The sequence below is a fragment of the Hippopotamus amphibius genome, chromosome 16 (genome assembly GCF_030028045.1).
Source record: "Hippopotamus amphibius kiboko isolate mHipAmp2 chromosome 16, mHipAmp2.hap2, whole genome shotgun sequence".
NCBI classification, from domain to species: Eukaryota; Metazoa; Chordata; class Mammalia; order Artiodactyla; family Hippopotamidae; genus Hippopotamus; species Hippopotamus amphibius.
The window spans coordinates 27,080,257-27,224,435 of record NC_080201.1 but is presented as its reverse complement, the minus strand read 5'-3'; the positions used below and the strand labels follow the sequence as shown (position 1 = coordinate 27,224,435).

At 45.2% G+C, this 144,179-nt stretch overlaps 2 protein-coding genes and 1 pseudogene across 2 annotated transcripts; 1 reads left to right on the top strand and 2 right to left on the bottom strand.

The window, feature by feature from the left end:
• Window positions 1-50,634: 50,634 nt before the first annotated feature.
• LOC130838909 (ADP-ribosylation factor-like protein 13A) lies at window positions 50,635-57,447 on the bottom strand. Its single transcript, XM_057712628.1, has 7 exons — window positions 57,389-57,447; window positions 56,943-57,013; window positions 53,236-53,485; window positions 52,248-52,353; window positions 51,539-51,726; window positions 50,834-50,924; window positions 50,635-50,739 (listed from the first exon to the last, which is right to left on the bottom strand). Exons 1-7 carry the CDS (start codon window positions 57,445-57,447, stop codon window positions 50,635-50,637), a joined length of 870 nt encoding a protein of 289 aa, XP_057568611.1.
• A 12,270-nt stretch (window positions 57,448-69,717) lies between these two features.
• LOC130838901 (coiled-coil domain-containing protein 113-like) lies at window positions 69,718-116,733 on the top strand (annotated as a pseudogene).
• On the bottom strand, window positions 115,896-128,867 carry LOC130838048 (inactive serine protease 54-like). The gene is given in 6 exon segments (XM_057710828.1): window positions 115,896-116,435; window positions 119,854-119,985; window positions 120,594-120,852; window positions 126,250-126,421; window positions 128,779-128,827; window positions 128,829-128,867. Coding segments are annotated over 6 exon segments (1,188 nt in total). The 5' UTR covers window positions 128,865-128,867.
• Between the last annotated feature and the right edge of the window lie 15,312 nt (window positions 128,868-144,179).

The following is a 144,179-nucleotide window of genomic DNA, read 5'->3' as shown; positions in this document are numbered from 1 at the left end:
TTTCTGGTGGGAAGGAACCAGTGATGCAAGATAAGCAGGCTTAGGATTGGCTAGTTTGAATCATTTCAGTGCGCTCTGGGGTGTAGGGGCTATTCTGGTTGGTACCTGCCCTGGGGAGACTAATGTAAAATGGTTCAAACCCACTTAGGAAGAGGGAAGGGTGTTATCGTATAAATCTAATTATACATCTACCCTGTGACCCCAAAAGTCCTCTTAGCTTCTTAGCTAGGAGAAATTAAAACATATGCTCACAAAAAAATTGTAAAAGAACGTTCGCAGCAGCTTTTTTCATGATAACCAAAAACTAGAAATGGCCCCTGTGTCCATCAACAGGAGAATGGGTAAACTGTGGTTTAAAATGGAATCCTACTTGGCAATAAAAAGGAATAAACGACGATACACGAGATAACATGGATGAATCTCATAAACACGTTCAGTGGGAAAAGCCAAACAAAAAAGAGTATATTCTATTTATATGAAATTCTAGGACAGGCTACGTAATGCACAAGGACAGCCGCCAACAGCAGAGGATTATTTGGACCAAAATGTCAATAATGCTGAAGTTAAGAAAATGATGGGAAAAAATCAGAACCTCGGTTGTCTCTTGGAGGATGGAGACGGGGATTACCTGAGGATGGCCATGAAGGAATTTTCTAGGGTGTTGGTAATGTCTCATATTTTGAATGCAGTTCGGGTTAGACAAGTGTATACATCTGTCAAAATTCAGTAAATCCCAGATATACTTAGGATTTTTGCATTTCATTGTATATTAAGTTTGATTAAAAACTGAAAAAACTTGAACCTTAATGAATGCCATGTATGCCGAAGTATGTAGGGGAGTACACTGATGTGTGTAATTGTTTGAAATACCTTAAAAAATAAGATGTACTGATGAATGGATAGAGGGATGGATAGATGAATAAATATATGTAGATATTGAATAATTATTTTTTCTTTTTTAGAACTTTATTAAATTGTCGTTGATTTACAGTACAGTATTAGTTTCAGGTGTATGGCTTCAGATTCTTTCCCATTATTGATTAGTATAAGATATTGATTATAGGTCCATGTGCTATACAGTAAATCCTTGTTTGTTTCTTTTATGTATAGTGGTGTGTATCTGTTAATCCCATACTCCTAATTTATCCCTCCCCCTCCCCTTTCCCCTTTGGTAACCATAAATTTGTTTTCTAGGTCTGTCACTCTGTTTCTGTTTTATAAATCAGTTGATGTGTATTTTTTTTTAGATTCACATATAAGTGATATCATGTGGTATTTGTCTTGTCTGACTTACTTCACGTAGTATGAGAATCTCTAGGTCCATCCATGTTGCTGCAAATGGCATTATTTCATTCTTTTTAATGGCTGAGCAGTATTCCATTGTATACATCTATGTACCACATCTTCTTTACCCATTCATTTGTTGATGGACATTTAGGTTGTTCTCACGTCTTGGCCATTGTGAATAGTGCTGCTTTGAACATTGGTGTGTATGAATCTTTCTGAATTAGAGTTTTCATCTTTTCCGGATATATGCCCAGAAATGTGATTGCTGGCTCATATGGTAACTCTAGTTTTAGTTTTTTAAGGAACCTCCATACTGTTCTCCAGAGTGGCTGCACCAATTCCTACCAGCAGTGTAGGAGGGTTCCCTTTTTCCCAAACCCTCTCTAGCATTTATTATGTGTAGACTTTTAGATGATGGCCATTCTGACCTGGGTAATTATTTACATTAAATTCTCTTCCTTCAAATATTTGATGTGGTTTCTGTCACCTACATGGACCTTCACAGATATATCCAGTGAGCAGCCATTGTAAAAGGCAAATATGATCATGCCATTACCCTGTTTAAGACCTTTTAATAGCTCCCCATCTCTAACCAGATAAACTGCTTAGCCCATCATCCAAGGCTCTTCAACACCCAGCAAACACATACACACTCTATACTCTAAATTGTAGTCACAGCCAGCAACTTGCTGTTTCACCAACACAGGTCTAGCTTTTCCACAACCATCACCCTTAGGAGACTTTGTACCTCCTCTTTCTTTGCCTGGAATGTCTTTCTTCTTCTCCTGGAATGTCACCTGCTCCTCCTGGTAAACGTCTACTTGTCCGTTATTGCCTCGGAGAAGTCCTTCTTGATTTTTCTCAGGGAAAGAAGAGAACTGCCTCTTCTGGGCTTCCCCAGGGTCCTCCCAGAGCACGTACCCCACTGTGTGAGTGCTGACACCACTGCCCCCCCAAGAGCAGGGGCTGCTCAGGGCTGGGAATCCACCCTCACGCCTTCCCGCATCCTGTGAGCTTAGAACACTGCTGGCCCTGGGCAAAACGCGATCATATTTTTTAAGTGAAAACATATTGAAACAGATCCATTTGCAAATTTAAGTCAGATCGTGCCCAAGGGTAAAGAAAAGTGGTATCGAATGTTTAACAAATGATAAAGTTAACCTTTCAAACACTCAAGTTCCATCCCATCTTTTTAGAAACACAAAAATTATTTTAAGAACATACGTGTTATCCTGGGTCTTGTTTTCCCTTTTTGCACAGAGGTCTCCCCATTTTCAGAGAGAGGTCTGCTTCTCGGAGCAGCTTTAACACATTCATAAACGATCATTGGACAAGTTTATAGTTTCATTTAACAAATTCATAAAAGCTAGGCTTTCCTTGACACTTTGCCAGAAGGATCTCCTCTTATTGAATGCTCATTCTTTTTAATGATAATAACTTTATTCTTATTTTATTATTAAAATTAGACATGCTTTTGTAAATTAAAAACAATGGAAAATAAAACAGGTAAGAGATGGGTAAAGAAGAAACTAGAAACTTCCTTAAAATCCGCTACCCAGAAATAACCATTCTTAGCATTTGGTGAACAGAATGCACCAGTAAGAACTCAAGCTGCCTCTTTTAAAAATGATCCAGTACTTTAGACTTTTCATAATTTCAGACTGTCCTTCTGCCCAATTGCTGAGTCTGGGCACACAGACAGTCAAGGCTTTACCTTTGGGAAGCAGACACCCCAGTCACAAGACACAGGTCTCGGCTCTGAGATCCACAGGGCTGCGTTCAGAGAGAAAAACAACAATGGGAAGATATCTGGAGGGTAATGAAATGACAGTCCAGTGAACATGTTTCAAAAGCACACTCGTTTTTGAAAGACAGAACTCTTAAATTAGCAAAAAGGCATACATTAGACCCAACAGAGCTGAGTTTCCAAATGTCTTTTTGAAATAATTAACTCCAGGCATCAGGGATCAAGTATATTCACTGCAAGTAGAAAGTGGCTGCAGGACCCGAAGCTGGAAGGTGGACCTGGAGAAGGGTGTGTGGAAGATGGCTGGAGGAGGCGGCTGTGCCAGGAAAACAGGCATTTCCACTAACATGAGGAATCTCTTGGGAAGAGGAGTGAAGAGCACAGGCTTAGAGATCCAGGCTAGAGTCTTTATCCACCACTTACTGGGGGTAAGATTGTAGTAAATTTCCCCAAGCTTTGATCTTCTCATCTATAAAATGTGGATAATCTGTTACTAGTTCATAGGATTATGGTGACACATATATAGAATGTTTCAGATGGATTAGCAGTTGGTGGTCAGCACTCAGCACTTGCAGGGGATTACTGTGGTTGCTCCTAGGATGAATGAGATGGAAGAGGGTCACAGCCAGTTCTGGGGAGGGATGAGACTTAGCACCGCCAGGGTCATGAAAATGACTTGGAACCTTAGAACCAGACTTGCTGATTCACTATAGGCAAGGAATCACACAGCAGGATTAAAGCAGGCAAAGTTGGCCTCGAGAGCCTATGAAAACATAGATCCATCCTGGTGAACTAGTCAGCTATGGCTGTAATAATGCTGTGTAGCAAACCATCCACAAATTCAGGGGCTTACCACCACGCGTGTTTGCTTTTCTTGCTCGGGTCTGCATGCTGGCTAAGGCAGTTCTGCTGCAGTCCACAGGGCATTGTCACGCCTGCTCCCTGAACCTCATTCTGTGGCCCAAGGTCTGTAGGTAGCAGCTACCCAGTGTGTGTCCTTTTCAGTTCAACAGGCAGGAGTACAAGGGCAGGCTCTTTAAGTTGAGCCCCCAGGTCTGGGGAAGACTTTGCTGTGATCCAGCTTTGCTCACTCCCCTGTGCTTCTAGGGAGAGACATCCACAGAGCAAACATCAGTTGTCCCAGGTTCAAGAACAGTTATGGTGATTGGAAACTGATCAAGCTACAGAAACCAACAATGCTAAACTGGAGGAAGTGGGAGGTGGTGAGCTTTGGGGAAGCCCACTCGTTCCATTTTCAGGGTCCTAGGATGGAGGACAAGGAGCCAGAGAGACAGGACTCTGGGAGGACTCATTCCAGGGGCATCTGGACAAATCCCCAGTGGGTCCTTGGTCTCTAATTTCTCACAGTGGGCCACCTGCTTTGGAATCGTTGAGGAAGCTTATTAAAGGCACAGATTCTTTGGTGCCTCTAGTCCCTCCTAACCAGGGTCCTGGAGTCACGGCTTAGGGGCTGTGAGGGTCACAGGGTCTCCACATGATTCTGAGAACCCTCAGCTAAGTCACTCAGGACCTGGGAGTTTTGAGTTTAAAAGAGAGGAGGAGGAACAAATGCCTGCCCTCTGGTTTTATGTGCTAACATGTGCCAAAAGCCTTAAATTCTGAGGAAAAGAGAGAAAGTTCAGTCCAAGGAGCGATTTCTGTAATTTCCTGGAGTTTTCATTCTCGTTTTGCAGATTTCCATGGTGCCAGCCATGGTGTGAAGCAACTACTAACTTCAGCTATTGCCCATTTTACGGACGTGGAAACGGAGGTGACGGTGACCCAACTGCTGCCTAGACACTTACCAGTCAGGTCAGCAAGCATTTAGCTTCTCCTTCCCCCTCCCCAGGTGCCCTTCCTCCTGAGAGTTTGTGATCCAAGCTGGTCTGTCCTTGCCTAGAGGGAGGCAGGATAGGGTGCCTGGTCAAAAGATGTTTATCAGTGTCCGCTGTCCCTCAGGCCCTGCGCTGGTTGCTTCACAGGCATTGTCTTATCTAATCTTCGACTCAGGGACGTAAAGAAGGAGGCACATGAGGCACAGAGAGATGAAGCAACTTGCTTAGTGTCACACAGCTCTAAGGCTGTGGGATCCAGGGACCCTGCTCCCAACCTTAGCACTTGACCTAAGCACCGCTTCCCAGTCCCCACGGTGACTTAGCTTTTGTCTACAAGACCCAGAAGAGGCCACTCACACACGTTCAACTGTGAGCACTTAAATCCATGCCCCTCCCCTGCCCCATGTATAATATCACACACACACACACACACACACGCCCTTCTCTCATGACACACATGCACACGTATGCACACACACATACATACACCATCCACCCGTGCACACACACTGGCACCTCGAGCCAGGGCCATGTGGAGGAGATGGTGAATTTGAACTGTGTGGCTGTCACTGCCTTGCTCAGGAAGCAACTGTGTCAACTGGCTCAGCAAAGGGGAATCTGCTCATAACACGGCTCCCATGGGTGGGGGGTGGGATGAGGGGACAGGCCGTGCCACACCCCAGGAGCCTGCCGAGACCCACAGAGGCCACAAGGGGGAGGGGAGAGGAGAGAGTGAAGATGAGGGGGAAAGAGCTGCCCTTGGTCCTCTCCAGGGGATGCAGCGAGGTCACAGCCCTGGCAGGCAGCATCTGGGCGCCTGCAGGAGGTAAGTAATGGGCCGTAAATAATGCATCAGGGTGAGGCGGGGGCAGCGGGTGGAAGAGAGAGACTGTGGATTTGGAGCCAGGAGACCCAGGAGGGGATCCCACCCGTGCTATGAATTAAGGGAGGCTGGGACCTCCCTCTCATGAGCTCTGTTTCCCAAAATGTAAGCCACGGGCCCTAATGATAATGACCAGCCACTGTGAGGAGGACAAGAGAAAACAGGATGAGAATGAGTGTGAACAGAAAGGTGTTTCCAAACATGAGGTGGGGGTATTGCTATTGTAGTCATTATTCCATCTAGAGGCAGTAGAGCCCAGTGGGTAAGACGAGAGACCCTGGAGCCCCCCTGCCTTTGTTCAGTCCCAATTGCTGGCTGTGACTTTACCTTCTAGCCCTCAGTTTCCTAAGCTGTAAAGTGGGGGTGACGATAGCACCCATCACGTGGTGTTGCTATGAGAGCTGAGCGGGTTAAGGATGCTTGGTACAGTGCCCAGCACAGTGGAGAAGGACACAGGAGCTGGCTCTTCCCTCCTCTGGTGGGTTGGCATCATCGTGGCACGTGCACAGTGGGGCTTGTTATGGATGGAATGTTCGTGTCCCCCAGATTCATATACGGAAGTCCTAACGCCCTGCGCCAAGGTGATGGTGTTTGGAGTTGGGGACCTTTGAGAGGTGATTAGGTTATGAGGATGGGGTGTTCATAAATGGGATGAGTGCCCTTATACAAGGATCCCACAGGATTCTCTCTGCTGTCCCCAATGGGAGGACACTGAGAAAATAGCTGTCTGCAACCCGGAAGAGGGTCCTCGCCAGGACCTGACTGTGCTGGCACCCTGATCTCAGACTTCCAGCCTCTAGAACTGTAGAAGCCACCCAGTTAGGGTATTTTGTTATAGCAGCCTGAGCTGACTTAGAGCGGTTAGGACCTTCCAGCAGGCGTGGAGACTCAGTGCATGGCGTCCCCTCTGCTTATGGAAGCAGCGGTGTGCACCCAGAGATGGCACCCTCAGGCCTGAGGCCATGGACAGTCCAGGATGCTGACTCTACCTGCCCAGCAGCACGGCTCACTCTCCCTTTCCCTACAAGGCCCCTCATGTCCTTCTCTGTGACCCCACTCAGCCCAGCCTGCCAAGCCAATGGCTTGGTCTCAGAACCAAACTCTAACACATCTTGAGAGCTCCCAATAAGGCCGCTGATGCAATAAATCCAAAATATACAAAAACACTTTTTTCTTATATGGCTCTCCTGATATGAAGTGGGGGTACCTACAGTAATAATCCAGTTCAGCTCAACAGTCATTTAATAAGTGACCACGAAATGTGATCTTCAACATCGGGCATTGGGCACAATACTCGTTTTTATTGTTGATGTGAAAAGCTACTACATTAGTGGCTTAACATCACGCAAATTAATTTGCTTATAGGTCTGAAGGCCCAAAGTCTAGAATGGGTCTCCCTGGGTTAAAAGCAAGATGTTGGCGGGACTGCACTCCTTTTGGAGGTTCTAGAGGAAAATCCATTTCCTTGCTTTTCCCACCTTCTAGAGTCCATCTGCTTTCCTTGCACATGGCCCTTCCCTCCATCTTTAAAGCCAGCAATGCTGTCAAGCCACATCCCCATGCTGCCGTCTCTCTGGTCCTCTCCTGCCTCCCTCTCCCACTTTTAAGAACCCTTGTCATTACATTGGGCCCCCCCAGATGACCCAGGATAATCTCCCTGTTTTTAAGTTTGCTGATTGGCAACTTCACTTCACCTGTAAACTTCATTCCCCTCTGACAAGTAATGCAACGTATTCCTGGGTTCCAGGGACTACGACAACAACATGTTTGAGGGGAGGCATTATTCTGCCGACCACAGATCGTCCACGGTAAGCCGAGTACTGCATTGCATTCACTTATTTATTCAACAGATATTGGTGGAGGGCTTCCCCCTACTGAGCCCATCCTAAGTACCAGGCCCAGTGCTGGATGCTGAGGCTTAACAGCCAACAAGACACGATCCCCGCCCTCAGGAAGCTCATGGTCCAGGGTGGAGATGGCCCAGCACACAGACCACCACTGTACAGCTGAGCCATTTACTTCACTTCACTTCTCTGAACCTGTTTTTTCATCTGTATCATCAGAAAAATAAAGCTACAGCTATCTCTGCAAATGGTGGGAGAATCAAATGAGCTAATGTATGTAGGTAATGCCCTTAGCACTGTTCCTGGCATATAGAAAGGGCCTCCTAAGTGGTAGACTATTATTATTTGTATTATTATTATTAATTATTGTTGAGAATGTGGTATGATGGAAGCACAGAGGAAGGGAGTCAGGGAATCAGGGAGTCAGGTGAAATCTAAATTGACACCTGCAAGGATGAGCAGGATTAGCCCAGGGAAGTGTAGGAAGTGAAAGGAAGGGATCCCTGGGCAGAGAGAGTGCACGTGCAAAGGCCCTGTGGTGAACAGGTCTCTGGATCCTCATGATACCCCAATAACCCACTCCCTTCCTGCTATGTACCTGAGTGTGTTCCCACTCCCAAAGTCCAAAAGCCATAAGGACCTCCTGGCTTCTAAACACCCAGCTCCAAGGCAGTACTGTACTCATCACAAAGATCCCACCTGCCCCCACACCATGTGCCTGAAACCACAAAATTCACTGTCCTAACAGCCACTTATGAATGGGCCCCAACTAGGCGCTGGGCTGAAGGCTCTACAGTTAGCAACTCACTAACTCCTCACAGCCATATCATTAGACCCGTTTGAGAGAGGAGGAAGCTCTGCAAGTCTGTGAAACTTACCCAAGGTCACCTTGGTTGTAAACGGTGAGACCCAAGGCTGTCTGACTCCCCATCTTGAGGCCCGCTGGGGTCAACAGTCCAGGCCTTTGATGGCTCAGCTCCATGCGCGGGGGCTGGACCATGAGGAAATGGGATGAAGTGGGACCTTAGAAGGACATCTGGCTGTATAGCACAGGGAGCTCTACTCAGTGTTCTGTGGTGACTTAAATGGGAAGGAAATCCAAAAAAGAGGGGATATATGTATACATATAGCTGATTCACTCCAGTGTACAGCAGAAACTAACACAACATTATAAAGCAACTGTCCCCGATTAAAAAAAAAGAACATCTGGTCTACTCTAGAGTTTGTACTAGAGGTGCCTGGAACCTGGGGTAAGGGCTGCGCCAGGGGCCAGGGCATTTGTTAAAAAGAACAGGCTCCTCTCTCTCCCAGGATAAGCTGCAACAGCAGCAAGGCCCAAGAAGAGAAAGGACAAACTGGCTTGGACGCTTAAGGGAGGGTTCCAGACTGAGCCTTCCTACCCTCGACAGGGCCTGGTCCTTCCCAAGAGCTGGGACACGTGACCCAGAGCTAATGCAAGAGCCAGAGGGAGCGTCTCAGCCCGTCTGTTCCTTGACTGGGGACAAAGCTGTGCGGACAAACAAGAAAAGCATATATATCAGGTTCACAGTGTACGCTGGTGGCTCCTGGCCCCTTCCCTCATCTTCGGAGCTAACAATGTGGGGCCACCCGTTTTCCCTTGGGGAGTGCTAACCCCATCACATCATGACGTCTGGACCACCTTCTTGGAGTTAAACCTCTTTTCTTGTATGAAATCACAGTGAAAGCAGATGACTGTGTGTGCATGTGGCAGAATAAGTGCTTGGCATCTGCGCAGTACGGGGTTAGCTCAGCAGGCTTGGGCCGCTTGAATCCTGTGCTTTGCAAGGAAAGGACTGCCCTTGACGCTCCTGCTGCCTGACAGGAGTGTTTGTCCATGTTTGAGGCCTTGGGCCACCTTGTAGAGGTCGGACCAGATAGCTTCCCCTCACAGTGTGACCCCTGAGGAAAGCCTGTGTTTGGATGCCCGAGGCCCCGGGCCACACTGTATGGGTTTGACTAATGGGGGCCTGGAGACTGAGTAGCTTAGATTAGTCACTCAGGTGCTATGTGCCGATGCGACCGACTCCCAGTGAAAACCCTGCTCCCCAAGGCTCCGGTGAGCGTACCGTGGGTACTCTGCTTGGGATGTATATCAGTGCTGGAAGCATTGACGGTGCCCCCGTGCGACTCCACTGGGAGGAGCCCCTGGAAGCGTGTGCCTGGAGTCTCCTGGACTCCACTCGTGCACCCTTTCTCTTTACTGATTTGATCTGTGTCCTTTCGTTGCAATAAATGGTAATCATGAGGGAAACGGCTTTTCTGAGTTCTGTGAGTCTTTGTAGTAAATCATCAAGCTTGAGGGTGGTCTTGGGGACCCTTGACACAGCATCCTATGTCAGTTCTTCAGTTTCTATTATCTGGAAACTTGGTTGGAACCTCTGATTCCACCCAGTCCTGTCATCATGGTGCTGACGACACGGGCCCCCAAGAGCGGAGTGTGCTCAGGGCAGCCCAGCATAGGGTCCACCCCAGGTGTGGGTCATGGCACCCCAGCTCTAGGCATGGCTTTAGCTCAGGAGGCCATTCTCTCCAGAACTTTATGACAGAGGCTTCTCCAGACACGTGTGTTCTCTTTGGACGGAGAATGACGTAGCTCTCCTCCAAAGAGCAGATCTTAGCTTTTCGTTTGCTTTCTGCAAATTCTTGTCTACCCAGGAGCTCCCTGGGGCCCACAGGGGAAGCTGTGCCTCCTCCCTGCCCTCTTGGTTCTCCCTTCCCACGGAGATTGGGGGTGATCAGGCCCCTCAAGCTCACGACTGGGGCCAGCAGCAGAGTTAGGATCAAGGAAAGCCTGGAGGGCCACCCACCACCCATCAGGAGCGCTGTCTTTCCCTGGAACATTTCCTGCCCTTCAGGGGAAACGGAGGCAGGGAACGCTGAGCTCTGGTCCTTGTGACAAAGTGTAGACTTAAAAACAATCGTTCCTGAAACGGGGGCCAAATCGTTCCCTCCAGGCCTGCCTTAGGTGTGTTTGTTTAACTTTTTATTTGAAATAATGATAGATTTACAAGAAGTTGCAAAAAAAAGTGCAGAGAGGTCCTGTGTACACGTAAGTAAGTTTCCCCCAATGGTAATACAAGTACCAGATCCAAAAAAAAAAAAGTCAGTCTTTAAAATGAAATTAGCACAGTTGGGAAGGTGGGGCTGGAACCACTCCACACTTTCCCCAGGATGCCCCCAAGACCCTGCATAGGTATTAGTCCAGTCAGGGGACCAAGTACAGGTCTCCTTTCAAGGATGGATGGGCTGGCCTTGGTGCAGGTCAGAGACCAAGTAGCCAAGCAGAGGGAGGCTGCGAAGTGGCCTTAGGAGGTCATCCAAGCTATGTGGGCAAAGCAGCATCTAGGTAGATTGCTAGCAGTGCTGTTTCCAACCATCAAAGATTGGAAACATCCAATTTAAATGCCCAACAGCTAAATGCCCAGCACTATGGGACTGGCTAAGAAAATACTGAAACACCCACACAATAAAGACAGTGCAGATATTATAAAGACGTTGCAGAAGAATACTTTTTATCAGGGTAAATGTTCATGATATACGGGCAAGTGAAAAAAGATAGAGTGGCAAAAATAGGTGCAGTATGATTCCTTGGGGGGAAACTGTCTCACACACACACACAAACACACACCCACACACGCATGCGTGCGCACACACGCAGTGCTGAAAGACATACTCCTCCCTGCACCCCACCCACCGCAATGTTAACATGTTAACACTGGTTATCTTTAGGCAATGGAATCATGAGGGATTTTAGTTTTTTCCTCTGCATTGAGTTTTCTTCATTGAGCATATATGACTATGGGGAATTTTTTAAATATGTATTTTATTTATTTACTTGGTTACATTTTATTTATTTAGTTGGTTGCACCAGGTCTTAGTTGTGGCAGGAGGGCTCCTTAGTTGCATCTCACTGGCTCCTTAGTTGCAGCTCACCAGCTCCTTAGTTGTGACATGCGAACTCTTAGTTGAGAGTGTGTGAGATCTAGTTCCCTGACCAGGGATCAAACCCAGGCCCCTTGCATTGGGAGTGCGGAGTCTTAACCACTGTGCCACCAGGAAGTCCCTGACTCCTGGAATTTTAAAAATATATTATTTGATCCACTCCTTGCCTGGCCTCAGCACACATTGGGGCTCCCTGTGTCTGGTAAAGCTTCCCACGCATTCTCCAAGGGAACTGGAGGGAGCTCTGCTGTCCTCTGGGATGGGAGAGAACAGAGTCAGGTGTCTGGACTTTCCTGGAGAGCTTAAAGGGCAGGCACTGCAGGGGGAGGGTCTTTACGTGTTATGGGAGAAAGGGGGTGGCAACATAGCCAGTGACTGGTCCTGGGTGGGCCAGGAGCAGAGAGCAGATAATGGTGGCTGGTGAAATTTCAGAGTCAGCCTGAGACCAGGCACTCCCCGCTGCCCATTTGCCCATTCCAGCTTCCTTACCATCTGCTCACACACACCCAGCCTTCTCCACCTCCATCTGGGAGCTCCTGTCAGAGGGCAGGGCTGCAGCACACTCCGCTATGTGCCTCCCTGAGCTTAGTTAGCAGGGACCCAATGTAGGATGGATGGATGGACGGACGGACGGACGGACGGACGGACGGACGTTCTCCCCCAATCACCCGCTCTTCTATCTCCATCTGCTGACCTTCCACCTCTATGCAGGCTCAGATGCCTCTTCCTCCATGAAACCCTTGCTGGCCCCTCCAGGCCCCCACTGTACCGTATAGTAACCTCAACTGCACATGTAAGCAGAGTCTGCCCAGTACCCAGATGATGGGACTCTGAGATGGTTTCCTCCACTGGTGCACAGACCTGAAAGGCAAGGTCAGTGTCTGGTCTGCTCTGGTTCTCCAGTGCACTCAGCACAGGGCTTGGCACCAAAGAGGCACTCAACCAAGCATATAAAAGAAGAGAAAAGATCCTCTCTTCTCTCTCCGAGGCCATCTGACTCATCATTAGTGCGTGGGGAGTGTCCGTGGGGAAGAGGGGACGTTTCCTGCTCCCCCTCCCCCTGCTAAGAGAAGCAGCTTCCATGGCCCCAGGCTCCTTTGCACCCCTGACCCCACCTGCTGGTTCTTTTCACTTGCTCCCAGTCATGGTCACGAGGGGACTGGAGAGGGATGGTGACTCAGCCCAATTCATCACCACAATGGAAAAACCCAGTCACCTGTCCTCCTGGCAGCGGGACCAGAGCTGCCTCTGCATCTGGAAGGGCAGCAAGCCATACTGTTCTCAAGGTCCTTTTGTCTTTCACCTGCTGAAAAATCAAAGACGAAAGGATGTAGGAGCATCATGGCTTGACACTAGATGTGCAGTGTGATATGACTCTCAGAGACCCTGAATGGTGTGTTCCCTCCATGTCAGGCTCTGAGTTAAGTGCCCATGTGTGTCATCTCGCGGCAGTTTCACAGCAAGTCCATTATGATGTGACGTGGGCACTGGTCACTCTTTTGGCCACCGGCATCTGGCATGGCCTTCCTACAAGGCAAAGTCCACCTCCCACTAGAGGACCTGAAAACACATTTTCCCAGCCTCCCTTGTCGCTGTGACCGAGTACCTGATACAGATACCTCCAATCAGATATCCCATTCTTGACTGTGAATTAGAAACTGGTGACATGAGCAAGCCAAGGCCACACCGAATCCATTCTGGTGACAGTGCAGCAGCAGAGCAGCGCCTCTGGCTTCAGAGGCAACCATGGTCCTGATGCCAACATCCCGTGTCCCTGCCCAGGGCTGGTGCTGGCTGCAGCATCTGTGCCGGGGGATGGCAGGTAGTGGTTCTGACACCAGACCGATGCTGTAGGGTTGGGCCTGGCTCCTGAGATCCCCAGGGCTGCCCGTGGTCCTTTTAACAAAGCCCTGTTTTTCTTGATTCAGACAGAGGAGGCTTCTTTTTCCTGCAGTCACCCAGACTGTTGGGTTAGCCTGCATTTCCAGAGGGGGAAATGAAGGCTCAGAGAGATCTTCAGATAGGCTGGGTCTCCGTCTCTAGCTGAGCTCCAGGCCACTCTCCTCCGCAGTCTGCAAGGGGGAAAAGGGCAGTCCAGAGAGGACAGCGACTTCTGCAGCATCTTTCAGATAATGAGGAGCGAGGCTTGAGGGACATGTCTTAGATGCTCCCTGTCCCAGCCAACAGCTTGGCTATCTGCCATGCTCTGCTTTCCTCTGTTAAAAACCCTGCCACCCAGCCTGCCCCCAGACACTGTGCCTGCCCCTCAGGGATGAAGAAAAGCCCCAGAGTAGAAGGAACTGGGAGCTTGTCCTTTTGCTGACTCAGCTGGGACTCCTCTGCCCAGCACGCGTGACTCCTCCAGAAGGGGTCAGGCCCCCCTCCCTGCCTATCCCCTAAGCACCTTTTCTTGATGCAGTAGCCCCCGGGAGGGCAGTGTTCTTACAATCACATTGCTGCATCATCTGTTGAGGCTCTACTTTTTAGGCGTTCAAATCCTCAACCGGACCTCCCCCCCGAATACCCACTTAGGGTTCATGAATTATCTGAGCCAGGTGGGTTGGTCCACATTAATTCAAGTCTATGGCAGACACCATTCTGCACACAGACAGACGTGTCATAGTATCAAAGCTCTTTTTAGGCAGTCTTTTATAATACATTCTCCTGGGGCCTGTATTCCTCCAAGGAATTCAGGACAGGCTAGGCCTCATGAATTATGCTACTAGAACATCAACAATTAGTTGTATTCAATGACTAGGTCTGAAATCATTGGAAAGGGTAGAATTCAGAAAAGCCTGAAAGAATCTCTAATGCAGTAATAACAGTTTTATCATCAGTAATCACAGGGACTATTGAGCACTTCAACCACGTGCTCTAAGACCAAATACTAAGCATTTTATGCCCTCATTTAACTCTTAGGAACCCTCTGAGGTCAGCATCATCCCAGTTTTACAGAGTATGACATAAAGCCTCAGAGAGAATAAGTCACACAGTCAGGAAATTATAGATCCAGCCTGTGCTCTTAAGGATCGGTTCCAGGCTTGTTATATATAGAACCACAGTTTCCTGGATGTTTTGGACATAGAGGTTTACTCTGTCACCACCTCCCCTCATCATCCCCTTTACAAAGGAGGAAACTGAGAGGCAAGGATTTCCCCAAGGTGAGCCCCAGGGTTGTAAGGAGAATATATATTTATACTGCACCCCAAGAAGGAATGTGCACCCCTCTGGGGCCACCAAATCTTACTTCCTAAACATTAGTGGGCCTGGAGCTGAGGGAAAGCTGGACCTCATGACAAACTGGCCCAGATAAAGGTCCAGTGAAGGGGGAGAGGCCTTGAAGGATCCTCTTGACCTCTCAGCCCGCACCATCCCGGACCTCCCAGATGACCTGGTCCAACGTGGTCACTCTGCACCGAAAAAGCTGGAATTGGGATGGGCAGAGCCCCACCCAAGGTCAGTGGCAGAGCTTGAGTAGAATCCAGGTCTCCAGGAGCCCTCCGCTTAAGCTGTCCTGCCCCAGTAAATTTTTTCAGGTCATCCTATTTTCATTCCCTCTACAGTAAGACTCCATCCAGGGACTTTGGCGTTCCCTCTTTTGGGGTAACAGGTGAAAGCAACATCACTGGGCCTGACCAGAGTGCGCCTGAGGACCTAAAGGGCCCCCAGTTCCCTTTCCTGCTCTCAGATAGTGGAGGGTGAATGGAGGAGAGCAGGGAGCTCGCCACATTGTGTGTGTGTATGGCGGGGGGTACCTCGAGGGCCCAGAACACCTTTGCCTGGAGTCACTCCCGCATGAGTTTCCCAAGGAAACCCTCGGGCTCTGAACACGGGGGACGACGACCCTAGGTCCCCTAAGCACCTGGCTCTTCCTGAACTCCCAGGGCTTCTCCCCAGCGGTTCCCCGGCGGCGACAGGGGCGGGGAAAGGGGGGGGGGGTGCTGTCTCCTCCGGGTTCCTGGGGAATCTACACAAAGACTGGGGCCGAGACCGCTCGCTCCCGCGGGAGCCCGGCGCGCGGCTCCCCGAGGACTGGCGGGGCGGGCGGGGCCTCCCACCGCACCCGCGCACTCCCAGCAGCCGAGACTCTTCCTCCGGGCGCCTGCGGGAGGTGAGGAGCAGGCCGATCGACCTGGGTGTCTCTGCTAGGTTCCGGGGTCCGGGCGTGTGGCTCGCCTGCCCGCCCACTGGGCGCTCCTGCTGCCGCGGGAGGAGGGAGCCGAGCGCCCAGCACCGCCTCCCGGGTCCAGCCCCCGGGCCGGGCCCGGCCGGGGGGCCGAGCGCCCAGGCTCCCAGCGCCCACGTGGGCACGCCCCCCGCGGCGCGCCTCCCCCAGGCCCGGCCCCCGCCCCCGGCAGCGGTGGCTCTGCGGAGGGGCCCCGGGCTGCCGGCACCGGCACCTGCTCCAGCGCGTTGGCGGCAGCGGCGCCGAGGCCCGGCTCCCCGCCTGCGCGTCTGTCTTGCTCGCATCACCCTAGGTGAGTCGGCGGCGCCCCGAGGCCCATCTCCGCCCCCCATCCCCCGGCCGCTGCGGCCGCGGCCGGCCCCCCGGTGCAGCCCCCGCTCTTGACCCAGACCCTCGAGCCGGCCCGCTTGTCGCCGGGCCACACTTCGCCTACGAGGGCGGAGCCCCCTCCGCACCCCATTCCGCCCCGCCCGGGTTCTTCCTCCTCGCCCTCCCTGCCAGACGCGGGGACCCCCAGGGCCACGGCCGGGCCGCCGCCCGCGCCTCCCTGATCGCGACATCTGGGGCGGTAGGGCCTCTTTGTTCGGGCGGCGGGCACAGAGGCCCCCTCCCGCCGCCTCCCGGAGTGTCGCCCGCACCCACCCCGCGCCGTCTCTCCGCCCCCCGGAGTTCACCCCGACCAGGTGGCGGCGGGCGCCTTTTAGGGGTGCGCGGTCGTGCAATTGGTGGATTTTTTTCAACCGGTTTGGAGGGGGGAGCGCGGCGTGGGGGGCGGCGAGAGCGCTCCCGGCTGCTGCTCCTGCTTGGCTTCTCGCTCTCCGGCTGCTTGCCTCCTCGCCTCCCGCGCTCCTCTCCCGGGCTCGGCTGAGCGCACTCCCCCGACGCCGCAGCCCCGAGCCGGGCAGCGCCGGGCGCAGAGATGAAGGTGCTGGGACACAAGATCGAGCTGCTGACAGGTACCGCCGGCGCATCCCCGCCGCCGCCCCTCCTCTCGGCCCTCGCCGCCCGCTACTTTCCGAGTTGGAGCTGGAGCAGGGCGCGGTGGCAGCGGCCGGGGGTTCGGGGTGGCTCGGATTCGAGCAGGAGGGGGTGCAGCTACCAGCTAATTCCTAGCTCGTGCGCTGCGGGTTCCTCTGCGGAGCCCGGCCCCGAGAGAGGACTTGGGGCGGTGCCCTGCCCGGCTTTGCTCTCTGAGTCCCCTGGGCCCGGTGTCCGGGGTGGGTAGAGCGCTTGCCGCCGGGACGCGGGTTTGGGGACTGGTCCCTTGGAGTCTCCGACTAGTCAAGCTGCAGTCAGTTTCCCAAAAGGGAAAAGAGAGCTTAGAGCCCCTGCCCTTCAATCAGTGTTGCTTGGTCCCCCCAAGAAAGGAGCTCCCTGGGCTGCCAACAGGACCTCTGCCGTGGGCCTCTGATTTCCTGCTTGCTGACCATCTGAGCACCTCTCCCTAGGAGGAGAAGTTACTTGCTGGGAGTAGAGGCCAAGTGGCCAGGAAAGTGGGAAGCCAGATTGGGCCCTGATGACTGGAGAACTTCAGCCTTGGGGCCCCTCTGAAGAAGTGGCCAGACACCCCACTGGACACCATATCCTGGGTGCTGTGGCTGGAGATAACAGAGGATGCTGGGTCTGCCCAGAAGGGGAGGCAGGAGAGGGGACCGGGGGCTGAACGGTGGAGCACTCTCCCAGGCAGGAAGGGCAAACTGTACAGGTCTTCCCAGGGTAAAGGGGTGAAGAGACCTGAACAGGAGGATGGGGGCTAGGAAAGGGACACAGTCAGGAAGCCCAGATCCCACCAGGTCCTGGGCTGTGGAGGTGCTCACTCAGTGTGTACTGGGTGGACACATGGATCCATCCAGCCTCTGGTACCTAGGAGGTTTGATCTCTGATCTGGAAGACCTTACCATCTGGTGCAAGGGAACAGAGCCCGGGAGCCCTGTTACAAGACACGGAAGGGGGCAGCAGTGTGGGGACACACTCAAGAAACAGGCTGGAGTCTGAGGTGGGGGCAGGAGGGGAGCAGATCGATTTGAGCACCTGGCAGCTTTTGAACTGGACCCTAAAAGACAGAATTTCTATTAATAGAGTGGGAGGTGGCATTACAGGCTGAAGGATGGAGAGACCAGGATATGCAGAGGCCCTAGGATGTGAGAGGAGGCTTGAACTGGGAGTGATGTGATGTGAAGCGGAGGCTGGAGGGTCTGGAGTGTGTGGGACGGGGTAGGGTAGGCGGTGGGTGACGTTTTGGGCTGTGGGTACGTGTTTAAGTAGCAGTGGCCACTCCTTGCCTCATGCCAGGCTCAGAGAGTGGAGAAGGTGGGCGCTGCTCCTAGGGCACTGGAAACGCTGGCCAGGCGCTCAGAAGTACTAGGTCTGAGTCCCGTTAGCCATGGGGTTGGTACCCCCGCCAATCCCTTGCCAACTTTCCTTGTAGCACTCACCTGAGGCGGGCCAGTCCTCCTGACCTCAGAGGGCACTGCATGGGCGGCCGAACGTGTTAATGCCCCACAGGGAAATTTTCACCACCCCATGGGTTTTTAGAGCCCAGCATACAGGACAGAACTCCTAGATCCTTCCCTTTCTCCTCTTCCAGCCCCAGAAGGAACTGGAGAAGGAATGTGTGTGGGAGACATGCATGGGGGCTCCAGCGGGGTCCCCGTACAGAGTACCCTCATCTTCTGGGTGCGTGGGTCAGAGTCCCTCCTCCCTCATCAGACACGCTCACCTGCTTCTCGCAGACTCTCTATGCCCCTGGCCAGGCTGGAACAGGACTCCCTTGGACACTGTCATCAGTCTCGGGCTCCCATTGCACCTCTCACCAGGCCCTGGGAGACAGGGCATCACCCTCAGTGGTTTTTCCAGCCTTCCCTTTTTCTCCAACTCCCTCCCATCCTCTTCCCCATCCCATTGATCTGGGTTCAAATCCCAGCCCCAGTACTAGCCAGCTGTGTGATTTCAGATAGGTTACTTAACCTCTCTGACTTCAGTTTTCTCATCTTAGAGATGGAACTATTGACCCCTCCCTCTGAGAGCTGGCGTGAGGCTCGCTGAGATAGCACAGGTGACACACCCCGATGGGACCTGGCCCTGGTGGGCGTCTCGAGGGCTTCCTCTCCCCTCGGGTTCCTTGGTCTCGGCTGTCCCAGTGATGGAGGACTCCGCCTGCCCTGGCTGGTTGGCCGCCAGGAAGTTGGGATCTGTCTCCACTCACTTTATCCCTGTCATATGCACCTGTGAGATCCTGACCCGTCTCCTCTGTTGGATGATGAGCAGCTCACAAGGTGGTGGCCAGTTTGTTGTGGTGGCATACAGCAAGTGCTCAATAATTGTTGACTGAGTCCAGGCTGAGCAGCGACTCCAGGATAATTTCTCAGAAGTCTCCAGGTCCTGCCCCCACATCAGCATTAGGAAGTTATTTCACTGACCCTTTTTGTGAAACTCATGTTTATTTAGCTGTTTATAATTTTCACATTCTCCCATTTTATTATCATATGATCATTTTACCAATGAGGTCAGTCTCGGCCTCATGCCATATGGCTGAGAAGAGGTGGAGCTGGGTTTCAAATCTGAGTCCTGAGTCTATGTGTTTCTATCTGCCTGGCTCTGGGCCAGACTCATAGCTGTTCTACACGTCACTTCCTCATCTGAAATAGGTTCATTGCGGTACCTTCCATACCGTTGTGAGACTGTATGTAAAACATTGACAGCAGCATCTGGCAGGCAGGCAGCAAACGGCAGTTGTCCCTGAGCTGCCTCCTCTGTGTCCTAGGGTCTCCTCCCCTTCCCGCTGTGCTCCAGTCCCTGGATTCCCTTCCTCAGGGAAGTTCCTCCACAGGGTTCTCCACACAATCCAGGCCTCCCTGAGATGTGCCTCTGGGGCACCCTGCTTTGGCCTCAGGCTCCCATCACATGGGACGGGGGAGACAACATCTGGGGTTGGGCCCTGCTGGCCGGACATCCACAGCTCTGACAGCAGGTGGGCAGAGCCGGGCACCCTGCGCTTATGGGGCGGGCAGGATGCCCATGAGTTGTCCTGCGCAGCCCAAGCGTGTCTTCTTGTTCCGGAGAGAAGGGGCCGTTCCTTCATGGGTGAGCAGGGCTTAGGCAGCCGGCACATAGTTTCCAGATGCTCTCACAGAGTCCTGCCAGGGTGGGGAGGGCAGGGATGTGCGAGTCAGAGGACGTGAATGTCATGGTTCCTCTCTGCTTCTCAGCTCCCGAGCAAATTCTTAATTTCTCCAAGCCTCAGTCTCCTTATCAATAAAATGGGAATAAAGGCCCTTCCTCATTAGCATGGTAAGAAGGAGCCCAGGACTCTGTCCTGCCCACACACAAACTCCCTGCAGTCCTCAGAGGGGAGACTCTCTGTGCCTTTTTTTCATTTCTTAGTGAGATGGTGAAAAATGGGACATGCGTCTATTTGCAAGTGGAAAGGTAATGGTTTTAGTGCATTTATACTCCAACAGTCTGTCTCCAAGATGGTTCGGAGTCAGCTCTAAAATGGCAGATTTGGGGCTCTGAAATAGTCCCTTGGGAGTCTCAGTATTAGATGGTGGAAATTTTTAAAAACATGCTTTATGTGTGATTAGAAAGCAAAACTTTTGCCAGCTCAATCTGGAATTTTGGTGTCATTTTAATGCATGGAATGTGTATTTAAATAGTGTTTGAGGGACTTCCCCCGTGGTCCAGTGGTTAAGACTCCGAGCTCTCAATGCAGGGGGCACAGGTTCGATCCCTGGTCCAGGAACTAAGATCCCACATGCTGCATGGTGAGACAAAAACAAACAAAAAAGAAACCCTAAAATTCTATGTTGAATAAAAACATCTTCCATAGAATAAAGGCCAAAATTTTTTAAAAATAGTGTTTGATTGTTGGCAGGTGTGTTGACCCATATATTTATATGTGGGGGAAACTGAGGCATAGATTTACCCCCCCACCCCCAGGAGGCTGAAAATAGGACCCTGAATCCTAATTTCCAGTTCATCCATTTTAGTAAACTTCACTGCTTCACTGGGGCACTGATGGTGTGAGGGGACATGTGGTCGTGGTCAGCTAGAGGAGGGGAGAGCAGAGCAGATCATTGAGCGGGGTGTGGGAGGTGAGCAAGTTGTCCCACTGGTCAACTTTCAAGAAGGGCAAGTTGGCAATGATGTATCGAAAGCTTAAAAATATGTATGATCTGTGACCCAGCAGTTGAATTTTTCAGGACAAATAAAGATGTGTTCAGAGGTGTTTGTTCAAGGATGTTATCCCGTAGTTGTTTATAGGAGAGAAAAACAAAACAAAACTGGAGACAACCTAAATGCCTAATAGTAGGGGAGATTAAACAAACAGGAAACCCCAGGCTGTTGTGAATTATGTCACCAAAAGTTATTTACCCACCTGAACAGATGTCCCCTTATATACATGTAATAACGTGGTGACAGCTCACCCTTACATGGCATTTGTCTTGTGCCAGGCACAGTCCTAAGCACGTTCTATATGTTAATTCATCATCATAACAGCCTTCTGAGGTATATGCTGTTATTTCCTCCTTTTAACAGATGAGGAAACTGAAGCACAGAGAGGTTAAGTAACTTGCTTAAGGTCACACAGGTGGAAAGTAAATGGCTGAAATTTGAACCAGGATATCTGGCTCCAGAGTCCAAAAGATGTTTCAGAACAGTGCTTTTTTGTTAAAAACAAACAAACAAACAAAAAAAAACCACCTCTTTTTCAGTATAGAGATTAGCACTGAAAGTGAAAGGAGATAAGCAAAAATGTTAACAGCGTTTTCCTCTGGTTACTAGTATTGTATGTGATTTTTTTGTTTTGTTTTGTTTTGTTTTTTTGGCACACGGGCTTAGTTGCTCCGTGGCGTGTGGGATCTTCCTGGAGCAGGGATCGAACCTGTGTCCCCTGCATTGGCAGGCAGATTCTTAACCACTGTGCCACCTAGGAAGCCCGTGTATGTGATTCTTAACTTCTTTTTGCTCTTCTGTTTTTCTTACTTTTCTCAGTGAATATGTATTGTGTGAAATTCAAGTTCTATTTTTAAAAATGAAAAATTAACACATGTACAGGGTAAAGTGCTAAGCACTAGGATTCTGATGAAACCAGAATTCCTGCGGGAATTCTGAAGGAGAGCTGAAGTCCAGTGTTGTGGGAGGTGACGTTGTTGAAAACTCGAGAGAGGAAGAGTCATTCACCGTAGATATTGACGTTGGCTTTCCATAAGTACAGGGTTAACACAGATGGAGTCATGGGTGTGTGTGTGTGTGTGTGTGTGTGTGTGTGTGTGTGTACATGTGTGCTAGGCTGAATTATGGCCCCCAAACATATTCAGAACCTAATTCCTAGAATCTGTGAATGTTATTTTTTGTGACACAAGGGACTTTGCCGTTGTCGTTAAGTTAAGGATCTGGAGGTGGGCATCATCCCAGGGAGCCCTAAACGCAGCCACACACATCCCCATAGAGGGAGCTGGAGGGAGACGTGATGTGACGTCTGCAGCAAGGTGCTTCCCTTGCTCCCACTGCCGGCCTTGCACATGGAGGAAGGGGCCACGGTCAAGGAATGCAAGGGACACAGCTCTAGAAGCTGGAAAAGGAGGGAGAACAGATCCTCCCCCAGAACCTCCAGAGGGAGAGTGGTCCTGCCAACACCTTGATTTCAGCTCAGGGCCGCTGATTTTGGACTTCAGACCTCCAGAAATATAAGACAATAGACAGGTCTTGTTTGAAGCCACCAAGGTTGCGGTGATTTGTTATAGCAGCGCCAGGAAACCAATGCAGGGGTGTGTGCAGATCAGACCTGGTGCCTCGGCCTCAGTAGAGGCTGGCCTCATGGCCGTAGGGTTGGGGTCTGGAAACCTGCTTCTGATCAGGGCCTGCTGTTTGAACGTGGGCTGAGCCTGGCTGAGCCCACAGAGTGGTCCTGAGAATCAGCTGGGAGGGCATCGTGACACTGTTTTGTAAGCAGAAGCGCAGGCATTGATAGGACGTGAGTTTCTGCTCGCCTAACACAAAGCTGGTCTCTGTGTTGTAACAGAAAAGCTCTCATGGCATGCTCTTCCAACTTTCCTTAATCCTCAGGTGCTTTAAACTCTGAACCACAGGTGAAAGGTACACTGCAACCAGAGTGACCATATGTCTGAAGCCCATAGCCAATAGCTTTGAGGACCGAGATGGTTTTTCAGTTTGCATGATGGAGGGGAAGGGGGCAGGGCAGGCGCTGCGTGCCTGGTGATGCTCCAGTCCTGGGCAAGTGAGAATCCTGGCCTGTCCCACCTGAGCACCACCTGTTCCTTGTCCATCAGGTGAGTGGTCTAAGCCCACTGCTCCCAAAGCCCTTGCAGCTCCAAAGTGTTTGCTGTGAACCCAGCATACTGGGGCAGGGCAAGGAGGCGCAGTGGTCAGGGGTGGCCTGGAGGTCCCCTGCAATCTGAAGTGGGCATCCAGGAAGACCACAGGCCCTAGAACATTCTGGGAGTCCTTTTTTTTACCATCGCTTCTTTCGATTCATCTGATGGAAGTACCTGGGTTGGAGAAGGCCTGAACTGCCAGAGTTGACCATGGCGTTGCCATTCAAGTGTGGTGGGGAAGCCCTGCCTCCAAGCCCATGAGCCCTCTGACCCCACACCTGGACCTGGATGCCCATGTGGGTTGGATGCTGGCCTTTGCTTGGCCTCTCTGGACCATGCAGGAGAAAAGATCTTAGATGTTATATTAAGTCTCTTGGTTGCAAGTGACAGAAACTGAACTTAGAGTGACGCAAAGAAGGGAAACTCGGGTGTCTATGCAGCACAGTGGACCTAGGGCCACTCAAGGCCATCAGGCTCTGTCTGTCTCTCCCCAACTCCTGTCAGGTCCCTTCTTTGGGTTGGCTTGGTCCCAAGTCAGTCCCTTCCTTATGGTGGCAAAATGGCTGCTGGCTCACAGACCATCCTCCTGATAACCCCAGCAAAGAGCTTCTCAAGGATTCCAGCAAAGGCCCTGCCCTGATTGGAGCCCACACCCCTCCCTGAACTGTCCCTGAGGCCGAGTCGTGTGCTGTGTCCACTTGGTTTCCCCAGCCCCGCCTGCCTCCCCTGCTGCTCCTGCACACTCTCTCCTCCAGCGCTTTCTCCTCATCTCCTTTCTCTAGGCCTCATCCTGGGACCGCTTCTCTGTCCTCACTCACCCCCTCGCTGACCTCATCTATCTCGTGAGCTCAGGCACCCTCTGTGGTGGTGTCTGCAGCCCCAGCCTCTCCCCTGAAGCGCAGACTCTTATAACCACCTGCCGTTTGCAGCCACACACGGCTCAGGTCTAAGCTAAAACCACCTGGGCTTTCCCCCAACTTCCTTTTACCTAGGTCTTCTGGACGCGTGAATGGCAACTCTCTCCCTCTGGTGGCTCAGGACGAAACCCAAATCACCCTTGACTCTTCTCTCTCTCATACCCCACATCTCATCCATCCGCAGCTCCCGCTGGCTCTACCCTCGGAACATACCCAGAACCTGAGGACGTCCTGCCACCTCCCCCATGCTGTCTCTCTCCTGGATTAGTGCAGTGACTGGTCTCCCTGCTTCCACCCTCACCCCCTACATCTTTTCTACACACAGAACCTGGAAATCCTATCACATCATCCCACTGCTCAAAACCCTCCAAGGCACCTCACTCAGGAAAAGCCAGAGTTTTTCTAACAACATTTAGACTCAACGTGGTCTGATGCCCCTGCCCTTCCCTCGTGGTCCCCGGGCCTCCGCCCCCATCTCCCCCGACTCCTTCTGCTGCAGCTGGCTTCCTCACATCCGCCTGAACACGCCAGGCAAACACCCGCCTCACAGCCTGAGCGCTTGCTGTCTCCTCTGCCCCGAGCGCTCTTCCAGGTATCCACAAGGCCGCCTCCCTCACCTCCTTCACGTGTCTTTGCTCTTGTCACCTTTTCAGATCGCAGCCCCCAGCCCCGTGCTCTCTCCCCGTCTGTGACATTGCTTCCCCGTGCACGTGCCATGTCTGTATATTTATATACTTAGATTTGTTGATTGCTTGCCTACCCCTCCCCTGAAAGTTCCACAAAGGCAGGACTTTTTGTCTGTAATGATCAGTCTTTTATCTCCAGTGCCTAGAATAGTGCCCGGCACATGGTAGCTGCTCAGTCCGTATCTGGTGAGTGAATGAATGAAGGACTTAGGCCTGGGCCCCTTGGCCGCCCCCGGGGGTGTGGTCATCTGTGTAGCACATGGACTGAGGATGGGGCCAGGGTGCCCCTTCCACAACCAGGTGCTGTTATGAGAAGAAATGACCTGAGGCTGAGCCGCGCCCCTCTTCTGCAGACATCGTATGTGAGGCAGGAAGACCCTGGGCATTGCTTGAAGTGGGTGCTTCTCTGCCAGGTGAGTGTGTTCTTCAAAACACAAATACATGAGCCAGTTCAGAGGGGAAGGGGGCTTTCCAGGAGAGGGATACCCAGTAAGAAGGCTGTTCCTTCGGGCTCTCTCTTTCCTGCAGACCACATTGCAGACCTCTGAGCTGGAGGAGGCTTGTTGCCTTGGCTTACCCTTTGAATCATACACAAAGATATCCAGGACAAGTGTATCTGTATTTCTGGGACATTTGCCAAGTTAGGCAAAGATACAGGACTGAATTGAGGCACCTGTGGTAAAGAAATGAGAATTTGTGGCCAAAAGTGCCAACCTGAGCTTTTTAAGCTTTGAATGTGGGTCATGGTTACTTGTGTTGATGCAGTTACTGTGAGCTTGTGAGGGGTGGGGTGGAAGGTGCTGGCTCACTCCTTGAAGCGAAACTGCTGCCCGCTGCAGACAGGAGGCTGCAGGCTCTGGGCCAGCCCTGGAACGTCCCTGTGTCCCCTTGGGCAAGCCACCTCCTGTTCCTTTTCTTTGGGTTCCTTTAGCATGTTAGGCTGGGTCTCTAAGAAAATTGTCCCGAGTTTAGATTAGCTTCAATGACATGTGGCAGAAAACCCAAGTTAATAATAGAGAAAACAACAAAACAGAAACAGACTCACAGATATCAAAAACAAACTTATTGTTACCAAAGGGGAAAGTGGGGGGAGGGATAAGTTAGGAGTTTGGGATTAACATATACACACTACTATATATAAAATAAACAGGGACCTACGGTATAGCACAGGGAACTCTACTCAGTACTCTGTAATGACCTATATGGGAAAAGAATTAAAAAAAAAAAAAATATATATATATATATATATAAACTGAATCACTTTGCCCAGCACCTGAAACTAACACAATATTGTAAATGAGTTATACCTCAATTAAAACATAGATTAAGCAAGATAAAAGTGTATTTCCCTCTTTCGTAAGCAGAGTCTAGAGATAGGCTATCTAGAATTGTGACTTCATGATTCTTAGGAACATAGACTTTTTCTGTATTGTCAGTCTGTCACCTTTAGTATCCAGTCGCAGGGTCCAAAATGGCTGTTCAGGATCCCACCATCACATCTGTATCCCAGCTAGCAAGAGGAAGGAAGGGTTGAAGAATGGCATATCTCCTCCCTTTAAGACCACTATCCCAAAGTCACATCCTTCCATTTACATCTAACTGGCTGATTGTGGTCACATGGTCATAAATTGGCTTTATTCCCATTGTCTACCTGCTCTTCTAAAATTTGGGAATCTATTATTAAGGAAGAAGAGAAGAATAGATTTGGGAGGACAGTTAATAGTCTCTGCCCCAGTAGGACTTTTTACTGGCTCAGTACCGAAGCTGCTCACATGAACGTGTTGTTGGGATTCCAGTTCTGTCTGCCCTTGCCCTTGGTCTGGGGATTGGAGGTTTATTATGTCTTTGTTTAATACCTGGAACCACGCTGTGTACATAAACAGCATTCACACATTGGTGCTGTGCCTCAATAGAAGAAAGTTTTACAAAAAGAGCTACGTTATGGCAACTCTAAGATGCACCTTTTTTTTCATAACCTCTCTAAACTACAGTCTGTGTTGGTGAGGTGGGCACCAGGACTGCTCTCCTTGCCATCACATGTACACCAGAATTTGCAGCTTGGAGGGAAATCCTGGATTCAGTAGTGGAGCACTCTTGCAAAATGCTGCACCACGGATGATCTTAACGTCAGAGGAGCAGGGACTTCATGGAAAAGCACAGCCAGCAGCAACTTCAAGCCGGAGTGATTTGGAGGCATCAGACCCTGAATGTGAAGACGTTTTAGGAAGACCTGACACAATTTATTTCACTATGTTTTCTTTTTTAAGGATTTACAAGTGTTATAAGCAACTATACTTCAATGCTTAAAAAGCAAATTTATAAGAGTGGTAGATGGTTTTAAAAACTTGGGTCTGGGACTTCCCTGGCGGTCAGTGGCTAAGACTCGGAGCTCCCAATGCACCGGGCCTGGGTTCAATCCCTGGTCAGGGAACTAGATCCCACATGCATGCTGCAGCTAAGAGTCCTCATGCCACAACTAAAGATTCCACACACAGAGATGAAGATCCCATGTGCTGCAACTAAAACCAGCACAGCCAAATAAATATTTTTTAAAAATTTGGGTCTAAGTCTAAAAGAATAAAATATCTAAAAAATAAAGTAAGTACCAAAAGTTCTGAATGCTAAGAACTCATTATATAAGTAGCAGTTCTGAAATTACTTTGTGTGTCTACTAGGAATGAACAAACAAAAATATTGGGGAGCGACTTCCCTGGTGGTGCAGTGGTTAAAAATCCGCCTGCCAATGCAGGGGACACAGGTTCGAGCCCTGGTCCAGGAAGATCCCACATGCCGCGGAGCAACTAAGCCCATGCGCCACAACTGCTGAAACCTGTGCACCACAACTACTGAAGCCTGTGTGCATGGAGCCCATGCTCTGCAACAAAGAGTAGCCTCTGCTCGCCACAACTAGAGAAAGCCAGCACAGCAACGAAGACCCAACACAGCTATAAATAAATAAATAAATAAATAAATAAATAAATAAATAAATAAATAAGTTGGGGATAATTAGAGCTAGGTTTCTCATTGTGGAAGAAAAACAATTACAAATTTACAAATAAAGGGGGAAGTTAGAATATACTGCATGGTGTTGAATTGGAATTAGAGGTATCAGTATAAATTCCAGATTTTTAATAGATATACAGATACGTAGATATGGAATGTGTGTGTGTGCGCGCGCGCCTGCGCGTGTGATTGAGACAGAAAAAATTCAAGATGAGGTTGGAACATCATATAGGGCTAGAAAATTAGAAACGACTCAAAAAAATGGTGGGCACATGGTGAAAGGACCCAAGAGCCAGCTTTTTGGAACTCCCAATGGCCAAATCTGGCACAATCAGAACAATGAGATAGTAATAGGAATTGATTATAATCTGTAGAATAAAGTAAGTAATTGAATACATAAGTACATGGAGAAGCAAAGACAGCTCTTTTTCTTCCAGGAGAATTTCAATTAATAAATGTAGAAGGGATGATGGAAATAGAAGATTATCGTTAAGCAAATACCACAGTAATAACTGTGGGCAGGCATCATCCGTGGTTGCTAAAATTAGTGGTCGAAAGCCTGATGAGAAGCAGGATGTCTGCATAGTCTCAAAGTATCTTCCCACAAGATACGTATTAATTACAAAGGGAAAAATAGTAACGTTATACTGGAGAAAGCTGGCAGACACCACCTGAATCGGGTGATCAAGCTTAACGTCCCCAATAATAAGGCAGACTGACATCATGTGCCCCATGAAATGGTACACTGAGCAGGTCACATCTCTTTTGCTGTATTCTTGATAAAAATGCATAACCTCAGTCTAATCATAAGAAAACAACAGACAAACCCAAACTGAGGTATAGTCTGCAGATTTAACTAATCAGTATTTTTCAAACATCAGCACCATGAAAGGCAGACTGAGGAACTGTCCCCAATTGGAGGAGACTATGTGACAACTCTGTGCAGTGTGGCATCCTGGATTGGGAGACTTGGGAAAACTAGTGAAATTCATCTAAGATCTGCAGATTACTTCACCATATTGTATCAGTGTTTTCTTTCCTGGTTTCTCTAATTGTAGTAAGGTTCTGTCCATGGTGACATTAGGCAAAGCTGAGTAAAAGTATGTGCGAGGTTTCTGTGCTTTGTTTTTTTCTTTGATTTTTCTATACATTTGTAATTATTCCAAAATAAAAAGTTAAAAGATAGGGGACATTATTCTGTCTTAATTGGCAGTGTTTTTTCTCTTTTGGAACATAAAATGTTAGTGTCAGCTATAATCGGTGGTATCCTAGATTTGATAAAATCTGCTGTGTAGAATAAAGTCTCCTTTTAGACCCTTCCGAACCCATATCGTTCCCCAGAGGTGAGCATTACAGTTACCGTGATTCATCTGAGGACCTATTTTGTAAAAAATTTGCAAATGTATGTACCTATATGGTGCCTATATTTTTCACATAAATGGGCTTATTTATTTAAACTTCTTATTCTGTGACATGCATTTTTCTCTTAACTGCATATTTTAGGATGCTTTCTCTATCTGTTTGAGTGGAGCTGCCTTATTTTTTACATAGCTGCCTGGTGCTCTGGGGTGTAGATGTGCCATGGTTTATTTAACCACTCACCTGATGCTTCTTTGGGTGGTGTTTACCTTTTTCCTGTTCCAAAGAGTGCTGCAGCGAGCATCCCTGTGCACAGCCTCTTAGTGTTTTTGTTTAGGATAAATGTCTAGAAACAGAATTGCAGAGTTGACAGGTATTTGCATTTTTACAAACGACCAACTTGCCCTCCAAATAAACTGCCCACCGCAGTCCAACCAACGGTGTATGAGTGTATAAGCTGTTTCCCCAGAACCTCACCGATGCTGAATGTTATCAATCATCTAATACATTGCACTCTGGGTGAAGAACCATTCATTCACTTGTTCATTCATGCCATCTCATTCAACAAAAACATATCAAGTGTCAGAAAATATGAACAATTGATTTTGTTAGTATTGTTGTTGTAGTGATATGATGGGGAAAAGCATTTCAGGCAGAAGGAACAGCATGAACAAAGGCACGTGCCTCCTGTGGGTAGAAAGGGCCTACTGAGTCAGCTGGGGTCTTTAGCTATGAGTGTCAGAATCCAGATAGGGCTGCCTTGAGCACATGGGAGTGTGTGTGAGTGTGTGTGTGTGTGTGTGTGTGTGTTGGCAGGATGGCGGTGGTTGGGGGCGGATCGGAACTCCTAGACCCAAATCAAGGAAGAAGCAGGAGAAGTGGTCTAGTTCAGGGTGGGCCTAAATCAAGGGGCTGTAACTAGAGAGAGGAAGTGGAGGCTGGGCCAGAACAGAAGATCATGTTCCCTGCATCCTCCTGTTGGGCCGTGTACTCGGGGAGACAGAATCTGTATAGGGTAGGGTTTAAGAGCACGGACTCTAGGGTCCCTTCCTGGATTGGCAAGTCCTGGGGACGTGCGCCTGTTTTTGTCTCACCTGTGAGATGGGGATGCTGAGGGAAGGTCTAGTCCCCATCCAGCCCTACCCCCAGTGCTGTCCCAGCCCTCTGAGGTCAGGATCAGGGCAGGGAGAGTGATACAAGGGGCCAGCTGCCCGGATGGCTCTAAACCCTCTACACAGTGCAGCTGGAAGTTGAGTTCCTGATTTTGGGGGTCTCTGAATCCTGGGGCTTCTTTTCAAACCACAGTGCTGGCGTGGTGTGGGTGGAAGGGCATCAGGTGCCCAGGCTTGAACGTGAGTCACGTGCCTGGCCTTAGTGGTGTCCCTCTTAATCTGTGGCACAGACCCCTCCCCCAGGGCGGAGCTGGCCAGGCCAGGTTGGCTCTGCTTCTTGTTCCATTTGCTTGTGGCTTTTCACATAATAACGAGACCTTATAACCAGGACTTTGAGGTGTGTACCATCCACAGCGCATCTTGGACCAAGACCTTGACCATGACCTGCCAGAGGCTCCCTCACTCCTACGGTTGAAAAAAGAAAAGCCATTCCACAGTCTTGCTTCTTTTGTCGCTTGGTTTCACCCTGTCCCACAAGGTCTAGTTCGTCTGCATAGGCTAACTTTACCCTGTTGATGTCGGGCCTTCCTTTACCTTCAGCTCTCGCATTTCTTGGTGGGACACGTGTGGGTGTTTTGGGATGGGGAGCGATGCTTCACTGTACAGCTGTCCCCACACAGCCTTCCTCACCCCTGGCTCCTGGGCACTAAATGCTGTAGGATCCCCCGGGTGCTGAGACCACCCAACATCCCCATGTGTATTTCCAAACACCCCCTACTGCTGGCTGAGCAGTGCTTCCACTCAACAGTTGCTTTATTCCATAGCTTATGTAACTGAAGCAGTTATTGACAAGGCTCAGGAATGAGCATAGTAATTGTTTATATATATTTTTTTTTAATAATTTTTTATTTTATTTTATTTTTTAATTTATTGGCTGCATTGGGTCTTCGTTGCTGCTCATGGGCTTTCTCTAGTTGTGGAGAGCGGGGTTACTCTTTGTTGCGGTGTGCAGGCTTCTCATTGCAGTGGCTTCTCTTGTTGCAGAGTATGGGCTCTCGGTGCGTGGGCTTCAGTAGTTGTGGAGCACGGGCTCATTCGTTGTGGCTCGTGGGCTCTAAAGTGCAGGCTCAGTAGCTGTGGCGCATGGGCTTAGTTGCTCCGAGGCCTGTGGGATCTTCCTGGACCAGGGATTGAACCCGTGTCCCCTGCATTGGCAGGTGGATTCTAAACACTGTGCTACCAGGAAAGCCCAATTGTTGGTATTTTTAACCCTAATAAGTCTGAGGGTTCACATGGCTCCGTTCTCAGCATAGAATCACATTTAAAGAAGCACAAATCAGCAACCAAAAGTAATTGAAAGAAAATGAAATCCTCTTAAAGAATCCACCTACATTCGTGCTGCTGGGGAGCTCCTTTCTGTCACCCAGCCAAAGAGCCCGGGCTTTCTCTCCCTCATCCCTTTCCCATCCCTTTCTTGCAAACATCAGTGGAGCCTCCCTGCTAGCAGGTATGAACCCTTCCTTAAACAGGAGACAAGAGAAAAAGAAACTCCAGGGTTGTCTTAAGTAGGCAGAAGAAGTTTAGGGCCCCAGTCACCTGTTATCTTTGTCTCATCCAAGTGGGTACAGAAATCTCCCATTTAAAAAGCGTGTTTCTATCTGTTGTCTCTGTTGTACCTCAGAGCTCTCTGAGGTGGGCAGAGGAAGGCTACCACTCCCATTTTGCAGATAAGCAATCCTCTTAGTGATCTGCCCAAAATAAAGCTAGCCAGTGCGTGAGACAGAAGAGATTCCAGTGACTCCAGGCCTAACCACTGAGAAGCTGAGGGCTGGAATTCATCCCAGTCCCATTTGCTTCTAAATGGGCCCATTCCGGGCAGAAGACCTAAATAGACATTTCTCCAAAGAAGACATACAGATGGCCAACAAACACATGAAAAGATGCTCAACATCACTCATCATCAGAGAAATGCAAGTCAAAGCCACAATGAGGTATCACCTCACACCAATCAGAATGGCCATCATCACAAAGTCTGGAAACCACAAATGTTGGAGAGGGTGTGGAGAAAAGGGAACTCTCCTGCACTGTTGGTTGGAATGTAAGTTGGTACAGCCACTATGGAAAACAATTTGGAGGTTCCTTAAAAAACTACAAATAGAACTACCATATGATCCAGTAATCCCACTCCTGGGCATATATCCAAAGAAAACCATAATCCCAAAAGAAACATGTACCATCATGTTTATTGCAGCACTCTTTACAATAGCCAGGACATGGAAGCAACCTAAATGCCCATCAACAAATGAATGGATAAAGATGTGGCATATATATACAATGGAATATTACTCAGCTATAAAAAGGGATGAGATGGAGCTATATGTCATGAGGTGGATAGAACTACAATCTGTCATACAGAGTGAAGTAAGTCAGAAAGAGAAGGACAAATATTGTATGCTAACTCACATATACGGAATCTAAAAATGGTACTGATGAACTCAGTGACAAGAATAAGGATGCAGATACAGAGAATGGACTGGAGAACTCGAGGTATGGGAGGGGGCAGGGGGTGAAGGGGAAGCTGAGACGAAGCGAGAGAGTAGCACAGACATATATATACTACCAACTGTAAAATAGTCAGTGGGAAGTTGTATAACAAAGGGAGTCCAACTCGAGGATGGAAGATGCCTTAGAGGACTGGGGCAGGGAGGGTGGCGGGGACTCGAGGGGGGGGAGTCAAGGAAGGGAGGGAATACGGGGATATGTGTATAAAAACAGATGATTGAACCTGATGTACCCCCCCCAAAAAAAAAGTATATATATGTGTGTATATATATATTTATAAAACTAAATCACTTTGCTGTACACCTGAAACTAACACAACATTGTAAATGAACGATACTTCAATTAAAAAATTTTTTAAAAAACCCCACTGTTCTTCACAATGCTTATCACTTAATAGATTTTAGAGATTGTTCTACAATGATGTAGAATCTACATCAGTACTTCTAGGCCTACTTAATTTTTAAAATAGGCTATATAGTTTTAACTTATATCATTTAACTTGTCCCTTGCTAATGAACTTTAAGGTTGTTTCTACTCTGTTGTTACCACAATATTACAGTGAATGTCCTTGTGCATGTATCTTTGCATATTTGTGTAGTAACTATGTATATGTGATAAGTGTATGTGATACTATATATATTAGATAAATCCCTGATGTGGAATTGCTGGGTGAAAGGATATGTGCTCTTTCATGTATTTTCTAACAGAACTCTAGAATCAACCTATCAAAAATACTCTTTTGGGCTTGTGATTGGAATTTATTGATTCCAGTTTATTAATTAATTTACAGAGAATTGAAAGCTTTACAGTATTTTTTTCTGTCCAGGTATGTGACCTGTCTCTTCATTTACTCTAGGCTTATGTCATTCTCTAAAAATAGTCATATTTTTTCCCAATATAGGTCTTTTTTCTTCAGATTAATACGAGATACTGTAAAGTTTCTATTGCTACGATGAAAGGGACCTTTTTCATGATATTTCTAACTGGTTATTGCTGATTTTGTGTCAAGCTACCTATTCTTTTATCTGTTTAATATGTTTTCCAGTTGATTCTCTTGCATTTTATTGGTAGCTGGCCATATGATCACCATATAAAAACAGTTTTGTCTCTCTCCTTACAATACTTTTTGTTGTTGTTGTTGTTACATTGGATAAGAAGATGTTCCAGTGTAGGAATGCTAGTGAATATCTTGTCTTGTTCCTTGTTTTAATAGGACAGTGCTATTGAAACTACTGAGTGTTAGCGAGGGAAACAAGAACTCTTCTGCTTTGTTGGTTTGAGTGTAAATTAGTACAACCTTTTTAAACAGCTATTTAGTCGTACATATCTTAGGGTCTTAAAAACATGTAGGCCCTTCAACTCAGCAGTTCCACTAAATAACTAAAAATGTGTGTGAAGATATAACTATAAGAATATTCATGAAGGGACTTTTTGAAATAGCAAAAGGTTAGAAACAGCTTACATTTCCAATAGCAAAGAATAGATAAATAAACAACATTACATTTATTTAATGAAATACCATATAGCTAATAAAAGTGAGGTAACTACATATAATATAGTAGAGAGATGCTCATGATGCATTATTATGTGAAGAAACTGTTGTAAAGCAGTATGTGTAATACGTACAGTGTGACTCCACTTTAAGAAACCAATTTAAATGTACATATTTGGAAAGATATATCCTGAAAACTTAGCAGCGGTGTTCTTCTCTGAATGGTGAGTTTATAGGTGAATTTTTGTTCTCATTTTTACCTGACTTCCGTGAAATCAGGGAAAAAATAATTTGCTTTGAAAAATTTCAATCGAATAATTCAGTAATGTATATTACATATGTACAAATCATACAGAAAAGTGTATGACTCAGGCCCCTTGCTCCATTCACCATTGAACCCTTACTCTGTGTCACACACTGAGAACACAGAGATGAAAAATAAGCAGTTTTTGCCTCGTTTCTACCCTCCAAAAGATGATATACTCCCATGAGGAAGATGGTTAAAAAAACCCAGGTAGTTACATTAAATATGATAAATGCTGTTACAGGGAGAAACACAGAGGGCTGTGGGAACCCAGAGGAAGGACTTAAATTTTAAGGAATTGTGTCCCTGTAGTTTCTCCTTGGTTTCTTAAACTGATATTATGATCTGTTTCTACAGGTTGTGCTGTCCTCCAAACTCTGCTAAGAAGCTCCTCGGCGAGCCTTTCGTCCTAAGACAAGCTGTGCCCGTGGATCTGTTCCCTCACACCCCGCACTGCGAACTCGTGCTTCTCTTCACTCGATAAGCAGCCTCCTACAAGCCTGCAGGTTCTTTGTTAAGGCTGAAGTGTCAAGTAACTTGCAGGTTCGGCATATTGCTACCTCGCAGACCCTGAGAGCATTACCAGGGAAACCAATCTTTGGATCCTGAGCAGGAAGAATACAGTGGGTCTCCTACCTGAGGCTCATTTCTAACCTTAGTTTTCAGGTTTGCTGGCTCTCTTGCATGTTTGCCTGGTTGTGACCACTCCTTGGCCCTGGATCTGGACTGTTCCTTCCTTTTGCTGTCAGCCTGTTATGGCTCCCTTGATCCTAGTCTATATAGTCTGTCTCCTCTGTCTGGCTCTGCCTGAGGTGGGGTGACAGCTGAGCTTTTCTCTGTATCTGGTCATAATGTCACATTGACCTGGGTTACTATATCTGCCCAGAAATTTTACTAGATGTGTTCTGCATTCATGAAGGAGACAAAGATTAGAACTAGAAACAAGTCTAGCTTTTTTAAAAAGCAGAGTAAGCTTTGAAGCGATTACAGAGTGACTGCGTGATCTCAGTAGAGATTCATTCCTTTGGGTTTTCTGGGCTTTGAGGCTTCCAGAACAGCCTTTAAAAATGTGGTTACACTGAAGAGCAATACCGCCAATTAGCTCTCACCTATGGAGGGAGAAGTGGTTGTAGTAGAGACCCTATGGGAAGGGAGACCATCAAAGAAGACACTGAATACCTGTAATTGTGCTTTGTAGTATGGAGGCAGAAAGCTCCAGAATCCCCTAATGATCCAGTATATATATACTATAATAAACTGGATATTGAAACTGACATTCTCTAGTCATGATTTCTTCAGCTGTGGAGTTGTTATGGGATACGTGCCCAACAATTAAATTATGTTTTGAATCGTAATAGCCTAAGGACTTGTAACTCAGCACTGTCTGATTTACAAACTGATATCAGGTCAGCTAGTGTTTTTAATTCTCAATCCTAAATATCTCTAGAGAAGCCTCTTTCTCAGAAAAATAAGGCTCTTAAAGCTACTATATAAATATCTATATAAAAAATATTAGAAGGAAATAATCTAAAATGATAAAAAGTGTTGATTAATGGTAGTCAGATAAATTTTATTTCAATTTCCCTATTCCCTTTTATGTAAATATTATTATATATTTATATATCATATACATTGTATATTTCCATTTCCCTATTTTTTATTTTATATAAATATTATTTTTATAACTGAAACATCTTAATGTAAAGCAGAAGTGTAAAGTGACTTTTATTTTCTCCTCCTTTGTTCCCCATATTTGTAAATGGCAATCCCATCTATTATTTATGTAAACTGGAAGCCAGAGTTATCTTGCTCATTCTCATAGCCAACTGCCTACAAGGTGGATTCCACCTGGGAATCTCCTAGGTACTCTGAACTCATATCTAATGTTGCATGCTCCTCATCTTTCCCCCAAACCATATTTCCAATTTTGATGAATATACCAATCTCCTTGGTCACTCAAGCCAGAAGCCTGGGAATGAGTCCTTCTTCTCCTATACCCTCTGCCCACATGCAGTGTATCACCAAGTTTCCATCCCTGCAGGTTACCATCCTCTCTCACCAAATTCTTCCTGAAAGGGCCATCTTCCCAACTTGTGCTGCTGTATTCGCTGTTGCCCCCATCCATTCCAGTCTCTAGAGCCAGAGTGAGTTTTCTGAAATGCCAATCTCATTGTGTTTCTCCAGTGCTTGAAATCTGTCATGGACTTCTTTTAAAATTAAGTCCCCGATTCTTCATGTAGCCTCAAAGACCCTTCATAATCTGGGTAGCGTCATTTTTCTATACACATTAAGTTTCTTTCCTTGAAAAAGACAAATTTCTTCCATTCTGGTCCTTTCTACATTCTGTTTCCTCAGCTTGGGTTGTGCTTTTTTTGTTTTGGCTAACAGCTCATTTTTCTGTTTTTAACTTAGCTATCCCCTAAGGAATATCTAATGAATAAATATAAGATTAGCTGTAGATAATCAGCTTCCTGGTGATTCTGTTAGTGTTACATATTGTAAATAAGATGATTTTAGAATCATGTTTTCGTCCTTTTTATAATGAAAACTTTAAACATACAAGAAAGTTGAAAGAATAGTACAATGAACACGAGTATATCCACTGCCAAGACTCAACAAAAGTTAACATTTTGCCATATTTGCTTCATCTGTGTGTGTGTCTGTTCTTTGATAAACCATTTGAAAGTAAGTGGTAGACACCATGACACTTCCCCTTTAAACATCTCAGCATACATCTTCTAAGTATAAGGACATTTTTCTCCATAACCATAATACTGTAAGCCCAGCTAAAAAAGAAATTCCAGTACCTCACTGATCTTTACGAATGTTATCCAGTATCTAGTCCAGTGCTTCCCAAAGTGTGGTCTGCAAACTGCTTTGATGGTTCATAGGGAGATAAGGAGCTTGTGCCAGAGTGTGTTATCAGCGTGCCACATCCTTCATTTAGGAAGTTTCACTACCAAAAATATATCAGCTGGACTAAATTGTGTGCTTAGTGACCTGGTTCATTTACATGTGTGGGCTGGCTGAGTAGGACTGCTCTATATTCAGGTTCCCCCACCTGTCCCCTCAATGTCTTTTATGGCCAGTTCACATGTTGTATTTGAGTGAGGTCTCTTTTCATCTAGAACAGTCTCCCCACTTTTTTTTTTCTATAAATTTATTTATTTATTTATTTAATTGGCTGTGTTGGGTCTTTTTTTTTTTTTTTTGCTGTGCGCGGGCTTTCTTTTAGTTGCGGTGAAATGGGAGCTCCTCTTCATTGTGGTGCGTGGGCTCCTCATTGCCGTGGCTCCTCTTGTTGTGGAGCATGGGCTCTAGGCGCATGGGCTTCCGTAGTTGCAGCACATGGTCTCAATAGTTGTGGCTCACGGGCTCTAAAGCGCAGGCTCCATAGTTGTGACGCATGGGCTTCGTTGCTGTGCGGCATGTGGGATCTTCCTGGAGCAGGGATCGAACCCATGTCCCCTGCATTGGCAGGTGGATTCTTAACCACTGCGCCACCTAGGAAGCCCCCCACTTTTTGTGAATGGCACTGACTTTTAGAGACCAGGTCTGCCTCACTTACGAATCTGATTGTTGTGTGTGTGCCCAACCATCCTGGTTTTCCTGGGAGTCTCCTGTTTAATGCTGATCCTGCATCCGGGACAGTCCTCAGTCCTGGGCAAACCAGGATGGTTTGTTTTCTTATGATGGTGTTTCGCTTTCCCTTCCAGCCCCCGGATTTCCTGTCAACTGGAAGTTGTTGGATCTAGAGGCGTGAATAGATTCAGTTTTGATAAGAATGCTTCATAAATAATGCTGCATACTTCATGTAATATCCCATCCGGTGGTACATAATGGCAGTTGTCCACTTTTTTTTTTATAAATTTATTTATTTGATTTATGTATTGGCTGCATTGGGTCTTCGTTGCTGCACACAGGCTTTCTCTAGTTGCTGCGAGCGGGGGCTACTCTTCATTGTGGTGCGCAGGCTCCTCATTGTAGTGGCTTCTCTTGTTGTGGAGCACAGGCCCTAGGCGCGTGGGCTTCAATAGTTGCAGCACATGGGCTCAGTAGTTGTGGCTCACGGGCTCTAGAGCACAGGCTCAATAGTTGTGGCGCATGGGCTTAGTTGCTCCGTGGCATGTGGAATCTTCCTAGGGCAGGGCTCGAACCCGTGTCCCCTGCATTGGCAGGCAGATTCTTTACCACTGCGCCACCTAGGAAGTTCCAGTTGTCCACTCTTAGTAAAGGTGATGGTTAAGGTGGTGGCCCTCAGAAGTCTCCATGTACTTTTAAATTTCTCTTCCTAATTAACAAGAAAACTACGGTGTTACTTTGATACCATGTGACTGTCCTGTTCCCCAATAACCTCTCATCTAAAAATTTCAGCATCCATCAGTCACTGTTTCCTGACTCGGTAATTTGGTGTTCTAATTTTTAAAATGTATTTCCTGACTTTGTGATTTAATTGGGGGTTGCAAAATGGTGATTTCCTAATTCTGCCATCCAGTCTATGCTTCCTGGCTCTGGCATTCTTCTGCAAAGATGAGCTTTCTCTCATCGAGAGGATATGAACCAAAAAGGCCAGGTAAAGACCTAATTCTTTCCCCTCAAATACCAATTTTCATGTAATAGTTACTTCCAATAGTAGAGAAGTAGTTTTGTTTATTTTTTGAAATTCACTTAATTCAATGTTTTTCTTAATGTAAATTCAGTGTTTTACATTCAGTTCAGTCATTTTCTTTGTAATGCTCAAATTTTCTCCAGTTTGAGCAGTGGGAGTCCCTTGAGTCCTTTTGACATGCTTCCATGAGTCTTTGAGCAGTGGGAGTCCCTTGAGTCCTTTTGACATGCTTCCATGAGTCTTTGAGCGCTTCCTTAGATTCTGACAGAAGAGTCCTAGGCTCACCCATACATTTTTCTGCGCTAGTCCTGGAATCAGCCATTTTCAAGGAGCCCTGGTTCCAAGTGGGGAATGGTATTTAGAGACCAAGATCTGGATGCTGGATGTTAGAAGCCAAATCTAGTAGTACTGTATTCCAGTCTGTGAGCTGTAAAACATTACTACGGTGACAACTGTCCTGATTTACTCGGAAACTGTAACTTTCAGTGCTAAAACCAGGAGTGTCCTAAACAAACCAGGACAAGTTGGTCACCCTAAATTGGCCATATTGTCTTTTATTATCATTTTTTAAATTTCATTGAAGTACAGTTGATTTACAATTCACATTGTCAATACGTGGTAATGATTACGGAAGAATAGTGGAAATTGGGATTGGGACATGTGGACCAATAGTAGCTAAAGTAGCTCTAAATGCTCAGGAAATTTAAGGGTTTATACTAAATGATCTCTTCCAGCTGTAAAATATCTAGGTCTAGGGCAGTGGATCACAAACTTCAGTGCACATTAGTATCACCTTTAAAATCCTGATCCCTGGGCCTCAGACATTCCAATTTAATTGGTTTAGGGAGGGGCTCAGGCATCAGTATGTTTCAAATGCCTCCCAGTGATTCTCACGTGCAGCCAAGGCTGAGAACCAGTGGTCCACGTGGGGCTCTCCCTTTCACGGTGTGGTCCCTGGACCAACAGAATTGTCATCACTTAGGAGCTTGTTAGAAATGCAGACTTTCAGGTTCCACCCTAATTGGATGAGACCCTCTGAGGGTGAGGCCCAGCTATCTGTGCTTTATTTAATGTGCTTTCCAGGTGATTCTGATGCACACTCAAGTTTGAGAACCACTGGTTTAGAGTGACAATTCTCAGCCTTGGTTGTGTCAACTGAAATAAAAACATGCAGTGTGAGAGCTGTGAGTTCAGTTTTCTTTGGGGACTTAGTGAGGACTAAAGCCCGGGAGACAGCCTGTCAGAGAGCTCTGAGGAACTGCTCCAAAAAGATGAGGTGAGGAGGTCCGCATGTATGTTATTTTGGAGAAGGGGATACATGCAAGCCAAGCACACATCTTGGTAGAAGGTTGCTGCTGGTCACGAGGAACAAATATCTTAGCTAATGATTTTGGTGCTTTCCTTCCTCCCTCCCTCCCTCCCTTCCTTCCTTCCTTCTTTCCTTGGCTGCGTTGGGTCTTCATGGCTGCACGCGGGCTTTCTCTGCTTGTGGGGAGCAGGGGCTACTCTTCGTTGCAGTGCGCAGGCTTCTTAGTGCAGTGGCTTCTCTTGTTTGGGAGCACAGGCTTTAGGCACATGGGCTTCAGTAGGTGTGGCATATGGGCCCAGTAGTTGTGGCTCACGGGCTCTAGAGTGCAGGCCCGGTAGTTGTGGGGCACAGGCTTAGTTGCTCTGCGGCATGTGGGACCTTCCCAGACCAGGGATTGAACCCGTGTCCCCTGCATTGGCAAGTGGATTCTTAACCACTGCACCACCAGGGACGTCCCTGGTGCTTTTCTAAGTATGGGAAGATACAACAATCTGGGTTCATACAAAGTTTTCCTGAAAATATGTAACTATCTGAGGGCCTGTTCTGCCTGTTTTCCCAGAGCAGAGTACGTCATTCCTGATCTTCTTCCTGAATTCCTTTCAGGGTGTACTGTAGGTAGAACTGAATGGCAGGCAACATTCTTTGTTTTACAGTTGGCAACATTAGAATCACCTGCAGACCTTTTTTTTTTTTTAGCATTTTTAAGCGATTTTTATTTTAAAAGTATTTTTATTTAAGGTATGTATTTTTTAAACTTTTTATTTTATATTCGAGTATAGTTGATTCACAGTGTTATATTAGTTTCAGGTGTACAGCAAAGTGATTTCGTTTTACATATATCTTCTTTTTCAGATTCTTTTCCCATTTAGGTTATTCCAGAATATTGAGTAGAGTTCCCTGTGCTATACAGTAGGTCCTTGTTGATTATATATAGCAGTGTGTATATGTTAATCCCAACCTCCTAGTTTATCCCTCTCCCTCACCTTTCCACTTGGGAACCTTTTAAAACAGATTCCTGGGCGTCAGCCCTTCAGAGATTCTGATTTAATTCTCCTTGGGTGTGGCCCTAGCATCATTATTTTAAAAGCTCCCCAGATGACTCTAATGTAAGGTAAGGATGAGAATCATGGCATAGGGTTATTTTTTTCCTCCAAGCCCAGCGTTTGGCTTGATGAGTAAAAATGCACATCAAGTTGCAGATAAAAACTAACTAGTTGGGAAAGATATAGGCCAAATAGCTTGCTTTTCTGCTTCCTCCTTGTCTACATACATGCAGAGTCTCTGCACACTGGTTTGCAGTCCTTTGCAAAGGTTTTCATCCCTTTAAAGCACTTTCTTTCCCATTCTTTCTGCAGTGATTTTGGTGGGTGTAGTAGGGAGTAGGGCTTCGATGCCATCAGGTACTAGTGATCCTAGACAAGCCTTAAAGTTGACCCTCATACGTGGCAAGAGAAAAGTGAGCTTATTTTAATATTAAACTAAGACAGTTGTTCTAAGGGTTGGTCCCAGCCTGCTTTCTACCTGGCTTCTAGAACGGGCTGCTTCTCATTAGGCACATCTTAGAGTTGCTGAACCTCTGAGTGCAAATTTTGCCTTTGCCCTTATTGCGGGTGTGGAGTTGCACCTACAGCTGTGCTTCCCAGTCTTGGCTGCACGTTGGACTCCTCTGGGAGATCTTCCAAAAATCCTGGTTCCTGGGACTTGGGCACTACCCCCCAGATCTTCTAATGTAATTGGTCTGGGATGTGGCCCAAGCATCTGGATTTTTAAAAGATTCTCCAAAGGTGATTCTAATATTCAGCCAGGGTTATGATCCTCCAATGAAGGTTGTGGTTTCTGAACTTGTCTGCACATTAAAATCCCCTGGGTATCTTTTAAACCTTCCAAAACCCAGGCCACACCGCAGGTCCATGAAATCATCACAATCGCTGGGGTGGGTCACAGGTGTTGGTAATTTTGAAGTTTCCCCAGTGATTCCCATGTGCAGCCAGTGTTGAAAACCACAGGGTTACGGTATTTGATTGGAGGTTGGGAGAGAGAAGAGAATGCTTGTCAGTTGCTGAGGTTTACATCTGCCAGCCCATCACTTTTAAAATCATGTTGCCAGTTTATAATTTACAGGGTCATTGCCATTTTTCTAAGAAATATATTTCAAAATGGCATGCCATAAAGTAGTCATGAACCAATGGAAGCTCCCTTAGAGCTCACCAATTCATGCAAGTTCGAAAGGACAGTTGAAATGGAATATAATTACGATGTCCCAGACGTTAACATTTTCCATCAGCGGATTTGATTTCATCATTATGTGTATTTGCATATTATAGTTCCCGTTGTTTCTCGTCCAAGGAGACTGTGTTGGAGTGGCGGGGGCAATGGTGACATCTAGCCCAGAGCCACAAAGTGGAGGCGCATGTCAAGTCCTCACGTCCATTCCTAACTGTTAGGGATCCTCAGGGTCCACAGAGGGGAGAGGTGTTTTCTCTGAGGACCTAAAAAAGAAATTTCAGTACATAAAGGTGTTGGGATTCCCTGCTTGCATGTACGGATCACCTTTACTTGTAACCAATACAAGGAATATTGAGGAGGAGAAGAGAGGGCAGGTACTTAGCTGTTTAATGGTCACTCTCCTCCAACTGGACTGTAAGATTTGAGGGAATAAGGGGTGTTCCGTTACTGTATCTCTATCTAGCATCAGCCGTGTGTCTGAAATGTAGCAGGTGCTCAGAGTGGCAATATAGCATACTGGCCAAGACAACCAGCTTTGGAATCAGCCTGACCTAGCCTTGAATTCTGGCTCCATCACTCCCTGCTGTGTGACCTAGGGCAAGTTACATAACCTCTTCCATCCTCTGTTCCCTGCGCCTCTAGCTGTAAAAGAAGGGTAATAATAGTACTTCCTTCATGAGACGTAGTCAGCGAAACAATATTTGTAAAGCACTTGGCACATTGCCTGGCGCATAGTTGGCATGGATTAAGGGGGGGAGTTGTTCCTAACAATTCAGTTATTTGTTGAAGGAATACGTGGGTGTGATAGCCTGCTTTCCCTTTCCTCTCTTGAGATGAACGAGTCAAAAGAATCAATTTGGTGTCTGTAAGACTGCAATACTTAATTTCAGGCAAACAAAAGCAAACACATATTGGAAAGAGTCCCTTCCCTGTTGGTGTGGGTGTTTCTCAGCATTTGTGTTACAGTCAGATATTACAGCTTCTAGTAAAAAGTTTAAATACAGTTTGAAAAAAAAATGACGCATAGGAAACAGGTAAGGCCTTCCCGCTCATTTTGTCATCCTCATAATAGTGGTTGCTAAAATAACCCACTTGTCAAATCCCTGTGTACTGCTGTGAGACGTGCTGATGTGAGACATATTTTCTGAAAATAACCATGATGAGGTGTTATGAATGAAGGGCTTTGGTACAGAAGTGATAGAGTTCCCTTCTGGGTAGAATAGCTCAGGATCACAAATTGCCCAGACACCTACTCGCTTACCTGTTCCACCTCCTAAAAGGAAACTTGTTTCTAGAGGTGTTGTGTTTTGTTTTTTTGTTTGTTTTTTTTAACTAAATATACTATAATCGCTGCATGGGATCCTGGGTTGGATCCTGCACAGAAGAAGGACATTAGTGGAAAAACTGGTGAAATCTGAATAAAGCCTTAGTAAATAGAATTGTGCTCATGTTCATGTCATAGTTTTGATCAATGTACTGGAGTTATAGGAGGTGTTAACGTTAGGGGAAGCTGGGTGAAGGGTATATGGGAACTCTTTGACTATATTTACAACTCTTCCATAAATCTAAAATTATTTCAAAATACAGTTTTTTTTTTTTAAACCCTACACATAGTCTTTTAAAAACTAATACTGATTGGAAGCTCATTCTAGAAAAACCCAGTCTGGGCAGGTGTTGAGGCCAGGGCCCCAGAAAGAGAATAGTGCTCATCCAGACACCCAGATATGTGCTAGATGTTTGGCTAACTGTAAGCACCACCAGTCACAAGGTGACGGGGTGGGGCTGGGGGAGAGCATTTAGCATTTCTTTTTCAATAAGGAATTTCTGGCAGCCTATCAAAAAATAGTTCCTTTCTCTCCGTAGAAGCTAGCTTCGTTCAAAACACAGCAGCCCTACTTAAGAGAGGTCCAAATCCATGTTTCCTTAAACTCCCATCTTGGAGTTTGGTGGGCTAGATGTTCTGAAGGAATTTCTCATGGGAGTGCTAAACCTGAAATGGTCATGTACCCTGATCTTGAGAAGGGGCATGGGAAGAGGAAGGATCCAGTCATTTTAAAGCACCAGCCCCCTTAGCATTCAATTCTTGATTCCCTGAATCAAGTGATCTGCAGAGTTAACTCCTGTGTCACTTAAAAGGCAGGTGCCTCAGTAACCTAGGATGAGCAGCATGACAATTTTAAAAAGTGTATTATAATCAAAGGTGTTGTGGCGGGGGGCGGGGGTAGGGTGGAAACTCAAAGGACTGTGGTGCTCTTCAGTCTCTTTGCTTCGTTAGGGATGACCTCTTCGATGTGTTTTCCATAGTTTTGATCCGCATGTGTACCTAGTTCCTATTTTGCTGTTTTCATGTACCATTATTTCACATTCTGGTTCCCACCTGCACAGGGTGCGTCATTGGCATCTTTCATGGCTGTCTACCATTCCATTGTATCGAATAGCAGGATAGTTCTTAGGGCTGGACTTGTTTTTCTGAGCAGACATAAAAGGCCTGCTGTCTCTTAGCCCCAGAGGTCTATTTTCGTTCCTGGAAGTGGCGACTCGCAGGAGCGTGGGAGTGCGTGGGATTCCTGAGTCGTCATCACACAGCACAGTTTGAGTGCTTTGTTAACATCCCTCTGCCCACCACCCGACAGCAGAGCCCCCCGGGCTCTCTGGTCCCGAGCCAGGCACGTCAGGGGCACCAGAGCGGAAGTACCCGTCCTACGACCCACAGCTGATACTATCTCCCTGCCAACAGCAGGACGTTCCTGCTGCTCTCTCTCTTTCCTGGGTACCAACTCCACCTGTGTTTCCCACAGAGCTTACTATGAGAGAAAAGGCAAGGGGGAGTGGGAGGATGGATGATTCTAGCGAAAGGAATAAGGCACAGGTCAGGGGTGCCATGGCTGCAGTTTTTAGGTGCACCTGTGAACATGGAGTGGGATGGGGGGATGGTTTCAAGTCCTGGAAAGCTGGGCGATAGAGCTTCTGTTCTCTACACCCCTTCCTGTCAGAAATCCAAGTCTGGGCCATCCAATAAAGGGTTTACAGGGGTGAATGACAAAGCAGTGAGTCCAGGCTTGCCCCCTACTCACCCATAGCCAATGGTGTTTTATAGTTAAGAATGTTAGTTGGCAAAATTCTCCTGAGTGGTGTTGTGTTCAGTGTATTTGGTTAAGTCTTGCCGGTTGCAACGGCCTTGAAAATGAGGGATATTTAATAGGATTCTGGGAGGGAAGAGTGATATGTGAAACACAACTGGGATGGCCCATACACCAAACACTCAAAGCTTCAGGGGATTCGTGACTAGGTTAGCTATTCTTGGTTTCCATCTCCAACCCTAAATCACCACAGTTCTTCCTTAACCCCTGTGGTGTACTGACTCTCTGACCCGTGTTCTGCAGGTCATACTGGATACTAACCCTACTGATTAGACACTACGGGGTGGGTAGAAACAGTATATGAAGAGTGGTGACAAGATTTCAGGAGTAAAAACCATTCAGAGCAGAGGGACCCCTCTACCTATACATATGGAATTCTCTAGTCTGAAAGCCCAGGTCTGTCTTGCAAGACAAAATGGACAAGTACCCGGAGCTTGTTGAATGATGGGCCAGGGTCATATTTGCGAAGTGCATCTGACAGAAATGAGACTTTACAAGTCCTGGAGGAGGGAGGCCAAGACCTTGACAATGAAAGGAGAGAACGCCAAGGCAACCACTTGCCTGAAAGAAAATTTGCCCTCAAGGCTCAAGAAACTCTCATTCATCTTGGTCCCTGGGGTGCCACGCTGAGACAGATTTGTAAGATGTTTTTGGCAGGTTCCGGATTCTCAAAGACAAGGATATGGGAGGCAGTGGTTGGCAGTGGTTATAGTTACCCTAGATTCTCTATACTCTTTGCACTAAGACATCTCTCTTTGGGTTGTTCTCTGCAGAAAAGAGGATACTTCTCCCAGAGAAGAGGTATAGCTATCGAAGGATCTAAGGCCCTCCCCTAATCATAATAATAGTAGCTAACATTTCATGAGCTACTTATTATGTGCCAGGCACTCTGCTAAGCATTTTGCTCTAGATTGTCCCCTTTGATCTTCACGACGAGCCCGTGAGGTACATACTCTTATTCCTGTCTTCACTGGGGGAAATTGCCTGGTCACGCAGCTTGATAAAGGGTTTGGAAAGTATGGTAACAGCCTGCAGCAACAATATTATTCCCTCAAAAATAAATAAGCAAAAAAGAAAAAAAATGAGTATGCTGGCTGTATTTGGAGGCTATTCTTTAAATATTTTTGACTGAGAGATTTTATGTAGGAAAATTTGGTTCACACCCAGGAACACATATATTGTACAAAGGGAAGTATACCAATACACTGAAATTCAGTTTTGTCAGAGGTTGTTTCAACCTAAATTCTCCACCTTGCCCATAGGATAGCACTCCCAACCCCTTTTAGCCATACTTTCCCTTCCCTCTTGGCTGAGGAAGTGTGCCTGCCTCATAGACATACATGCCATAAAGAGAAATACGGGTGGTCCAATTTTCTGAAGAACCTTGGTTTTTTGAATTATAGTCTCCTGCCTGATACAACTCTTCTTCAGTAAAGATATCTGCTGCGTCCCTGGGTGAGAATGATTGTCAGCAGAATTCTCCAGTGATATTTATTGGGAAAATTGGAGGAAAGTAGGTGGGTCAAGAGTGGCCAGAGAAGACCCAGGGAAGGGAAGGAAGACAGCATACTAGCTTGGGCATGCAGGAGATGTGGATTTTAGGAGCATGTCTGTCAGTGGTCAGCTGTACAGTCTTGGGCAAGTCACTTAACCTCTCTGTATCAAATGCCTAATCTGTATAACAACTGGGGTTGGACTAGAGGTTCTGTAAGGTTCCTTCCAGCTCCATGAGTAATAAGCTGAGCCTTAGTCGGAATCCTGTCAAAGACCCACAAAATGCCTGGAGGTGGTGCCCTTGGACCTAAGGCCATATGCAATGCATAATAGCAAATTCTGCAGCCTTTGACCGTGTCAGGCCCTCCAGGTGGGGTTGTGAGACTGATCCTTATGTGCCAGGTTTCTCTCTCTCAGAAACAATTATGGGCTAGTTGGTTTATATTGCCTGGTGAGACCATATAGGGTAGGAGTTAAGAGCATGAGTTATGGAGTTGGAACTTTGTTTGAAACCCAGTTCTACCATTTCCTTATGGGTGCCCTGGGACAAATGATTTGACCTCTCCAAACATCCGTTTCTGCCTCTGTAAGATGCTCGTCATAGAACCGACCTCATAGACTTGTGAAAATGAAAGGCAGTAATGTTTGTAAACCACTTAGCCGAGTCTGGCAGAATGGAAGTGCTCACGCACCCGTGTCTGCCACGACCATGGATGTGCTTATTGCTGTCAACGTCGTTCTCCTGACATGGGCATGGTGAAGCTGCAGCATTTTTCCTCGGTATAGCTTTCTCCTTCTGGTTAGAGTTTGAAAAAAGCATAAGCAGATCTTTCTGGCCTAAAGTTGCTCTGGAGTCAGATGTGGATTTGGTTCCTTGCTCTGCATCTTACAGGCTGTGGGGCCTTGGATACGTTATTTAACGTCTCTGTAAAATGCTGGCAGGTCTACAGCCTACTCCCAAGGGTTTTTAAGAATAAGATAATGAATGTGAAGAGCTTAGTGCTGCGCCTGACATCCAGAAGGCACTCGGTAAATGGGGGCTGTGGTACTGAAAGTAACAGCTACAGGAATCGTGACTCATGATCACCACCACTACCACGGCCCTCCTTGGAATGGAGAGTTGAATGTGTTGAAGCTCATACAGTTTTTTGCATACCTAACCTAAGTGTTAGGAGAGACAGCAATGGCTACTCCTGAAGGGACAGCAAAAGAATTGTTGCCAGGCTTCTCAGACAGTGGCCGGGAATTTAAAACGGAGTTATTTTCGGAGGCCTGACTGAAAATGATTCAGCAAAGCGTACTTCTCAGCAGAACAATTCTATTTATTTTTGCCAGTCCTCTTCCACCCAAGAACATGGTTTGGGGTGGGGGGGTGCGGGGAATGTAATTCTAAACTGACCCTGTACTTCTAAGGCTCCGTTGCCATTGGTCACCCACAACATGTTGCTAACGAACTTCATCAGGAGCATCTGGGTACAAAGAGTCGGGGCTCTGATCGTCTTTGCTAAGGTCGTCTTCATTCTCAAACGGATGCCCCCTGACTGTTCTTGAGCCTGTTGGTGGGGGTAAGATTCATTTGATGGCTCGAATGTCGATGTACAGGCACAATGGGAGTTCTCAGGGATATTATGTTAGAGTAGGTGGAGTTGTAGGTGGACTGTAGAGGTATTCACAAACAGAAATTAAAAAACTGAATAATTGTAATGGTTCTGTAGATGCAACCATTTGCTAAAGGAGGGATATGCGATGTTTCTTTGGACTTCCCTCCTTTTTTCTCTTTAGCGCTCTGTTAAAAGTCTAAAAAGAGAAAGAAAATAGGCAGTCACTGCAAGTGAAGCTAAGCACCGGGCTTCCTGTCCTTCCAGGTCAGGAGGGTGTTAGCTACTTTCCAAGGGGTGTAGATTCCCCTCCCCCCACTAGGTGCCCACCCTCTGCCCTGGCCTCATACTTTCTCTCCCTTTTGTTCGCTCCCCTCCACTTAAGGAATACTAACTGTAGGATCCAAAGGCTTCTTCCCTGGGATCTTCCAGTCACATCTCCTCTGTGTCCCAGGTGTCCATTCTCTTCTTTGCCCTTGGTTCTGAGCTTATAGAAATGAAAAATGGATTTCAATTTTGGACAGAGATTTAGGGGTAGATTCTGACATCTAGAAAGACACTTCCTCCACTCTTCTTCCAGATTCCTTCCACTCAACTCTCCATTCCCAGAGCAGTACCTCTCTCCTCCTCAGTGTTCCTGTCTAGAGCCCTCTGTGTAGGGATAACAACCCAAGGTTCTGGGGTAGCCTGAAGGACCAGATCCTTTGGAGAGCAGAAGTAACATTATAATATTGACAGTTTACTATTGTGGAGACTGGGGCTAAGGAATACTGAGATGGAGTAGCCATTAGCAACAATGGTCCTTTAAGTCCTCACAGCTTTTTTTTAGTGCCATTAGTATACTGGGAGAAATCATATATTATTATTAAAAAACTTTCCAATAACACAAATGTCCAAGGGAAGGTACCTCGGCTCTTCTCAAAATCACCTAGAATCTTACCCCTAGAGAAAACCACTGCTTGTGTTTGGTGATTCCCCTCCAGATATTCCGTACGTGATGTGTATATACATCACGCTCTACATGTTGTACTCTCACTTGCTGTTTTCCCTAACAGAACATCAGGTTGTGGAAAACTTTCCATGTCAGTAAATACAAGTCAACATTAGCCCTTTGAAGGTCTGCATAGTATTCCATTGGGTGGGTGCACCACAATGTAGCCTAGCCATTCACCATGGTTAGGCATTTAAGCTTGTTTCCAACTTTTAGCTGTTATACATAATGCTATGATTGAACAACCATGAGCATCCTTTGTGGGTACTTGTGTAATTATCTTTGGCTTCAGTTCAAGACATGAGATGATTGGCTCATAGGGTTTCCACAATTTTAAAGTTCTCGATATCTATCTATTGAGAGAGAGGAGGGGAGAGTAGAAGGGAGACAGACAACTAAACGACTCTCCCTAAAGGTTGTACCAATGTGTACTTCCACCACTGGAAATCATAACCTTAAAGATAACCCGATAGCCATCCAAACAAAGGTCTTGGGGCATCATACTGGGCTGCCAGATGGTGATCCCCAAGCACTTCATCTACTTTTCTTTCTCCTGACCACCAACCATAGTAAGAGAAAAGAGTTTTGGACTCAAATAGGAATACTGTTTCATAAATTGTGAGGGAAGGCCTTTATATCTTTTCTTCTCTGCTAACCACTGATCCAGGATTACCTTCAAAAAGATTGCCCTTGGCATATGGAGCTGGGGGCCGCAAGTCATCTTTCTGATTGTAGCGAAGCTTAGTGGTGTTACATGCACCATCGCCCCCGAGAACATTCACCCTTCTCCATGGGTTCGTCTAAAGCAAATGTTACTGATAAGTTCTTTTTAGGTCTTGTTCTTATATCTCCTTTCTGTAGAGCGGGAAGATGAAGGAAAAAAAGTCAGTTGGTGCCGGAGAGCTCACGGATGAGTCCCTGGGGCAATAACATTTAATCAGCCACTTACGTATAGGATTGACTTTAGAGGCCTAGGTGCCATTGACTGTTGTTCTAGATGCTGTCCTTTTTCTTTGGACATTTGCATCCTGGTAGCAACGCTGAGGAAGATAGAAAGGACAAAGCCATAGTGAAAACAGACGCAAGCTCCTTTATCAAATCCAGCTATCACTCCATCCCTGCCATATGTCTTTGGAAAATTAAAGGGACAACAGAACAACAGAACATTTAATCCCTTCATTCCTCAAAATCTTGATCACCTCCTGTTGTTCTTTTTCTTCTTCTTTTCCATATTCCTGTTCCCTCCCATCTTTCCTTATCATTGGGATCATCGGGGAACAGGAAGCAGAGAATGTGGGGTACCTCCAGGACATTCATCCATAGAATATTGCCAATAAGCTTCTTAAGGGGCTTTTTCTCCTTTTCTCCTCTATGTGACAAACCAGGAAGTTGAAGCCCTGTTTTGGAGATGCTCTGATACTGATGGCTTAACTCATCCCACTGACGTGACCACTCCAATTGTGCCGAGGGGAGGGTGTACCTAACAGTGTTGGGATGTTTGTGGTCACTGCCCTTGCCCCATTTGGGCCAACTCATCTTGAGAGACTTACTCAGCACTGCACAGAATCCATCCCCTCCCAGAACTCCTTGCTTATTTTTGAAGATTGACTTTTGCATGTTCTTATCAGTTCACCTAATAGAGGCAGCTCAGTACCTGTCTGATGAGCATCTTTCCCCAAAGCCTCTGGTGCCCTTAGAGGCTGGGATTCTCGATGGGGGTGGCTCTTGGGGAGTACACAGCTCTTCATATGTATCCCCAATGGCAGATAACAGCCAGCGCAGGCCTTCAATTATAGGCTGTTGGTTCCCTCTTTGGAGGTTTTTGATGGCTGAACAGGGTTCCTGTGACAAAAAGAAGAGTAGGCTTCAGCTCAGGAGGCTGGGACCCCTGGGGTTCACAGTCCCAGTCACCCCCAGCCAAAGAGCTCAGCTACACATAAGTTCTGCTGTGCTTGACAAAGCTCTTAATACTTCCTAGGAGACATTCAGCATTCACTCCTGAGAAGGTAAATGAGAGGTACAAAAGCTAAGATCCTTTAATCAAGGGTAACATCTTGAATGTGTGACCTCGGACAGGTCACTCAAGAGTCTCTGAGCCTTTGCTTTCTTAACCATAAAATGAGGCTATTGAAACTTCCAACTTTAAAGAGCTATTTTGCAGGCCTAATGAGAAAACAGATGTGAATGTGTTATAAAAGCGTGATGTTTATGATCGCTGTTGAGTCAGAAATCATCACTGTAGCTGTTGCCTGGCAGGGAGAGGCCTTGCCTGATACCCAGCATAGGAGGCTGATCACGGACTGGGCCAAGGGAGGCATCAGCCTTGTTTGAGAGGACAAGGGAGGGGAGGGCTGGACACTTACCACTCGGCACATGGACTTGCTCTTGCTCATTAGCTTTTCCAGCAGCAGATATTTAACAATATCACAAGGTAGCAGAGCGTCTTTCTTGTCTTGCTTGTTGGCCAGGCTAAAGCCAGGCATTGGAGAGAGGGAGGGAAGGAGAGAGGAAGAGTGAAACTAAGATAGAGGCCAAGGGCAAGAAAAGAAGGGAAAGAGGGGGGCAACCAATTCTGGTACAGCTGCTATATATGCAGGGGCCAGCTTTTAAGCCATCCCCAGTGAGGTGAGCCAGACATTTTTCTAGCCAGCTCTCAATGAAGGAGAGAATAGCACAAGTAATTTGAACCTGAGATAATCCCCAGGTCTCACGTCTCACTTCCACACTACACACTCAAACTTTAATTAGAATTGCCAACTGGGATAGGAACAGATTTGGAGCTTTTACATCCTCCCCCGAACTCTGTTCATGTTTGAGATGGGGGTGCTAACCAGCAACAAAAAAGGCTAAAAGGGAGTGGGAGAGAGGTGAGAGTTGACAGGCCACCTGAATTATTACCCTGGAATAAGAGTTACATAACTGTCAAGGGAGGAGGCCAATGGCACTGAATATACAAAAGAGGGGTTTTCTACCCTCGTCTCAGGGTCAGAGACTGAAGCCAGAATAAAGAAGCAAATTTAGGAAGGCAGTCTTCAGGAAGAGTTGAGGGATGGGTTGGGGGGGGGGTGGCAGTGTTGGAAGATCCAGATATTACTCTCCATTTCCCTTTAATGCTTGCCTTCAAAATTACCTTTGCACAGTTAGATAACAGGTTCCCCCATGGCAGTGCCTGGTAGAAAGTAGCTCTTAAAAACAGGCCCCAGAGGAGAGGGGGGCCCCTTTGCGCCACTCAAAGAGGAGAGGAGCTCTAACTGGATGTGACAAAGGGACCCCCTAGCCCTTTCTCTGTCTACTTCTCTTCTAAAGGCATAAGATGGGAAGGGGAAATTGGACACAAAAGCAGACTCTTACAGTAGAATGGGTTTCCCGGAAACTCTTCTATCAGACAGCAGGCGGGTTAAGATGACCCTCGCTTCCTGAATGCGCCTTAAGTTACTGGAATCCAGAACAAAAACCAGCCCATGTGCCCGAGCATAGTAGTTGGGCCAGATTCCTTGGCTCTTCCTGTCTCCATTCAGGTCGTAGATGGAAACGTCATAATTATCCAGCAGGAGTGTGGTCATCTCAGGTTTCACAGAACTGTCTGTCCTACTGGGGAGGACTATGCATAGGGGAAGAAAGAAGCGAGAAGAAAACAGGGGACTCTAGTTAGATGAAAGAATTTGTTAAACGATGATCTGAACCTTGACTAGAGCCTGCCCTGAGGAATCCTACGGAGGTATCCTGCCATCCTGCTCCCACTCACCGATCCATCCTCCTAAACTGGCACTTTGTTCATGCCACCCTCTCCTGGCTCAGTAACCTTCTGTGAGTACCCACTGCACCGAAGATAGAATACAGACTCCTTTCCTTCCTAACCTGTCAGATCCATCGCTTCCCTGACTGGTGTCCAGGGTCCCTCGTACCCAATCTCTTCCTATGCTTCTTGACTCGTTTGTCTCTCCACCCCCAACTCCACATGAAGGTCTTGCTCTCTCTTGCCTTGAGCCTTCATAAGATGCTATTCCTGCTGGTTAGAACACTCTTCCACTACCCTCTGCTTGATTAACACCTGTTTTGTTTTTCTAATATCAATTTAGATCTTGTTTCTTCTAGAAAGTTTTCTCTCACACCACCATCCCCCAGGACAGATAAGGTGCCTTTCTCCTGCGCTTACCACTATCACAGCACATATGACAGTGTTATAGATTCTATGATTTATTTATCTGGGTTATCAACTGCGACAGGATAGGAACCCCTTCAGTGTTATTTACTGTTATATTCACAATGCTGAGCACAGAAGCTGGTACACAGGTGCTCCATAAATATGTGTTGAATGAATCTGATGAATGAATGAACATCCTTTCTTCAAGGCCCAGCTCAGACACCACTTTCTTTAGGAAGCCTCTCTGACTGGCCCAGCTCCCCCTTTTCTCTTGTTGAGCACATGATATGTTAAACTGGTCCTTCCCCTCATTCTGTGCATGTCCTGTCTCCCCAGCTAAGATGTAAACTCTGTGAGGGAGGGGCTCTGCATCTCCTTAGACACAGTAGGTATTCAGTAAATGTTGATCATACCGGTTACTGTGGATGAGAGTATGAAATCCTCTTATGTCTCCTCTGAGCAGCCATGCCAAACTCAGATACGTTCGCCCTTTCAAGGCTGTGACCAGACCATACAATCCCACAGGGCATTCCACCCTTCACGTAGCCCCCCGAGAACTGTGGTTCAGCATGACAGTCTGTAGACACATTCCAGTTCTTTGAACTGACAGCACTTACCTGTGCTCATGCTTGGGTTCCTTGCCCCGAATGACCATGGCAGACAAAACAGTTATAGTGACTGATGTTGATAATAATGGCCTATGTCCCCAAATGTTTTATAGCTGGTGTCTTCAAATGTGCACACAAGTTACTACTTGTAGATTGGAACTTCCTCCCTAGGCTGTTACCTGTCATAACCATTTGCAGGCGTTGGGGGGGAGGGGCAAGCGATTGCATTTTGGGTACAGAGGAACCTACTAGATTGACTCTGGCAGTCCTGCATGGGCAGGGGTGGCCTGAGATAGTCTTCAGAATGTGACATCAGTGGCACTTTGCTTCTTAGCCATTAAAAACGTCTCTGTGACGTCACAGCCATAAACCTACTGGTTTATGAATCAGCCCCAAGTTACTCACCAAACACAAGGCAAGTTATACAGTAACAAATTAAATAGACTCCAGGCTCTGTCCTCTAGGAATTAGCATGGAAAGCAGACACTCTTCTCATAGGCAAAATACCGTAGGGCTAATTACAGATGAGTGCTTCCCAAAGCTTCCTAGCCATTAGAAAGGCCTGGGGAGTTCTTCAAATATAGATTCCCAGGCCCCACCCAGACTGGATGGGAATCTAGGGGTGGAGCTGAGTTGGGTTCTAAAAATTATCCCCACTTTTATCAGGAATCTTGTGATTCATCCTGGCTCCTTGATTTTCTTGCTGCTGCTTACCTTTTCACCATGTCTGCCCCTCAGAGAATTAGGAGAGGCAGAGTCAAGTTTGCTGCCGATAAGGTGAGATACCAGGCTGAACCACTGGCTAAAATATGCTTGGGGCTGCCACTCCAAGGGTGGGGGGAGGGGGAGAGAGGGAAAAGTTGGAAAGAGGCAACATGTAGCCTGAGGAGAAGGATCGAATGGGGGAGAATATTCATTCCGTAAATGAATGAGTACCTACCTGAAGGTACTAAAAGTACAGAGATTGAAGATACAGAGCTGAAAGGATCCATCCTTTTTCCTCAAGGGCTCACAGTATAGGGGATGGACTTGCAGTTGTGCAATGATGTTGTGATAAGTGCATGATCAAGGGAGGCACAGAATAGAGTGGGAGCTGAGGAAGGAGGCACTGGGCATTAGGGATGACTTTCCTGAGGTCAAGCTTAGGCTGTGTCTTCAGGCATTTTGTGAAGCAGGTAGATGATGGAGGGGATGAAATGCTAGGTAGCAGGAGAGCATATACAGAAAACGTGGGCATGTGAACTAGAATGGCGTGGTGCAGATGAATGGCAACTCATTTGTTTTGGCTGCATCAGGGGGCCTATGTGGAGAGCATGGAAAACGAAGCTGGAGGAGAAATCAGGGACCACATCATGGAGGGCCTTCATAGTGTGTGGATAAGCAATTTAACTTTTATTTGGACAGCAACTGGGAGGCACTGAGTGGTTTCAAGCAGGAAAGGGCCATGATCAGATGTTTGCATTAAGTCCTTCGGGCAGCTGTGTGGACTGAATACTGGGGAGACAACCACAGACGGCAAGATCAGCCAGCAGGCTGTTTGCTGTATTTCAAAGACATTGATGCTGGCTTCAAGGCGGCCAGAGACAGGAGTCACGTTGGCCCTTTCCTCTACTTTGTAGATTGCTGCCAGGTTGTATAAACAACCACCTCATCATAATCCATGTTTTATTTAATAAAAATCAGTGGAGGGCATCCTATGCCAGCCACTGTGCCGGGCTCTCTGATTGATTGGCTTCGTTAGCTGGGGCTTCGCAACTGGAAAAGTAGCTCCCTGCAATTCTGTGTAATGGCTTCCTGAAATGTCACGGTAGCAATCTGGAGACTTGGTATTAAACTAGCATGTCTCTGAACTGACACCGTTTCTTAAGCTCCCACCCTCTATATGAGCTGTCACAAAGAGTTATTGAATGAACTTCATCATCCCACACTTGTCTCTCTTCTCTAGACCAAATTCCACTTTAATTGAGCTCTGAACCAGACACTTTCAAACATGCCAGCCTTCCTAATCAACTGCAGTGCTTTACATAGTCTGAGTTCATTCATCCTGACACTGTGAGAAGAACTTCAATTAGGATATCTTGTAAAGGGAGCAGATGACAGACATGACATAAACAGGCTGATAATACCCGAGGAGAGGAGTGTGTGTGTCTGTATCTGTGTCTGTGTGTCTCTGTGTTGGGAAGTGTTTCCCTTCAAAAGAGGAAACTTGAGGGTCATGAAATAAGGCTAGGAAGGAATGATTATTTCATTGGTCACCGGGACCCATGGGAGACCTCAACCAGTATCTAATGCTCTCAGTTCCTTACATCTCTGGAATGCCTCCGCAAGAAGAGTCTTGCCTGAGCTGTCCAGTCCCACTATGGCGACGGTTGCATACCTAGAAATGGAAAAGGAAAATGAGCCAAAGCTTTAAAAGTACTGTTAGTTCTTAGGCTAAAGAAAGATTATACTCTTCCTTGGTGTTTGGGGCTCTGCCTGCAGTGGTCCCAATGCAGTCATAAAAGGGACAGCCGGGTGGCAGAAGGTGGTGTGGGAACCCCTCTCTAAAGCCTCCAAGGATGCTTTTCTTCCCTGGTTCACTTGCCTTGTAGAATTGGTCATCCTCTCCCCAACCCTTCCCCTCATCTTGTAGATACTACTTAGTCACCTCCCCTAATGATATATATCATAAAGATTTGTCCTTTGAGGGACCATGGGCAGGTACACTGGAGGAAATGGTGGAACAGGTCTAGAGAAATAATTATAGTATTACCTTCGCGGCTCTTCAGTTGCCTTTAGACGAGAACAGCAGCCGGTCAGTAGCCGGAGCATGATTCAGCTTAGTTCTTTAATATTAAGGGAAACAAGGAAACAAGAAATCAGCCCCGTTATTAGCTCTGAACTTAAATCAGCTTCTAAGTACACAGGTACTGAGAAACAGAAAGCCTGGGACTGTCAGAAGTCCATTATTTCATTCTACCCAACCTTGTCCTTGTCATAGAGGGAGGGACTGGTTATCATCAACTCTAGTGGCAAAATGGGGTGATTTCTTATTAAAGCAACCCACACAGGCATAATGGCACCCCTTCAGCCATAGTTCATTCCTGTTTTGAATATCTTCATGCAACCTTGGAGGTGAGGGTGGGGTGGAGAGCTGTCTTAGAGAAGAACCAGCTTAGGTTTCAAGAAGGACCTATTGGTACTCTCTCACTTTGTCCCAGCTTCCCCTTCGCCCCCCACCCCATGTCCTCAAGTCCGTTCTCTACATCTGCATCTTGATTCTTGCCCTGTCAGTGGGTTCATCAGTACCATTTTTTTAGATTCCATAAAAAAAAAAAGAAGGACCTATTGGAAGATCTGTTCTAAGTAACAGCTATTCATTGGGCTTGGTTCTCTTACTGCCTCTGCTTCAAAAATGTGGGTGTTGGTGACCCACTATCATAGATTTCATACAATTCCAAGTGCTATAAGGGATTTTAGAGATCATCTACTCTAATTGATTTCAAACAACAGTCCAGGTACCCGACTCTCAAGGATTCTCAGGGAGTAGCATAAGCTCCCCAGGTGATATCAAAGTACAGCCATATTTGGAAGTGACTGCCTAAGTAGAAAGGGTAATGTAGACAATCACTTCACGATTAATCCATGTTGTAGCCTGTATTAGTATTTCATTCCTTTTTATGGCTGAATAATATTCCATTGTATGGATATACCACCTTTTGTTTCTCCACTCATCAGTTGATGGACATTTGGATTGTTTCTACTTTTTGACTCATGAATAATCCTGCTATGTGCATGTGTGTATAAGTTTTGTGTGGACATGTGTTTTCAGTTCTCTTGGATATATACCTAGGAGTGTAACTGCTGGGTCATTTGATAATTCTATGTTTAACCTTTAGGAAGTGCCAGATTGTTTCTACATTTTACATTCCTACCAGAATTGCAGGATGGTTCCAATTTCTCCACATCCTCTCCAACTCTCGTTGTTGTATTTTTTTATTGCCATACTAGTGGATGTGAAGTGGTATCTAATTGTGGTTTTGATTCATATTTTCCTAATGACTAATTATGTTGGGGTCCAGAGCTGGGGGAAGCTCTGGTTGGGTTTACAAAGTACTTAGGCTGATACTCAGATGGGCTTTGCTTAGCTATCTGATGAGCATGGTGTATGTGCCCACTTATCAATGGATAACTTAGCAGGGTTCTACAGAGTCACCCACTGTTTTAGAGAATTGCCATCTCCAAATAGGGACTCACATTTCATAGCATTTCTTAGAGCATAGTTCATTCCCTAGAAAATCATTCAGATTCCCATAAGGACCTTCTGGAGGATAGCTCTGGCTTAGGCCAGATGAAAGGGAAACCTTATATGTGGCCTGTGATCAAACCAGCCTTGCTCCAGCTTTGCTCATGAAGCTGATAAGACCTAGAGCCTGAAACACTGGAGTCTGATTGTCTGGGTTCCATGATAGCCACCTCCCTTTGAGATGAGAAGTAGCAGCTTCATGTCTGTTTCCTGATAATTGTCAGAGCTTGCTAACTTGATCTCAGGCAGTCTGTATTTGTTAGTACCACTAAGAAAGATCAAACTGGCATCACACAAATTCTTGCTTAAGAACATATCTTAAAGAAGGATAAGTGGGATAACTGAGAAGGAAAATAATTGGACTAGGGATTACCAGGTCCTTCATTTCTAGCGCCTCTCCTGGGCACTCTGGAATGAAATCACCTAAATTAAACCTACCATTTTCAGATTTCTTATCTATAGAATGGAGATAATGATATATTTTGCTTACCTTGAGGTGGTTAATTATGTATCTGAGTAGAAGTTGGTTCTTTTTGGGTGAAAGACCTAAGATGGGTAGAGTAACAGAAAAGTGTATTGAGCTCTCTAGCCTTCTTGCCAGAGTAACTGAGCTCAGTTGCCCCCTTGTAACGGGTAAGGCGATGTCCTCACAATGGCTGTCAAGGTTCTGACATATCCATGGTAACCAGCAGCAAACCCACATCTCCCTACCTTGCCTGATTACAGTTAATCACTAAATGAACTTTTAGTCATCATTTTTTTTTAAGTTTACAAAGTATTTATATAGAACTTACTGTGTGCCACCACTCATTTAAGCACTTCATACATATTAAACTCATTTCATCCTTATTATAACATTACAAAAAGGAGGAGCTATCATTCTTTTTAAGAGATGAGGTTCACAAAGAGGTGAAGTAATTTGCCCAAGTTTACCTAGCTCGTAAGTGGTAAAGCCCAGAATTCAAATCCAGGCAGTCTGGTTTCAGAGTCTGTGTATTAAGTTAAGGGTCTCACAGGCTATGCGAGTGAGATTTCAGGGACCAGGGAAACTGCCTCAGCTCTGGGTCTTTCCATCTTTTCTGGACAAACTGTATTGTACTTATTCTTTCTTTTAAGTTGACTTTATTTTTTAGAACAGTTTTAGATATACAGAAAAATTACAAAGATAGTACAGAGTTCCCATATACTTTGCACACATTTTTTGGGTACACATTTTCCCCTTTTATTAACAGTGTTGACCTAAATCACATAAATGGCCAGTTATTTCTCCAGCAAAAATGGGTTTATTTGGGACCAACAAAGATTTACAATTTGGGGTCTGCAACCATGACAAGCCACACACAAGTACCTCTTACAGCAAGGAAGAGAAAAGGCAGTTGGGTGGGCTCTACTACATAGAGTCCATTGAAGGAATTGAGAGTTCGAAGTCTTGTGGCTTTTCATTGGCTGAGTTGTGGCAATCTCTCATTGGCTGAAGTCTTGCCAGGCAAGAAAAGAAAGTCTTCCTGTTGGGCTCTGCTGTTGTCATAGGGTGTGAGAGCTTCCCCTTCTGGCCTCTTGACTATTTTCATTGTGGTTTTTGTTTATTAATTTTTACATTTCCTCCCTTTGATCATGATCTTTCTCTGAAAGCATCGCTGAGTAAGAGTCAGGTTTTCTGGTTTCGGTGGCTTTTTGTCCCTCAGTGCCAGAAGGGACCTTTCCTGGGTGTAGTGTCCCACAATGGAAGGAAAGTGCACATATTGGAAACCTGCTGAGGTCACATTTGAGTAATAAGGAAGGATAGGAGGGACAACTCTGAGGCACTTTTTATCTAAAGTCCATATATCATCAAGATCATAGACACTGGAGATCACATGAAGTGTTATTTCATCATCAAAGGTTTGGCTGACAAACTTCTGACAAGCCTGTTCTAGATATCTTGTGAAAACTGTCTCATCAGATTTGTTTGCTTCAATTCTGGGAACTGTTTACTTTCAGGTCACCAGATGTTGTGCAGGTCCACTTAGGGTATGGTGCTTTCTTTACATGTGTCATGTGAATCCAAGAATCTGTTCCCTGGAGTTTGATGGCACAAGGGTTGGTTAGTAGTACCTGATAGGGGCCTTTGCAGTGAGGTTAAAGAGAGTCCTTCTGGAGGTGTCTTTTCCAGTAGATGAAATCTCCAGGTTGCAAGGATGCTTAAGGTCTTCGTCTCCTGAGAGTGCACTGTGAAAACATTGCTCTACCAAAACATGGTTATTTTTAATAGAAGCAATTAGGTCTTTGCAATGTTGAAGTATTTCTCGTTTTGTCAGTTGTGGGGCAAAAGAGGTATGAGCCAAGTGCCGTGAGTGTCCTGTGACTATCTTAAAGGGTGAGTGTTTGAGTTCCCAAAAGGGATGGATATAAGATTTAGAAGGATCCATGGCAATGCTTTTGGCCACCATATTTGGAGGGCCCATACAAAGTTTGCCAATTGAGTTTTAATAATGTTGTTAGTGCATTTGACTAAATCAGAGGATTGAAGGTGCTAAGCGTAGTGAAAGTGTTGTAAAACTGGCCAAACAGCATAGACATCAAAACATCTGACCAGTAAAATTGGTCCCTCGATCATTATGAAGTTGGAGAGGATTTCCTCAGGTAGGTATAATATTTTCCAAAAAGATTTTAGCCACAGAAGAGACAGTAGCCTGTCTGCAAGGGAAGGCTACAGTCCAGTGGGAAAACATTCAGACCATGACCAAAACATTTATACCCCTGAGATGGAGTAAGTTGTATGAAATCCAATTGCCAGACTTTGAGTGGTCCATTAGGCAGTTTAAGATGTTTGGGAGCAATAAGAACAGGCTTCCCTGGGTTGTCCTTTGGACTAGTGGGACAAATGAGGTAGGCACTATTTGCAGCTTTGTTCATGTTTCCCCACCAGTATTGACTCATGAAAGTTGTAATTTTGTCAGTAGACCAGTGGTTTAGTGCATGTACAGTTCGTTAGGAGTAGGAATTTTAGAGTCTCCAGTAGGACTGAGTTGTTATTTGATCTGAACCAGAGATTTCACTTTTTATCAAACCAAGAGTTGTTGAATTTCCAATCTTGTTTTTTCTTTTCTGAGGCCAATTTTTGGGCTTCTCCGGCCAGTTTTTTTTTGAGTTATCATTTGGGGAAATATCTCTTTGGACCATGACAGAAGTTTGACTGCTATTGGTTCCTTGAAAGGCAGTATTCCCTGTGGAACCGTCAGCAAGGTAATTTCCCTTAGCTTCCAGGGAGTCAATTTTAGAATGCCTTGGAATTTGAATAATAGCTTAAGTGGCAGATAAAAGTATTACATTCAATAATTCCTGACCATAGGGGCCATTTTAAACTTTATTTCTAGTGGAAGTTAGGAAGCCATGTTGCTTCCACAACATTCCAAAATCACAAGCTTCTCCAAAAGCACATCTACTATCAGTATAAATATTGGCAGTTTTGTACTTGGCTAAAGTACAACCCTTTTGGGCTGAAGTAGCCATAGGTAAAGATGCTGCCTCAACAACATCAAAAGGAGATCCAATAGCATACTCAGCACAATATTTACCATGATCACCTTTTAAATAAGAGCCATCAGCAAACCATGAGAAGTCAGCATGACCCAAAAGATTTTCTTGCAGATCATCGCGAGGCATCAGGAGGTGATCCATCAGTGTTAAGCAGCTGTGAGGGACTTCATTGGTGATGGAGGACAGAGGAGTAGCAGGATTAAGGTTATTACAACTGAAAAGAGTTATGTGAGGAAGTTAACAAAAGGACTTCTTAGGAGTTGAGGCGGCTGACTGAGAAATGTTAAATGTGGTGAGAATTCAGAAGGGCTTCCACTGCAGGAGATACAAAAATGGTTAAAAAGGATCCCACCACGACCTTTTTGATGGCCTTAACCAAAAAGGGAGTGACAGTAATGGCTCTGAGGCGGGGGGGGGGGGGGTGTGTTGGGGGGGAGGGAGTGTCCCTGTGCCACAGGGTCCAGTTGCTGCTGTAATACCCTGTGGATCAATGGTGGTCCGCATGTTTTGGGCTGAGTACCCCAAAGGCATTACCTTCCTTTTCATATATAAAAATGGAAAAAGGAATCTGATCATTGGATCCCCAAGGATGTGTGGGTTCATCAGATTCTCCCTTAAGGCCTTAAGAGCTGTTTTGTCTGGTTCTTCCCATAAAATTGGGTTGAGGTTGCTCTTTAGTAAAAGATACAGAGATTTGACCATAAGAGAGAAATTTGGAATCCAGTTTCAGCAATATCCAACCAGACTGAGAGAACCTTGCAGTTGGTGCTTACTTTTGGATTTTCAGAAACTTAGGACATCATGAAGCCTTCTGGATCCAGGAATAGCCCTTTTTCTGGTATCAGATGCCCTAAGTATCAAACCTGGGTTTGGGAAAACTGCGATTTTTCCTTGGCAACCTTATGTCCCTTTAAGGCTAAAAGATTTAGCAAGTGGATGCTGTTTTCCTGTTTGGAGGCTTGAGAAGGAGAGCAAAGAAGGAAATCATCCACATACTGCAACAAAGTAGAAGCCCTAAGGAACTTTATATCATCCAGAACGGCCTTCAGATTTGTGAGAAATAAGGACTCTCAGTAAAACCCTCAGGCATTACTGTCCAGGTGAATTGTTTTTCTTCCCAAATGAAGGCAAAAAGGTATTGGTTAGAAGGCACAGCATAAATCAATTAAAGAGTTTGCTTCTGTTGGAAATGGATATTAGTAGTGTATGAAAGTTAGGAATAACAGGGTGTTGAGGGATAATAGTCTTGTTTATTGCTCAGAGGTCCTGGACAAACTTCCACCCTTAGTCATTAGGTTTTCTTACTGGTAAAATCAGAGGATTACAGGTACAAGGCTTAATGAGGCCTTGAGCCTTGCTATCTTCTATTATGGGCTTTTTACCTTGCAGGCCGTTTTTACTTATGGGGTGTTGATTAATTCTGGGAAGAAGTTGGCGGGGGTTGAGGGGAAGGTATTTGGATCTTGATGGGAGGTACCCTGCGAATTTTACGAATATCAGTTGGAGATTTTGCCCATAAGGAGGGTAGTAGCTGACCCAATAGGGACAAATGATCAATGTTTCCAGAATCAGCTGTAGTACCATCAGAGACAGAGCAAATAAATGATGTCAAAAGGTCATTTAATTCACCTGCTTGACTGCTTTGATGACGACTGTCAAATTGTAGAATTATTTCTTCCTTCTGGGAGAGAAAAATTCCAGCATGATACTGTACTTTTCTAAGAAGTCTCGGCCAAAGAAATGGATAGGGGTGGAGGAACTAAGGAGAAAGGGTGTGTATCTCTCAAAGGACCTAAACAAAAGAGAATAGGTTCAGAGACAGGAACCTCTGGAGGTTCATTAGTGATCCCTACTATTTGAAGTGTCTTAGTACTCCAAGGTAGAGACTGTTTTATTGTAGTGGGGTTGAGCACCAAGAGTGTGGCTCTGGTGTCAGGGCTGGAAAAGATTTATCCTTAATCTGGAGAAATGTTCTGCAAGATAATTAAGAGGGAGGGATTGGGAATAGCCCTTATAGTTCCTTTGCATCCTGTCACTGAGAATTGGGAGGATGTTGGATAGACAAGTTAGAAGGCTGAAGGCACTTCAAGTGCTTACATTGGTAACAATCTCTTTTCTGATATCCTGGCTTTTTGAAATAATAGCAGAAACTAGGAGGGTTTTGTTTTTATTTAGGGGCCTCCATTTCTGGAGTTGAAGATTAAAAACGTTAGCAGGCTTCCTTTTATGTGACTCATCGAGAGTGTAAGAGAGCTGCTTTGCCAGATTAACTAAATCTGGAGTGAACAAAGTCTCCCAGTCCATCCTGGTCTTTTTTACTAGAAGAGAAAGATCCTGGTTCTGCCCACTAATAAAAATAGGTTAAAAGCTACCCAGGGGGAACAACATCTGAAGTGAGATTAGGATTTTCCTTAAACACATTCTGAACTTGATCATAATAGTCATGAACAGGTTCATTAGATTTTTGTGTGCAAGCCTGAATTTTGTTCCAATAAACAGGCTTTGGAAAACACTATGAATTGCTCTATGAAGTCACTTAGCAATTGCCTGAGCTTGATCATACAGGTTAATGGGCTGGTCTCCCAGCTGTAATTCTAGAGACCTTTCAGGATGTTCCCAGTTGGTGATTTTTATCCAAAGCTGGGCCTGGCCTTCACCGACAAATATATGAACTAGCTGATTTAAGTCAGAGTTGATAAGTCTGAATGACTATATTAAATTCCTTGGCAAATCTGTAAGGAATTCAGTTACTTTGGGAAAATTTTTGACGATGGCTTTGCAGTTCCGCTTTAGTCCAGGGGATATAAAAAAATTAATAGTTTAGCCTCTGGATCCTCAGAAGACTTAATTTTAAAGAGACAGGTTCTGATAAGTTCAGAGGAAATGGCAGTGAGGAGAGTTTCAGAGAAAAGGGAAAGTCTGGTGAGAGAATTAGTATGGGGGAACTGAGGGATATAGAGGAAGTATAAGTGGTATAAAAGGGAAGAAGGAGGATGGCGCTGGAGGCAAAACCAGGGGAAAGGAACAAGATGATGCTGGAGGTAGTATCTGAGATGCAGAAGCCAGGGAAGAGGTACATGAGGCTTTGGCCGCTATTTTATCTTTCTTTGTTTGCTTCAGTTGATCTTAAAATGTTATTTTGCAGAGGTGCAATTTTAGACTCCTGATAACATTTGGAAGCCTCCAAATAACTGAAATAAGATTCCATTCAGTTTTGGAAATTTTACAGATGCAGATGTCCAATTTGGTTTTTTTTTTTTTTTTTTTTTTTTTGGGCGGGGGTACACCAGGTTAAATCAACTGTTTTAATTCACATATCCCCATATTCCCTCCCTTCCTTGACGCCCCCCCCTCGAGTCCCCCCCACCCTCCCTGCCCCAGTCCGCTAAGGCATTGTCCATCCTTGAGTTGGACTCCCTTTGTTATACAACAACTTCCCACTGACTATTTTACAGTTGGTAGTATATATATGTCTGTGCTACTCTCTCGCTTCTTCTCAGTTTCCCCTTCACCCCCCGCCCCCTCCCATACCTCGAGTTCTCCAGTCCATTCTCTGTATCTGCTTCCTTGTTCTTGTCACTGAGTTCATCAGTACCATTTTTAGATTCCGTATATGTGAGTTAGCATACAATATTTGTCCTTCTCTTTCTGACTTACTTCACTCTGTATGACAGATTGTAGTTCTATCCACCTCATGACATATAGCTCCATCTCATCCCTTTTTATAGCTGAGTAATATTCCATTGTATATATATGCCACATCTTCTGTATCCATTCATTTGTTGATGGGCATTTCGGTTGCTTCCATGTCCTGGCTATTGTAAAGAGTGCTGCAATAAACATGATGGTACAAGTTTCTTTTGGGATTATGGTTTTCTTTGGGTATATGCCCAGGAGTGGGATTACTGGATCATGTGGTAGTTCTATTTGTAGTTTTTTAAGGAACCTCCAAATTGTTTTCCATAGTGGCTGTACCAACTTACATTCCCACCAACAGTGCAGGAGAGTTCCGTTTTCTCCACACCCTCTCCAACATTTGTGGTTTCCAGACTTTGTGATGATGGCCATTCTGATTGGTGTGAGGTGATACCTCATTGTGGCTTTGACTTGCATTTCTCTGATGATGAGTGATGATGAGCATCTTTTCATGTGTTTGTTGGCCATCTGTATGTCTTCTTTGGAGAAATGTCTATTTAGGTCTTCTGCCCATTTGTGGATTGGGTTATTTGCTTTTTTGGTATGAAGCTGCATGAGCTGCTTGTATATTTTGGAGGTTAATCCTTTGTCCGTTGTTTCATAGGCAATTATTTTTTCCCATTCTGAGGGTTGCCTTTTAGTCTTGTTTATGGTTTCTTTTGCTGTGCAAAAGCTTTTAAGCTTCATGAGGTCCCATTCGTTTATTCTTGATTTTATTTCCCTGATTCTAGGAGGTGGGTCAAAAAGGATGTTGCTTTGATGTATGTCAAAGAGTGTTCTGCCTATGTTTTCCTCTAGGAGTTTTATCGTGTCTGGCCTTACATGTAGGTCTTTAATCCATTTGGAGTTTATTTTTGTGTATGGTGTTAGGAAGTGTTCTAATTTCATTCTTTTACATGTAGCTGTCCAGTTTTCCCAGCACCACTTATTGAAGAGGCTGCCTTTTCTCCATTGTATATCCTTGCCTCCTTTGTCATAGATTAGTTGACCATAGTTGATCTCTGGGCTTCCTATCCTGTTCCATTGATCTATATTTCTGTTTGTGTGCCAGTACCATACTGTCTTCATCACTGTAGCCTTGTAGTATAGCCTGAAGTCAGGAAGCCTGATTCCACCAACTCCGTCTTTCCTTCGCAAGATTGCTTTGCCTATTCAAGGTCTTTTGCATTTCCATACAAATCATAAAATTTCTTGTTCTAGTTCTGTGAAAAATGCCATTGGTAATTTGATAGGGATTGCATTGAATCTGTAAAAGGTATATGCTCTTGAAACCAGTTAAATACCAAAAGGATTGGGGTCAGACAGTAGAGACTTAATTGTTCAGAAAAAGAGTGATACCCTTCTGGGCTGGAGAGTTGAAGGATTTCAAGTCTTGTAGAGCAGATGAAACTTAGACTACAACTTGAAGGATATATATAGTGTTTGGATAGGAGGAAAGAAGGCAGGAGGTCATTTCAGATGGGTAGGAGGGTGTGGGCAAAGGTTTTGAGTTAGAAATGCCTCTTATATGAGACGTTTGAGGACAATGGCCTTTCTAGAATAGAGTATTCATATCAGGAGTTAGGTGGGTTGGGGCCAGGTCATGGACATCCTTGAGTGCTAGAACAAAGCATTTAGGCTTTGTCCACATAGGCCAGTTTGTTTGTTTTTATAAATTTATTTTTATTTATTTTTTTGGCTTTGTTGGGTCTGTGGCTGCGCACGGGCTTTCTCTAGTTGTGGCGAGCGGGGGCTACTCTTCTTTGCAGTGCATGGGCTTCTCATTGCGGAGGCTTCTCTTGTGGAGCACAGGCTGTAGGCACGCGGGCTTCAGTAGTTGTGGCTTGCTGCCTCTAGAGCACAGGATCAGTAGTTATGGCACACGGGCTTAGTTCCTCCGTGGCATGTGGGATCTTCCCGGTGCAGGTATCAAACCCGTGTCCCCTGCATTGGCAGGTGGATTCTTAACCACTGTGCCACCAGGGAAGCCCACATAGGCCAATGTTTTGCAAAGCCTGCTTAAAACACAGATCCCCAGGCCCCACCCTAGCCTACTAAACCAACTTTTCTGGGTTGCAGCTCAGGAAACCAGTATTATAAGTAAGCTCCGCAGGTGTGTATGATGCACATTCAAGTTTGAGATCTATCAGATACGCAGAAAGGAGCCCTTGGAAGCTTTTTGATCAAATGAGTGACATGATGATAGAGGAATTATAGGAAGCTTGCTAAGGAGAGAAGCTGTAGGATATAGAAACTAGCTAAGGAAACCAGTTAGGTGACTGTTAAAGTAGTTCTCCAGTGGACTGAGCTAAGAAATACACACACACACACCCCCCCACACACACACCTCATTTCCTTCTATATTTATTTCTCTGTGTATGTTGGAAACCATGAGTTCACTCCATATCTCCAGTTCCAGTCTAATACCATAGAATTCATTCTCGTTTTCTCTCTCACTACATCTGTAGTCCTCTTTTCTGACAGCAGGCGACCTAGCACATGCAGGCTCTTTTAGATGGAGGAGGGAGTGGTAAGAAAGTCTTCTCTGAGGAGGCAACATTTAATCTGAGACTTGAAGCAAGTGAGGGAATAAGCCATGTAGATTCTGAAAGAAGAGTGTTCTAGGCAGGACACATGTAGGTGTGTCTTAGGAACAGCAGGAGTCCTGTGGCCAAGCCAGTAGGCAGATGGCATCAGCCAGTGGTAAGAGGGGCTCTTTCAGGTAGCGCCTTGCATGGTAAAGACTTTGGTTTTTATAGTGACTGAGATAGGAAGCCATTGGAGCATTTCAAATACAGGAGAGGCATTGTTTTAAAAGGGTTGCTCTGACTGCAGATATGGAAGCCGGCAGAGCAGCAGGAGAGACCTGCAGTAAATGAGTGGGTGAGCAACACGGCTAGGGAGGTGGTGAGAGAGGGTCAGGTTCCAGAATCATTTTTCAGGGGGAGCCAACGGAATTTGTAATAAATTAGATGTATCGGGTGGAGGGTGAGAGATCAGTGGTGGCACACGGTGCTACATAGGTGTTTATGAATAAACAAACAGATAGAGACTTCCTTGGCGGTCCAGTGGTTGGGACTCTGTGCTTCTACTGCAGGGGGCACGGGTTCCATCCCTGGTTGGGGAACTAAGATCCCACAAGCCAAAAACAAAAAAACAACCAAAAAAACAAATAAATAAATAAAATAGAACACGTGTGCAAAGCGCTTAGCTCAACCTGGGGCATGTAATAAACCAATAATGATCACTATCAGTTGATGAATGAAGGTGAAAACTTTCCCAGCAGACTCCTTATTCCAACTCTGGCTTCATCCTAGCCTCCTGCAACGTTACCCCTTGAGCAGAGCTACCCCTTTTCAACCCAAACTCCCTCCTGTCCCTCCCCAACCCTTCCCAATGAGTCAAAACTCCAACTTCCTCTGAGCCCTGTCTCTGCAGGATGTGGGTGAGCATCTGATAAGCTAATTCACAATAAGATATTGACGTCTTGCAAAATGCCAGAAGCATCCACATTTTTAAAAAGTCGGCAACTTATTTACTTAGCTCTGGGAAAGTGGTGGAATCTCTGACAGCGTGGCAGCGTGTTGAAGGAGGTCATTTTCTTCTGGCCAATACTCAAAGGACAGCTTACAGAGGTCTGGGACCTTCTTGAAGGGGTCCAGCCCAGGGCCAGGCTGCATTCCTCCCCTCTCTTGCCTCATACAACAACCTGAGTATTTCCTGCCTCCATTTATCATAAGAACATGATTCACACTTGGCCAGAAGACCATGCATTCTAGATGCTTTCCCCGAGATGGGCAGGGTTTGGTTAGCTGCCCTGCCCCTCTGGGAGTCCCCATCTGTGGGATGGCTCGGCAGGGCAGTCTTCCCTCATCCATCAGACTCAACTCACCAAGAGAGACTTAAACCTTGAGGCCACTGGGCTGAAGACCTCGATTGTGTGCAGAATTGGTTTCTATGCAAGACTGGTTTGAGAAGCAAGGCCACAAAAGCACAATAAGGTACCATTTCACACCCGCTGGTGAAACTATGGGTACTCAGGAGTTAAATCCATGACACCTGTAACCTGCTTTCACTAATCAAGGTAATTTTAACTGCTGCAAAAACCTTGCATGTCCTTCAAGTTTCACCTGGCCTAAACAACAGGAAGTTTGCTGGAGTTGTTTCCCAGGAACTTGGATTCAGCTGTGTCTAATTAGAGCTGAGCAGGTTAAGACTGGATAGAACCACTGACCTTCCAACTGGGCATGTGCAAGTGTCCGCTGTGTGACCTTTTGATGTCAGATGGTGGAAAACTCTACCCTCAGATCATGGTAAGTGCTTCCATTTTTTTTCTTTTTATTTATTTTCTTTGATTTTTTTCTTTTCCATTATGGTTTCTCACAGGATATTGAATATATGATAGGATCTTGCTGTTTATCCATCCTATATATAATAGTTTGCATCTGCTAATCCCAAACTCCCAACCCAACCCTCCTCCACCCCCTCTAAGCACCTCCAGTTTCGAACATGCATCCTATGAAGAAGTACGTAACTCAGATATGCCTGAGCAGAGCACGGATTACCTCATCTTTTGCCCTGCCTCCTTTCCCCATTCCTAAGACCAACCTACTTCTTTATCCCATAAATATCCCAAGCCCCTCACCTTCAAGGAGGCAGATTTGAGACGTTCTCCCATCTCCTCGCCTGGCTGCCTCGTAAATAAACCCTTTCTTTGCTGCAAAACTCGGCGTCTCAGTGTTTTGGCCTGTTGCACCTTGGGCAAAGGAACCTGGTTAGGTAATACTAGGATGGCTCTAATCAAGAAGACAGATAATAACAAGTGTTGGCAGGATGTGGAGAAATCAGAACCTCCTACACTGTTGGTGGGAATGTAAAATGGTGCAGCCACTTTGGAAAACAGCTTGGCAGCTCCTGAAAGGTCAGATATAAAGTTCCCATATGCTCCAGAAATTCCACTTCCAGGAATATACCCAAGAGAAACGGAAACATATGTCCACACAGAAACTTGTAACTAAGGTTTAAAAAGTGGAAACAACTCATATGTTTATCAGCTGATTCTAATGTGACATATCCAATCAATGGAATGCAATTTGGCAATAAAAAGGAGTGAAGTTCTGATACATGGTACAACATGGATGGACCTTGACAGTATGATGCTAAATGAAAGAAACCAGACACAAAAGACTCACATGTAGTATGATTCCATTTACAGAAAATGTCCAGAATAGGCAAATACATGGAAACAGAATGCAGGTTACTGTTTGCCAGGAGCTGGGAGGTAATGGGGAGTGACTGCTAATGGGTATAGGGTTTCTTTTTGGGGGGATGAAAATGTTTTAAAACTTAGTGAACAACTCGGTGAATCCACAAAAAAAAAATGGAAATTGTACACTTTAAATGAGTGTATTGTGAGTTATATCTCAGTAAAGCAGTTCTATGCTTTTTAAAATGAAAGTAAGTAAGAAAGAAGAGGGAATTCCCTGGCAGTCCAGTGGTTAGGACTCCACGCTTTCACTGGCAGGGCCCCGGGTTCTAACCCTGGTTGGGGAACTAAGATCCCACAAGCCACACAGCGTGTCCTAAAAAATAAAAATAAAAACCACGTATTAAATCAAAGTGTAGGATATGTTTAATACAAAAGAAAGGAAGCAGAGAGAGAGAGGAAGAAAGGGAGAGAGAGAGAAAGGAAGGAGCAGGGCCATACTGAATAGGAAAACTTATCAGATACGGGGCTCATTGGAAACACCCAGGTCCCTGGGGACTGGCCTCCCCTTCCTAGAATATGGGTAGAAGGGAGGGAGGAAGATGAGAGATTCCAAGGGGACCACAGAAACCATGGCCACTTTCCTTCAGGGAAATACTGAGGAGAATTTGCTTGGGGAACCAGGGCAAAGAATAGAAATATTAAGAAAAATTATCCCAAACTTGGAAATAAAGCAAAAGGAGGACTGCATCTCCTCTCAGCTCATGTTGGAACATTGTCTAACAGACCACCTCTGAACTATTTCATTATCTGGGAGAAAGTACTCTTTTGGACTTAAACTTTCCTATTGCTTGGGGCCTAGATTCTATAAAGTTGTGTGTTAACTTGTAGAATTTTGTTCAGTATAGATGCAAAGGATTTTTGTCTGGTAGAAAAGTTAACCCCAAAGGTTACAGTCTTATTGCCCTGTAGAATAGTAATTAGTGTTGTCTCTAACCTAGCAAACTGATTGTAACATGTCTTTTCTGATGGGCTATATAATCCCTTTTCCTCTAATTCTCCTTTGCCCCATCTTTCACCATCCTGCTGTTTCCCTCATTAGCAAATTAAATATATCTAGGGTGCATGCTCATTTGTATGAGAGTCATGTTTCCAATGTTCTTAAGGTTATAGTTTAACAGGGAACAGAGGTCATTTGCTGTATTTCAAAAAAGGTACGGACAAGCGATCACCTTAATCAGTATAAACAATCAGAACGTGAACAGTAAGGAGTAGCTCTCTGGATGCAAGAATAGAGAGTGGTTGCAAAGGACTCTGGGGCTTAAAGCAAGAAGAGATATGACAATGTTATATGAAAAAGAGAGTTTTGCCTATGTTACACACACGTGTGTTTATACACACACACAGTCTACACAGAAGAAGAAAGAGAAAAAAGACTGGAAGGCTATAAGAGTAATCACCAAAGTTATGTTATCAGTGATCATCTGGAGGGAGCCTAAAGGGAAAATTCTAATTTTCTTTCCTGTGCTTTTCCATATTTTCCAACTTTCAACCAAAACTATGTATTCCATTTGAAAGTTTCTCAAAGTTATTTAGAAGAAAACCCACAAATAAACTTGATAGAAAAAAATCTGGGAGTCAATTAAGAGACATTCACCCCCTATCTGGGCACACAGGGGAATGGCATAGTGGGAATATACGTCCACTCCTAGAAAATCATAACTAGCTAGTTTTACCAGAAACAAAGGAAGCAAAAACAGCTAATTGGGTCACTTGTTGTTAAGAGAACTTCCGATCCGTTTTCAGCCGAGGGTGATTTTGCCCTAGGGAACATTAGGCAAAGTCTGGAGACAGTTTGTTTGTCACAGCTGGGTGGGGGGTGGAGAAATGCTACTGGCATCTAGTGGGTAGAGGCCAGGGATGCTACAAAACATCCTCCAACACACAGACCAGCCCACAATGAAGAATTCTCTGGTCAACATGTGAATGGAGCCAAAGTTGAGAAATCCTGGTTTTTAACCAACAAGCCAAGGGAGAAAAAAACAGGATCTGAAGTGTCTACCCTGTGATTATCATTAGGTACTTAGAGTCAAGGATATAGTTAAAACTATGTACACCCCATACCCACCCACCAAACCCTCTCCTGGACCTGGGGGCACTCTCCTGCAGAGTCATCCCTCCCCCTGGGGGATAAGGAGTGATGAAAAGGTGCTCTTTTCCCCCTTTACTTTCCTCTGGAATAAAGTTCCTGTCCCTACCATGGAGCACTATACAGCTACCATAAAGAAAAAAGTAGATCTATATAAACTGACCTTGAAAGATGCCCAGCATATATCATGTGAAAAAAAAAAAACCAAATTGCCCAACAACATGTACAGCATGATCCATTTTTATAAAGTGAGCTATACAGAGAGGTATTAACATTTGCTTATGGGCACAGTGAGGTGTTATCGCAGCAATTTCTATTAGGGAAAACATTGGAAGCGGGGTGTTTTCAGTCAAAATAATAGATTGAGGACATGTATTTGCCCCCTCCCAAAGCCCTACCAAAATCAAAGGATCTAACCAAAAGGTATCAACCCACAAAAGAACCAAAAGGAACTGGTGAGAGGACAGTAGCAGATGAGAAGCGTTAAATCTGGGGGCGTGGAGAGCAGGTGAATTAGCAAAGCTGAAAACAGCAGAAGAGGGTGCCAACAGGCAGTTAGGCTCGCCGCTAGCCTTACAGCCCCTTTGCATGAAGAGGAAGCAGTGCTAGATGCTTGACTTCCATCTGGTGGGAAATTGACATAATATGGTCTTTCCCACCCCAGCCCCCTTTACTGCCATCTGCTGGAAAATGATCTTAACAGACAAAGTGACAATGTTTACAAGGCGAATGGCACCCCCTAAGGTGTGATTCCACTGTGTGCTGCCTAGCTTGCAAATCTGTACACGGGGCCGCCCATGAGAAGCAGGAGGATTTATGGACTAAATCCAAAAATGCCAGTAATTGAGTCAGAACGACGTGTTGGAGGTGGAGAGTGATCACCCACAGAAGCGTGGCTAGGAACCGTATATGAGAACCCATGAGACCACTGTGGCACATTGGATTTTCCCAAGATGGTCACAGCAGTATCTCTCATTCCACATGGATTCCACAAGGTGACCGTGACACTCCTGTTGAGAGCTGGGGTCTCTGTCCCCTCCCCTTGAATTGGGGCCGGCTTGTAATAGCAGAATGCTGTGTCATTTCTGAAGCTGGAACTCTGGTGCTGGAGTCCTAAGCCCCCATGTAAGCACTGTGACTGTTCTGAGACCACCGTACTGTGAGGAAGCTCAAAGTTGCCCCCAAACCCCATGAAGTGGACCTGAGACTAAGGAGAGAGAGAGGAAAAGACAGACAGACAGAGACAGAGACAGACAGAGACAGAGAGATATGCCTGGCCTGCTATTCCAGCATCAATCACCTTCTGGTTGTAACCTCGTGAGAGAGCTCAAAAGCCAGAAGCACCCTGCTGAGCCTTTCCCAAATTCTTCAGCCACAGAAGCTATGACAGAGGTTAAAATGCATGTTGTTGCTTTGATTAGTTTTGGGTGACTTTTTACTTAGCCATTGTAACTGGAATAATAACCACCTAGGGCTCCTTTCAGATCTGATCCAGGCAGGAAACTGCCCCTTCCCATCCCTGACAGAAATTTGTTCTACAGAAAAATGGAACCAGGGAGCCTCCCTACCTAAGGACACCAGGAACAGTGGAAGGTAGGGAGAGTCATTATACTACAAACAGGCATATAATAGGAAAGTCCAGGTGCTGGCTAGGAAGAACCCTGGCCCCTCCTGCCACTTGGCTCTAAGGATGCTGCTAGCTGGGCTCACATCCTCATCACAGTGGGAGACTGGAGCGTTATCTCTGGAGAAACCCAAGAAAATCAACCAATAGATATTACGGGCCAAGCTAAGTCTCTATGCAGCAGCAAGAGTGAAATTTTTTAAACAAATGTTCGATCTCACTTATAATTAATATCCTCAGAGAGACAATAAGGTATGGCGTCCATGAAACATGAATACAATTCTATCAAATTGAAAAGGAGTGTCTTGGTTGGATCTCCCCAGAAGCAGGATCTGAGACAATGATTCCAGTGCACGTGATTTTTGGCAGGTCATCCCAAAAAATACTGGTTGAGGAGTTGGGAAGTGAGACAGGAAGGGCAAGGAAGTCAATAAAAGGCATATTATTCCAGCCTGTTACTACCGTGAGCATCTTGCTGGGGACCCCTTGGAGACAGCGTAGAACATCCCTCAGACGTATCCCAACCAGTGTATAAGGATTCACTGCTTCTGGACTTCCTAGGTGGCGCAGTGGTTAAGAATCTGCCTGCCAATGCAGGGGACACAGTTTCGATCCCTGCTCCAGGAAGATTCCACATGCCACGGAGCAACTAAGCCCGTGTGCCAAAAAAATAAATAAATAAATAAATAAAAGGATTCACTGCTTCTGAGGGAAGTGACCTTCACTACTTCTAACTTGTCCTACACTCAGACTGAGGATGCTTCTTGGAAGAAAACAGCCCTTGGACAGAGCATCATAGATATCTGCAGTTAACAGCCTTGGGCAGCGCACAGGGGTGAATGCCAAGGGCGTATAGCAGCAGTGTCTGCTAACAAGAAGCAATCAGAAAACAAGAAAGAGTTCTTGCAAATTAAAAATGTGAGAGCAGCAATAAAGCATTCGTTGGAAGGTTGAGAAGGAAAAAGTTGAAGGCAGAGCCTGACTTAATTCATCTGGAGTACAGGCTGGGCTTCGGAATTATTTAAATCTCCCTGGGTGATTTTAAAGCTCCCTGGGTACAGTTAGCATTGAGAACCACAGCTTGGCAGGAAAAAAATACTTCCACAGTCACAATAATGTAAACAGAGAATACTGATTTAACCCGAAAGTTGTCATGTAACTATATAGGAAGGACAGAGAGAGGGGAGGCAAGCATAAAGCAAGGAATCTGCATCTCCCACAATAGGAAGGCAGCAGATCATGTCTCAGGTTGATACATCAAGAAATAGCACATAAGCATCTTATTCAGAAATATGGAGGTAAATACCAGAAGAAACAGCTGAAAGAGTAGTAAGTCATTTTCTCAGAGGAGCAGGACTTCGGAGGGATGGATGTGTGTTTACATGTGTGTGGGGAAGTGGGGTGGGGGAAAGCATTACTGACTTTTGCTGTAAACGTTGTAATGTTATTTAATTTTTAATATCATTAACATGCATGAATTTAATCACAATTAAAAAATAATTTTTATGAAGGGACAAAAGAAAAAATTGGGAGCACCCCAAGTATCCATCACCAAGAAGAGGCTAAATGGGGACTTCTCTGGTGGTCCAGTGGCTAAGACTCTGCCCTACCAATGCAGGGGGCTTGGTTGGATCCCTGGTTGGGGAGCTAGATCCCACGTGCCACAACTAAAGATCCTGCATGCCACAACTAAGACCCGGAGCAGCCATATAAATAAGTAATATTAAAAAAAGAGAAGAGGCAAAATGAATTGTGATATATCATTTAATGGAGTACAGTGCTATGCTTAGAACGAGATAGCTGTGTAGGTCCTAACATGACTGGATCTTCAAGACTCAGTATGACTGTGACTAGCAAAGAATAAGTATGATATGCCAGCATTTATGTAAAACACATGCACACAAAACAGAGCTGTATATTTCCCATAGGAATAGAAATATGAACAAATAAAAGCACAAAGAGAAAAGTGGGGAAGAATATACTTGGGAGAGGTAACGCATGGGCCATGGCAAGAATGGACTCAGATAGAGGGTAAAAGTCAAGGCAGATTTTGTTCTGTTTTTTTTTTTCCTTAAATTAAATTTTAAAAGTTGAATATACATCAGGAGAATGAGAAGACAAGCCACAGATTGGGAGAAAATCTTTACAAAAGACACATCTGATAAAGCATTGTTATCCAAAATCTACAAAAAACTCTTAAAACTCAACAATAAGAAAACAAACAATGCAATTGAAAAATGGGCCAAAGACCTTAACAGGCATCTCACCAAAGAAGACATACAGATGACAAGCAAACATATGAAAAGATGCTCCACATCACGTCAGCAGGCAAATGCAAAGTAAAACAACCCTGAGATTCCATTACACATCTATTGGAATGGCCCAAATCTGGAACACGGACAACACCGAATGCTGGAGACAATGTGGGACAATGGGAAACGCTCATTCATTGCTGATGGGCTTGCAAAATGGTTCAGCCACTTTGGATTACAGCTTTGTGGTTTCTTACAAAACTAAACATACTCTTGCCGTATAATCCAGTAATCACACATTAAAACAAATCACACACAGATGTTTCTAGCAGTTTTATTCATAATTGCCAAAACTTGGAAGCAACCAAGATGTCCTTCAATGGGTGAATGGAGAAATAAACTACTGTGGTACATCTAGACAATGGAGTATTATTCAGTGTTAAAAAAGACATGAGTGATCAAAGAATGGCCATCATCACAAAATCTGGAAACAACAAATGTTGAAGAGGGTGTGGAGAAAAGGGAACTCTCCTGCACTGTTGGTGGGAATGTAAGTTGGTACAGCCACTATGGAAAACAATTTGGAGGTTCCTTAAAAAACTACAAATAGAACTACCATATGATCCAGTCATCCCACTCCTGGGCATATACCCAAAGAAAACCATAATCCCAAAAGAAACATGTTCCATAATGTTTATTGCAGCACTATTTACAATAGCCAGGACATGGAAGCAACCTGAATGCCCACCAACAAATGAATGGATAAAGAAGATGTGGCATGTATATACAATGGAATATTACTCAGCTATAAAAAGGGATGAGATGGAGCTATATGTAATGAGGTGGATAGACCTAGAGTCTGTCATGCAGAGTGAAGTAAGTCAGAAAGAGAAAGACAAATATTGTATGCTAACTCACATATACGGAATCTAAAAATGGTACTGATGAACTCAGTGACAAGAACAAGGACACAGATACAGAGAATGGACTGGAGAACTCGAGGTTTGGGGGGGGGGCGGGGGGTGAAGGGGAAGCTGAGACAAAGCGAGAGAGTAGCACAGACATTTATATACTACCAACTGTTTAATAGATATCCAGTGGGAAGTTGTTGCATAACAAAGGGAGTCCAACTCGAGGATGGAAGATGCCTTAGAGGACTGGGACGGGGAGGGTGGGGGGGACTTGAGGGAGGGTGGGGGGGAATCGAGGGAGGGAATATGGGGATATGTGTATAAAAACAGATGATTGAACTTGGTGTACCCCCAAAAATAATAAATTAATTTAAAAAAAAAAGAAAAGAAAACTAATAAAAAGACATGAGTGATCAAGCCATGAAAAGTTATGGAGGAACTTTAAATGCATATTACTAAGTGAAAGAAATCAATCTGAAAAGGCTCCATACTATAGGATTCCACCAATAAGACATTCTGGAAGGTGCAACACTATGGATACAGTAAAAGGGGTGGTTGCCAAGGGTTGGAGATGGAGGGAGGGGTGAATAGGCAGAGCACAGAGGCTTTTCAGGGTTGTGGAAACACTCTGTATGATACTATCATGATGGATACTTGTATATTTTGTTCAAATTCATAGGATACACGACACCAAAAGTAAACTATAATATAAACTACAGACTTATGTAGCTTCATCCATTGTAACAAATGCACCATCAGGTGGGGGACGTTGGTAGTGAGGGAGGCTGTGCAGGTGTAAGGGCAGGAAGTATATTGGAAATCTCTGTACTTTCCCCTCAGTTTTGCTGCAAACTAAAACTGCTCCAAAAAATAAATTCTTAATGATATAAAATAAACAACAATGTCCTGCTATAGAGCATAAGGAAGAATATTCAATATCTTGTCATAAACTATAACAGAAAAAATGTGAAAAAGAATATACATATGTATATGCACAACAGAATCACTTTGCTGGACATCAGATACTAACAGGACATTGTAAATTAAAAAAAAAGTCCTAATGAATAAACTTGAGTATGCATTATACAGCGTCTTGGATGTTCCACACCAAGCTGTTAATAGTGGTTTCCTTTGGGGCGTGGATTGAGATGGAGGGCAGGGGGGCAGAGAAAACGTTCTCTTTTTCCTCCATGTCATTCAGTAAGAATAGTTTGACTGTGATAGTCTGAAAGATTTTAGAGTAGAATGGGGTTCTGGGGTCTTGGTGGTTCTGGCTGGCATGCATCTCTGGCTGGCATGCGTCTCTGGCTTTCGACCCAGGAGGAGAGTGAGGGTTCTGGGTTGGCACAGGCGGGGCCCAGCTCCAGGGGCATCTGGTAGAACCAGCTATGACATCAGATAGGCATGCTGACAGAGTGACTCACTGTTCAGGAGGGGTGGAGATCGCTCCCTCCTCTTCTTCCCTGTGAGCTGCCCCTGGGGCTGGAGCCTACAGAGAGCCCTGTTTCAGCCGTCCTAAAGGAGGAATCCTTTCCAAATCAATAGAAACAAGGGACCATTTCAATCCGGGCCTTTGCACAGGGCGCTCTTAGAGCCAGCCTGGGGTTGGGGGGTGGGTAGGGGTTGTGCAAGGTTCATTGATTAGAGCAAAGGATGAAGAGGAGGGGATAGAGGGGAACTGGGAAAGAGCCTTAAAATGGAGGTCTGGGGACCCATTGGGCCTGTGGGGTGTGAGTTTGTGATAGTGAAAAGTTTTTGTCATCCACTGTGCTTCATTAGTGACTTTTTATTTAAAAGAGCTTTTAGGTATAGTCACTTTCTTATTTGGCCTTTGGGACCACTTGTGAGCTAGAAGGAACTGGTGTAAATATGCCCATTTTCCAGATGAGGAGACTGAGGCCTAGAGAGATTAGACCACTTATCTGAGGGGCATGTTGGTAGCTGGGTGCAATGTCCTCTCAGCCTGGCCCATAGCCTCTCTTTGCCCCGTTATCTGCCACAGTGTCCCTCCTTGAGAAGGAAACAGAAAGACATCTCTGTCCCCAAGACAATGGTCCACCTCTTGAAATCCAATAATGCCAGGCTGGCAGGAACAGAAGGACCATCAGACAACGCTAATCTCTGAGCTTATGAATCCACCCAGCGTTGATGGGGCATGTGCTCCTGGCCGCGCCCTGCGCCGAGTGCTTCATGTTCATGATCTCATGTCAGTCTCACAACAAGCCTGTGAAGTAGGAAATGTTATTCTCACCAGGCTGACCAAGTGGGCAATTTTGGTAAACTTGTGTTACAATTTTTTGTTTTGTTTTTTAACACATACAAGTAAAACAACGGCTGGTCTTCCTCAATTCCCGTTTGTTGAGCACTTGGTCTGTGCTGGTCTCTCGTAGACACGAGAGTACAACAGTGGACCAAACAGATGGTATCCCTGCCCTCAAGAAGCTATGGTCTTCTGTGGTGGGAGTGGCACAGAGAGACCATAAACAGATGTTATCACTTTGATCCTTATAGCATCCTGGCTATGGGATAGGGGAGGAGATGAGTGGTACAGGAGGTTACCTCTGAGGTTATGCAGAGAGTGGCTGGCAGAGGACTGAGATCCTCTGTGGCCAAAATGGAAACAAATAGAACCACAAGTGAGAAGGAAGGAGGTAGCTGTGGGTACCCCAGAAGTCCTGAGACCCCACAACACACAGAGTGGAGAACTCCAGACGTCAGCAATCCCTCCCACAGCCATCAGTTCAGTAAGCAACTGTTGGGGGAGGCGGGCAATGTCTCCTTACCTCAAGGGAGGCTCAGAGACACTGAGTAACTTGTTCAGGTCACACAGCTAGTGGGAGATTTAAGAGGAATGGGGGGCGGCTGGCTTTGGACTCCAAATCCAGTTCCCCTCCTCATCCCATGGCTCAGTGGAAGTCAGAGGATGGAGGTTGAAAGCAAGACTAAGAGCATCCTTACTTACAGACTGACACCCCCAATGTGGTCTGAGGCTTTGAGGTTTACAAAGCTTTTTGACACCCACATCTTTGGCACACCGTCTGTCCCTTTTGTGGTTGCTTAGGACAGACCTCACGTGTGCATCAGCAGGACACAGGTGACACATTCAGCTGGGTCACTGAGGAGAGTGTAAACAAAGTTCTTTTTATAAAGGTGAAGGCAGGATGTAGGGAAACCAGCAAGAACTGGTGCCGGACCTGTCTCAGCAGGGAACTGTCATCTCCCCTAGCGTGAGGGGCAAGGAGAGGGAGTGATTACTGGGCTCAGGACCAATGGTGCTGTATGAAGCAGACACCCTGGCAGAAGCTGGGACCTTCAGTGTAGACAGATAGATAGCCCATGCTGACCTGGAAGGGAGGGAGCTTGAAAATACACGCCCTGACTCTACCCTCTCCATGCCCTCCAGTCTCCTGCCTGTGCCTTCGATGTGTTGAACCCAACCCAAACCCAGAAGGCAGGAGAGCCTGATTTTATAGGCTACATGGGTCAGCCCCCCAAGGCACAGAAGGGGATGGAAAGGGTGGGGAGGGGCTATGGAAGGGCAAATAGAAAAGATGTAGCACAGCATGTGATGCAAGCAGATCAATAGTCATCAGCCCTGGAGCTTAGATGGAGCTACTGGGGAAAGGCTCTCTCTGCTGGGATTGCTCAGCTGGTAGGCTGTGAACTTGGTGCCATTGATCATCTTGCTGCCACAGAAGATGAGCGAAACTTCAGAACAAAGCCAACAAAGAGGAAAAGGGAGGCCAGAAGAGATGGAGGGGATTGGTATCCTGATGGCATAATTGTGTCCTTGGATCCAGCCATGCCTGAAAGTTCAGGAAGCACCCTTGCAGCGAATGCATTTTGTTTTGTGTAACCTGGTAGGAGTTGGGATTCTGTCACTTGCACTGGAAAGGGTCCTGACTGATGCACAACTGCCTGCAGGTACCCAGGGATGAAGAGAGATCAGAGTGGAGATCTTCCAGGCCTGGGCCATGAGGGATAGTTTGTGAGCACCAATCCTTGAGGGCAGAGAATATAAAAATGGGAAGGTGTCTCTAAAGGCAGCAGCCTCTGTGTGAAGTCATGGCAACCACCAGCATCATGTGTAATAATATTCTCCTTTGCCAGCTGCTGTTCCTCGTGCTTGACATACCTTCAATGGTGCCACCCTCTCCAAAATCCTCTGAGGGTGGTACATGCCCATTTTACAGATGAGGAAACGGAGGCATAGATAGTGTCACTTGCAGAGCCAGGATTTGAAATCAGGTAGTCTAACTCTTCTTCTTCTTCTTCTTCTTTTTTTTTCTGGCCGTGCCACGGGGCATGCCAGATCCTAGTTCCCTGATCAGGAACCCGTGCCCCCTGCAGTGGGAGGGCAGAGTCCTAACCACTGGACCAGTCTGGCTCTTCTTAACCACCTTCCCCACCCCACTGTCCTAAAACTTCCCCAAATAAAACCGAGTAAAACCCCAATATATCAAGATAGAAAACGGATATTAACAAAGCTACTCTGAGGGGGGAGAGAGTCAAGGTCAGGGTTCAAAGAAGCCAGAGGTGAGCTCTCTGAGATTCACCATCACACTGTGGAATTCCCTCTTCCTCCTCACTTGAGCACCATAGTAGAGGGCTATTAGGGAGTGCACTGGGGAGGCAGAGAGGTAATTTGGACCCATATTCAGGAAGAACCACAAGTGTAGACTTTTGGTGTAACCGTCTTAAGTGAAGTACAATTATATTTGCAAGCTATTTTTTTTGAAACTATTGATCTGTTAAATGTAAACACAAACACAGACTACAATATGTGCAACCCCTCATCCCCTGCTTCTTGGACATTTCCCCTCCTCTTCCTTTTCCTTGTTCCTCTCCTTCCTCCTTTTAAAAATTGAAGTATCAATTCTCTTCTAAAGGCTGTTTGGAGAAATGGCTGATCCTAGATTTGGGTAAAGGAAATGTAGACGAACATCTAGTTTGCCAGAAACTAAGCAAGCACACACAAAAAATGGTGGGGACACATCAAAAGGGTGAAGGAACCAGCTTGAAGGGGCTCCCACTGGCCAAATTTGGGATAATTTGAGCATTAAATTAAATACTGATAGTAAGAGATTACAAATCATGGAATAAAATAAGAATTCATGAGTCCACACAGATACAAATAAATAAAGCAGAATCTCGACTAATAAGTGTAAAAGGAATCCTGAAATTAGAAATATCACCATTTGGCAGCTGTCATTGTAATAATTTATTCAGGCAAGAATCACCAATGATGGTGGGTGAGAGTATGATGAGAAACAGAATATCTACAGACTAAAAGTATCTCTTCACAAGACACTTATAAAGGACAAAGAGAAAACCTTACAGTAACCTTACAGCAGAGAAACCTGACAGGCACCACCTTAGACAAGTGATCAAAGTGAAAATCACATGATACCAAATGCCTCCTGACACGTTGCACTGAGAATGACATATCATTTCAGTGATTTTCCTGCCCAATATCTAGAACCTAAATCTAATCATGGGGAAACACCAGACAAGCCCATATCGAGGAGCGCAGTTCAGAATAACTGGCCTTGACTCTTTACAAATGTCAAGATCACAAAAGACAAAGATTAAGGAACTGTTCCAGATTAAAGGAAACTGAAAACACATGACCACTAAATGCAGTTCTGGACCAGAAGAATTCATGTTTTTATTTTACTAAAAAAGACGTTAGTGGACTTCCCAGGTGGCGTAGTGGTTAAGAATTCACCTGCCAATGAAGGGGACATGGGTTCAAGCCCTGGTCCAGGAAGACTCCACATGCCGAGGAACAACTAAGTCTGTGTACCACAACTACTGAAGCCCACGTGCCTAGAGCCCGAGCTCTACCACAAGAGAAGCCACTGCACTGAGAAGCCCGCACATCACAATGAAGAGTAGCCCCCGCTCTCCACAACTAGAAAAAACCCGCGCACAGCAATGAAGACCCAATGCAGCCAAAAATAAAAATAAATATAAACATATACATAAATAAGCTAATTAATTTTAAAAAAGACGTTAGTGAGAAAACTGACAAAATTTAAATAAGATCTCTATATTAGATAGCAATATGAAATCAATGTTAATGTCTTAACATTATCTTATAAGATAATGACCCAGCTTTTAGGAAACACACACTGAAATATATAGGGATGAAGAGGGCATGAGTGCAGAGAATTAGATACACATGTGGTGGAAGAGTAACGAGGCACTGAGAGTTGGAAGTTACTGCCACCCCTCAGCTGGAGGGGCAAGGGGAGCAGGTGCTATCACTGGAGCCCGGGGCCAGGGTCACTTGCAGAAGCTGTAACCATGACTGGCCTGTCCTCTGGGAGCTGTGGAAGAGATGCGGTGGCCACAACCAGAGGTGTTGCCCTAGGCAGAGAGAGAGGAGAATCCCATCCTCCCACACCCATCCCCTCACCCCATATCCCAAGCTTCTTCCTTTCACCTGCCCGCTGGGCTCCAGCCAGTGCCCTCCAGCTGACCCAGGAGCCTGGGAAATGCAGCCCAAAGGGCTCATTTCACCCCCCCACCCCCCCACACACACAGAAGAAGAAGGGGAAGGAACAGACCTCAGGGCACAGGGCCAAGACTAGCCCATGGCCTTTCCACCCTGGCATTCCAATAGCTCATCCAGTGTCCGGCACAGACCCAGGCTTCATAACTGTGTGTGAACAAACGACTGACCACTGGGGCAGGAAGGCGCAGTGCCCTATGTCACTGATTGTTTTAAAAAGTGAACACCTGGTACAATCACTCTGGAAAACTGGCAATATTTACTAATGCTGAACACACTATGACCCAGCAGTTGCACTCCTGAGTGCGTACTTAACATAAATGCGTGCATATATTCTCCAGAAGACATTTACTAGAATGTTCTAGGGGTGCGTATTACAACAGCCTCATACTGGAACCTCCCCAAAAGCTCATCCACAGTGAAATGGATAAACACAATGGAATACTGCAGAGCCACAGTAATGAGTGATCTATAACTGCTCCCTTCAGTGTGGATGACTCTCGTCAACAGGATGGTGAGGGAAGGAAGCCAGACACAAAGGAGTATGGGCTGCGTGATTCCATTTGTGTAAATAGAAGAGCAGGCAATGCTGATGTCTGCTTCAGAAGTCAGAGTCGTGGCTGCTCTTGGAGGTGATGGTGACAGAAGGGGAGTATTTGGCGGGGCTGGGGGTGCTTCTGGGTAATGTTCTGTTTCTTCAGCCATGTGCTGGTTACATGAGTATGCTCAGTCTTCGAAATTTTGTCAAGTTATATATTTATGATTTGTGCACATTTTCCTGTCATTCTTTAATTATGTTTGCTTAAAAAAAAAAAAGAATATCCTAAGAGAGGGCCTGTTTTCTTTTCCCGCTTCCTGCATCCCTCATCTCATCTCAGCCCAGAGAGCGTCTCTGGAAACTGGATGCAGGACGAGGCTGGGCCTGGGTTCACAGCCAAATACGAGAAAGAAGCAGGCCCCGAGGCCTGGGGTCTTCTTGCGTGTCAAGCTGTGCGGTAAGCTCTTACGGGAGTGGTCTCATGGCCCCCTCAGTTGCGCACGTGCACATGTGCACATGTATACACACACACACACACACACACCCCTCACGGGGGCAGCACTGTGGTTGTGAGGAATGACGCTCAGTGAGGTGGCTTGCTCCAAGTCACACAACTCATAGGTGGTTGGGGTGGTTGGGATTTGAACTCAGGCTGTGTTGGTCCCACAGCCCAGGATCTTAACCCCTTTGCTCCTCTATGATCCAGAGGAAGCAGGAGACACAAGTGATGTTGACTATGGCTCCTGGCCTTTAGCCCCACTCCTCTGATTCTGATTTTCTGGAGGAAAACCAGAGGGTTCATATTAGTAATGACCTTCCCTACTTTCGTCTAAAGGGGTGAAATATAGATGACCATCCTTCAATTCCCCAAATGTGTTCGCCCTCCTCTTTGGGCCTTTGCATAAGCTCTCTCTTCTCCCAAACTACTCTTCTTCTGATCTTCACTTGGGGGGCTAATGTTGTACTTGAGTTTGGACTAATGAGTCTGACTCACCTGGATTTGAGTCCTACTCAGTCTTCAAGTCTCAGGTTAGGCCTCACTTGCTCCAGGAAGCCTTCCAGGACCCCTTGAAATTTGGGTACCTTGTACTTCCCTGTGATAGCACTCCTCCACTGGACTGTAATTGTTTACGTTAGACTGGCAGCTCCATCTGAGCAGACACACCAGCCTTACTGCTTGCTGCTGCATCCCCAGGGCCAAGCACATAGTAGGGCTCAGCAAATATTTGTTGAAAGAATGGAGGAAAGTGCTCTGGCAGCCATCAGACAGATGATGGTCTACCTTGAAGGGCTAGTCCCTTTCCCATAACATACAAATATCACTTGCCCATGAGCCCAAGTTCCTTTGTTTGATTTTTGGGCATCTTTCTTTTGGGGGAAGAAGAGGCCGACACTTCTCATTTATGGTTGAAGCTTAATACCTTGGGTGGATCTGATCATGCGATTCTTAAGTCATAGTGCAGAGTGCTACAAAAATGCCAGGCAGGGGGCAGCATCCACATGGAGATACTGGAGGCTATGGGAAGCAGTGGTCCCAGAAAAATGGAGGGCGAGGGTGGCCTCTGGACTTCAAGCCACTCTGAGACCCTTTTTGTTTGTAGCTGTCTGGATGAGCAGAGACACACCTTCCTTGCTTCCCAGAGAAGAAATGCCTCTCTCTGAAGCAGGGTTCCCCAACCTCAGCACTACTGATATTTTGATATACATATTTGTTGTGGGAGATTGTCCGGTGCCTTGAAGGTGTTTAACAGTGCAGTGGGTTGAAAAGCATCCCTGAAGATTCATGTCCATCTTGAACCTCAGAATGTGACCTTGTTTGAAATAAGGATCTTTGCAGATGGAAATAGTTAAGGGTTTTGAGATGAAATCACCTTGGTTTTAGGGTTGACCCTGAATCTAATGACGGGTATCCTTATGGAAAGAGGAGAGGCCACACCAGACCTAGGGAAGAAGGCCATGTAGAGATGGAGAAGGAGACTGGAGTGATAGAGCTACAGGGCAAGGAACACCAAGGATTGCTGGGAGCCATCAGAGGCCAGGAAGGATTCTTCCCTAGAGCCTTTGGAGGGAGTATGGCCTTGACAACACCTTGATTTTGGACTTCTAGCCTCCAAAATTGTGAGACAACAAATTTCTGCTGTCTTAAGCCATTTGTTTGTGGAGATTTGTTATGGCAGCCTTGGGAAACTAATACAAGCACTGTCTCTGGCTTCTACCTTCTAGAAGTCAAGAGTATCCTTCTCAGTTATAACAGACAAAAATGTCTCCAGAAATTGCAGAATGTCGTCTGGTGGACGGTGGGGGGGTGGTGTGTGTGCAAAATAGATCCCTCCCCACTCCTTGTTGAGAACTGCTGCTCCAATGAGGCAAAAATGATGAGGGAACCGAGCAGAGGGGCATGAACCTGGGTTTAAATCTCAGCCCCACCCAGAAAAGCTACATGACCTTGGGCAAGTTGCTAAACGTCTCTGAACCTCAGTCTCCACATCAGTAAAATGGGGGTTAAAAAGGTACTTGGGGGACTTCCCTGGCTGTCCAGTGGCAAGTTTTCACTCTGGTCATTTTTCAAAGCATTCTCTTCTTGCTTTATAATTGTGATATCTTCTTTATTACTGTTCAATAAACAGTAACTGAAACAGTAATTGTGTTTTTATTAAGCAATACTAATATGACCTAATTGGTAATAAACATATTAAGAAACAACAATGGCAATGATCATTATCATTATTATTTATAATTTGCAAGCAGAGTCAGTTTTTCTCATAGAAATCTACTATGGATTGCTTGCAAACCCAGGCAGTGGCTCTTAAAGACGGAGGAGGTGCTGGGGTTCCCATCTTGGCATCCTACTTTGCAAACTCCTGCTTTCTCTTCCTCCATCCCATTCGAGCCCAAGAGGAAGCTTGTAAGATGTATAGGGTAGTCACTTAAAATGCGTCATCCTCATTTCACAGAGGTAGAAATTGAGGGACAAGAGCATTGAGTGAGTGATCCCAGTCAAGTGGCCAGTTGCCAAGTCAGAGCTGGAACCCTGGGCCACTAAAACACTCTGCTCCTCACTCCCCCACCTCTAAGGAACCCCTTCCCCCACGTCTTTTAGAGCCCTGGCACTACCTCCCCAGGCCTGTCGACCTTTATGGCTTGGTGGTTCCAACAGAACCCGGCTCAAGATGGGCAGGACTGGATGCATAGTCAAGTATTCTGTCCCTACCGGGGTCTAGTAACAGGCCAGGAGCTGTTTCTCAGAAGGCATGAAAATTCCTGCTGTAGATTGCCTGATCAGTCTTGTTCCAAAAGCCCAGGTCCTGTAATTCCCCCACTGAATCTTGCTTTAAGCTTCATGCTTTCCCCACGACTAAAACCTCCAATACCATAGGGCCTGCTGTTTCACATAGCCCAACTGACAGGGCTGTTTGCACCATAGCCTGACCTGCTGCAGAGCTCTCTCTTGCTTTGGGCCCCCTTAGGGCTGGCACCTGTTTGTCTCACGTGATATATGAGCGTATTAAGCATTGCTCCCAGAGCCCATCCCAAGAGGCCTGCCTGCAGAGAGAAGGTGGTGGCAGGGCTCAGTTTCTCTGCTATCATCTCTAGTAAGTCTCCTCTGGCCCTAAACTCCTGCATCCTAAGCAGCAAAACAAAAGTTCTTCTTTGGATTTCAGTGACTATGTGTTGATGCCAATACATGTCTCTTGGGGGGTGGGGGTGGGGTGGGCAGGGAATGGCTGACCCTCATTCTAAGCAGTTTATCACAGTTTGCTTGCTGACTACGTCCAGGCCCACCCTCCCTCCAAGAAGTCTGCCCTCCCTGCTCGCTGTCCTCTTCCATCCTGATGGGAGCAGACAGACAGCAACCCTGCTGCCTCACCGATCATCCTACATTGGCGCAGAATTCGGCAGCACGGATTTGAGTTTAGCTGGAGCACGACTCCATTGCTGGGTGGCCGTGGGCAACTCATCTAAGCTACCATATTCCTCAGTCTCCTGATCTGTAAGAGGAAGACAATAATACCAATGTCATAAAACTGTTTTGAGGATTAAATGAGTTGATGACTGTAAAACGGGGTGAGGCACAACGCTGTCACCACCGTCACTCCAGGTTGCAACAGCTGGTTTAGGGGCTATCTCTTCATTTACCTAGAAGCTCCTTGAGGGCTGGAATGGTCTGCTCCATACATTCCCCCACGATACTCAGGGCATAATGCACGATCAATACCTATTTAGAAATGTTTCGAATTTATACCCATTTAATAGTCAGCCAAGTTTTTTCCTTCCAGGAATGCAGGTTATTAGTATTCGAGAGAAACTGCAGTGAGTATGTATGAAGTGCCAGATGGTGAACAGAATAGAGGCCTCAGAGTGAGGTGGAAGAAGGAAGACACTCAGACAAATCGAATGAACTTCCTGGGTCTCAGTTTCCCAGCTTGGAAAAAGAGAATAGATACTATTACAAGGTTGTTGCAAGGATTTTCATAAACTATGCTTAACACGGTGCCAAGGGCATACTAAGTGCTGAGCAAACAGTAGCTGTTATTATCATCATTTTAAGAATTATTGTTGAGAAAGTAAACAGCGAACGCGCTTAGGTGTCTCATTCAGCCCAGTGACCTCGCTCGGGTCAGCGCGGGGCTGGGCGGGAGCGCTGGGCGGGGCCTCAGGAAGCCCCGCCCCTCCACGCAGGCGTCGGGTCGCCCTGGCAACGCACTGCTAGGCCGCAGCCCGAGGGACGCGTGGCCGCTAGCACCCGGCGCTCTTGGCCACACTCGGCACTGACAAGGGGCGTTGACCAGGGTAGCTTGGGCAGTGATGAGGGACGAGGACTCTGAGACCTCTGCCTCCGAGGTGCAAGCCCAGGATGAGAGCGAGCTGCCTGTTATCCAGCTGTGCGGGCTGGTGGAAGAGCTCAGGTACCAGCCCGCCGCCTTCTGGGGGCGGTCCCTCCTCAGCGTGTGGGCTCCGAGCTTGGTCCAGCACCGAGATGCTCCAGGTCCGCATGGAACACAGGAAACTGACACCCTCAAAGTGGGGAAGGCGCTTACCTTTGCTCTTTATTCCCGTGTTTCCACCGCCATGGCGCTAACAAGCCATTGATAGCGCCAGAACAGAAGGTGGTGCGAAGCCCAGAGGATAATTGGTGAAGTCAGAGCTTCAGCCTGGTGGGTCTGTCTGGTGCCCCACTGTGTGCTTAGCCGCCGTTCCTCTACAGAGTGGCGGCAGCTTGGACCCGGTGACCTCTAAGCCCCTTTCCATTGCTAAGATTCTGTGATAAAATTAATGTGGCAGCAAATAGAGAGGAAGCTATTGAGATGTTTTTAGTATAAGGCAACTTATACCTGAACCAGAGCATGAGCATGGAGGTGGACGGCAAAGAAGGACTAGCTCAATATTCTGTATTTTTAGCAGTCTATTTTAATATCTACTATAGCAAGTAAATTGGATATCCAGATTCCATGTTATCGTTGAGGTTAATTGTACAATTTACTGGTCTCACACAGAATATCCTGGCCTGGCAGCTGAATGGGTGTTACTTCAATATATTTATAAATAGTTTAGGTCAGAACTGAGGTATTATTACTAAAAGAGCTACAGTCTTTTGCGTGCTTATTATGTGCCAAGTATTTTGCCTATATGACGTTATATAAAGGCACAATAATCATAGAACGTTGGTGAGGAAACAGACACAGAAATTAAGTCACTTTCCTATGGTCACACAGCTAGTCAGTGGTAGTGCCAAGATTAAGACTCAGGTGTAACTCCCCAGCCTGCACTGGGAACATGACATATACTGAAAAAGAAAGATGCTTTGCTATATTGTGCTTTTCTGGTGAGCCTTTTCCACTAATCTTAAAATTCAGCCAAACAGGATTTTCAGCTCAATAAACAGATATTCAACTCAATAATACATGAAAATATCAAAGCTGCTCTCTCTCATATATACATTTACATACGTATGTGTATTATACACACTCATATACAACTTACATGTATGTTATATAAATTAAAAGGGTCATAATCTTGGCATATCCAGGATAAACTAGGTTTATCATCTCTCGTTGTTTAAAAAACATCTATTCAAAGCTTGTCCACCATTTATAATAGAATTCTAGTGGATACTTCATCCATTGCATGCTGGAAATAAAAGAGCTAAGAAATATAAACCAAAGAAAACCTCTGAAGATTGTGGATGTGTGTAATTTCAAGAATTCAGTAGTAATTCAGAAGGAAACTCACAAATGGGTTAGAAGATACTTGAAGAAGAAACTTGTAGCAATTTAAAATATATAGGCATATCTCATTGTATTGCATTTTGCTTTATTGCACTTTGCAGATATTGTGTTTTTTACAGAATGAAGGTTTGTGGCATCCCTACATTGAGCAAGTCTCTTGGTGCCATTTTTTCCAAAAGCATTTGTTCACGTCATGTCTCTGTCGTATTTTGGTAATTCTTGCAATATTTCAAACTTTTTCATTATTATTATGTTTGTTATGGTGATTTGTGATCAGTGATTTTTGATGTTACCATTGCAAAAATTAGGACTCGCTGAAGGCTCAGATGATGGTTAGCTTTTTAGCAATAAAGTATTTTTAAATTAAGGTATGAACTTTTTTTTTAGACATAATGCTATTGCACACTTAGTAGACTACACTATAATACAAACATAACTTTATATGCATTGGAAAACAAAACAATTTATATGACTCACTTTATTGCAATATTTGTTGTGGTGGTCTGGAACTGAACCCGGAATATCCCCAAGGTATGCCTGTAATCCCAGTGCTCTGAATTTTGTGGCTCATTAGATGTATTTTAAAAATATATAGAATACTTAAATAGTATTTACTGTGGGCCAGGCACTTTCCCAAAGTCTTTGCATTCCTCATCACAACCCTCAAAGATAGGTGCTGTTATTATTTCCATTTTACAGATGAGGAAAGTGAGGCACCAAGAGGTTAAGTATCTTGCAGAAGGTTGTACAAAGCTAGTAAGTGTTAAATACTAGTTATTTGGGGTTTAAACTCCTACTGGTGGAACTAACTCAGGCATCCTCTGTCTTGCAGCTATGGGAACTCTGCTCTCAAAACTGAGACAGAGATGTTTGAAAAATATTACAATAAATTGGAGCCCAGGGACCAGCGACCTCCACGATTATCCGAAATTAAAATATCAGGAGCAGAAATTGCACAGGTACGCAAGGGAGATCTAAGAATTCTTTTATTCTGCTTGTCCCTTTAGATGCACATGGTGTTTGTTCTCTGTCTTTGGTGTTCCATCTTGGCCAAGTGGCATGTGACTTTCTCCCTGTTCTTCTTTTGATTCTTCCTTCCCCTCCAAGGTTTCTCTTTCCAATGAGTGTGAAGGGAATCAGGTCCAACTCCCAGCGGATTGACTCTCACAGAATATCTTAGTTTATTTGAAATAACTCCCTTCAATTGGGGGACCCAAATGTGTACAAGGCCTGGCCAGCCACATAAAGGAGTGAAGATGGGCCTGGTGTGGGCGCTGGAGAGTTCCTCCCTCATCTAAAAGGGCTAGCCAGATGACCTGGTGTTGCCAGAGCAGCTGATTTTTTTCAAGAGAAGCTGGAAATCTGGATTATTTTGGTGGAAGCCTTTGATTTTCAAATGTGGGTAATTAATGTTTTTTTTTAATTTTAAACTGTGTACAGGTCTATTTTTTTGAGGAGCAAACAATGTCATCTTCAGGTCCACACATTCCCTGGGCCACCTGCTTTTGACCTTTGGTTTCAATGCCTAGGAAATCCAAAATTCTTGTCTATTTGTTTTTTGCTGAACACCGTGGCCCCTGATGCAATTTCTCTTCTGTGTTCAGTTTGGGAAGCCCTGAGCACTGGGCTTTCTCTGACACTGACTTGAATGCTAGTCTATAGGAGGTTCACGGTTTTCCCACCGTCAAGACACTTTCCCTTATTTATTTTCAGTTCCCTGTCACGCATAGGCCTTTGAAGTATTTGGCACAGTGCCTTAGGTTGACTTGCGAAATGAACATCACCTCAGCCCCAATATCCAGAATTCTTTCACATTGACTTGGTTCTCTCTGGCTGTCATTCAGAATGATTTCTAGCAGGTCTGAGTGGTCATTTTGATGACCACCTTAGGCTGCTTTATTACCAATTCCTCCTTGACAATGGCTTTGTTTTTCTTGTGTTATAGTTACGAGGCAGGCGTAAATCCAAATCCCGTGTAGGTCTGGAACGTGTGCCAGGCCTCAGCGTGGACCAAAAATGTGAGCTTGTGCAAAAAGAGCTGGAAGACACAAAGGATGAAATAAGACACATGAGGGCAAACGCTGAGAGAGACCTGCAGCATCACGAGGTATACCTTCCTGCAGGCCTCCTCCCTGGGCTCCCCGCCTCTGCCTCAGTGAGAAGTACCTGTAGTATGTTCATGTAATGGTTGGTGCTTTGAGAGAAACACAAGTAGGAAAAGATAAATTGAGGACCTGCCTTTAAGGAGCTTACCATCCGCTTGAGGAGATATCAAATTTTAAACTCTTTAAGATGAAAAATTTCAAAATACACAAATGTGGGGAAGCTAGCACCGTGAACCCTCATGTATTCAACACCCACACGTAACAGTCATCAACGCATGGCCACTCTTGTTCCCTGCGTATCCCTACCATCTTCCCCCTCGAAATAGGCCACTGGGCTATTATGAAGTGAGTCTTAAACATATTGTTTATCTGTAAATATTTCAATCTATGTCTCTAAGATATGGATTCTTTTTTAAAAAAACCCATAATCATAATAACCATAAATGCCCTTTAAAATTTATAGTAATTCCTGGGCTTCCCTGGTAGCACAATGGTTAAGAATCTGCCTGCCAATGCAAGGGACAAGGGTTCAAACACTGGTCCGGGAAGATCCCACGTACTGTGGAGCAGCTAAGCCCGTGTGCCACAACTACTGAGCCTGCGCTCTAGAGCCCGCGAGCCACAACTAATGAGCCCACACTCCGCAACTACTGAAGCCCACCTGCCTAGAACCCATGCTCTGCAACAAGAGAAGCCACTGCAGTGAGAAGCCCATGCACCGCAATGGAGAATAGCCCCTGCTCTCTGCAACTACAGAAGCCTGCGCCCAGCAATGAAGAGCCAACACAGCCATAAATAGAAAGAAAGAAAGAAAGAGAGAGAGAGAGAGAGAGAGAGAGAGAGAGAGAGAGAGAGAGAGAGAAAGAAAGAAAGAAAGGAAGAAAGAGAGAAAGGAAGGAAAGAAAGAGAAATTTTAAAAAGTCCTTCTAAAACTTTGGACTAATTCCCTAATAATACAAGGGGCTTGAGGTTTAAGTCAGTGAGTTGGGTGAAAAATCCCTTGTCACCGTCCATGTGCAACATCCGTGACTGTGCTTCATGTCTTGTTGGAGACCAGTGCAGTCAATTTTCCTCCAGAGAAGAAGCATAACTGTTGATTTGCCCATGGGAGGAAGTTGGTGGCTTGCATTTGGTAGCCATGTTGTATGAAAAATAGATGCTTCTGTTCTATTTCTAAATTTTTCCATTTCTAAATGGAGGCACACACAGAAGCACACTCATTTCCTCAAAAGAGACAGATCAGTGGACTCCCGTCTCCATTGACAGAACCATCTGTACTGTATAAACCTATCCCTCTCTTCCTCTCTCCCTCCCTCCCTCCTGCCCTTTCCCCCTCTCCTTCTTTCTCTTTCTAAACATGCATTGTTGAATTCTAACATGTTAAAGGAGCTCAGGATGTGGTAGACCTTGTGATTAAACATCACGGTGTGGGCTAGAGTGGTCAAAGAAGACAGTGTTGAGGAGATGGGGCTGGATGTAGGACTTGGCGTGGCCTTGAAGACTGATGGCATTTTTTTCAGATATAGGAACACAAGGGCACCCTAGCTAGGTAAGGTGAATGGCATGAACAAGGAAGTGGAGGTGGGAATGAACATGGCAAGTCCATGACCTTGAGGAGGCTGGTGTGATTAGAGAAGAGGGTGCTTTGGGGGATGTGGTAGGAAATTAGGTTGAGTAGGGCTGTGAGACCTTGAAAGCCAAGCATAGGGGCTTCTCTTTGGTGTCTTAGAAATCAGGACCCCAGTGAGGATAACTGAGCAGGAGAGTGATGAATAGAAAGTAGCATTTAAGGGGGGTGGATATTCTGGCCTGTGAAGATGATGCGGAGGGAGGAGGCTGGGGCCAGATGCCGGCTGATGAAGGAAGGTGCTTTTGCTCCTTGGTGCCCAGTGAAAAAGCCTGAACAAAGATGCCTTGCTCTGCAGCTACTCATTTTATTCTTTAAAATAATATGTGTGTTTGCATTTTCTTATTTAAAGACAATCTCTGTTGTAGCAAAATTTAAACATACAGGGAAGCTAAAAGAGGAACATTTGAAGACATCCACAGTCTTACCACAGTCTTACCACAGACTTGTATTTGGCTCTTGTATTTATCTCCTAGATTCATATTATTTTCTATGTGTGTATGAATTTCTTTATGAAAAGGTATATTATTTTGTAAACTATACTTTTCACTTAATAATGTCTTTCCATATCAGTACATAGATTCATTTATAACATCTTTTTTTACATTACAGAAGTATATAGTAAAAGTGCTTCTTTGCCTCCCTACTAATCCATCTTTCCAGATGTGACTGTGGTTAATGTTTTGGCATGTAGCCTTCCAGATATTTTTCATATATATGGTATGATATTGATGTTATAATTTTTAATGATAATGTTTCAGATATGGAAATGCATATTTCTGGAGATACTCAAGGCCCTGTTCTTGTTTGTTCTTTGCCTTTATATAGATACTATAACTTTTGTGAGGCATGGTTTTAAATAACAACATTCATATTGTCTAATTTGTATCTTAAGGATATCTTTCTGAGACTAAGAAGAAACGTTATGTATTGAGACACACATAGGTCACCCAATACGTGTTTCCTTAGACAGCTGTATCCTTGAGAATTTTTGGCAACTGCTCTCTCTTTGTGCTGACTCCCCCAGGCTATCATTGAGGAAGCTGAAATTCGATGGACCGAAGTTCAGAGAGAAGTGCATGAGTTTGAAAAAGATATTCTAAAGACCATATCCAAGAAGAAAGGGAGTATTTTGGCCACTCAGAAAGTGATGAAATTCATTGAGGATATGAACCGCCGGAGGGTAAGTTGGCAGGCGGTTAGAGCTTAGAAGGAAAGATAGATTCATAGAGCAATGACCCAGAAGTGGTCCATGTGAAGCAGCCCCACTCCCTTTGATGCATCATAAATGTTACCCACATATGCAGATTTTTTGTGTCCCTCACAGTGTGTGTGTCTTAAAATGCGAGTTTATCGAGTCTAAAATCAACCAGGCAGGATGAATATTCATACTATCTCAGACTGTATATAAGTCCCCTACATACGAACCTTCAAGTTGCGAACTTTCAAAGATGCAAATGTGCATTATAAACCTATTACAGTACAGTGCTGCATAGTCGATTGTGTTAGTTGGGTACCCAGGCTAATTTTGTTGGACTTACGAACAAATTGGACTTACGAATGTGCTCTCAGAGTGGAACTCGTTCGTATGTAGGGAACTTACTGTATTTTGCAGTTTGTTTCAAGATCTGATGCTATCTTGAGAAAGGTGTGAGTCTATCTAGGGAGGTGACTATGTGGCGTGGGACAAGTAAATCTTAATTTCTTTGAGTTCCATTATTGTAAGAATGAAATATAAAATGCTCCTTCACTTCCAGAGATTTTGTAGCATATCAAACTTCGCTTCCTGGAGATAGGTAGAGTTACTAACCGCAACATGTTATAGGTAGTAAAAATTATATAAATTACCAAGAGAATAATAGACCAAGGAATTGTAAGATCATCTTATCAGGAAAGGCCTCTATAACCAAAGATATACCCAAGTTATCTTGAATTTAAAATCAATAGAAAAATTGTATGGAGCAGACCCAGTTTCCTCTGCTTCTGGGTCATGAGTAAAATACCATAGCAACACCAGCTTGAGTAGCCATAAAAGACTTAAAAATAGGCGACTGCATGGTAGCGCTCAAGGTTTAGTTCTGCAGCCCTAGACTTGCCAACTTTTCAAACCAAAAGGGAAGAAGAAAAACAATGGATTAAAATTTGCTTTTATTTTTTTAGGATAATATGAAGGATAAATTACGTTTGAAAAATGTTTCTCTCAAAGTCCAGAGGAAAAAGATGCTTTTACAGTTAAGGCAGGTATGTGGCTTTGTCTTTCTTTTTCTTAAGGTTACTGTGGTGGATAGAACAATGTCTTCCCAAAGATGTCCATGTCCTAATTCCTGGAGTCTGTGAATATGTTACCTTATGTGGCATAAAGATTGTGCAGATGTGATTAAGTCAAGGATCTTGAGATGGGAGATTATCTTGGATTATCTGAGTGGGTCCAGTGTAATCATAAGGGTCCTTATGAGAGGGAGGCAGGAGAGTGAGACTCCGAGAAGCTGTGGTAAAAGAAGCAGAGATCAGAGTGATGCTCTTTGACGTTAGAGGAAGGGATCATGAACAAAGGATGCAGGCCACCTGCAGAAGCTGGAAAGGGCAAAGAAACAGATTCTCCTCTAGAGCCTCCAGAAGGAATGCAGCCCTGCCGACACTTTGATTTTAATCCAAAGAACCATTTCAGACTTCTGACCTCATGAGCTGTAAGATTATACATTTATGTTGTTTTAAAGCCTTGAATTTGTGGTCATTTGTCACAGCAGCAATAGGAAACGAACACAGTGGCTGTGCTAGTAGATGAAATTGGCTTGAATTTAAAAGACCCTCATGACATACTTATTGACCCTCTTGGGGAATGTGGCCTGGGTGGCACAGTTAGGAGTATGCCTTGGTAAGTCTTTGAACAGCTGACCTTAAAGGCTCCCGACTAAAGGCGGTAAGGCAGACATGGCACAGGGCTGCTAGAATGTGGTTACATAGCTCCATCCTCTTTTAGCTCAATATCTTTGTTATTAACTCATTAAATGGGCATCGGTGGCGTGCGCATCAGAGGTGGCCACTGACAGTGACACCGAGTTGGGGAGGAGAATTAACATGTCGGGGGACCATTGCTTGATTGACTTGGGATCCCAAAGGCTCAACAGGCCGGGACAACTTTAACACACAAAGTGACTAAGGACAGATGTTAAGATCCTCCACTTTGATCCCCCCAAATATCTGCACAGGTCATGGGTGGCTCAGTCACGGAGCAGCTGGTAAAGTCCGCTCAGCTGGGGGTGGTGCTGTGGCCTAGGCTGCACTCCACAGGGCCCCCCAAAAGAGGTGCTCTTGCTGCACTCTGTTCTGAGGAGCCCACCTGGAGCACTGTGTCTTGGGGAGAGCTCCATGCTTGAAAGAATCTATAAACTAGAGTCCACACAGTAGAGGAAACGGAGAGCAAGAGGGGAGAAAGCACGTGACTGATGCGGCCCACGAGAAGGGGTCCACAAGGGCCATGGATGCTGTCCCCAAGTGCTCTGGCCACTGTGCGGAAGAGAACACATCCCTTGGGAGGCCCCCCAGGGTGGAGCTGGGCCGGGGGGTGGAGGTGTCAGCCAAGGAGGGTTGAGTTCAGTGTAAGAAAAAAGGTGGCCTCAGCAGAGCTGCCTCCTGATACCGAGTTCCTGGTTCTCTGGGCTTCATGCAAGCCCAGGCATCCTGAAGCGTGAGAGGGGAAGCAGATGGATGACCTTTAACCTAAAAGCCATTGCTACAGAGAGATGACACTGATGTGGTCGTGCCCCCGCGGGCTCACAGGCTATCGGGGAGTGGTGATGGGAAGGAAGGGCGTGGGTGTGTAACTGTCGTGCAGAGGCAACAGCGACAGGGACCGGGTGTCACAGCCTCCAGAGGCTGCATGGAGGGAGGAATGACCCTCTCGGGTGGAAGATGGGCTGGGAACCTTTGAGCTGGATTGTGGGTCAGTTGGGGCTTAAGGAAATGGTTGTGTTTTTCGGGGAAAGGGAAGAAGATGCCTTCTAGGAGGGAGTACGGCATGAGTAGCACGTGGGGGTAGGGAACAGTCCCGAGTCTGGCTCTTGTGTACCGCACATGTAAGATGGCATAGACCTGGTGGGGCAGGTAAGGTGGGGCCGGGGCCAGGGAGGGAACCCAATGCACTAATACATCCCCCATGCGGAAATGTCATGCGATCAAAGGAAGGGCATTTATGGGCTGCTCGTCCTGGGTTTTCCAGGTTAAAAACAGCGTTTAAATAGCCTTTCTTCCTTCACAGCCCTGTTTAGGCACCACGTCCTTGGGGAAGCCTCCCCTGACCCAGCCTTTCTCTCCTGGCCTGGCTGAGGGGCTTCTGTTGCCCTCTGTCCCTGTGTGTCCCACTATACCACGCTGTGACCTGTGAACTGTCATTGAGTGTGGAAGTATCATATTTACTCAGATCTCTATCCCTGGTGCCTAACACCATGCCTGGCACCAAGCAGATCCCCAGTCCAAGTTTGTTGAATGACTGAATGATGACTGACTTCCAAAACCTCACCTGAAATTGCAAGGTGCGAGCCATACGTTCAGAAGTCGCAACGTCACATCGTTTCTTCTTTCTGAGCTGTAGAAGGAAGAGGTGGGCGAGGCCCTCCACGATGTTGACTTTCAGCAGCTGAAGATCGAGAACGCTCAGTTTTTAGAGATGATTGAAGCAAGGAATCGAGAACTGATCCAGCTGAAGCTGGCATCCGGAAACACCCTGCAGATCCTCAACGCGTACAAAGTAAGGTCCGCGCCGGTGCCCAGGTCCCCAGGGCTTTCTGTGCCCACCTTTCCGGCCACAGCGAGGTTCCAGGGCACCCCTGTGGTTTTGCTGAGAGCCTAGGCCTCCTTCACTCTTCTGCTGCTCTATGATTTTTCCCGACAAAGCCATGTCTCCTGAAATACTCCAGATGTCCCCACAATCCTGGCTGCGCAGTAGAACCATCCAAGGAGACTTTTGTTTTTTTAAAGATACACAGACACTCTAATCCAACCCTGACCAATTGAGTTAGGGGGTGAAGGCCGTGCATCTTTTTTTTTTTAACTCCCAAATGATTTTTATGTGCAGTGAGTTTTGAGAACCAGCCACATTCACGGCCCTGTTTAATTTAGTGTGTAATAAGTACTTCTCTGCTTAAAACCCTGCAAAGGAAATCATCTTAGCTATAAATCAGAAAACTACTAAATAATTCCTCATCCACACAGAATGTTTTTTGTAGAGAAAGAGACACTATTGATAATTAACCAGGGACTATGGGCATGAACTTGGCCTGTCCCTGGTAGACCAGGCTGTCTGGTCACCCTGCTGGCAACTGTCTGAGGCAACCGTCAGCTAATTGTGGGCCTGTGTCTCCTGCCCACTGGTCTGGGAGCTAAGGATGGTTTTTACAGACTATTTGCACCTGATTTGATAGAGAACACTCCCTTTGAAACCCAATTAAGCAAAATTGATTTCTCCCCCAGAAATTCCATTCTTCTCATTAGTACACCTGTATTCCAAAATATACTTAATATTTTTTATTTTGAATTTTATCAATAAAACCTTTGTGGAACGTTGGTTTTTTTTCTTATTAATATAATTACACAATGTCCTCAATTTTGCCCCTTGGCCTGCAAAGCCTAAAATATTTACTACCTGGCCTTTTACAGAGCAAGGTTGCTGATCCCTGGCCCAGTGCCTAGGCGGCAACAGCGTCCACGGGCTTAGGTAGCTCACGGGTAAGCTTCATTTGGCCCACAAAGTGTCATTTAAAAATGTGAATTCCAATGTATTTAGACTAGGTTTATGTTTGTCCACCATTTTCCTTTTACAAATGAAAAACCTGCATGCCATATGTACTCAGTACATTAGGTAATAGAGGAAAATTATTCTGTATATTTTTCATGAGGTCTCACACGTGCGTGTTTGACATTTATATGAAAGTGATCCCTCCCTCCGCCCTTCCATCCCCTACACATACACCTGAATTTTCAGCAGTTTTAGACGATACTGGCTGAGCACCTGCTTTGGCCAGGCACTGTCCTCAGGGATGGGGACACATCACAGACCAGCTGGAGCTCTGTCCTGGTGGCGCGTCACAGAAACCTGCTTCTGAGAGGTAAGGCGTCCGTCCATGGTCCCCAGTGGAGTCTGAAAGAGGCAGAGTCATGACCATATTCAAGCAACATGTGTGCGACAGAGCTGGGACTCCTAGTGCAGTGCGTGTCCCACCTCACCCAACGGCCTCCCCCTGGCGTCACGTGTGTAGACAAGGCTGTGCTCACATGCTGACATTCTTGTGTTCGACTGAAGAGCCACGAGATAGGTGGTTACATCACATCGAACCTTGATCCTACCCTGAGGAATCAACTGGGCGGCACAGGGCCAGTTTGGTCCTGTGGGGAGAAGGCAGGGCTTTCGAGTGGAGCTACTGGGTTATAAAATGCAACCGCCAGGTCCAGGGCTTGAGCTCCTTAGGACATCTAAAGGCACCGTGCCTGTAGGTTGTGATCCCCAAACAGGGCAACACAGGCCATGGTGGGTGGAATGGGAGCCATTCTGGTCAGAATCCCAGGGGCCGGGGTGCCTGTAGGCCTGTTTAGAATAGCAGCAGGCAGGTGGTGGAGCTGGGAGGAGACACCTGCTGGAGTCCTAAGGGGACACAGTGAGGGGCTGAGAGAGAGACAGGCTCACTTTTCCGTGTGTCAGTTCTCAGGTCTCCTGGGGAAACAAGGCCCAACAGCTGTGGGTTGTCGCGTCAGGCCTCTCCTGGGGACCTGGATGGGGACTCCACGGGGGACCATGGGCGATGCGTCACCTCCCAGAAGCAGGTTTCTGTGACGCGCCACCAGGACAGAGCTCCAGCTGGTCTGGGACAGTGTCTGGCCGAAGCACGTGCTCAGCCAGTATCGTCTCAAACTGCTGAAAATTCAGGTGTATGTGTAGGGGATGGAAGGGCGGAGGGAGGGATCACTTTCATATAAATGTCAAACACGCACGTGTGAGACCTCATGGAAAATATACAGAATAATTTTCCTCTATTACCTAATGTACTGAGTACCTACAGCAACGCCAGGGACAGGGCTGAGTGTTGAGGGTACCGCTGTGAAGGAGACAGACACGGTCTCTTCTCTTCAGTGAGTTTTGTGAGTGGGTCTCCGTCAAGGGGGCCCCTTTTTCTCTGCTGTGCCCTCAAGCTCTGCCTGATGGAAGCTTGTAGAATATAGGCATGTGACTACAGCTTTGAGGTGTCACTCTTAATTGACTGTAAACTAGTGATCCGTGTATAAACTAGTGGTGCCTGTGGCAGATAGAATTCCGGGATGTCCCCCAAGACTCCCCACCCCCTGGTTTATTCACCCTGCACGTTGCCCAGGGCTCTGACTGTGACGGGTTCTGTTAGTAGGCTCCGTTCTGTTCTATGATTAGGTTAGATTAGATGGCACAGTTGACCCTGAGATGAAGAGATTATTCCAGTGGGTCTGACCTAATCACATGAGCCCTTTGAAAGTGGAGTTTTCTCTGGATGAGAAGTTCTCCATGGCCACCTTGAAGATAGAGGGACCACATGGAAGGGGTCTGAGGGCGGCCTCCAGGAGCCGAGGACCACCCCCTGCTGACAGCCAGAAAGGACATGGAGAGCTCAGTCTTACAACTTCAAGGAAACGTTTTCCGCCAACAACCTGTGAGCTTGGCAAGGACCCTAAGTCCAGAGGAAAGCCCTGGCCGACACCGTGGGTCCCTCCCTGGGCAGAGAATCCAGCCACACTGTGCTTGGACTCCTGACCTATAGACACTGTGAGATAACAAATGTGTGTTGCTTTAAGACACAAATTTGTGACCGTTTGTTACAAAGCAGCAGGAAGCTAACATGCCTTTTTAGAAATAGCCGCCTCTGGTGACCGTCCTCCTGCTCAGGGTCGCAGATTCTCTCATCACACCTCCTTGAAGGCCCCGCCCCGGCAGAGCCAAGGACTGCCTCGAGGTTCTGTTCTTTCCTGCCCAGTCTCTCTGTCTCTCTTAGTTGTCAGATGAATGCCTGTCTTCCCTCTGCTTTCCTTTTCTCCCGCCCGACTGGCTGGTGTGCAGTGAAGTCCTGTCTGCCTCCCCTTCCCCACAGCTGACCCCCTCAGTCTGGCCTCTTATCCACTTTTGCTTTCCTCAGCAGAGCAACTTCATGCAAGATGTGGACCAGGAAATGAGCCTTAAAGAAGGGATTGGAGACAAGAAGAACGGGGAGGGAGGTTGCCCCCAGGTGCTCTAAGTTCCCCCAGGCAGGTGGCTCCAGGCTTTTCTGCCAGGTTGAAGATTTGATACCCTTGGGCATCGCGCCAGTACCTTCCTCTCCCCAGCCCCTTTTAGACTCTCCTCTCTCAAAGCTCTTTCCTTAGCTTGAAATGTTCCTCCCATCCCTCTTACCTAGACATACTTGACGTCACCTTTCAGCTCTTTTTCCAGCATCCCCTCCCCCAGGGAAACCTTCTGGACCACTGTCCGTGCATTCTTGGTGCTTGGCACAGTTACAGTTTGGCATTTCTTCTTGCACCTCCGTCAGGGCTGTGAGCAGGCCTCTTGGTGGCAGCCCTAGGTTGTTTCGCTGACCAGTGCCTGGGTGGGCTCTCAGGGTTTGTCGAGCCAGCCCACTGGAGTCACTGGCTTCTGTCCCTTGGCCCCTTCCTCCTCAGCCAAGCAGAGCACATCCCAGCCCCTCCAGGTTGACTCTTCCCCACTAGGAGAGGGAGGTCCAAAGGGGGCAAATCTAAGAAGCAGGAGCTAGGGAGGAGCTGGTGAGGGGTGGCAGCAAATGATGCAGTGGGAGGCTGTGGGGCAGCTCCTGCAGGATTCCTCCAGCACCAGCAGGCTTTGGAGACAGTGGTGGCGTCCATGGCTGTGAGATCGTGCTGCCTAGGGTCAGCTCCTGGCTTCCCCTGGTCTCTGTGACCCTGGGGGAGTTGCTTCACCTCCCCAAGAGTCAGCTCCCTCACCTGTACTGTGGGCTCACAGTAGCATCCATCTCTTCATCCAGGTGAGGTAGGGATGGCAGCCTTGTGCCATGGGCTCTCCACGTGTCAGGCACCGTGCTCAACACTTTACCAGGTTTGTCTCCCTTAAGCCTTTGCACAACCCTACAAGGCCACCAGCCCAAGTTTAGAGAGGTTCTCTTAGTAGGTGGTGGGGTGGGATTTGGAACCAGGTGTGTCTGACGACTTTGCCGGTGAGGACAAGCCTCCCGAGGTCCTCTCCTCCCCTGTCACGTAGACACTGGGATTCTGAAAACCTGGGCACCTGTGAGAAGGTCAGGCCCAAGTTCTTGGATGGTCCTGCTATTGTCCTGCTTACAGAGAGCTGTTTGTCTGTCTATCCTTCCTATAGTTCTGAGCAATCATCTTTGCTCAAGACTTGCTGTGCTATTATATTTCAGAGCAAGCTACACCGAGCCATGGAAACGTCCCTCAATCTGGACAAGGAGCTCTTGCTGAGAAAAGAGTTACTTGAAAAAATCGAAAAAGAAACCCTACAAGTAGAGGAGGTAGGAGAGGGTAAAACATGCTGTTTCTGGTGTTCTTCTCCTTCTGTCTACAAGGGCTTGAGTCCGCATTCACCAAGATCTAGGCCACCTTGGTTTTTGTCTAGAAAAACCTAGATCATAAAAATCAAAATAGCTCTGGGCCCTCAAATGAGAAGGTGGGCCCTGGAGGCTCCCAGTCCATGGTGTTGCATTAGAATCTGGAGTCAGAAATCTCAAAGTCATCTAGAAATTACAGAGTCCAAATGATTCTCAAGAATTCCTTAAGTGACTCATAAGTTACCAAATTCAAAGTGTCGTGTGTTCAGTCTGGCAAAAAGTGTATGATGCATGTGAGAATGTAACTGGTATGAGAAAAAGAACACATGGCAAATATAATGTTCTATGTAAAGGAGAGAAAGCTCTTTAAACATGGCGTTCTCACTCGGTACAGCAGATGCTCGAATGGCAGACCTGTGATGTCTGTACCGGACACACTCCAGGGTGTGCGGTCACCCTGTGAAAATGTGTGGAGTCATCTGAGCTCCCTACATCTGCACTGGGATTGAGTGCTCTCATTATTTTGCTGAGCATGTAGAGTTGATTTCCACCAGTTCAATGCACCTAGGGTATGACTCAAAGGGGACTTTGGGGGGACGGTGGGGGAAAATGAGTCCTGGACTTGTATTCAGAAGGCCTGGCATCAGGTTTGCTGTTGCCAGTCTCTAGCCTTGAACAAGGCTTTGAATTAGAACTCAGTTTCCACATCTGTGAAAAAGACGTCACAGCCCTTGTTGTGGTAATCAGATAAGAGGACGCTTTGTCAACCTCTTAAAGCCATTAGTTCAGTTATTACTGTCATTCTCTGGAATAAACCTGACGTGTCCCCAGCAGTGTGTATGACCCCAAACCCACCTACAACGGCCAAAAAGCCACAGGGTTACTACCTCCAACTCAGTTTTGCCATGGCATCCGTACCATATCCTTGAAGGAGAACCAGTACCCTTTGCAAAAAAGTTGGTCTCACTAGAGTGGCCTGTAACAAAGGTGAAGCAAAAGTCTGTGTGCTCTCTCTACGCAGGGTTCCTGTGGTCTTTCTCTGTTTGAGTTGATATCTATTAGATTACAAATAAAACGTGAAATCAATTTTTAAAAGCCTAGCATTCACGCCTTAGTATATTTTCGTTTTTTTAACTTCTTAAAAAACAGCTCTATTGGGATATGATTCATATATTAAATAAATTACCAATTTAAAGTGTACATTTGAATGGTTTATAGTAGATTCACAGAATTGTGTAACCATCAACATAATGATTTTACAACATTTTCGTCACCTCAGAAAGAAAGCCTGGACCCATTAGAAATCCTCCATTTCACCTGACCGCATTCCTACCCTCCAGCCATAGGTGACTACTAATCAACCTTCTGTCTCTGTGAATTTGCCTTTCCTCAACCTTTCACATAAAAGGGACCATACAGTGTAATCCTTTAGCTTTAATAATATTTTCAAGATTCACGTAGTAGCACGTAGCAGTACTTATTTCTTTTCGTGGCTGAATAATACTCCCTTGTAGGTACCACATTCTGTTTATCCACTCATCCGTTTGATGGGTATTTGCATTGTCCTCATTTGGGGGCTATTATGAATAATGCTGCTGTGAACATTTATGTACAAGTTTTGGTGTGAATAGATGTTTTCTTTTCTCTTGGACATATAGCTGAAAGTGGAATTGTGGGTTATATATATGGTACCTTTCGGTTTAACATTTACAGAAACTGCCAAACTGTTTCACAAAGTGGCACCATTCTACATTCCCATCAGAAATGGGGATTTCTGTACATCTTCACCAACGCTTGTTATTTTCAGGTGTTTTTTTAATGCTGTCCTAGTGGATGGGAAGTGGTATCTCCTTGTGGTTTTGATTTGAATTTTCTTAATGACTAATGACAATGAGCACCTTTTCATATGCTTTTTGGCCACATGTCTATCTTTTTTTGGAGAAATGTCTATTCAAGGCCTTTGCCCAGTTTTAACTGAGTATTTTATTTTTTTTATATCACTGAGTTATAAGAATTCTTTACATATTCTGGATTCAAATCCCTTATCAGGTATATGACTTGCAAATATTCTCTCTCAGTCTGTGGGTTTTCTTTTCACTTTCTTTTTTTTTTTTTTTTTGGCACACAGGCTTAGTTGCTCCGCGGCATATGGGATCTTCCTGGAGCTGGGATCGAACCCGTGACCTCTGCATTGGTAGGCGGAGTCTTAACCACTGCGCCACCTAGGAAGCCCTCTTTTCAATTTCTTGATGGTATTGCTTGCAGTGCAAAAGTTTTTCTCATTTTTAAAAAAATTGTGGCTTTTTTTTTTTTTTGGCTGTGCTGCTTGCAGGATCTTAGTTTCCCAAGCAGGGATTGAACCCCTACCCTCAGCAGTGAAAGTTCGGAGTCCTAACCACTGGACCACAGGGAATTCCCACAAATTTTTTCATTTTGATGGACTCCAATTTATCTATTTTTTCTTTTGCACCTGTGCTGTTGGTGTTGTAGCTAAGAAATCATTTTCTAACCCAATAGCATGAAAATTTACTCCTGCATCTTCTTTTAAGAGTTTTATATGTCTTAAATTTAGGTTATGATCCACTGTGAGTTACTTTGTAAATGGTGTGAGAAAGGGTTCCCAAAGCTAAAAGAAGAAAGGAGATGCAGTGTGTTCATAGAATTTATGTTAACCTTCCTATTTACCACTTGTGTGGTTCTCTTCCCTTCTTCCTGTAGATTTGAGTTACCATCTGGTGTTATTTTCCTACTCAAATACAGCTTCATTTCAGCCTGCCTCCTTTGTGCTATAATTGTCAAATATATTACATTTTATATGTTATAGGTCCAATATAAAATTATATACATTATTTTATGAAAATGCTTTTTAAATCAATTAAGAGCAGGAAAATATGCAATTATACTTTTTTTTATAATTACCTACATAATTACCTTTGCTTGTGCTGTTTGTTTTCTTGGATGTAGTCTTCTTCTACAGAAGTAAAGTGCCATTTTCATCACATCATATCAAGGGAGCATCCTGTCAGCATGTCTTTTCATTGCTGATGTTAAGCTTGATCACCTGGCTGAGATGGTGTTTCACAGCTTTTTCCACTGCAGAGTTACTCTTTCCCACTTTTCAGACTTTACTCTTTGGGAGGAAGGTCCTGTGTACAGCCCATGCTTAAGAAGTAGGGAGTTATAAATTTTTTTGGAAATCTTCCCCATTTGTTTCTTTTAAAAATTATTTATAGCAGCATTGGGGACTTCCTAGGTGGCGCAGTGGTTAAGAATCTGCCTGCAAGTGCAGGGGACACAGGTTCAAGCCCTGCTCTGGGAAGATTCCCACATGCCACGGAGCAACGAAAGCCCGTGAGCACAACTGTTGAGCCTGAGCGCTAGAGCCCATGAGCCACAACTACTGAGCCCATGTGCCACAACTGCTGAAGCCCACGTGCCTAGAGCCCATGCTCCGCAACAAGAGAAGCCATTGCAACGAGAAGCCCGCACACTGCAAGGAAAAGTAGCCTCCACTTGCCGCAACTAGAGAAAAGCCCGTGTGCAGCAACAAAGACCCAACGCAGCCAATAAACAAATTAAATAAATAAACTTATTTTAAAAATTATTTATAGCAGCAACTCATGAATATTAATTTTATATATTGGGCTATAATCTAACATTATTTATTTTGTTGCTCCCGTTGTTCCAGTTTGGCCATTGGGAGCTCTTTCAGTCAGCTCCTGTGTCCCGTTAGCATATCCCTATTTTTGTCAGTTGTTGTCATCATATGTGTGTCTGTTTTGTTTTGAGCACCTCTTTCCTTTATGGAAATAGAAGATGCTCCAGGCTCTTCTTGTATATTTCCTACCCCAGTCCTAGAATTAGCCATTTCCCCAGGGAGTCCTGGGTCCTTTTATTTGGTTAATATTGGAAACCAAGATCTGGGTGTGCTCACTGCTTTCTTTCATTTTTGAAAGACAGTTTTGCTGGATGTAAGATTCTTGGTTGACGGTTTTTTTTTTTTTGTTTTTTCCTTTCAGCACTTAGAATATATCATCCCACCACGTTTTTGGCCCCCATTTGGTTTCTGATGAAAAGTCAGTTATTAATCTTATTGGGCTTCCCTTGTATGTGATGAATTGTTTTTGCTTGCTGCTTTCAATATATTCTCTTTGCCTTGTCGGTCAACATTTTGAGTATGAAGTATCCGGGTATGGATTTCTTTGCACTAATCCTACTTGGAGTTTGTTGAAGTTCATGGATGTATAGCTTAATGTTTTTCATCAAATGTGGGAAGTTTTCACGTGTGTTGATGTACTTAGGGGTGTTCCACATTTCTCCAAGATTTTTCTTTCTTCTTTTTTCTCTGTATCCTTCATATTGCATAATCTCTATCAATTTACCTTAATTGATTATTTCTTCTGTTGGCTTAAATGTACTGTTGATCCCCTCTAGTGAATTTTTCATTCCGCTTGGAAAGACTTCAGATTTTCTATTTGGTTCTTCTTTTTTATTTTTTAAATAATTTCTACCTCTTTATTGATATTCTCTGATAAGACATTATCATCATATATTAATTCTTTAAACATGGTTTCCTTTCATTTTTTGAACATCTTTATAATAGCTGCTTTGAAGACTTCACTAAGTCCATCATCTGGACTCTCTGAAAGGCAGTTTATGTTGCCTGCTTTTTTCCCTGTGTGGGTCACACTTCCTTGTTTCTTTCCTATTTCATAATTTTTGTTGAAAACTGGACGTTTTAGATAGTACACTTTAGCATCACTGGATACTGATCTCGGTCTTGTCATTGGTTTTGCTTGTTGTTTAGTGATTTGGCTGGACTAGTTCAGTAAAGTCTATTTCTCCTGCTGTTAGTAGCCTCTGATGTGGCTCCCCAGAGGGTTCAGCCTTGATCATGGGTGCAATCTCCCTGACAACCAGGGTGATTTCAGCTTAGTTCTCTTTGACTCCTCCATCTTCCAGCTAAACTTCTGGCCAGTCTACCTCTATTGGTATCACACCCAGCTATCAGCCTCCATTAATTACTAGCTGATCACTCTATTGCTTTAACGCCCTGAGACGTTAATTGTTCTACATTCCGATCTAAAGTCAGGCCCCATCACAGGGGCAAAGTGTTGCCAGTCATTGAGGCTCGCTCTAACCCCGTGAGGCTCTTCTTAATTGTCTCTTTCTCTGGTTAAGTTAAACATCTAGCTGACCTACTTCTTGCTTGTTGCTACTAATATGGAGCTATCAGATTGATCTTAATCGCTCACCCCAAAGATCTCCAATCTTTTCCACAAAGTCCTTAGGCATGAACTCCCCACACTCCGTTCCAAATAAAGCTCATCTTCTTAGGCAGCATTCCAGAGCTTTCTGTTTTACAGCCTCTCTCCTTGGGCAAAATTTCTACACTGTTGCCCTGGAGCTGGATGTGGGAATAGTGGCCTGCCTTTCCTGTAGTTTCACCCCTGTTCTACGAGTGGGGTGCTGGGTAGGGACTGCAGTCCCTGGTCTTCTCAGAATATCCCTCGTAGCTAGTACTTATTTTTTAATGCTTTAATTCTTGCTACTTTGTTATATTTTATCTTAGGTATTCTCTAATCACCATTCTCACAAGAGTGTCCACTGATGGTTCTGGGTACTTTTTTAGGTCTCCCCACAGTTGTATGTCATGCTAGACAGCAGACATGCACTGAATGCTTCCTGACAAATTTTTGTTGCATTCTGAAAACAAGTTAATAAAAAAATAAATGTATTGGGTTGCTTCAAACTGAATTAAAGCAGCACTTCTGAAACCAGAAGGTGACAACCAGTCACCTGGGGATCTTCTTAAAAGCAGATTTTGATTGGATAGGTCTCAGGTGGCCTGAGACTCTACATTTTCACCCAGTTCCCAGGTGATGCCAGTGTCACAGATTGTACTTTGTGAATCAAGGAATCAAAATACAGTACTAGGGTAGGAAGATTCAACATCATAAAAATGTTAGCTCTGTTCAAGTTCATCTGTGAAATACTAGTATTCCAATTAAAATAACGAGGAGATTTTTTTTAAAGGCTTAAATAAGCTGACTCAAAAATTCTTTTGGAAAAATAAATAAGAATATCCACAAAGTTCTTAATAAGGAAGAGACTAGCCCTACTAGATACTGAAACATGTCATGAAGTTACAGTATTTAAAACAAGTCCATGGGGACTTCCCTGGTGGTACAGTGGTTAAGAATCCATCTGCCATTTCAGGGGACATGGGTTTAATCCCTGATCCAGGAAGATCCCACATGCTGTGGAGCAACTAAGCCCATGCGCCACAACTACTGAAGCCCATGCACCTAGAGCTCGTGCTTCGTAACAAGAGAAGCCACCACACTGAGAAGCCTGCGCACTGCAACAAAGAGTAGCCCTCTCAAGAGGAAGGGGATGTGGGGATATATGTATAAATACAGCTGATTCACTTTGTTGTACAGTAGAAACTAGCACAACAGTGTAAAGCAATTATACTCCAATAAACATGTGGGGAGAAAAAAAAGAATAGCCCCCACTTGCCACAACTAAAGAAAAGCCCATATGCAGCAACGAAGACCCAACACAGCCAAAAACAACAACAACAACAACAACAACAACAACAACAACAACAACAACAAAACAAGTCCATGAATAGACTGGAAGATCAAAGAAAAAAGTATAAGCCGTATGATGAACTCCAATACAGATCATATATGATATGTATATGATCAAGTATCTGATAGTTTTGATATTGATACATTTAGTTTATGATAAAGGTGGCATTGCAGTGAGAGATAGCAGATTATTCAGTAAGTGATTTGCAATGACTGGGTAGCCATTTAGGAAAAAATTAATTTGGAACTATATGTAATGGTGAAATTAATCCAGGCATATCAGAGATTTAAATGTTAACAATAAAAGCGCTGAAGTCCTAAACTTATATAGTGGGAACAGTTTTACTGTAATCTTGGAATGCGGAAGACTTTTAAAATATAAAACCTATAAACCATGAAATCAATAAAGTCAGCTATATAAAAATAAAAAATTTGCTGCACGGCAAAAGCCATCATAAGCAAGCCAAAAGATAAGTAACTGGAAAAATATTGTATCTGATATCACAAGGAGCTAATTTTCTTAAAACATAAATGTCATAAATTTAACAAGAAAAGTCTAACAAAAAATAGGAAAAACACTGGGCCAAAGAATTAAAGTTATACACTGAAACACAGTACATTAAAATTTTAATTTATGCATTAAAAAAAATAAAGTTACAGAAAAGCTAAACAATCTCAAACATATGAAAAATATTCCTCTTCACCCATAAGGAACAGAAAATAAAGCTATATAATGAGTTACCATTTTCCCTCTGTTAGATTGACAAAGATGGAAAAGTAAGATTGTGTCTAGAGAACTGGGGAAAACACAGTCTCAGACACTGCTGCAGAAGCATAACTGGCTTTATCACTATAATAGAAGGCAAGTTAACACAATTTACCCTACAAACACCTATGCTTAGGGCAGGGTTTCTCAACCAAGACCCTACTGACAGTTTAGATCAGATAATTCTTTGCTGTGAGGGCTGTCCTGTGCACTGTAGGGTGTTCAGTAGCATCCCTGGCCTCAACCTACGAGTCGCCAGAAGCACTCCCCTAATTGTGACAAACGAAAATGTCTCCAGACATTGCCAAATGTCTCCTGGGGACAAAATAGCTTCTGATTGAGAACCACTGCCTTAGAATAAGCAATTTCACATTCAGTACCTTATCCTACTGATACACTTGCATTTTTACAAAATGTTATATACCCAGAAGATTTATAATCACAGAACTCTCTGTTGTAATAGCAAGAGATGGAGAAGCTAAGTGACTGCTGGGGACTTGTTAAAGTATGGTACATCCATACAATGGGAAATTATGCAGCTGTTTAAAAGAATGAGTACATTCTTTATGTGTTGATACAGAAGAACCTTCAAGATTTATCGAGTGGAAAACAAAAGTTGGATGAATGAAAGTGAATAGAATTAGCTACTCTTTGGGTCAAAAAAGGTAAACACATGTGTCTGTATGGATATCGATTTCTAGAAGGATGCACAAAACCTAAAAATAGTGTATGCTTCTTGGAAGGGGGACCTGCATGCCTGGGGACAAGGGTGGGTTGAGAGTTTGTCACTGTGTACTTTTATACCATTTGAATTGAATGTGTTGCCTATGCAAAACAATTGTTAAAAGGACAATGTTTCTTCGAAAAGCCACTTTTCAAAAGAAAAAGACTAGTTAATTTTACTGTATAATAGTTCTAAAAATAAAATTTAGAAAGACAGTTTCCTTAAAAAATTAAATAATCGGGCTTCCTAGGTGGCGCAGTGGTTAAGAATCCTCCTGCCAATGCAGAGAACACGGGTTCGATCCCCGCTCTAGGAAGATCCCACATGCCGCGGAGCAACTAAGCCCGTGTGCCCAAAAAAAAACAACAACAACAACAACAAAAAAAAAAAAAACAAAATTAAATAATCACATGATCCAACAAGTTGTCTTCCAGGCATATACCCAAGATAATGGAAAGCGTGAACTTGAACAACAGGTATTTGTACACCCATGTTTGTAGCAGCATTATTTACAGTAGCCAAAATGTAGAAGCAACTCAAGTGTCCATCAACAGATGAATGACTAACCAAAATGAGCTGTGTGGATATATAACAGAACATTATTCATCCTTAAAAAGGAAAGAAGTTTTGCCATGCTATAACATGGATGAACCCTGAAGACATTTATGCTAATTGAAGTTAGCCAGTCACAAAAGGACAAATATTGTATGATTCTGCATATATGAGGTACCTAGAGTAGTCAAATTCACAGAGACAGAAAATAGAAGGGAGCTGCCAGGGCCTATGGGGAGGGGGTTTGGGGAGTTAGTGTTTAATGGGTATGGAGGTTCAGTTGGGGAGAATGAAAAAATTCTGGACATGGCTGGTGATGAAGGTTGCGAAACAGTGTGAGTGTACTGAACGCCACAGAACTGTACACTTAAAAATGGTTAAAATGGGAAATTTTGTTATGTATATTTTGCCAAAAAAAAAAAAGACAGGAAAATGAATTGAAATTGATCTAGTCAAAGTATACTTAAATACATAATTTTTCCAAAGCAAAAAAAAAGCCCCTAAGCAATCAAAAGGAGAGCATATTGCTTAATAAAGGAAGGAAGGGAAGAAGGAAGAAAGGAAGGAAGGGAGAGAAAAAAGCCTGTTTTAGACTGTACTTAGTGCTTCTACACTGGATGAAAATGTCGCGATCTGCAAAGAATCAGAATCTCGTGACTTCACTCACTCCTTTGCAAATGTAGACGTTTTTAGAACTACATGGAAACTGGGGAGAGATGCCAGGGTCAGTAAGTCCCGGGAGGCTAGAACTGCCAGGGAGCCCCATGTTTACTTGGTCCTTCCCAACCCAGGACCGAGCCAAGGCCATGGCTCTGAACAAGCAGCTCCGGAAGCAGCTGTCTGAGTTCCGAGCGCCACAGGTGATGCTGTACGTCCAGGAGAAGATCCGAAACGGGGACCTGGAGAAGACCATCAGGATGTGGGAGAGGAAAGTGGAGATCGCAGAGGTGAGTCACAGGGCGTCGCGAGACCTGCAGTGTCTTATGCCCCTCACATTTGTGTTTAGGATTTTGTTTTCTGAGCTAAGAATACTGGCGTTTAGACTTGTAATATGTGTGAGAAATCCCAGCCATTGCTTCGACTCTTACAGCAAAATAAAGGATGGCTTTTTTTTTTTTCCTTAAAGCTCCTTGTTAGGGACAGGGTCTTTTCAGGTTATTGAATTCTGGGAGCCTCTGAATTCCTCCCCCCGCCATTGATAATTGATTGATGGCTATTTTATACATGGAGAAACCAAGTTTTTAAAAACTGAGATAATAATGGATTTTAATATCACTCAGAACCTGATTGCATGCATGTACATAGTTGCCATGGTCTTTGCAATGTTGACTCACCCACAGCCTTTTCATATGGTACAGAGTGCGCAGAAGCACCCTTGCCCCTCGTAAGCCGTGGAGGAGAAAAAAGCAAAGTGCAAACCATATGCTGGCATAAAAAGAAAAAAAAAAAAGGAAAGCACTGAGACTGCCACAGGCCAGCTTGCACACTGAGGGCACTTAAGACGTACTTAGAGTAGCTTAAAACCCCGGTCAGGTCAGTTGGGAAGCTTGGTGTTCTCACATCTAGACCCCAGCTCCATTTCCCACGGTCCTTTTTCCTGCCCTTCCGGGGGTCACTTGGCAGCAGGAAGGTAAGTTAGGATCCATACTCAGGCCCGACAAATCTTGGGCTAGGAAGTAGTAGAGAATCACAGCAGAAACCTGCAACTCCTCCCTTCGTGGAACAGAAACAAGCTCTTTAGAAGATTCTTTCAGACGCCCCAAGGTGGCCCGTGTCTGCCGCATGCACGCAGACACTGCCCCACATACAAGGTCATCCACACCATCACAGGGCTGGATGCGGGTAGAATAGGCATAATCCGTTTGTCCCAAATGACCTTCTCCCTCCTCCCCCTTTCTCCTTTTTGCAGATGTCCTTAAAAGGCTACCGCAAGGCTTGGAATAAAATGAAAACCACCAATGAGCAGTTGCAATTTGCCCCCCTGGGAAATAGCCAGAGGGAGGCTACGGCTGCCGACCCAAAAGTGACCCATTAAAGTAACTGGCTCCTCTCCAGTCATGGGGTCCTCTCCCTGCTCCCTGTGATGGCTGGTGTCCCCAGTTCTCCAGCCAGGCTGCCGGTCACCTCCCAGGCCACCTCGGACCCTGGGGACTGTTTTCACAGCCTGGCTCTGGGAACCGTTAACACTGAAAGAACCACAGGGCACTCTCATGGTTTGACACTTGTTAGCCCACCTTTAGTTCACAAGCACACATGACAGTGACCTTCCCGCATGTGGGAGTGGGACGGAAGAGGGAGAGCTGGCCCAGTGTGTACTGTGGGCCTTGTCCGCGGCAGCCCAGCTGTGCAACTCTCAGAAACAGACACCAAAACAGCGTGGTGAATGCCTGGCACTCAGCGTTCTGAGCTGACTCTTCAGTTTGGAGGGTTAGCTCCTAGACTAAGATACCGTTACCAAAGAAAACAAGCACAAAGAAAAAGAAGGTAATTTCTTGGGGCTGATGTAACCTGTTCTGGCCTGATAGAGACACACTGTCCCCAGCCTCCCTACCGTAGTAGTCATAGTACATGGGCTGGATGGCCATCTCAGACCGGTCTGACTCCGTCAGACCCTTTTCCCTAAAGTCTAGACTCACTTGAGCGCCATTTGCTGGCCGTGAATGCATGGTGGCCCTTTTCTGTCCTTGGAAGTGTGGTTGGGACCGTCCAACCTGGCTCAGCCTGGCATGTTTTTTCTGTGTCACAACATCATGTGATGAGTGGCTGGGGGAGGGAATCGGGTTCTCCCAGTGGTGGAAGGAAGACAGGGGCGGGCTGGTCTTCTTGGTCTTGGACGTGATCCACTTGCTGTAGTCTTCCACCCTGATGTACAGGAAGACACCGGGGCATTTCTCACCGCCGTGGGACAGGATTCCTCTCAGCACCCACAGATTCAGCTCCTGCAGCTGACACATCATTGGGTTCCCTGGGTCCCCCTGTGACAAAGGACAGAAGGCTTCAGGTCTTAGAACAAGTTTTCTTTTTCAATATGTCCCTGTGCAATTTACTATCTGTTCTAGAAAAGCTTTACACTGGTTCTCACTGGAAACGGGGTAAATTATAGGATAATATTTCCAATCCAGGCCACCGCACCACAAATTCCAACAAGATGACTTTTCCTTCTATTATACAAATTGTGTGTAGGCTCCTGCAGTTTGCCTGTCGCTTCCTGGATCCCGTTACATTTTCTTGCCCCTTTCCAGTACTTTGAATAAAGGCTCCCCCTCTTTTGGTTTCTCACTCCTCAAATGTTACTTTATTCCTTTCTGGCCTGGGATGCTCCCGTTTTCCGTTCTCTCTTTTGTTTCCATCCTTCGTTTAAGCTGAGCACACCTGCTCACAGTCCTGCTTGGGTCAGAGTCAGACTTCTGGGGAACACACGCCACTGGGCTGGGTTCCCAGCCTTTCCAGACGGGCAGCTGTCGGCCAGTGCACCCTGCGCCCCCGTCCCCTGGCCACGCTCTCGGGAGCCGTCCTCTGGGCCACGGGAGTTCTGCCACACGGACCTTACCTCCCTGCAGGTGGGTGGGCAGAAGCCCAGCACACTTGGCTGGACACGTGACCCTGGCAGGTTACCTAATTCTCTGAGCTAACGTGGGGACAAGTGTAGTGCCTGTAACACCGGCAGAGCTCCTGGTACAGGGCCTGACATACTGCATGCACTCAGGAAACAGCTGCTATTACCCTGGTGTTGAGAAAAGGCCATCATTTTTATGTGAAAAACTGAGGAATGTGGGAAAAGCAACAAGACAGCTACTAGGTGTAATATAGCTCACCTGTCTCCCCCCACCCCCAGCACACCAAGGCCTCCTCTTAAAGGAATACGTGCACCCCAGCCCCACCTGTAGTCCATCTTGGTCCAAGAGGGGGTTTATCATCAAAGGCTGGCCAGCCACTTTGACCTCTGTGACCTGCCAGGCGAGAAGGGCTGGACAGTCACACCGCTCTTGTTGTTTGAACTGAGGCCTGGAGGGAGGGGCTTGCAGTTGACAATGGGAAACAATCTGAACAGACTCAACAATGAGAATTAGAGAGAGCAAAACAGTGCCTCTAGTGGTCACCTCAGCCCCTGCCCATTCCCAGGCTTGGGTGTCTGAGCGTTCTTGGGTTTCTACACACATGCAGCCTCTTTCACTAAACCCTCCTTTTTCTGGCGAAGTAAAACCAGAACAGAAATGCAGGTGAATGGGAGAGGAAAAGAGCAACTCTGCAAGCAGGGCCATGGCAGGCATGCTCTGCAAGGCTGCCCTAATTCCCCGGTTGTCCCATGGCCACACACACACCAGGATGACATTCCAGACTTCACTCTGTGCTTCTCATTAGATGGAAGAAGGTGCTTGAGTGTGGAACTCTTCATCTTTCAGTTTTTCACATTCTACTGTTTGCATCCCATGCTGCCAAATGGCAGAGGGTCGAGATTTCATCCCTGAGCTCTGGCTGGTCCTCCTAGGACTGGTGAACAGGCTCTCATCTGCACCCCATTGTGTCCGCCTGGGGCACAGAGGCTCTCTGGCCAAGAATGGAGTGGCCTCCCCTCTGTTCACCAGTCCCACGCCCAGTTTGTTTTAACTGTGCTTTTACAGCTTGAGGAAGAAAAAGAATGCAATTCAGGACAAATAGTTTGACAAATGATTGTGGGGTCCACATCCCTGGCTATCGTGTGGTTTTGTAAGTTGCCGTTCCACTCGGGTGTAGAATATGCTACTTTTTCTCTTCCCCATAACGTGTAAGGCTGAGGCTTCTGAAGCTCAAGCAGTGGAGGCCAAAAGTACCAGGTGCTCCTCTGGAGCAGTCCCACCTCATCTCTCAGGGGAGCAACCCCAGCATAGAGGGGCCCTTTCATTGCGTGAACCTCAACCTTGACATTCAGCAAAAGCCCTAACAGTTGTGGGAAAAAAGGAGGGGTGAGTTCAGAGTGATTCTACTTTTGTTGGGTTTCTGAGCACCCATTAGGGCAGACACTGAACCTGGGTGGCTTATTTTACATGTTAGAAGTGTGGCTTTGAGAACCTCTGTACACTAGAACACATTTCCTAGGAAGGATCCGAGGTAGACAAGTCACCTTTTTTTTTTTTTTTTTTTGGTCTGAGACGGTTTGCAAGCATAATTCTCTTAAAAAACAGGCTGTCTGCAGGTGTGCTACAGTTAAAACCCAATCTGAACTTTGTGGGTGGTTTAAAGAGGTGATCATTTAGCGTGTAAGCAGCTTACCATATTCCAGTGAATCTAAGATGCTCTTAAAAATTAACATCTTTGAAATGGGATGTGTCTTTTAATCAGCTGCTTCCAGAGTTTCAGTGGCAGCATTTTTTTTTTCTCAGTGTTACATAAAATAATAGTGCGTTCTACAACCGACAGCATCTTGGATTTGATGAAGTGTGGCACTAGATTGATGGAGTGACTGATGGCAGGATTTTGTTAAGTAGCTACATCTTCTACTGTATTTTAACACATTCTCTAATTTAAGAAGCTGCTACAATCCTCCACCTGGCAAAGAGCCCAAGACAACATAGGCACTCAATAAATGTTGAACCAGCTTTGGAAGGGCAAACTTATTGCCTGATGAAAGACAGTCCTTCATGCTTTTGCAATAAAATGACTTTAAGAAAGAACCGTCCACGTACACGTATTTTTCCCCTTTCTCTAAAAAGCTTTCTCTAGATCATCTGGAAAAAAAAATTCCGCATCAGGGAATCTTGAAGGTTCCTTCGAGAAAAGTGGATGATCAGTGTTTTGGACAATTTTAGAGGCGAGGAGGGAAACTGTCCGGAAATCTGGCAGACCTGGGTTCTCGTCTTTAACGGTTAGTAACCGTGTGGCCCGGATAAGCCACACTTTTTCCAGATGTGGATACGAGGAGCCCTGGACAGGTGTTTGTGAATTCTACGCATTTCCTGAGGCAGTAGGACAGCCACATCTGGACAGCCCACATCCAGGCAGAGGGCCGGGCTTCTTACAGGAAAAAAGAAATCCCGTAACTGATGAGCAACGGCATCAGTCTAGGTTCCAAAGAAGCTGAACACAGCGAGCCCACGCTGTAGGCGTGCTCCGCGTGCATCTGCATGTGTGGTTTGGACTCACTCTTGCAAACTTTTAGCGAATGAGAAAACACGTGACTTAGCCACGCTTCGTCATATCCCAGTGAAATCGGTGACTGGTTAGCACATTCAGCAGGTTGTTATGCAGCACCTGCTACCTGCCAAGCGCTGTTCGCCCATGAGACGCCCGTGAATCCCAGGCGACGGTCCCTGCCCTCACGGAGCTCACAACGCAACGAGGGCGAGTCCCCAGGCTCCCCGTGAAGCGACCACTGCTTACCCTCAGCATGTGGCTTCTACTCCACTGCGGTCTTACCAAGCAGACGGCATCGGTTTCCATCTCTATGTGATGGCCACATCCTGTTTTCTCAATTTTGTTTAAGGGACACAAGTCGATGTCTTTCACGGAGATTTTCCTCAGGATACTCATCGTCATGTGATTTCCCGTCTGGACAACAGAGAGCCCAAGAATTATTAACAAGAAGACATCCCCCAGGTCAACGCAACTACAACCCACATATCCAGATGGGAGTGAGTAGGAAATGTTCTGATAAACCCCCTTTTCCTCATAGAAATCAGAACCTGTGTCTGAGTTTTTACTGAAAACTACCTTTGCTTTGAACTTAAATGTGAAAATAGGCAGAGAACATGTTCACCCCTCCTTCACATCTACAGAGCATGAATGCATTTCCTTGTTTAGTTCCCAAGAATAAAAGAAAACAAGGATGGCCCAGATAAGAGGGCTGTTAGCTCTGGTTCAAGGAATAATGTCCCCTGCCCCCTCGGTAACCTTGCACACATTTCAGGCTGTTTGCTTCCAATGTACTTCCAGTGTACTTCCAATATTGGTGTAGGAATAGAAGAAAAAGGACCAAATGTAAGAATGGTCTCAAAGAGGGCAAGCGCTGGGAATCTTGGCTGGTTAAGTGAGGGTTCCAGCCCAACTCTAGAACCTTGGGCCCCCTGAATTATTGAGCTAAGCCCTAGAAGAGTTCATCTCAGTCACCCCCACTGCTAGCACACACACAGCCTCCTCTAGGAGAAGAAGGGATTAACTGCAGTTGTGGGATTCCATCCTGCCACCCAGCAGTTCTGCAAGGCTGGTGGCAAGTGCAGCTTTCTGCCGAGGAAGCAGATAGGCCGGACCAGGTTGTTGAACCGCATCGCTGTGTCTGTCTTCAGGAGGGCTATGTTATTTTTCATTGTTTTATTATCGAAGTCCTCATAGATGATGATGGTGTTGACTGGATACTCTTCGTGAGCAATCAGTTTTGCATCCATCTCCGCTATACCAACTATAGCGACAGCATCCTTCCTGGGGAGAGAGCAAGGGAATCTTGAGAAGCCCAAACAGCGAGGAAGCCTCACACTTCCCTGTTTACACATTTATTATTGTTTCAGCCTGGAACACTCATCCAATTCATCTTCCTAGAGCTACTTTTTACTCACCCTTTTGAACCCAGTCCCCAGGAAATCTTTTTTTTCCCCATTTTATTGAAGTATAGTTGATTCACAAATGGTATTAGTTTCTGGTGTACAGCAAAGTGATTCAAAGAATGTTAACATTCTTTTCCATTATGGTTTATTACAGGATATTGAATATAGTTCCCTGTGCCATACAGTAAGACCTTGTCTTTTTATCTATTTTATGTGTAGTCGTTTGTCAGGAAATCTTTTTTGAACCCCTAGACTTGTGTCCTCCTTTGTGAGCCCATAGGATCTTGAGGATTCTTCTGTCTTAATGGCATATGCCCTACCACCCAAAGATAATCTGTCATATTATGGCTGATAATCTTATATATACATATATATTTACATAGTTGTAGTCACAACCAAGATGTAATCTTGATTCTTGACTTTCACACTTGACATTTTAATTCAAGCATCTTTTCATATTATATACTCATATTATAGACACTTCAGAGAAATTTCGATTTTCATAGTGATCGAGTTCAATTGGATGTTTCCCCTTCTCCTCTTTGGAATCACCCGAGGAATTACGATAATGAGAAACATTTGAAAACACCATAAAACTAAGAGACGCTAGAGCATCCAAACCCTGGAATCAGGGAAAGGGCTGACAGGAGAGTAGAAGGACTACACAAGGACAGGGAGTTACAGATGCTACTTACTGCCGCAGAGTCAGATAAAGCTGGTTGAACACACTTCTCAGCAAAGAAATGGAAAGTAGAGAGATGAAACCATGACCAGAATGAAAGCCAAGTTGGAAGCAGCATAAAGGAGAGTAGAGACCACAGAAAACACAATGAGGGACACAGAAGGTAGGACCAAGAAAGGACCAAGATGAAATGGTCATTAACAGAGATTTTTAAAAGGCTGGAGAGAAAATAACAGATATGGCGGTCCATGGAGATTCAGCAGACTGCAGAGAAGGTAACCAAAATAATGAAACAGAAAAAAATATTTCAAGATCTAATTTAGGAAAGGTTTCCAGAAATAAGAATTGTGTCTACAGTGTGGAAGGGTACCCCATATCCTAGGGGAAAATCTATACAGAATGATTAACACTGAGACATACCCTTGTCAGCTCCCAGCAGGAAACAGATGACACACTCAAATAAGGTAAATTGAGGGAAGTTTAGTAAAGGGACTCTTTACAAAGGTCTTGCAGGATGTAGGGAAATCACAGAGAATAGTACAGTGTGCTGGGTTCCAGGTGGCATATACAGCTATCTGCTGAGGTAACAACAGTGTGCTGATGGGAGGACGTGGTCAGACAGAGCTGTGGGAGTGGGTCCCCCGGCTGGAGGAGGCAGCCAGTCTGCAGCACCTGTCAGGGGAATAAGGACCCTGACCTCACTTCCTCCCTCCCTCTGATCTCTTACCAGTGCTCCCTTTGGCCAAACCCAACTGGAACCCAGGAGGCAAGAGCGCCCATTGGTGTAACCCACACAGGTCAGCCTCCTGGGACCCAGCAGAGTGGAAAAGAGTTGAGAGTGGGTCTGGAGGGGCAGGTGGGAGAGACTCAGCAAAGCTCGTAAAGTTGCTGGACTTCAGTGACAAAGAAGGAATCCTTGGGCAACCACACAAAACAGATTAAGTCATCCTAAGTTTGGCCTCTCATTTATGGTCTAACCGGGGAACTTGTGAGAGTGAAAGGGGTGCTAAGATAGGATAACAAGTGTAAAGCAGGCCCCGCCCGGGGGGAGTACTAGGATGTGTGGGCTCCCGCCTGCAGAGGAAGACATCAGAATGGCTTCAGACTCCTCCACAGCAAGATTTAATACCCGAAGCTGAGGGATAGTGGCAGGTGGGAGTGCCTATGAAGTCCTCAAATGGAAGCAGGCGTGATCTGTGAATTCTACACATACGTGGTCATTCAGGGCAGCACCACACTTCTGAATATGTAAAACCCGAGGAAACATGGTTCTTGGGAGCCCTTTAAGAAACTACTTGGAGGGACTTCCCCAGTGGTCCAGTAGTCAGGACTCTTGTACTTCCACTGCAGCGGGCACAGGTTCCATCCCTGGTCAGGGGACTAAGATCCCATATGCTGTGCTGAGTGCCCCCCCCCCCAAAAAAAAGAAGAAAAAAAGAAACTACTTGATGACAAATTTTAGACAGTTCTAGTGTTGAATGGAAAAAATCCAGCAAAGGGACTATCAGTAAGTGCAGAATTCATTACAATATGGGTCTAAAATTAAAATGAAAGAAAAACTTTTAAAGTTATAGATTGGAGTAATGATGTAAACCCTGGCAATAATCAAATGGTGTAACTAAAGCTAAAATAAAAGCAGAGGAAGGTGTATACACCAATTTTCTCATCTTTTATGAGAGTCTAAACTATTATGTATTTACAGCTAATATATGAAATAACAAGGGTGTGCAAATATGTACATGAATCAAGGTAAAGATTAAAGTACATAAATAACCTACTAAAATCGGGAGATCATGAAGAAGGAGGGAAGAAGCGAAAAGACAAGAATTCTGGCATCGGCACAGAAGAGTCTAGAGAGGACCATCCAGAGAGAAACAGAAGATTTGGGTGTCTTCCGTGAAATTATAACTGTAAGATGAACACCAGAACAAATTCAAACTTTCCATATTTGTCAGAAGAGACATACAAAACAAAGCCATAGAATGAAAAGAAAAACAGGAAGCAATAAAAACAGAACAATCTAAAATAAAAAGCAGGAGTTTCATTCTGAACATCAGAGCAGAAGAGCATGCAATAAGACAAAGAAAGGCTTTTCATGACGGTAAGGAGTTCGGTCTACAGTGAAGACTTCAGTTATAAATATCTGCAGTGACACAATGGTCACAAATTAAATTCCAGAAAATAGGAGGAGAAAAAGCCAGAAGCTTGTAATTCACCTTGGTCAGCCTAGCACAGATCAAGTGGACTCCCTGCCCCAATTTCATGTATTCAATTGTACTCCAAGGACAGAGAATGAGCTTTTTAATTTACCTGGGAAATTATTCATATGGACCACATAGTAGACTGTAAAGACAACATCAACAAAATACTGAGTAGATCATCATGCAGTCTAACTCAAAATTAAATTATGTTAGAAAACAAAACAAAATACCCTCTCACCTGGATATTTTTAAGTGATCTTTAATAAAACCTAGAGTCAAAGAGGAAATCAAAACCAAAACAGCAGACCAGATAGAAAACAGCAGTAAGGAAAACACTACATAGAAAACAGAACCTCTCTGGAGGCCTGGTTGGCAACAGCTATCAAAATTTCATCCAGTTGTTCCACTCCTATGTTATTCGTGCTGCAATATGCTTCCACATATATGAAATAATGTGTGTACAAGTATATCTGCTGCAGCATTTTTTGCTACTAGTGAAAGACTGGAAACAACCCAAATTTCCATTATTAGAGGACTATGTAATTATGAAACATCCATGTGGGACACTGATGAAAATAATGAGGTAGCTTTCCATGTATTGATAAGAAAAAATCACCCAACATTCACGGCAGAGTGAAAAAAGCTGAGTGGAAAAACGTGTATGGTGTGCTACCAGTTGTATTGGCAGGTGTTATGGACTGAATTGTGTCCCCCTAGATTCATAGGTGAAGCCCTAACCCTCAAAGTGAATGTGTTTGGAGATAGGGTCCTTAAGGAGGTAATTAATATTAAACGAGTCCATTGGGTGGGGCCCTAATCCAATAGGACTAGTGTCCTTATAAGAAGAAGAGACAGCAAGAGTGTGTGCCCACAGAGGAAAGGAAAGTCCATGGGAGAACACAGAGAGAAGGTGGCAGTCTGTGAGCCAAGGAGTGAGTCCTTGGGAGAAACCAGCCCTGCTGACACCTTGATCTTGGACTTCCAGCCTCTGGAACAGTGAGAAATAAATGTTTATTGTCTAAGCCACCCTGTCTGTAGTATTTGCCCCAGCAAATTAATACAGAGGGGGAAAGAAAATTCTCTCTCTGTCAATAGATATAAAAGTCAATATAGATAGACCTATAGGTATATAGCTATCTATGAGTGCATGGAGTTTTTCAGGAAGAATGCCCAAGAAACTGGTGATAGAAATGGTTCAAGAGAGGGAAGCAGTGACTGAAGGGGAGGGAAGGGAGGAGCTGCTTTTCATTATATGCCCTTTGATTCCTCATGAACATCATAGTATCACATGTATTTTCAAATAAAAAATACAAATCACATGTTAAAAAATTCAGCAGCTGCACAATATTCCATCAGGGGTTTACACTTTAATGTATTTAGCCAGCTGCAGTAATTATACTCTCTCCCCCCATACTGTGTGTGTGTATATAATATATAATGTATAAATAGTATATAATATATAGTATGTATACTATACTATAATATAGAGTATACATCACATGTATCTAATATAGATAGATCTATATGTAATTGCATATAGCATTTATATACTACAATGTGTGTTATATATAACATATATTATAAACTATATATGAACGAGTAACTATATCATTATTTATGCATGATAATCAGACATTACATTTCCAGTGTTTTGTGTGTAAGTAACCATCCTAGGAAGAACTTTGTGCATAAAATTTTTCTAATAGTTAAAATTATTTCCTTAATTTTGATACCCAAAAGTGAAATCTGGGTCAGAAAGTGAGTTGTTTTACAAAAAAAAAAGTTTTTCTTTTAATAGCACAGATAGGTTTTTTTTTTTATGGTTTAAAAGAATGCCCATTTATTGTAAAAAATTTGGAGCATACAGATAAGTTCAAAGAAGAAAACAGAAACCGTGTGCGTTCTGAGCACCCAGAGATGGGCGCTCCTCAAGTGCTTGCGCATTTCCTTCAAGTCTTTCCTCTACGTGCGTGTGTTTGTGGCAGTCACATTGTGAAGGCCCCAGGTAAGTGTTTTAAGGTCAGGGGCTCCTATCAACTCGCTTAACACGGTAAGCGGTAGGGACTTCTAGTATCTGGAGTCTGTGCCTTTGTGACTGTAGTAGGATGGGAATGAATAGCCTTCCTGCAGTGGATGAAGAAGCCATCGTTTCACTTTGCAGTTGTGCAGCTGGCAGTCCTCCCAGCAGAAAGACACAGACTGCACCAACCTCGGCAACGGGTGATTTTAGGACCCCCCAACTCACAGCAAGCGCTGAGCTGGTAAAAAGCTCTGTTGTCCTGTGAGCAGGAATCCACCTTCCAGGCCTCCCCATGCTGAGCAGGAAACAGAGCCCCCCCGCCCCCCGCCCCACCTCACTGGGCTGTGTGGGCTCCAGAGCAGGGGTACTGGCCTGTTCTGAAAGGGGGATGCAATGCTGAGGATCCAGAAGTCACTGAGGATGCTGCCGAAAGCCAGGTGGCTGTACTGGGAATCCTGCAGCGACACCACCCACGGGAACTCCTCGTCTTCCACCAGGCCCTCCTCGGAAGTTTCCACAATGTTGGCTTTCTGGATGCCACAACCTGCAGGGGGTGTGCAGGGGCCTCACTGCTGGGGCGAGGAGTCCAGGCCTGTGGCCACCGCCACCGCACCAGAGCCCAGGGCCCGCTCGCTCTCCTGCTGGTCCCCCACTCTGGCTCTCTGTCTTGGTCACCACTAACTCTGCCACCCACGTTTATTTTCCTAGTGGGTCTCCTTCCGCATAAAAGACCCTTTGATGGGTCTCCCCTGCTCGTCCACGTGCCGCGTCCCGATGAGTCCCCATCCTCGGCCTCCTTAGCGGACTCAAGGGTGCCCATCTCATCCTCGCCTACGCAGAGTGGGGCACAGGGATTCTCAACCCGACGGAACATCTCCTCCGCCTGCTGCCCACCTCCTGCCAGACCCCTGGGGACAAGGCCTGGGCACTGGCATTTTTTAAAAAGCTCCCCTGGTAGGTTCTAATGTGTGTTCGGAATTGAGAACCACTAGTGTTTTAGGAAGGCTCTGGACACAGGGTCCCAAGTCTAGCTGGCCTTGGGGCAACTATGTGTTGAGCCTTGGGGCGAGCCACTCCCCTCTCTGGGCCTCAGTGTCCTTTTGTGAGAGCTGGGGTAGCACACGCCTCTCACAGGAGAGGTGTGTCCCCGTGACTGGTAATGCCAAGCCCAACGGACAATCCCATTTTTCCCGCAGGTAAACCACTGCTCTGGGTGCCACCGCATGAGTCCCCAGTGCTGGTTTCTAGATCGCTGGCCCTGGGTCCTGTGTGTCACATGGTGGGGTCGCACCAGCTGACGAAGTCAGGTCATGGGTGGCTTCTTTTTCAGCCATTCATCCAACCACACACACAGCCCTACTGAGTTAGAGGCTGGGCTGGCAGGGAAGGATGTCAGGATCCTGTCCCCACCCCAGGGGAGGTCGCAGTGCACAGGGGAGACAGACAGGTTGGAGAGTGACGGCATACAGAGAGACTTGTGACACAAGGGACTGTGCCCGGAGGATACACAGGAGGGGGATTCTGGATTCTGCCCAGAACATGAAGTCTGGGACGGCTTCCCCCAGGAGGTGACCTTTGAGGTGAGCACCAATGACAGAGAGTTGCCAAACCAAGATGCTGACGTTGACTGAACATTCAGTATAGTCATAAAGGACCACAGCAGACCTCTCCATGCTAGGGCATCATGTGATCAAACATCTCTACATCTCTATGAATGGACACTTGGAGACGTTGCTGGAACAGCGAGAGCTGATTGTTAGCAAGATGATGTCTGTAAGGCCACCAAGTACTTCAGGGTCACCAAAGACAAGAATTCTGTTTTTTCCCACAGGACATGGGCCATCTGTGGTGAACACGGTGCTAGCCAACCCTTCCTAACACAGCAAGAACCTACAGGTGTGTGATGAGTTTTGCTTTTTCAAAGCTCTAGCTGGCTGATTCATTTGACCTTATAAAGCCCTTGAAAGGCCAGGATATAATGAGGAAATCTGACCCAGAGATGAAATGTTTGCCCCGGGTCACTCGCATGAGGCTTTTTAAGAGGGAGGAGATGCCTTTTCTGTGTTTTGTCTCCTTGGGCTGGAAGGAAGTAGAGGAAGCTGGGAAAGCGGGGTGGTCCTCCTGAGCGCGCGCACACACACACACGTGCGTGCGTGAGAGCTCGGGGAGCTCGCTCATCTCTCCCATCTAACTCCAGGAAGCCAGGAGAGAGCAGCTGGGGTGGCAGAAGCTGAGGCAGAGACCGCTTTCATCAAGTGCCCCTCCTCCATCTGCCCCTTTCCAGGCTGGAATTTTAGTCCTGGACAAGCTGGGAGTCGGAGAGGACTGCAGCTGACACATCTGCCGACAGAGACCAGGGAGCCTCTAAGGCACCTCCCTGCTCCCGGGCCCAGTCCTGCAGTTGGGGGTCAGTTTAGAGGTAACGATCAAGGTCTAGGTGATGCTGAAATAGAACACAGGGAAGGCCTGGTTCCCAAGTGCATAAGACACATCTCAGGTCCCCACACAGGCTCAGGAAGGATGTCCCCCACCTGACAGAGGGAGATGTGCCCCAGGAAGAGTAGGGCAGGGCTGTGAGTGGGGAGGCAGGCCTCATGCCAACCCCCTCTACCCAGAGGGCCTCTCCGTATTCTGAGGCTTGTTTTCCTAACCATACTCTCACTGAGGACTAGGCCTGACATCAGGCTGCTGAGGCCATAGTTTCCTACATCCACGCCCCACGTCCCGCTTCTTTGCCTGGTTCCCACCACACACACGTGCTACCCAGAGCAAAGCGCCGTGAGTCACCCACCCCCTGAGTCCCTCTCTGCACATTAAGGACCATTTCATTTTCCGAGACGATTCCCCCTGCCATGTCACACGATCGGCTAAAGTCATGAAGGAAGAGAGAAACACACTCACTGGCAGAAGTGCGGGAGACGTAGAACAGCACCAAGAGCATCCCTCTCATCGCTGCCATCCCCAAGGAGAGCCGCAGCAGGCACCATGGGCAGCTGTGAACACAGAACAGCCAGACGCACGGGCTTTTCCCCTCCTCCCCAAGGTGGTGGTTTCCCTCCCCCATCAGAGTTTCTGCCTCTTTCCTTTCCACTGACAAAACTCCCAAGACATGGGAAACAGACCTGTCACGTCTCTATTTTTTGGCTGCGTGCAGAGATGAGGCAGGGACCAGCTGCCTAGCCCCAATACTCAGCCGGCAGCTCGTAAGACGGCCCAGCAAGAGGAGGCAGCCACGCCGGCCAGTTTTCTCCACAATCCAGCCAGGGTCCCCGGGTTTTCCACAGAGCTGAGTCTCAGAAAAGGGTCAATTTTTTTTTTTTTGGCACACGGGCATAGTCGCTCCGTGGCATGTGGGATCCTCCTGGAGCAGGGATCGAACCCATGTCCTCTGCATTGGCAGGAGGATTCTTAACCACTGCGCCACCTAGGAAGCCCAAGGGGTCATTTTTTGACTCGTGAAATTCAACCCTTGCCTTAAGTCTGTAGCCGTAAAATGCTGCTGAAAGCAAAAAGCAGGGATTCCGTGAAAGGCCACCCTGGTTTTGTCCCTCCTATTAAACTCTATTGGAATTTCTCTTAACTGGTGACAGCTCTTACTTTTACATAGTAACTCCCCCGGCATGTCTCTCCGTTCATTCACACAGTAACCCTGTGAGGTGGACACCAGCATCGTCCCCATCTTACGGATCCAGAAACTGACACTCAGAGATGTTGAGAATCCCACCCAAGGTCACACAGCTGCCAAGTGGTGGAGCTGGAATTCAAAGCCCAGGCGTGCTCTGCCCTCCGCCGCACCCCCAGGCCTACCCTCGCCTCAAGCAATGCACAAGAACCCAAGGAAGCCCTGCCTGGCGTTTCCAGTCACCACGTTCCGCTCATGACACCAGAATGTTTCTTGTCGTCAGGATGATTCTCAGAGTTCTTCCGTGAACTGCTCCTGCTAAAGGAGAAGTGAACTCACTCTGACCTTACACTGCACAGCTCAACAGAGGGATTCCTTCTACCACCTTGGGAAGAATGTTCCATTGTGGCATCACGGTTACCATGGTGCCACCAAGCAAACGTCTGGACATGGGGATGCAGGAGGAGTCAGGATGAAAAGCCTGCCTGTTTTCTAAACTCGGCAGGGCTATTCTGGAAGCCTGGCTCTCCCGGAGTCTGGCTGAGACGATATCCCTTTCACTAGATCACAGACTCCTGTCCAGTCGTGGCCATGGTCTGTCTGCCTCCTCAGCACCCGCCCTGTGTCTACATGAGCCTGTCTGACTGGACGGAGGAAGCCCACGACTTGGGTGGGTTTGGTTTTTCCATCCCTGACGACATTCTTACACTCCCACTGTGGTTTCCTGGAAGCTCAGCCCAGTTTTCTTTAGCCCCCTGGCTTGTGTGTCCACGTGGAGCTACCAGAAGGGCCCTGCCAGACCACAGGGCCAGATGGATCTGCACTCTGGCTGCTACGAACTGCTCTGGCTTCAGCACAAGTGCCAGAAACGTGTTGACAATGTTGGTGGTAAGATGTAACTCCACGGAACCAGAGGGCTCGCAGGCTACTGGCGCAGGCACGTAAATGGCATTTTATTGGACACACAGATGAATGGCTGATGGGGGGAAGGATGGCTGGCTAGAAAGCAAAGCCTGACTAGAGAGAAGCCACTCTCTGCTTCCACTCATGGTTTTCCTGATGCCCATCCCATGTGCCTCGCGAGCCTCTGTCACCTGGCAGGGCTTGGCTTCTCCTGGGAGAATAGAATGGGAAAGATTTCAGGCCGTGGGAGACACGGGAGCTGTTGATCCTTCACTCTGCCGCATGGCAGGTCTCAGCGCTTTCACATTTGCTGTCAGGATTCACAGCCACCCTCCCAGGATGAGGGAATTACCCACGCTTTCCAGATGGAAACACAGTGCCTCGGGGTGGGAAAGTCACTTCCCTAAAGCCGGACACCTGGAGAACGTGGCAGGACTCCAACCCAGATCCTTCCGGCTCCAGGGTGGTCAACGATCTCCAAGTCTGCATGTCTCAGCCTGGACCACATGCTGCCTTTAGAGGGGATGGAAGTGGAAACAGTGACTGGCACGACGTCAGGGGCCGCCCTTTAAGAGTGGGGATGCTGAGGTTAGTGCCCAAGACCCTGACTCTCTCCAGACTCCTCTTTAAATTTCTGCATGAAAAGAAGCCACTTGCAAGCTGCCAGAAACTCTCTGTCTGCTCACAGGAAGAATCTAGCATAACCCACAATAAGAAAGGCTCAGAGTCCTGTAGGGGCCCAGCAGACCTTATAGACAGCGGGCCTTAAATTTTCATTCTCTCTGGGCCACTTAATACAGACTGTCAACTTTAGGTAAATTTTAGGTAAATCACAACGTTTTGAATAACTATTTGGTTATGAAGGTTAACAATAAATGTTTTTTACATCTTTGAGAGGAAATTCATTTGCAATCTTACGCCAAGAGCTCCATACCCAGGAAAGTGACAGCATGAAACATAGGTCGTTTTTTCAACATGTCGCTTTCTATTTTTACTCTTTATTTTCGTTAAGTTGGAAAATCCTAACTCTCAAAGGACATCTGCAATTGCAGCATGTCCTGGGGGCTCGGTCAGATACTCAGTTCCGTGTATTCAGATTGAACATGAACTCGAAAATCACGGAGAGATTTTTTTCACTGATGGCTGCTCTCTGGTGCTCAGGGGCCTGTCTGTCACGCTCAAAACCTGGGGAGCTGCAATTTTCTTCTGGAAAGTTGAAAGTTTCATTCTGAGAGAGAGCGATGGTTGGATTTCTAGTCCACCTGGTTGCTTTTCCCTCTGGAAAATATTTCTTCATGTCCCATTGCAGCTTTGGAAAATGTCCTTTAAACATGCCAATAAGCGCTTGACTACACTTCAAAAATCTCTTGTGAAAATAACAGCACAAAAAAATATCAGGCATTTCTTCATTTCTATACCACCTATCTTCCAAGCGTTGCTCCCTACTCATCACTGGTTTGTTGAATTGTTAAGCAAAATATCTGCTCACCCAAATATGTCATAGTCATTGCTCACCTGCCTGGGGTGACTTTTCTACTGTACTGAGACCACATCCTACGATGTCTTTTAAACAGGAATTTTATCGATAGCTCGGGAAAAAAAAAAAAGCAAAAAAATTTTAAATTCAAGAAAGCATTATAATGCCCTCATTCTGGGAAAAAAAAATCTATAACTTATGTACCAAAGAGGTCATTGTGCTTGTTTGAAAATGACAAAAATATTTTAATGGTGTCATGCCATGATGTGGAAATTTTATTTTCAAATATCTGTGTTAGATTTGTGGGTTTTTCATGAAAGAGATCCATCCACAGAATGTTTTCAATCTTCCTAGAAAGGTTTAAAATAGAATATCAATTTACCATGTCCTGAGCCCCTAAAGAGAGAACGCGTGTGCCAGTTTTTCAATTTTTATCAAAATGAAATGCATTTCATTAGCCACTGGCCCGTGAAAGTCATATTACCCAATCAACAATCTTTGAGACTGGCTGATAACAAACGCTCGTACCACATGCAGCTGTGTCACTTTCCCTAGTGAAAACTTTTGATTTTAAGTTATTTAATTTAAAAGGAACATTTAACAAATTTATTTCTTTTAGTCAAACTTACCACACAGCCCAAGAGCTAGGACCTTACCATTATCTTGTATTTGCCTACGTGTTCCACCCTCTCTCTCATTCTCTTGTTCTTTGCTTAATAATAAGTTTATCCGTGTGTAGATATGCTTAAACTATATATTGAGTACATGGGCAAGAGTTTCTTTAGGCTGTATATACTAGAAGCAGGGTTGCTGGGTCAGAGGACATATTAGGATATACCTATTTTTAGAAGATAATGCTAAATTGTTTTCCAGCGTGGTTGTACCAATGGATACTCATACAAGCAGTGTATGTGGGTTCTTGCCAATCCGTGTCCTTTTCAACACTTGCTACTGTCAGCCTTAATTTTTGGCCAATCCAATAGGTATAAATGATCTCTCATTGCTAATTTGCACTTCCCCAGTTACTAATAAGGCTGAGGATATTTTCCCACATGTTTATTGCCTCTACGAGTTAATACTTGTGTCTTTTGCCCTTTTTTCTGGTTGGGTTGCTTTCTGTTGGATTCTTTTTTTTTTTTTTAATTAATTAATTAATTTCGTGGTTGCATTGGGTCTTCGTTGCTGCGTGAGGGCTTTCTCTAGTTGCAGAGAGTGGGGGCTACTCTTTGTTGTGATGTGCAGGCTTCTCATTGTGGTGGCTTCTCTTGTTGAAGGTCACAGGCTCTAGGCGCATGGGCCTCAGTAGCTGTGGCACATGGGCTCAATAGTTGTGGCTTGCGGGCTCTAGAGCGCAGGCTCAGTAGTTGTGGCTCACGGGTTTAGTTGCTCTGTGGCATGTGGGACCTTCCTGGTCCAGGGATCCAACCTGTGTCCTCTGCATTGGCAGGAGGATTCTTAACCACTGCACCACCAGGGAAGCCCTCTGTTGGGTTCTTATTGCTATGTAAGGATTCTTAATACCTTCTGAATATTGTTCACGGTATGTATCGTGAATATCTTCTACCAGTTGTGGCCTGTGTTTTCACTTTTGGTTTCTTTATGGTATTTTGAATAAACAGAGGTCTTAATTTCAGTTTTAATGAAGTCCAATGTATGACTATTATATGGTTAGGGAGGGCGCTTTTGTCTTGTTTAAGAAACCCTTCTGTAGGTCAACATCAGAGATCTATTCTACTATATCATCGTCTCAAATCTTTAAAGTTTTGTTCTTCACATGTAAGTCCTCGATCTGTCTGTAATTTTTTGTGCATGGTGGAGATCCACTTGTTCTTACGGGGATACTCACTTTTGCCAGCATGATTTCTCCACAGGTCTCCAATGTGACCTCAGACATATATCAAAGTTTTGTTTGTGTCTGGCACTGTTTCTGAGATCTCTCTTCAGTTATACTGGTCGTTTTTGTCTACATCCCTGCGTCAGTTCCACACAATCTTACTATAGTATTATATCATATTATAGTGTTATAGTATTAAAATATTATAGGGAATCCCAGTGTTTGGGACTCTGAGCTCTCACTGCTGAGGGCCCGGGTTTGATCCCTGGTCAAGGAACTAAGATCCTGCAAGCTTCACGGGGCAGCCAAAAAAAAAAAAAAAAATTATACGTTTGTGCAAGTCCTATATCTAGTAAGGAAAGTGCTCTCACCTAATTCTTTTTCTTTAGGAATGTCCTGACTAGTCTTGGCTTTTTGTACTTTTTAGAATCAACTTGGCAACTTCCACACACACAAAAACAAAAACAAAAACCACCTGCTAAGATTTGGATTAGAATTGCACTGCATCAAAAGACTGATTTGTAGGTAATTTAACATCTTCACAACATCGAGCCTTCTTATCCGTGAGCACAGTTTATCACTCGATTTAATTAGGTCTCCTTTAAGATTTTTAGATACAACTTTATGATTTTCTGCAAAAAGGTCTTGTACCTCTTTTGATAGAATTTATTCCTAGGTATCTTACATTTTTTGGTTGCAATTAAATGATGTCTTCTTTTATTATTCTTTTTAACCATTTCCTACTAAACCATCATTATTTTCAATAATTTATCTTTAGATTATTTCGGATTTTCCATGTAAAGAATTATATCACCTGCAAATAATGACAGTTTTGTTTCTTCCTTGACGGTTGTTTCACCTTTCATTTCTTGTCTTATATCCTAAGACCTCCGGTACAAAGTTGAATAGAATCAGTAATAGCGGGCATCCTTGTCTTGGTCAGAGGGAAGGTTTCTAACACTTCCTCCTTTAGGATAATGTATCATAATAGATTGCTAAATAGATTTACTTAATTAGGTTAAAGAACTCCCCTTTTATTTACAGGTCTTATTTTGTTTTAATCAAAATCTGGGGTTGAATTTTGTCAAATAATTTTTTGGTGTCAAGGAAGGTAATCATATGGTTTTTCTTCTTGAATTTGTTAGTGTGATTGATAAAATGCACAGAATTTCTCAAATTAAACCACTCGAATTTCAGGGATTAATGTTTTATCTTTTTATACACTACTTTTCTCCAATGTTTTATATAGAATTTTTGGCATCTGTGTTTGTGAGTTAGATTGGCTTGTAATTTTCCTTTCTTGCTGTTGCATCAGTTTTGAGCCCCTGTGGAATTAGCTGGGAGATAGAAATGGTCTGTTCTCTGAAATTTTGCAGAACTCATTTGAGAACTATCTAGGTCTGGCATTTGCAGGGAAATTTCTAAACGCTGGTTAATTTTTTTAGTGCTTCTAGGACTATACAGACTGCTCATCTTGAGGTAGCTTTGGCAAGTTATGTTTTTCTAGGAACTTTTCCATTTTTTTAGTTTTCAAATTATCGGCATGAGGGATATAGTACTATTATTTAAACTCTCTATTGTAAAAGCTAACATTCTCTTTTCACTCCTAATATTGTTTATTCATGCCTCTGTCTATTCTTTGTCAGTTTCTCCAGGGTTCCAGTTTACCTGTGTTTTCAGACTAAATTTTTGTCTTTGCTGATCTCTTTGTCTTTTTCTTTTTGGGGGTTTTTTAGGATTTTTTTTTTTTTTTTTGGTATCTTTGTATCTTTGGTTTTTTAAAAATTAATTAATTAATTAATTAATTTTATTGGCTGTGTTGGGTCTTTGTTGCTGCACATGGACTTTCTCTAGTTGCGGCAAGTGGGGGCTCCTCTTCGTTGTGGTGCACGGGATCCTCATTGTGGTGGCTTCTCTTGTTGCAGAGCATGGGCTCTAGGTGCGTGGGCTTCAGTAGTTGCGGCACATGGGCTCAATAGTTGTGGTACATGGGCTTAGTTGCTCTGCAGCATGTGGTATCTTGCTGGGGCAGGGATCGAACCCATGTCCCCTGCATTGGCAGGAGGATTCTTAACCACTGCACCACCTAGGAAGTCCCTGTATCTTTGTTTTTTAGCTTATTGCTGATATCTTTTTTTTAGTATTAGTACTGGTTTATTGCTTTGTATCTTTGTTTTCTAGTTTATTATTTTCTGCCCTTATATTTATTATGCCTTCTTCTACCTTCTTTGGGTTTGTGTTCTTTTTCAAAAATTTCAGGCTGGACATTCAGCTCATGAGTTTTTTGCCCTGTTTCCTAAAATAAGCATTCAAGACTTTGTATTTCCCTTTAAGTTCTACTTTCTTGTCATCTCTTAAGTTTTGATACTTGTGCTTTTCTTATCATTCATCTCTTAAGTATTTTTATATTTCCATTATGACTCTTTTTTGACTCTTGAACTACTTAGAAGTGTGTTTTTAAGTTTCCCAATGTATGACTAGTTTTATTTAACTCTTACTATCCACTTCTAACCCAATTGGTTAGAGAATATCTGTATGATACTGGTTCTTCAAAATCTCTGCGGCTTGTTCTGGGGCCTAGTGTATAATAAGAAACTTTTTAACTGTTTCATGTTTGCTTGAGGAAAATGTAAACTGTCTATCCCCATCAGTTCACCTTCAGCTTGTTAATTGTCCTCTTCAAATCTTCTGTATCTCTAATTTTCTGTCTGCTTGACATGTCAATAATTAAGAAAGGTGCCTCCTATTATGGTAACGTTGTCAATTTCTTCCTCTGGTTATAGCAGTTTTTGCTTTATGTGTTTTGAGGCTATTTTATTAGATATATATATCTAGAATTGTCATATTTTCCTGGTGAATTGAACTACAGTTCTCTATCATTACTCTCTGTAGCTACATTCTGTAAAGTTGTGGTAACCACTGAATTAATGGATACTGAGCCATTGTTCCTAGGGGAAATATAAGGTTAGGTTCCTGCGAGCCACTCATTATAACATTTTCATCAACTAATCAATATGCAATCTTGTTTTATGTGTGCTTCTGTCTAAAGGCACCTTATTTAATATATATAGTGTGTTCATTAACACTGAACTTGTGGCCAGCAGCTCTGTAACTCATGCCTGAATGAAGCTTACCTAACCCATGCATTTTCTCAATAAGGCACATCACAGCCTTCTTGCACAGAGGAACACTAGATACCAGCTCGATGCTTGGGGACCATTTTCAACAGCAAAATCACCAACAAAAAGCACAAAAATACAAAAGCCACAGCACTAAATAGACAGCAAAAAGGATTACTTGTTTACAGTATGAACTAAAACAGGAAGGCAGAGCTTGACCTTGTTCAGCCTCAGCTGGGAATGTGCGTGTTGGGTGACTCAAATTTTTTGTCACTCTGTGCCTGCCTGAAAGTGACTGTGAAGCACTGCAAGTATTTATTTCAGGGTTAAAATAAAGTTCAATGAGTTGGCAAATCCGCAAATACAGAATTCATGAATAATATGTATTGACTATATTTAGGATCTCTATCCCTAAATAATTCCTTTAATCTTAAAGTTTATTTTATCTGACATGAGTATAACTATGCCTGCTTTTTATCTGTTGATGTTTCTTTTTCAGTGCTTTTACTGTTTTACTTTCAAACTTTCTGTAACCTTATGCTTCAGATAGATCTCTTATAAATAGTACACTGTCAGATTTTTTAAAAAAAGAATCCAATCTGGCAATCTGTCTTTTTAACTGGCCTGTATACTCCTTTTATATTGATTGAGATTATTGATATATTTGGAATTTTTTTTACTATCCTCCTTTTAAAAAAAAATTGTTTGTTCTGCTTTTTCTGTGCTTTCCCCCCTTCTTTCTTGCCGTTTTGGCTTGTGTTTTGTTTTGCCTAGTCCACATTCTCTTGCTACTGGTTTGAAATTTTTACACTCTATTTCTATTCTTGTAGAGGGTACCACTCAAGTTATCCCGCCATACACATTTACCTTCATCACCTCTCACATTAATTTTTATATAAGCTCTCCCAGGATAATACTACCACCTTAAAATGCTTGCATTTTAATCTCCTTCTTATGATTTACATGCTATTGTCATTCCATATTTTAGCCCTTTCTTTAACCCCATACATTATACTTTTTAAATTATTATGATGATTATGATGGTGATTTTATTCAGACGATTGTTTGCATTTAAATAATATTTATTATGTTATTTTCTCACTATTCCTTTTTGTATCTTAGACTTTATATCTACATCTTGTATCTCTTCCCAGAGAACATCTTTGAGAAATTTCTTTAGTACGGATTTCTTAATGACAAAAATTTATCAGGTTGTGCTAATCTGTAAATGTCTCTTTGTGTGCATTGCAAGAAAACATCTGTTTTCTCAGTCCTCAGAAGGTATTTTCCCCCTCTTTTCTAGATTCCATTGTTTAAAGAAGGGTCCCCTCAACCTGATTGTTGTTTCTTTATAAATTAGCTGTCCTTTCTCTCTTTTAAGACCTTCCTGTTTTGAATGCACTATGCTTTCACTAAGATGAGTTGAAGCATGAATTTCTTTTCATTTATGATTTTCGAAGTATGTTATACTTCCTGGCTTTGTGTTTTTATGTTTTCTTATAGATTCTGGAATGATCTCAGCTATTATCTTTTCAAGTATTGCCTCTTCTTCAGGATCCCTATTCTTTACTTCTGGGACTCCAAGTAGACATATGTTAGACGGTCTTATTCTATCCTTCACATCTCTTATTATCACTTCGTTTACATCTGTATCTTTTGGTCACTGTGCTGCATTCTGGGTGACTACTGTGGACACACATCCTAGTTTAGTAATTCCCTCTTCACCTGTGTCTAATTTGCTATTCAACCATCCTCTGGAGGTTTTTTCAGTTCAACAAAGAAACAGTTTTATTTTTTGAACACCCGTTTTTAAGGTCTCTCTGTTTGTCCCTCATTGTATCTGGTTGGTCCCCATCTTTGTCATGCGCATACTTTATTTCTTTCATCATTTCATATATATCTGTTCTATATTTGGTATCTGGCAGTTCCAAGATCCGTTATGTGAGAGGTGGAGGAACTCTAAAGATGTTTTCTCTGTTATCTGCTAACTCTTAGACAAAGTGGCTTGCCTTCCCAGTGCTTTCCTGATGATGGGAGTTAGTTTCTTCCTTACCATCTCTGGGGGTCCCCTGGATCTAAACTGGGGACACTTTCTCCCAGAGAGTTTGTTTCTGCCTCTGGTCACCAGAGGGCGCCACTACCAGGGACTGTGGCTTGGCTTCCCACCCTCCCCACGAATTAAGTATTTTAACAGCTGTGCTGCTAAGAGCACCTGCCCCTAAAGCAACTGTGTTAACAGCTCACTTTTCTTGAACTCTTCTCCTGAAGCTTGTGGGAGCAGAGATCAGTCACAGGGTGTGTCCTCTGCACTGTTTTGCACTGCGAGGCTCCCCAGACCACCCAGTCTGCAGCGATGCTGGAAACCAAAAAGCCTGAGCTTTCCCGCAGACCACACGTTAGAAACTGGACCCGCAGCCTCCCGAAGGAGCTCCGTGTAATTTCCAGGTAGCCGTGGTGGTACTTCCTATTTCACTTTCGGATTTCTTTGCTACTACTGTTTGGTTTTCTTCACCTAGATTTTTGGCTGCTTTCTCAAACACATCATACTCTCAGATTCATTTATCCCAGCAGAAGTCAATCACACTTCGATCCCAGCCACTCCTTTGCTGAATTACAGTACTTACGCTTCTATTTTTCATTACTATTTTTATACTTCACGGGACCTCTTTTGGCCATCCCCTCATTTTTGTGAATTGGGGCTATAGCACCGCACAGACCTGATATGAGAACGAGCCCGGGGTGGACCTGTGACCCAAGGCAGACCCATCAGATCCTCCCCTCCCTGGAATTCGAGTCTTGAGCCAAAGGGCAGAAAGACCAAAACAGCTGGAGCCCCTGGGCCTGGCCAACAGCAGGCCCTGCTGGCTCTGCTACCACATTGAGGGTTCCTCCCTGACACCCGGATCTTCTATAAACTAACTCAGATCCCGCCAGCAAACGTCTTTATTGTGTAAGAGTCAGAGGCCGTTTCTGCTGCTTCTGACCAAAGAAAACTTGACTTATCCACGGGTCTTGTGCTCGGAGTATGTTTTATGCCTCAGAATTTTTATGACATGTCTGGTAAATGGCTATTGCCTAATAAGGTCTCTTCAACAATAAGAACAACAGGGGACTTCCCTGGTGGTCCAATGGTTAAGACTCCGCACTTCCAATGCAGGGCGCAGGTTCAGTCCCTGGTTGGGGAACTAAGATCTCATACACCGCGGGCACAGCCCCAAAAAAACCAAAAAAAACAAAAACAAAAAAAACAAACGAAAACAATAAGAGCAACAGCAGTCACTGACAAACAGTGATATTCTCCCACTTCAGTCTGTAACTGGGTGACACACATTATACAACAGCTGCACTGCAGCATCACTTCCATTCAACATGAAACCTTTTTGAAATTTTAATCCTTTTTATTTTCATAATTCTTCATCACTGATTTTCTATCAATGTCGATCGTAGTTCTTACTATGGCTTAGTTTGTAATGCAGTCGTAAGTTGCATTTTTCTGATACAAACACATTTTATTTGCATATTAAACAGAAAGGAATATTTTGTCACCTCCTCAAAGAAATACATCCTCACACTTTTCATGAAACATGCAACCTTGTCCATTGATCTTCCATTTCCTAATTTTTGATAGAGACTTAGGTTCAAAAATTATTTCACATTCTTCTTCACGCAGCTATGAGAAAAAAGACAAGTGTGATGCTGAAACACGACTGATCCCTGTCAGCGTTGTTGTGGTGGAGTTGAATTGGGAGCAGTGGGAACTGCGGGGCTGGAGACCAGGGACCCTCTTTTAAGAGGGTAGCCACAGCCAGATTCCATCAGCAGCCACCAGCTTGCAGTCTGTGTGAGAAAGAAAATCTTGCCTACTATTTAGGAGGACAGAAAAGTCCAAGGCAGGCATGAGTTTATGTGCACACAGGCATTAACGGTTTGTAGGGCAGGGGGAACTAGGAGGTTTGGACTTTTTTTTTTCAAAGATTTATTTTATTATTTATTTATTATTTATTTATTTTTGCTGTGCTGGGTCTTTTTTGCTTCGCGCGGGCTTTTCTCTAGTTGTGGTGAGCGGGGGCTACTCTTTGTTGCGGTGCTCGGGTTTCTCACTGCGGTGGCTTCTCTTGTTGCAGAGCACGGGCTCTAGGTGTGCGGGCTTCAGTAGTTGTGGCCCATGGGCTCAGTAGTTGTGGCGCACGGGCTTAGTTGCTCTGCAGCATGTGGGATCTTCCTGGGGCAGGGATCGATCCCATGTCCCCTGCATTGGCAGGTGGATTCTTAACTACTGAGCCATCAGGGAAGCCCCAAGCTTTGGACTTCATCTTCAAAATTTAGACCTACAGACCTCCCAGATCAGAGTCCCTGATGCACCTTTGAGTGTCCAAAAGCAGAGGCAGTGACCCCATATGGCAGATCTTTAGTGGCCCAGGTCCTATACAACCACTGCCTCAGCAGCCACTGAGGACTGGAAGGATGAAAACCAAGTATTCCAGGGAAACCAAGTATTCTCTCATTGCTTAGGACTGGAGATGACCGTAAAATGCACATGCACGCACATACAGATGTGTGCAGATGTGCACATATACATGCAGGCCTGCACATGAAGAGCTCCCATTCCTACCCCTCTGCCCCCACCATGCACATGGCCCCTTTGTCACTCAGGTGACTGGCTGGCACTCTGCAGGTTGGAACTGGCCCAACTGAGAAGTCAGTTTGGAGCCCATAGAAGTGAATAAAACTGGAATTATTTCCAACGATTCCAAAAATCCAACGATTTCCCATCAGATTATGGACTTCTGACTTCCCTTAAAAGAAAAAGAAAGAGAAAAGAAAACAACCTCAAAACATCTGGTAACATTGGGCCCACATTCCAGCATGGCAACTTAGAGCTCCGAGGTAGCTGCCCCCTCCATACCAGCTGTGCTCTCAGAGTGCCACAGGCCCCACCACTCCCTATTATCTTACACCAGCATGCCACGTTATGGTAGAGCTTCGAGTAAAGGGGACCATGAGGAGAAGATGGGGGCACAGGCTGGGAGCAGGAGAGGAGTAGGAGAAGAGAGAAGGGTAAGGTAGGATGGATGCTTCAGTCTTATAGACGGGTACCAAGTGACTTCAGAAGACTTCCTCCGTCTGCCACCCATCATCATGACTGCCATGTATTGGACAGCAGGGCTATCACATTTTCTGGAGGTTACGTATATTATTTTAATTCTTGCAACAGCCCTGCTAGATGAGTTTTATTACCTCCATTTTATAAATGAGGAAACAGATTCAGGACATAAGTACCTCGAGCCCAGATTTTAATCCAGACCTGTCTGACTTTCAAGCCTTCCCACCACCTTTTTTAATTTAAAAAAATCTTGAAAATACAAGCACAAAGGGTAATATAACGAGCACTCATGAGCAAAAGTTAATTTTTTTCATATTTTCTTTTTAAAAATTAACACGCAATCAACAAAGTGAAAATGCAACCTATGGAATGGGAGAAAATGTTAGCAAATCATATATCTGATGAGTTAATATCCAGAATATATAAAGAACTCCTACAACTCAACAACAAAAAACCAAGTAACCTTATTTAAAAATGGGCAAAGAACTGCACAGACACTTCTGCAAAGATGGTATACAAATGGCCAACAAGCATACAAAACAATGCTCAACATCACTAATCATTAGAAAAAGGAAAATCAAAACCACAATGAGGTATCATGTTGCACCCATTAGGATGGCCACTATAAAAAATAGTAAAATAATAGAAAATAAGTGTTGGCTAAGATGTGGAAAAATTGGAACCTTTGTGCACTGTTGTTAGGAATGTAAAATGGTGTAGCTGCTATGCAAAACAGTATAGATGTTCCTCAAAAAAAAAAAAAATAGAACTATGATCCAGTAATCCTATATCTGGGTAAATATCCAAAAGAATTGAAAACAAGATCTCAGAGATATTTGCACACCTGAGTTCATATAAGCACTGTTCACAATAGCCAAGAGGTAGAAGGAACCCAGATGTCCATCAACAGATGAACGGATAAAGAAAATGTGGTGTATATCCGGGATATATATCCAGGGTACACAATGGAATATTATTCAGCCTTAAAAAGAAATCCTGTCACATGCTACAACATGGACGAAACTTGAGTACATTATGTTAAGTGAAATAAGCCAGTGAGACACACATGCGTGCATGCGCGCACACACACACACAAATTACTATGTGATTCCACTTGTGTGAGGTGCCTAGGCTAGTCACACTAAGCAGAAAGTAGAATGTTGGCTGCCAGGAACTGGGAGAGAGGGATGGGGAGTTCCAGTTTTGCAAAATGAGAGAGTTCTGGAGGTCTATTTCACAACACTGTGAATATGTTAACACAGCACTACTGAGATGTACACTTAGAAATAGTTAAGATGGTAAACTTTGTTATGTGTTTTACAATAAAGAAAAGAAAGAAATTAATATTACAGGGGCCAGGGAAGTCCCTGATGTGGCCCAACTGGGCAGTCTCTTCCCCTCCCTCCCAAGGTCATCATTGACCTTGGAAGGACCTTCTTCCCAAGGTCATTACTACCATGTTACTACAAATCACACACGTATCCATAAACAAGACACAGCATTTTGTGTGTTTTTAAAACGGTCTCATACCACATATAATATTCTGCTGCTTGCTTTTTCACTCCACTTTAAGATCTACTCCGTTCAGTTTAATTGCTGTCAAGCAGTCCATCCTATGAATATGCCTTGGTTAATTTACTCATTCTCATGCTGATGGGCATTTGAATTGTTTCCAATGTTTTAAATATTAACAAATAATCCTGCAGAAAGTGTTTTTGTACAGGTCTCCATATGGAAGCGTAAAGGATTTTTTTGTGTAATCCATGACACTCAAGAAACATCATTGCTTGACTGTGGTGAGTCAATGTAACAATTAGTTTTCCTGGGAGGAAATTTCTCTGAATATAAAATAAATCAACTTATTGTATTTCTTAATGTCAATGACCAAAGCCCTGAAGGAAATGGAAAATGTGACCTAAAACATGTTTTGTTGGGGCTCTGGGATCCTTTACAGCAAGAATCTGATCTAGCAGCAAACCTGTATATCTTGCCTCCTCCTCCTGCTCTCCGTAGGGCTGGCCAATGCCCAGTTCCACCAGGACCCTCTTGCTGTACAGGAGGCTTGGAGTTTCCGAGGCCATGGCATCCAGCCACAGGCTGGCACTATTCAAAGGACAAAAGCCACCCTTTTCCCAAGGATCCCCTTGCAGATTGCATTGAAGACTTCAAGGTCTGCTTTTTCTAGTAAAGATAGCTGTGCTCAGGGCTACCGATGCCTTTAAGAACAAATCCTGCGTGGCCAG

Bases quoted from the DNA above. Each gene is read 5' to 3' on its own strand.
- LOC130838909 (XM_057712628.1), bottom strand. From the start codon at position 57,447: ATGCTCCGGCTACTGACCGGCTGCTGTTCTCGTCTAAAGGCAACTGAA. The intron at 53,486-56,942 runs GTAAGGAACTGA...CCCTATGCATAG, and splicing joins TGCGGAGGCATTCCAGAGAT to TCCTCCCCAGTAGGACAGAC. The intron at 50,740-50,833 runs GTAAGTGGCTGA...CCCGCTCTACAG, and splicing joins CTCTAAAGTCAATCCTATAC to AAAGGAGATATAAGAACAAG.